Here is a 144,179-nt window from a genome sequence, read left to right as displayed (position 1 = left end):
AGCCACAGTGGGATTGACCACCTCAGCCCACAGTCGAAGGAAGTAAGTTCTCAAGAACATATTGATTGGAAACAAATTTAATCTGATTTCCTGTGACACAGTCAATTGTGGAGTAAGTGCTATAATACATACTGCAGCAAGAACAGAAATTGCACCAGTTGCTTTTATGTTATTATACTTCTGGGTGCTCTCACAAAAACTCTCCCCAGAAAATCAATAAAGCAGATTGTGCCCAGCAGTCACCCATTACAGAATTAAATCCATATGCCAACACAAAACAATGAAGAAAACAAAACTAACAAGGGATCCATTTGGCTTTGTTTGACTTTGCCTGTCAGAGAATGAGAATGCAAGGCTGGGTGTAATTTAATGCAAACCTTGGCCTATCCTGGTCATGCATATGACTGACCCTCAGGGCAAGACCATCAATTTTCTATTAAAGATCAGAGAGTTGACATATCAAAGTCAACATCTAGCTGAATAACTGCAGTAACTTGATAATAATTCTTTTGTGGATTTCAGAGTGGCTTTTTGGTAAAGTATCAGAAAGGTAGCAGTTTTCAATCCTGACCCAACAAGATCTGAATATGAAATAAAGGATTTGAGCTTGATCTCCCCATGATGTGAGGATGAATGTTCTAGTAAATGTTAACTTAGTGCTCTGAATAGCTCAGTAATAGATGGGTTTAGGCAGTAATAGGTTTAAAATGTCAACTTATTGAATAATAATTTCATGTTGTGCAAATACTATGTATAAGAAGGGATTTGTTTTGCAAATTTTGAAATAAATGAATGGATTTGTGATGTCCTTCAGTGTTCTGGTCAGAATTGTATAAGAGAACAAAAATCAGTTCTGCTTTATTAACATCCTTCATTGTTTCCATGCATTATTCTGTGTGTATGTCATAACTTATGGGTCTTGTTTACTCTTTACCCATTATGTAGCTGCATGTATGTTTTAGTCCTCATGAAATAAATTATAATTATTTATGGTGCAAATAAGTAATAGCATAGAAAAAAAACTTTTAACAGATTTTTCTCATAACTACGCTATCCAAACTCAAATGGACAGTGTTATAACACCATTCAATCATTTACATCCACGTAATTCTTATTGAAGCAAAATCCAACATAACCTATCAGATTCTGAAGTGATGGCAATCCAACTCTACCTAGTTGCTAGCAGCTGGACTAAAGCATTCGAGCTAGTGCCTTTTTCACAGTACACTATTTCAGCTATTACCTCCTGCCTGAGCACTGATGCTAAGCAACCTGTAGAGTATTGCTAGCATACTCAAAAAAGTGATGCCAAACAATTGGCCATATAGCAATTTAGAGCATAAAAGGATACTTGGTGTGTTTTTATCTTTTAATAATGTTTTTCTTTACTTATTCAGAGACTGCTTCCATAGAAATCTTGCTTTTGTCACCTATGTGCACATTCATATTGATTTTTAAAAAGATATGCATTTTAGTTTGTTTAGGTTTGTATCCAGTACACTTAAATTAATAAAAAAATTGCCTGTGGTTCAATCCTAGCAGTTTCTTTCTTTTAACTGGCCCTGCAACGGTTAGATGATCTTCAACTTTGTAATCAAGAACAAATGACAAACTGCACCAAAACTGTTTAGAAACTCATTCTTTATGATTCAGAGACACACAGGGTAATGAAGAGGATTAGCTAAGCTTGTTTTTTCATATCATTTCCTCTTAATAAGTGCCATTAGCTATGTAGCTCTTCCCTCAGTAAGAATCCATGGAGCTAGCTGTCCTGTCTTCCAGACTTGCTGCAAACCTGGGGTTTGCACCAGTTGTATACAGCCATCCTAAAGTCTATTTTACTCAAATAGCTACATGCATTTAGATTTCTTTAAATATCCCAAAGAAGCAGGAGCCTTTACATCACTGGGCAAATAACCCTATCCCAATATTAGATAGTGAACAGAACTTCAGACAATCAAGTGATTAGGGCACACTTCAGTTAAGCACGATGCTTTGCTTCTTGATCCCAGACTGTTGGGTAATGCTGCTGCAAGGCTAAATAACTGCCATGTTTTAGCCCAGAATAAGCTGTACCCATGGGCAAAATGATTCTATCAAATTTTCCTGTGCTGACAGAAAGAACAAAGAGCCTAAATTCCAGAGGAGACATGCCTCAATCACATCTCTGTGGAAGCAGCAGCTCTGAAAGCCAGATCCTGATGGGATACATGGAGGTTTTGAGTATCCAGTCATTTCTACAGGAACTGGCTGTGATATAAAATAAAGGTGCCAATTGCAGTACAATATCAAGCACAAAGAGGAAGGGAGACATTGGGCTGTGGAAATCAGTTCTTCACTCTCATACAAATATCTAAGAGAACAATACACAGGGACTATAGGAAGTCATAAGCCAAGCAAACTGCTTTTTGGACAAGTATTTTCCACTCACAAAGCCGCCCAAAGGCGAAAGTTGCTCTTTAAACAGAATTTTATTTTAAGGGCAAATTTACAATTATAATTAGTTGCAATAAGCAGCCAAACTCAGAGGGAAGGCTGGATTCAAGTCCTAAGCACAGTTCCTCATGGTCTGGCAGCAGCACCAGGGCAGCACATTCGAGAATCCTCCCTTCCTGCATCCCCCAAACACCACCCTCCAACCAAGTTGTGGATCCTGCTGACAGAGAGACTCCTGCTCTCCTAGAAGGAGGAGCAAGTTGAGCAGGGAACACAGGTTGGAAACAAAGATATAGGTAAAGCATTTTAAAGCTGATCACAGAGGTGAATGAGCTTTCAAAGAAATTAGCAGCAGAGAACAACCTGAAACACTACCAGGCTGAAAAGAAAGTGTGTTTTCCCTTCCCCTGACTCCTGCCTCAGTTTTGCCTAAAGTCTCCTTAAATCTATCTATATAGCTTTTCAAACTGAAAAATAAAACAAAACAACAACAAACCCAATATAATGTAATAGAGAGGCATCTTCCCCACAGAGGGGCAATTCTGAGAAGATGAGACAGTTTTAGTCCAAGATGTGCCAAGCTCTACCTTAAAGAGGACCTTGCAGAGAACAAGCAGATGATAAAGGAGCCCAGCAGTATGTTCAGCAGGAACCAAAAAAGTGTGAAGAAACTTGAACAATTAGTGCCATTGGCACCAGGAACTTTATCACCAGAAGAATTAAAGAAAGATAGAGGCGTTCCAGTAAGCAGGACTTTCTTTGTTATACTCTGGTATCACCCTTTCCCAGAATGTCACCTCTTTTTTTTTCATTTCTTGGTTTCATTAAACGCTAAAACCTGAGACAGTAAAATCAAAACTTCTTTCTTGTAGGTCACAAATTTGACCATTATTCAGGGCTGTTGCATGGTAACATGGTAAATTAAATTACCACATCCCACAGTTAGTCTTACCTCCTGGACTGTTCAGGTTGCAAGGATATGGTTAATTATTACCCCACAACAGTTTGCAGCATACTAACAGGTTAGGACGCATCATCTTTGAATCTAGCCACCAAAACAGCCAAAGTAAATTTTAACAGTGCAAAGTGAATCAGAATGTCAGTCAAAATAATCTGTGCTAATGGTACTGAGGATCCTGCTCATCACTGGCTACCCAAATAACATTATAATCTGTTATGAGCACAAGTGGTGTTAAATCTTACCTGAAATAACTGTATACGCAGTTGAAGCTCAGAAGGAGATGATACAAAAGAAAAACTCAGTCTTTTTGTTCCTGAATTCTTCAAAAAGGCCTCTCTCAAAATCCATGCCTCCCTAATTTCTTATCTTCAGCTGGGTGTTTTGTATCATGAATCACTCAAAGATAGTGTTGTTTCTTTTAAAAAAAACACAGAAGAAAGTATTTAATGATTGACTTAATTTCTGATTGTGAGAAACACTGGTGGCAACAGCTTTCATTGGCATTATCCTCTTCACATTGGTCCCTCTGCACATTGGTTTAGGTTTTTTTCCCCAATATTTACCCATTATTAATAGCCTTGGACAAAGTTTTGGGAGTTCTTTCCTCACCTTGTTACACAATGTAAAAATGTAAAACACGTACATTACTGTGCTTCAGTGCAAAAAGCCCTAGCTATAGGGACTAAGATACATTTAAAGAAATCATAACTAACCAAATAACTAGAAATACAATCACATTTTCATTTGGTCCACTATTTTTTCAGATGTAAATTTGACTCTCAAAATCTCAGGTTACTTTTACAGTAAACTTTAAATACCATAGCAATATAATGAATATTTCGAAAAAACGCTCACAGCGTGTCACAACAAAGGGTGCTTTCAGTATCAGCATTTCTTCCAGCATATTACGACATTCAGTTTTTCATTTTTTTTTTAACTACTCTCTCAAATCAAACACTATGTTCTGGCCTACTCAGTAGGCTGAAAAAGGTGTTACTGAGATAAAAAGAACTTTGCCAAATTTGTTTAGGTTTTTCTCACCACAGGGAAAAATTCTGCAGGCATCTATAAATTAGTTTTTAAAATTATTTCCTATCTATATTGAGATAAAATTAGTACTAAGAAAAGTATTAATACCCATGTGGCTGCAACATTGCATCTCCAAAACCAAAACAGTTTGTGCAGAACACCTATGTCTTTCTTATAGATCTAGACATGTAGATCACCTTTATTTTTCATTGTAATTCACTGATTATCAGATGCATAGAAGTGGAGTTACTGTACTTCTAGGATTATGTAGTCTCTTTCTGCCTAGGAATCCAACAAAAATACAATTTTAGGACTTAGATATTTGTCTTCATTACAAATATTCCACTGAGCAGCACACCAGCAATGGCCAGCAAGTCCAGCGTGTTTGGGATGTGTCAGACCAACCACACAGGCACCGCAGCAGTGACCTGTGAACACACCGTGCCCTGGACACACACAAAATGTGCCAGGCACTTGGAGCAGGAAGTCTGATGCGTGCCAGACTGCACCAGGGCAACACAGACCCTAAGACACAGTGATATCCAGAACTTTCCAAGCAGAAATATGGAAACACTAACAAAAGTTCTTTCCTAACAGCAATAAAACCTTTCTCTCTGGACTCTCTGCTTGCTCCAACCCAGCAGACTGGCCAGAGATCATGAATTAGCTTCCTGCAGCCACTACCATCTTCCATGCAAAAAGAGCACACTTCTAAGAGCACACAGATATCTTCAAATAACTGACCTACATGTAAATGCAATTACTGCTGGCATACTTGGGCTAAAGCTTCCTTCCTCACTCCATAAAAGAAAATTCAGAGGTCTGGATTTAAAAAAAAAGAGTTAAGCTAATATTATTGGTGAAAATAAAATAAAAGCTTCTTCTTTCCCTAAAGATTTGAAGGGTAAGCATCTAGACAGATACTATTACCAGTCAGACTAGTGGTTATCTTACACTATGAGACACTGAACTACTACTACTACGGTGAAAGTAGGCATGAATAGATGTTCCATCTCAAAGTCTGCGTGCTAATAATACACGCAGTGTGCTTTGCAGGGATACTTCCCCTGACTGCTCTTGGTAGCAATGCTACACCTGGTGCTACCTACAGAAGAGGTGATCTTAAGATCCACGTACCGTCATAACCCAGACACCAATAATCAGCCTTAATTATCAGCCAAACTTCAGAAAACTCATTCTTCTATTGTCAAGATAATCTGGATAGTGTGATATGTCTCAGAATAGAAACTTTTATATGACAGTTCTGCTAGGGTATAAAAAAAAAAATGGAAGAGGGAAGGGGACAGGAGGGTCACTAAACTTCCACTATCACAAAATGACAGCATTAGCCCTCTATGGGAGAAATTGTTTTCATTTTCATGGTTTCTCTTGTTAACAAATGTATACTTTTCCAAATGACACTCACTACGTCAGAAGACCGAAAACAAAACCTTTTCTAAAAGCAAAGGAGAAGCTATGCTTATAAGGCAGCCAGTCCAACCCACTGTCATGCATTCTCTGAGAATGCACAATTTACTGGGGCCAAGAAATCCTCCCTGTCCATATCCTCTAAGGTCTCTGTTTTCTAACAGAGCAGCCTGACACTTGGAGATAATTTATCAGAATCCAGAGCCTTTCTCTACTGTTCATATTAAATATGGCAGAATCTAACATTTCATTCTTGAAAATAAAGCATAAAACATAAAGGGGTAAAGCCTGTAGTGTCATCTCCCCCCCCCCCCCCCCCCCCCGCCTACTCTACGCATCTCCTAGGGCAGCACTCGAGCATTGTGGATCTTGCCCTTACAAGGAGTAGCACCCTAACAGGTATAAGGCTAGCCACAAGGGTGTGTGTGTTGTCATGACTGCAAGTTTGGGTATACCTGCCTGGGCTTTAGGTTAGTGAAGCTACAAGGCCCAGATTTGGCCTCTTCTTTTAAAGCAACTTGTGGACCATGAACAGCATCCTCAGTGGTTATGAGAAGCAGGTATTTTTCAAACCAGGTTATGCAGTATTTATAAAGGAATGCTGCATAGCAACTGAAAACAACACTCAAGATAGACGAACATAAATGCACAGCCAAAATCATTAAACCATATTTTTAGCTGCAAAGTTGTTAAAACCCATATTCATTTGCCTCCACCAAAATATTTCATTCTCTTTGATTAACAAATCTTTCTTAAATGAGGTTCAGTCCTACACAAATGTAAAATGGATGTGTGTTTTTTTAAAGCACTGAAATGGATTTGCATTTCAGCACATCAATATATCTATAGGAAAACTTTAATGAAAAAGGCTCAGAGCTTCCAGAATATTAGGTCTCTGTGTTGGTTTTGTTGGTGCATATAAAGCTTCTTAAAAAATGAAGGCAAACCAGGGATCCGTAGGTAATCTAAGTAGCACAACATTCATGCTTGTTTATATCAGTATTTTCAGCTAGTACATATCCATGATTTATTTGCAAACAAATTAATTAATGTTTCAGCAGCTGTTTGCAGCCAGTCTGTGATCTAGTTTTAACAGAGATGACACTTTTTTTTATTCCACAGGGGCAATTTCAAGTACTCATAGATTATATTCTTACTATCAGTCCAAATGATAAAAGAGCAGTGAATCCTGAAACAGCATAGCTGACTTTATAAGATCAGTGGGCTTCCACATATACAGTTATTCCCTAATGCCATCTTTCCTGTGTTATCTTTTAATTAAGGCTGCATAATGCCAGTTTATAAACAAATCTCAAAGTGAGATCAAAAACTGACATATTTTAAATGCTTTTCATTCTCTAGTTTGTGGTCTCTTAGGGGTGTTATTCTAAAATGTACATCTCTGTATGAAATTACTTTTTTATCACATTGTGTATAATGAAAAGAAATGTTTGAATATTGTTCTGTAATTTGACAATGAACAAACAAATGAAAGAACAAGTGCTGGGTAGCATAAAAGATAAGCATAGTATACAGTGGGTAGATTACTGCAGAAAACATTAGTATACAAAAAAAAAAAAGAAAGAAAAACATAAAGAAAATGAAAAAAAAAAGAGCAAAGATTTCAAGACAAAACCCCCAAAGCCTTGCTAGGCTAAATTTCCTCCTCCTTCTTTGAACAGACCACACAGATTTTGTTGACTAATTGAGATCAATCCCAGTTGTAAATCACCTCACTATCCTACAGCTTTAATTAAGCTACCAGAGGGAGTTGTTTATCAATTAACATTTGTTACAAATTATTAGTAATCATATGGACTTTGCATATGTACTTCAGCCAGTAAAGACCAAGCTATACTTCCCTACGACAGAAATTAATTCAGATATATTTCTCTTACAAGAAAAGTCGAATCAGCACAAAAATATGGAAATTACATTGGTGTAGGAAAATCTAAAATAATCCATGGTATTATTTTTAACAAAATGCAACAAATTTTAACATATCTTGTGCACACAGACAGCAACTTACATTATGTGACTGAAGTTAGTCAAATGCCTTTTAAACAATGGTAGTTTGCTGTGAAGGGCTGCATGCATTTCCTTTTTCAGTAACAAACATCTTAAATAAGGAACATTAGGTAAAAGTTGATAATGTATTCAAACATTAAAGCTACCTATTGCTCTGTGCAGTACATTCTGTGATAATTTTAATTGGCTTAATTGAGATGCACAAGTCTGATTAATGTTTAATTCCTTTATATTAAAAAAAGAGAGTCAAGTAGTTCGACATTTCTTCAATTATGTTAGATTTTTCTAGACTTCAAAGGAATGTTACAGTAGACAGCCAGATACTGGAGAAACTGATTAAAGAATAAAGACTGCTCATTATAATCTAAGAGTACAAAATTGGTTTGTGTAGCCTTTGAAAGTTGAAATTAAGAGCTGTTGAGCTAAAACTCTAGCTTGAGTAATTAACCCAATTTATAGCCATCTTTGCTTACCTGGTTGACTAAGATTAGTAATTTGAAATGATCCACTAGATTCACTGGCTCATTTATAATTCATTCTATGACCAATGACAAACATTTTATCCATATTAAAACCTTTATTTATGAGACACTGACTTAGTGTCCCCCCCCCTTTTTTTTTAATTACTTAGGGTAGAAACTTGATAATTCACACTAATAAGCAGACAGGCTGTTCAAAGATCAATGATTTTTTTTTCAATTTGTGAGTATAAGTAGTAAGAAGTAAAAGATCACAGAATATTTTGGAATATCACAAGTGTTGTATTAGATGTATCTTGTATTAAATTTCATATCACTACCATAGTTGCCCTTTGCTAATACAGTTTTAGGGGCAAGCAGAAAGGAACAGTCTGTTCCTGTAGGATACAAGTGGATAAATCAAAACTAATGAGCATTAAAGGGATAACTGAATTTCTGCTGTAATACTAAAAGACTGGGTTGTGAAGTCTTTTAAAATTAGCTGTATTGGCAAGAGTTTTAAAGCTTGTCTCCACCAGTAACAAACACTTAATCAATTGATTTTAAAAGATTGTGGCTTTTGACCAGAATAATGGCTTAAATTGCAAAGCCAATATGCTTGACTGAAGTCAGACTTACCTATTTCCTATCCGGAATGCTTCATTAAGAGAAGAAAATCTAACAAACTATAATGAATTGTTACCAAGTCATTCACAGAAAGTAAAACCCGAGCACTAAAAAGGAGTCAGAAAAGCAGAGAGAGAGAGCCTATTTAGCCAATCGAAAGCAACTGTGTTATAGAGTGTATTTGATAATCATCCTAATGATTTAGTGATTCAATAGGGAACCCTACATCCAGCCACAAGCATATGGGCTAAATGAAAAACACCCACACTGACTGACTTAAAGGTCTGCAGATCAAAGACTACAACAAATGAATAGAAGCTTTTCATATGTAAGTAGTATAGTGGTCAAGGGCATGCCAGAATGCAGTCAAACCTTTGAATACAGTATTTTTCATAATATTACACAAGCCTGTTAAATGTAACTAAACATAAAAAGGTATCAACACCCGATAGTTTCTCATCTGATGAAAACTCAAGTTCCACTGACATCAGTTGAAGCAAAGATAATTTTCATTCCCCTAGAAGATATGTCAGCTGTTTGTAGCATCTCACTAGTACTTTGTTATATTGGAGATGTAAGAAAGAAGAATTTTGCTTCTTCCCTTTTTGCACGTTGAAGTAGAAGCTTACTCAGATACTGAAGTGTAGGTGTTGTAAGGCCTCTGTTTTTCTCTGGATTATCAGATTTACACTTGATTAAGAAAAATTAAACCAAAACAATTATGACACCAAAATCACAACCATCTACACTGCCATTACAAATATGTATTTGAATTTGTACATTAGCGCAAGTGCCAGCTAACACAACTCTTACAAAGAAAGATACCTTAATTTCTGGAAAATAATGAATTAGCACTCAGGCAAACAGCCCCAAACCTTAACTATCACAGAGAGGCTACAGGATGTGATTGCTTGAACAAGCCGAGTTGCTCTGCACCAGAGCTAGGAAAAACAAAAACAACAACAACAAAAACCCAAACCTTTTGCTAAATTAGTTCAGGTAGGTCTTTTGTAACTAACCTCTGAAAAAACTGTGGTGAAGAATAACTTGTCTTGCCTGCATTAATCTGCCACAGCATGGAGCATGGAAAACACCACATTCAGGAACTAGCTGTTTCTGCTAGAACAGCATGCACTGTGTCATCGCAGAGTGCTTGAATTCTTGTCTGGAAAATCTGAGAGCTACCCGTTCCAGTTTCCGCTGCTTGTCACAGCAGTAATGAATATCACCTAGCATACACTTCCACTGCTATGAAAGCAGCCTCTTTATCTGATACCACAGAAAGATGGGCATATTTTCTCAATATTTAGAGCTCTTACAAGCTATGATAACCTGAGATTTCTTGTCCTCTTTCAATAACATGGCTATTTCACCACCTCACTTGGGAGAATATTCCTAAGCTCCCCATATCTATTGAGGCTTTACACATATAAAAGTTGTCATTGTGTGGTACTCTAGAGTACAAAGACTTGTCTTACTCAGTTACATTTTAACCCTGCACTATGTGGTTTTACAAATGGGATCTACAATTGCCCTTTTCCGAAAATCTTTTTCCATAATGCTCTCTGGGTATGTAAAAAGGTTCTAGTATAAATTTTAATAAGTTGTTCCTATGGCATTAATAATCACCTATTAAGTTACTTGAACAGTTTATATTTTTGCATAATTCTTGTAGTTCTTTGGATGGACTGTGAGAATTACTAAAATACAGTAATCTACACTCTTGCCCTGTCAGCCTCCTCCACTGGCCCAGCTTCTCCTTCCTTTTGTACAATAACTGAAAAAAAAAAGTGATCAGGCCTTCACCCTATTAATTTGCATCAGCTGTCACAAATTAAGCAGAGCAACATTCACATGACAGACCTCACGTACCATGAGATCGTAAAAGTAGTGTTGATTAATCCATAGAAGTCAGTCATCTTTCTGCAACAACGCCAAAACTTGTATTTAAGAAATTTCTCATACTGCAGATGATCTCTTTTGGACATAAAACACAACATAAAGGTATAAAGGATATTTGTCAACCGCAATTAAATACTTTTACATTTCTATTCCTGAGTGTCCAAGTATCCTATTAAAGAGATACCATCTTTCATCTCAGAGGCAGCTACATTTTATTGATGTGTATCTCATATAATATTTTTAAAGCACTGGGAATCCCTTGGAAGGTAAGACACTATTTAATAAGTTCATCAGGATCCATCCTTATTTTGTCATTGCCTGACCTGCCAAATTACATGTTGCAAGAATGAAAAAAACAGCAGCCTACAAACTAAGTACTTTCCTGATCTATCCTGTATGTTCAGCACAGATAATGGGAAATGCTTGCAGTCTTGGGAATGCTCACCTGGATGCTTGGTAAAGAGCAAGTAGCCTAGGCTACAAGCTCCATACTTGTCTGCAGGAAGCTCCGGCAGATTTCACATCTAATTGTGAAGTTTCCTTATCTGCTCAAAAATGCTCATGAACGCAACAATATTTTTGAATCTTCACTGTTGGCTGAATCTGACAAAACTCCCAGTATCATATCTCTCTCTCATCTTGAACAGGATCTTGTTAGTACACATTAGAACTTGTTAAAGATTAATTCTTAAAGCATTCTCAAGCTTTCTCTTCCAACAAAGGAAATATCAATTATAGGCTCACACATAAACTTTGCCCCATCTTGAATACTTGCTGCCCTTTATAAATCTTAGATTTCTTCCCCTTGTGTGTGTTCAAAGGAGAGATTTTATTGCCTCCAGGGGTTGTTAAACTGATTGCAATACCACGTATTTAGAGCAGTTCAGTGGGAATTAAGCTGGTTCAATGCTGTCAGACCTAGAATATAGCTGTCAAATAGCATTACGAGTAAAACACCCTTGATAAGAAATAATGACCAAATGTCAAATTAAAAAAAAAAAAAAAAAAAAAAGCAGCAGCACTAGAGACCTAGCTTGCCAATGAAAAAAAATGCAGTATTTCGCACATTATGGTAGCTACGCTTTTGTGATGCTACATAGTTAAAAGTATTTCAGTTTCCAGTTTCTATAATTTTTTGATTATACAATTGGATCATAAAAATGTGTCTCAAACCTACCTTGGGTTCAAAGAAGCAATGCTTAAAATCTTGCTTTAACTGCCTTTCTCTCTTCTATAAAGAAGAAAAACAAAACCTCAAATTCATTAATCATTTTCTAAGTATTAGCCATACATAAATTAAAATAGTCATCTTGGCTTAGAATTGCTTCATGTTGTTACAGCATAAAGGTTCAACTTTGGGAAATCTGTAACTTCTCGCTACAATACAACCTACTAGGTACAGTTATCCCAATTTGTGGATTGTTGTTTTGTTTCAGTGATTATACTACATACAGAATTGCTCCATTTCTTATGCTTTTCTTGTAGATCTAAGTATTTGTTATTTGAAGAATTAACATGCAAAAAATATCCTAATGCTTAAATACTTACTATTCTAATACGTACCTACTAGGTACCTACTCTAATATGTAAACACTTGTGATGTAAGTATTAGAATAAAAAGATAATACAGCTTTTATAAATGTGTGTTCACTACTGATAAAGCTAAAAATAGATGATATTGTTCCCATATACAAATGAAAAACAAGATTTTAAAACCTTAGTAAAATAATTACCTAGAGACATCTTCGAATTCACTTATCCAAAGGAGACGGGGTTCAAAGTAACATGTCTGAAAATTGGTTAAGATAAAGCAGGAGGTATTTCAAAATGCCTGCAATAATTTAGGGTCATAGTTTCAGTTGGAGTAATTATTTCAAGATTCTGCCTATGGCGGATGAGGGAGGAAAGGTTGGTATACAAAAGGAAGACACAGAAAATCTAATAAAATATCCTTCAAAAAAAAAAAAAGCATTTTAAATCTTTAAATATAGTGTATAGTTCCCTAGGACTCACTGATGTCTTGTGGATGAACAAATAGTGGTAAGAAAAACAAAAACCACAACCCAAAGCACATTAAGACTAAGAATGTGGAAGCTGAACTGTGTTCTCCATGGCATTCAAAGGTGGCCACCTGTTGACAGCAGTGAAAGTTCTGGCACACATATAAGATAAAATTAGTACCATATCTTCAAAATATGAACGTTTCGACAAAAATCTACAAAAATACTAACAGTATTAGGAGGAGTATGAATATTATCTCCTGATTTAAATCCGTAAAATATTTTATGTCTCTGAAATATACTATCAAAGGGCAGACAGCACCTTTGTGCTTACTGCCTTTTACTAAATTTACAAGTTTGTATAAGCCCTTTTCCTGCTTTTTATTAAAACACTATGAACAAAGAAGCCAAATTCATAACTACCTGAGGTTTAACAGAGAAACTTGCTTGTGGCTGGAAGAATCTGGGTTTCAAGTATGCATATAGAAGACAAAGAGGACAAGACCAAGGAATCATTTCCATTCCAACAGTTTTGATCAGATTGTATAAAATTTAAGAGCTGGTGGGCTGTGAAATTCGCTGTCTTCAGTCAATCTACATGGTATGAAAGTTAACTCTAAAACTGACCATAACATTCCAATAGAGTATTTCTTTTTTTCTTAAATGAAAATCTGTGTCAGAACTGAAACCCATATAAAGCATGACTATTGCCAACTTCAGAAGCTGATCTTCATTATCAATCCAGCCCAAATTTCTCTAAACTCACTGCATAGTATTATGCAATACTAGTACCAGGCAGCTAGAGTAGTTAAACAGCACAGCACTAAAAAAATCACTCTAAAGAAGAAAATAAATGTTGCAGTATATTTAATGAAGTAAATTTAACTTTCTGCATTAATGATCAGCATTCATGATTAATGCCTAAACTACTGCATGGGGTATTCCCTTTTGGAGGAATTTCATAAGAATCACCTTTCACTTAGTTGCATTCTTGCTTTAATATTTTCTCTGTTCCTCTTGTAGAATGTTTACAGTTCAGTAACTGACACTGGAGGAGTAACTGATTTAAAACTCAATGTCATTATTTCATAACTACACTTAAGGAATGAAAGGGGAACAGCACATCATCACTGAATAATATGCATAATTTCATATTGCAAGATAAATGAGGCTAAGATAGGGCTTTTACCCAAAAATCAATTCAGAGCTGCAGGCAAATCTTTTGTTCCTTTTCTCTTCTTTAAATGAAGCAGGAGATACCTCTGCATGATTTCAACATTGTCTCCATTTATGTATTTCCCATGTGTTGTCAGTAATTATAGATTTTGGCACAGAACAGCACAAGTTTGACACTACTGATGTTGAAAGCTGTCCTTTAATTGTTTTTGCAAATGATTTTTTCTCTGTGTATGGCTACTTGACAATCAGCTTATCCATATTTCAGGAAAAGCTGTTGGGGGTATTTTTGTATTTTACAGAAAAATTTCAAGGCTTTTTTTTATTATTAATTTTTAATCAGCAAGTAAGAGCACCAACCAATGCATCAAACTGACATGAGCATCATAGAAAAAAATGCTTTGAGCTTTATTTAAAAATAGGACTTTGCTGCCCTCTAGCTGTCAATTTCCAGACTACTTTGGGAAAGAAAACATGAGAAGTGTGTGCAAAGTCCCAGATTTTTCCCAGAATACTAAAAAGAGCTCAGAATTCAGTGATGATTACATGATCTGTCTTAAATATGACTTTTTCTGCCTGCAATTATCTTCCTCATTTATTTACTTTAACAAAAACTAGAGAATGTTATAAAACTCTGGAAAACATGAAAAAACACCCAATCAGTTCTTTCACTTGTAATTAAACAAGAGGGTTCACACAACCATGGGAAGAATAACTTTTACAAGCTTTTAATTATATTCAGCTGAAAACCACTTCCCTAATAGTCATTCACTCAATCATTCATTACTGGGGCTGCCAGAGTGGCTTCCCACAGCCAAAAGCCACTCTATTTCTTTTTCTATTAAGTACTGTGTTCACTGTATGCTGGAGAAGATAACAGCCATGCTTCTACCTCTGCTTTCTCTCGCAGTCTACCCTCTTAAAGGGTATATTCTTCACAAGTTTGGGGTTTGTTTGCTCTGTTGTGAAAGGCATGATCTGCTAAAGAAAACAGTAAAAAAAAAAAAAAAAAGGTTGAGTCCCTGCTTCAGCTGATGCATGTGTATGTGTGCACGTGCTAAAGTGTTCAGCATCTCCTGTTGCCATCTCTGAAATAAAAGCTCTTCCTTACTTTCGCTCTTCCATCAGAAATTGAAGTCACATTTGTGCCAAACGCCCATGGTGACTAGAGGACTAGCAAACTTCTACAGCACAAATAATGAGAAGTCAAATGCTGTTAGTTAAATGGGAACAGAGTTTCACGCCTCCTGTTTAAACCTGTGGTTAGTTTGTTCATTTCTTTTAATGCTCATTTAATTAAAACACAAGGGAGGAAAAATCTCTTTGAATCCTCCATAGCCTATGCATCCTATCCTCTCACAGGTGGTGAAAGCCTCCTACATTCCCAATTATTTCTGCAAAATATGGAAACCAAGACGGTGTTCTTAATATTGTGACAGTTAAAAACAAGTAGGAAAACTCAAGTTCTGCTTATATGAAACAAAGAGCTAAGACCACTGACTTCATTTCCTTTCACCTCACGTACACCCTTTAGGTTGTTTGGTAACTGAAGCCATCAGGCAAGAGAAGGTATGCATGAAATACAATGCACTGCATTTTAATAAAGCCCTAAAATGAGAGGCATCATTCAGACTACATGTACTCCACATCAGGTCAAACAGCTACAGCAAGTACATCAAGGGAGACCCACTGTTATTCTACTTTGGCTTTGAAAATCAATACGAACCAAATCAAGAGGGTCTACCTTTTAAATATAGCCTTGTTTACTCTTCTTCCTTTTGTGAAAAGCCCTCCTTCGCACAGAGAAAGACCCCGTCAATGGTTGCTCCAACAGGCTTTACTGCAGTAAGTCCTGAATGTTGTTATTGAAATGAAGGTATCTGTTTGTGGAGAAAAATTATCATTTGTTAGGGTTAGCAGCAAAACTTCTGAGAAACCTGGCAGGAAGATAGCACTCCTATTCTGAACAGCTTAAAAAGATGCAAAGAGGAGTATGCACTATCCAGATAGACAGAGCCATTTCTAGGTCATGGTCTACGTTCTACCCTCTGATAAAGCTAAGAAATGAGCAATGATCATCTCAGGATTGTATCAAGCTCTGCTTCCTACCGTGGCAGAGGATAAAGAGACTCAAGAAAGTTCACTTGAGATCTCATTTTATTAACCACAGGACTGCACAGAAACTACACCAGCAGGCTCCAGGATAAAACCTTAGGACAGAGCCAGTTAGACTTGGCAATTTGGACCCTGTTTATTTACCCTGAGTTTATGTTTTAAAAAATGACAAAAAACAATCCTCCCTTTTTTGTGAACTTTACAGAAAAAAAAGGGGGCTGTCAAGAGGAACTGAAAACCAGACAAGTTTTACAAGCCATAAGTAGCAGTTTTTTGAAGAAAACTATGGAGAGTCACTTTGGAAATACAGACTCAAACACTGAATGAGTGCCTCCTTTGCTTAAGGAAAAGAAGGAGCTAAAGTAGGAGTCATTTCAACAGAAGGACACAGATACAAAGTAAGCATTTTATTTAAATACAAGTCTTGGGTTTATTAAGTCACAGTAAGAATCAAAGTATTTGATTCTGTTGCAGGCTCTCTCTCTTGAAACCTCAAAGCACTTAAAGCTGTTTTATAATCATTTATAATTCTTTTATCCAAGTGAGAAGTTTAAACTTATTTAATGACTTTCTCCAAAACATAAAAAGTCTTTAGAAGAGTTAAACATAACCAGAGAACCCTTGACCTCCATTCAGTTATTTTTTAAACAACACTTCCCTCTCATATAGCCATATATTCAAGCTTTATTTTTCACACTGTGCTTCCAAACAGAGGTCAAACAAATGAAAAACTAGAAGTATCACAACAAAAACTCTTTGAGGTAAACGTTTTCCAACCCATAAAAGGTCTACAAACTGGGAGGCCAATGTTAAGAACCTAACCTCTATGATTTTAACAAAGCATTTTACTTCCGTTGTCAGAGTCTGGGGCAACCTGAAGTTTCTTTTCCTGAGAAAAGTTTGTGATGCTTTCTGACCCTTCGGGCTGAAAGAAACAAACACAAGTTTTTTGAGCACAATGCAAGATTTTGTAGTACAATTGTACTCTACCAAGAAAGCTCAATAAAACTGAAGGTAGAGCTATAATATTACTAATGTGCATAACAGCAGGAGAGTGGAGCTGCAGAAAGAGAAACATCTTACAAATATTCTGCATTTATATACCTTTATAGTAATGTTAAAAATGGCTAATCAGCTTGTTCTGCCAATAGTACTCAGTCTGCCAATAAAGCCCAAGAGTTCCACAAAAGGTAAGATATCAACTTGAGGTTAATAGATAAAAATCAAACTCTCTTATAATTAGGACCTTTATTAAAAAAAAAAAAAAAAAAAAAAAAAAAAGTTAAAGAACTCTGATAACTCCAGAACAAGTTTAGAAAAAACAATCATGACTGGTTCCAAGCTCCACTTTGAAATATAATGTGCGTCCTAGCAGCTAAAAAGTTAAAAAAATTTCTTACATAAAGTGGTTAAGAGTGAGCTCTGAAATAAAATGAAATTGCTTCTGCAACCTTGCATTCTTGTTTTCCATTATGAGTAATTATATTGCATGTATGTACATAATCTCAGGCATCTTAATTTATGCAATATGGAAAGATAAACTGAAGTTGCATTTATTTAGATCTAAATGTTCAATGCTGCAATTCCATCTAGGTTTAAATATAGTTTGTGTTTAAAAAATGCTAGGAAAAACATTTTTAAAAATGCTTGGGGAGCCGAAAAAGGAATCATCCCTTTTGAGTGTTCTTTTAAAGATTAATACTTCTCTCTCTCTCCCCCCCTCTCCCCCCCACTCTGGTTTCTAGCGAAATTTATTACTGATACGGAGGCTGGAGAAAACAGAGTGAATGAACAATTACAGAAAAAAAGAAAAATCAGTCCTGTATAGATGAGAAATCAGAAATAAGTGGTAAAACAAACATCAGGGCAGAGGGGAAAAATCAGAGGCAGAAGGGAGAAAAGGTCAGTCTTAGGATACTGACCTCACTTGAGAACTAGTATTTGGTAATATGACCGAGATACAGAAAGTACAGTTACTAGATAGGTGAATTCCCAGAGTATTCATAACTCTGGACACATCTGATGGGAGGTAAAATCTGGAGCCTGCAGCATTTAGTAGACAGCTCCTGCCAAAACTGGCTTCATTTGAGTACTAGAGATGTATCAAAAACTAAATGAAACCTATGAGGGAGCAAGATGAAAGGAGTAACCTGGGGTACCTCCATGACCTTGAGACACAAAGGAGATTCTGAATAGAGCAAAGAGAAAAAGAAAATATCTTATCAAAGACATAGGATTTAGCTGCCTGATTTCATAATGTTGCCTTAGCATATTAACAGGGAAATTAAGTAAATATTTAATGACAAAAAGAAAAGGGAAAAGCATAGGGTATAGTATCCAAATAAATACTAGGCCAAATTTACACTCTGAAAGCCACAACTTTCATAAAGTAGGAAACTGTTGGTTTCTGGCTGAAACAAGGCCTCTTTTTTAAGAATAAAGCTTTCACACAAAAACAAACAAAAAAAGCTAACTACATTTAAGACTTCCTTTGTTAACTGATACATTTAACATTCTAAACAACTCATTTCAGAATACTTGACCTTTTTCTTTTGAAAATTCTTCAGTATAGAGAAAAATATTTAGAAAATTATTAGTTTGATAAAGTTTTTGCAAACATTTTTTGAATAAAAAGTCCCCCAAAAAATGAAAACCTCATTGCTCGAAAGTCTGTAGAATGGAAACAACATAATCCTGCTTGCAGAAACTTTCCTTATCATTTTTACCGGCTCTAACATCCAAAATTCAACAGTCATGAATCTCCAGCTGAAAGGAACTTCTACAGAAGAGTAAGAGTAAGAATAAAATTAAAATAAGTTTTGACACAAAGTTCATTTTAGCTAACCAAGTCTATGTTACTTACGTTGCCAATTTACATATCATATATTTACAAATCATACATTTACATAAACATCGTAAAGCTCTTACAGGCAAAACATACAGATGTCCATCTTCTTAAGCACAGTGCTTGGCTCTCACATAAAGATGATGAGCAAGCAACAGTGCTTTGGCACAAGACTCTGAACTCTGAACATTATTTTAAACTCTCTTAAATTCACTAAGACTCTCCGTCCACTGAAGTTTGCTGCAATTAAGTAACACTAAAAAGATAATAAATATTTTATTTCCAGAGCATGAAATACACCTTACTATCTAGGTCACCTGGTGACAAAAAGAATACTGCAATCCTGTAGGTGTCTCCCTTAGTTAAAGGGCCTCCTGAAGTTTAATAATCCCCAACTGATGTAGTATAAATCTAAGTTTACTGGGGATGGAGTTATATGTTTCCATATTCAATCTGTACAACCGAATCCTTTGTGTAAAATAAAGTATCTATGGGCACAGAGACTTCTAAGTTTTAAGTAAGATCATCTCTCTTTGCCTTTCTGAATCCCCATGCAAGGAAGGGCAGACTGAAGGCCATGAACATAGAGCTGTCTTGATACACAAAACTGAAATAAGTCAAATACGACTTTGAGTTCCCATTGGTTTGTCATCTGGAACCTGACAGACCAGCCTCCCATTAACATTCCGGCAGAGTTGGACCAGATCCAGAAGAAAAATACTAGTTCTTAAATATATGTGCAAGACACAAATGTGAAATTATATGTGAAAGATAAAATAACTTTGTTTCATTAACGTATTGATTTCTTTTCCTTATGGACTAGCTTTCATAGAGCATATATATAACTATTTCTAGGATATCAGATCAACTTTGAGTTTTTGGTTTTTTGTTTGTTTTTTTAAGAGTAGTGTGAAATGTTAGACAATTCATCTATCTTACTGAAACAGGCAGGGTGTTGCCCTGGCCATGGTGCAGTGAGTGATAGCTTTGCTGTTGACTTCAGTGCACCAAGAACTTCACACAGAACATTCTGCTTATATCAAACGTGACTATTGTTTTTCAGTAAAAATACTGAATGCGTTTTTCTGGCAAACAGCAGATCACAAACTGAAGTAGTTCAAACTGCTTTAAAGCTGCTGCAGAAAATAAAATTAGTCTGACAATTGTGTCAGCATTAAATCTGCTTGGATAAGCCAAGTGAAATGAAAGGCTGCTAGCATATGTGTAACACCTTGTATTTAAAAATAACCCTTTACACTTGATTAATCTCTAGGTTTAAAACAGATGATGGAGGTTTAACAAGAAGATTGAGTACTATAATATATTTATAAAAGGTCTACTTAAAAAAAAAATACATGTCAATGCTTCTATACAGATAGGAAAGCGGAAAAAAGGCTATAGCTGAAATGAATATAGATAGAGATTAGAAGTATGCAGCAAAGTATGCAGAGTAGGGATCACACTCTTCTATCTGTGCTCTAAAATGCCTGTCAGGCTTTTAGGTTTGTGGGGGGAAAAAAAAGAACATAAAATAACATTGCCACGTTTCATGTGGCATGTGTAGCACAAAGGTCAATCAGTTACATTGTCAAACTATGTCTCTGTGACAGCATGAATACTGCTAGCTCACAAGCATTTGGAGAACAACTGTTATTAAAATACAACACTGACTTTTAAAAATCAAATTCAATAAAAAGTTAAGAACCCATACAGCCACCCTCTTTACCTCTATCCATGTGACAAATAAATGCAGATTGTGATTACATTGTGCAGACCTGTGCAGTGAATGTAGCCTTACAAGGTGCTTAGATTTAGCCTATTTCTTCTCACTTAAAGTTACATTATGCTAGACTTAAGGCATGCTTTTATTTACATCTATTCAATCTCTATTGGGAGTTTGTACACAATGCATTGGATAATTCTCTAAGTGAACAGCAGTCCAGCATCAAGAAGAGTTTCATGCAGAATACAAATAGGAAGCATTAGACGACTACCTCCCAGGGACCTCAGGTTCCCTGGGCTTACACAGGAGTTCAGGATTGGTCGATCTGTTCACCCTCAGGGGCTGTCTGGAATTATAGATCAGGGGCCTTATTGTCATACCCCAGCTGCTACACAAAGCCACTAGACGAAAGGAGATTTACGAGTATTTCAGCAGCACTGAACCAGGATACAGAAGCTATACAACTGGGAGTACAGTAGCTCTAAATCTGTAGGCATTATGCAAAAAGAAAATGTGGAGTTTGGTGTCCAGGGAGCTCTCCCAGAGCAATAGGACATCTTTGTAAATTCTCTAAAGAATAAATTTAACAGTTATTAAAGAACAACACCCTGTTATTGCAGTCACTGAACTTTACATCACAAGGAAAGATGCAAGGGATTTTCAGAAAGACATCTGTCATTTAACAGTGACAGTGACCTCAGCACTGACAAGCAATTCAAATCCCCCAGTGATGGAAATTAACCCCTTGGTACACGGTGGGTTAAGAACTCCAGCTTTAACACTGCTGCACACTGTAACAGAACATTCTGCTGAGGATTTTTACTTCACACAAACAGTACACAGAATGAAGTATATTTTAAAAATCAGAATTGTTGTACGTAAAATCCCACTCAAAATTTAACATCATGTAAACACTATGGACAGTTTTCAAAAGGTGCAAAGGAATTTCAGGGGCAGAAATAAAGCCTTCACTGAAAACTATTCATGAAGCCATATTTTAGGACTGAGTACACAAGTAGGGAGATGAGAATCCTATTTATGTATATGCATTTCACAAAAACAATCATGTGTTTTACCAAGAGGTAATTCAGTCAATCAGATTCAGACTGGGGACACTCGAGATTCTGTGTAGCTATTTCGTTAGTAACAGCTACTACACTGGCCTGCAATCTGACCTGACCCTTCCTCCCAGACATAGTCCTAATGAAATTCATGAGGAGTATAGTCTTCCCATACATGCTAGACACTTAGCAGATGTTTGAGGGGAGAGGAGGAGGAGGAGGGCAGGCCATTGAGACTACTCTGTCTCAATGACAAGAGTAGTCCCTGTGATATCCTTGGAAAATAGGGCCAGACAAGATCTAAAGAGTAACATAGTATGGTCTTCATCCCTGCTTGCCCTCACCTCACTTTTCTTCTGCTAATTACCTTTGTGAAAATGCATAGACAGAGTATTTCTACCTTCTGAGAGAGGTATTATGTTTGTTACTAGACAAACCTTCAGAACTAGAGAAGGCAACTACATCTGTCCTGTGCTGAACTCTACAGTAATCAAAACTGCCCATAATTGAATTGCTGAGCTCTTTCCCTCCAAAGTCTACCACACTTAGAGTATTGATTTCATCTAGCAACATCCCCTGTGGAACGATTATTCACATTTTACAGATGACAAACACACAAGCAAGCAACATAGTGAATAGTCTTAAATCTGTAGTTGAATCAGCCAGAGAACTCAAATCTTCTAACTGTTAAGAGTATCTGTCAAGAGAGAAGATGCCTATTTAATGCCACAGGACATTGACAGTCCCAGATCTTTTCCTGTATGGGTTAGTTGATCAGCTCTGAATAACATGTGACAAATTCACTTTAACATACAGGAGGTTGTGTTTAACTAAAACACACATTCTTAGCTTCTTTGCTACCCCCTGAAAGTTCCCAATAGTCTTGACTTACCTTCATAGCTTTGTGTATCATATAGAAAATCGTACAAACACAAAAACCAGATTGTTCGGAATATGCATGATCTGGAGTTCACAAGGAAGATGTAGGGCGGAAAGAAGCGAAGATGGCAATTCTCCATAACAAGACAGGCACATGTGGCATGAAGACTCAATGTTTGACCAGCAAGGGATCACAAAGGCAAGCAGATTGTTTACTTCTTTTTCCCCATAACATTGGGTATTCTTCAATCCTGGAAAGCAGATGGAGGGAAGAAAAAGGGGAAAAAATAAAAAACTCCCACCCCTCTACATACAGGCAGAACTTTGTTTTAAAACAGAATCACAGGATGGTATGTGGTCTTAGAGTTTTATTGAGAAGTCTTCCTATGTTTTTGCCTATTGATGTTCCAATTCACTCTCCACTTACTCCTTTTTCTGCACCATCAGCTTTAAAGTACTAGAGGATGTGAAGACAGAAGGGGTTTTTTTGTAGAATATGACTGGAAGCTCTTCTGTTTTAGATCCTGGAGTTCATTATATGTATTCTTAATTTATATACAAAGGCTTACTTGTCAGCTATTTGTATTTTAAATCAGTCAAACCAGTTTAAAGACAGCTGAGTTGAGCTGCAGGACTAAGTACAGTTAAGTTACTTTTAAATGCAAGTAGAGAGTAGTGTAAACCTAAAAACAGATCAATTTCAGAAATTAATTTAAAAATAAATTAAATGGGTGATACATTATTCACTTTCATACTTAACTCAAAAATCTTCACTGCTAATAAACCTGATGTTAAACTGCAATCCTCTCAGGAATCAAGGAGTTCATTGCAGGCTGTAGACCCAAGAACATGTAGGACTTACCAAGCCTTTCTTTGCTTTAAGTGGCAACGCAGCATCAAGGAGACAGCCAAATTTCTGATGATCAAGTTTCTCCCTACAATCCTAAAAGCTGAATGAGAATTTCATTCAGCTGAAAGAAAACTAGCTGAAGAAAAGCTCCAATTCCTCCATTTTAGTGCTGCCTAAAAAAAGCAGGAGGTATTCCAGCATCTCAAAAATACTGAAAGTAGACTAACATTTACAGAAAAGCTTGAAGGGATTTTTATAGAAGACTTGGCAGAAGACAGCAAGGAAGTGTGTAATTAATATTTCAGCAGGCTGAAAACTGATTTAATTTTTCCTTAGCTACCTGCATTATAGAAAAAGCCAAAACAGGAGAATCTACAGGCTCATTTTAAGATTTCAGTCCTCTTTGTAGCAAGAAACCATGCCAAATGGGTTACACCCAACAGGGGTGTAACACTAATGGTTCCAGTTACCCAGTGTAATCAGAAATTAATGTACACAAAAGCTGAGTGCATTTTGGCTTGAATATTTTTAAGACTCTGTACATGCAGTAGTCTATCCGATGCATATAATTTATAAGGATTGGTGCCTATACTTCTTTCTACTGTATTCTACTGACTACTTTACAAGCTCAATCCTGAAACAAAGGGTAAATATTTTCCAACATTCCTGAGAGCAAAAATAGTTAACTTCTAGTTCCAGGAACAAGTAGTCAGAACATGAGATGAGCTGTGTGTTTTCTTCAGCATGACGACCATAAACCGCCACACCATGCAGTAAAGCTCCATAAGGGTTAAAAAAACAGTAGAACCGATGCAAGTTGTTACCAGCAGAAATAGAACGGCATTAACATCACTATGCAAGACAAATTCTTGCAATTCTTGTGCAAAGTAAATCCTCACCTGAAACGTTCCACACAGTTTGGCTACTCAGATCACAGCAGTAGCACATCATCTCGGTTGAATCCAGTTAAGATGCTAAAAATAGCTCCGCAGTTCATGCTCTAGAACAGGATTAGAGAACGATCTTGCCCATGCTCTAGGACAGCCTTTTTTGTTCCCCAGCCGATGTTTTTTAAAATATCCGCAATTACTTAACATGAGCACAGCAAAATATCTTATCAAGGAGATCAATTTTGACTCCAGGACAGGACCATACATACCAGCTGCCTAAATTGCATCCAACTGTTTCTCTCAGAAACAGCAACATCCCCAAGAAACACCATTAGTTTCTTCCTGTTAGACAGAAACATCATCAGCTGGAAACTGAATCACTGACAACTGCACTTTTAAGTCCAGTGGACCCACTAGGTTTCCACTTTCATTTAGTTCCCTTGGTATATAGTAATATGGTTTATAGTTACGTTCCCAAATCCTTTGGAGTTTTATGAATAGTATCACTGCAGGCAGGCAACTTCCCAGAAAGCTCCTTTAGAAACAGATCCGGGGAAAGCTGTAAGCCATTGCAATCTACACATGTGAACAGTCAGGCAGTTGACAGTGCAACTGGTCTTTGGTAAATACAAAGGAAACTGGAAAGGTCTTTCAGCAGGAGTGTGTGAATAAACCTGTATGCTTTGGCAGGCACCTCTATCCAGAACTAATGTTGAGTTTATTACTGAGATTCTGAAACAAACAGTTGCCTCTCCAGTTTGGAGTAACTGGGCAAGCACACAGTCAGCCTTCAATCACTCCCACTTCAGTTATTTCCATACTTTTTCTGATAAGATTTTTTAAAAAATAAATCTGATGAAGCATCAGCTACAAAAGGAACTCAAGATTCCGTCTAAGCCTACAGAAACCAGAATAAATTTCTGTATTACAGTCAACAATTGCCTCAAAATTTTCTCATCTAGGTTTAGGCCATCACTTAACATATTTCAGAAGTGAGAACAGTCCATTAGTATACAGAAAAAAAAACCAAGCATGTTTTAGATCACCAGTGAAGTACAGAATACCTAAAGTTCAAAGATCCTGAGGTGGTATTAGATATAAGGACTACAAAAACAAAAATAAAATGACAATTCAGATAGAAGGGCTTAACTTAGCTGCTTATAGGCAACTTAATTTTCTCCAGTTGGGAAAGGAGTCACTGATAAAGACAAAAGAAAAAACCCAACACTTACAGAAATTTGGGCAGCATCTCAGTTCTCTTAGCTATCTCAAGACAAGTTCTAGCATGTAACTAAACTCTTGCCAGTTTCTAGAACACTGCTACAGCTCCTGTTAAGGTGTCCTGTTAAGCTTCTTCCTCTTGTAGGGAGAGAGATCTACAAACAGAACACACAGAGTTGAGTGACCAGGACATAAGGCAGAAGGAAGATTATATCTAAAAATTAATGTAAATATGTATCTTAATCCTAGTCTTAAAATGAGAAGAGGAAAGTGAATGTTTAGACCTCTAAGAAGTATTCTCTTTAAACTTATACATCCAAAGGAATAGTGTTCAGTTGGCTACAGGCTTGACATATCTTTCAGTCAATCCCTGCTAACTTTCATTTCGAATCTAAACTGCTTACAGATTTAACAGCTATGCCTATATCATGCTTTTTTTTTTTTTTTTTTTTTTTTAAATAGGAAAATAAGCCAGGTAGGAAACAAGAGGTCAAGACACCAAACCCAGTTTCCTCTCTCCTTCCTCACAGTGTTGTATTTTCAGCTCTCCCAGCTATACTAAAAACCAATAGCAAAACAATTACAACACATTCTCCAGAGCTGATAGCCACTGGTCTTTCTGAGGGCCTAATATCTAAATCAAGTACTTCCCCACAATACACTCTTCCCCAGTTCTACCTCAGATCATCCAAAAAGTAAATTTGTTCTCTTTTGAGGTAAGGAGCCTTTTAATTCTCTTTAACCTCCCTTCACTCTTTTATACCTTTGTGTACAGTTATGACTATAAATTAACACAAAGGTCCTCCAAAGGAAAGGCACAATATATGATGAGATTTTGAAACAGATTGACTTTAATGATTGCAAGGGATTGTGTGGACAGTAACTTCTGCTAAAAATGTATCACATTTTAGTGAAAAATTAAGTTATTTAGCTGTACTTACAAAAATTTAAATCAGACCTTCCATTTCTCCTTAGTCAAAAGCTAGATTAGAAGGAACTTTTGGAGGAAAAAAAAAAAACGCATTGATGCAATTTCTAAGATAGCCAACTGTAAACAGCATCTAAATATACCAAAAGCAACCTTCCCTAGACACACAATGAAGGCTAAGCACAAGCATGTCCTGGTAGGTGGAACCTGACTACATCAGAATTCAGCAACAAATAACATTAGTTGCTAAGATTAAATAATTGCTTTAAACAACCAGTTTTAAGTAATCATAGTATCCATCAAAATAAATGTTGAAACCAAATTTGTATTTAGTGTGGGGAAATACTTGTAACACTTTACTGTAGACACTTTAAACAGTAACATTTCTTAAGTATTTTATTGCTACAAACTGGTACATCTTATCACAAAAAGCTACAAGGCATATTATAACACATATTCTATTATACAGAGTGCAATGCAGTTCCAAGAACAGCCACACTCACAGCACAATTTCTGAAGTATACTCATTCTGTACTAAGAGGTAAATATTATAAGCTTATGCTATAAAGCATTTAAAATATTTACCCCACAAGCATTGTTTCAAGTGATTAGACCAAAAATTCTTATTATATCCAACTTTCAGTACACACACCAAAAAAATAGGATGCTTAAAAAAATATACAACACGATGTTTCAGTCTGCTCTAACAGTCAGTTTGCTATAAAAAGCTCAACTAAAATAATCTTAATTTCATTTTAAACAAAAATCAGAAACACATAGGAATTATATAAACAAGTTCTCCACAGAATGGAATGCATGCATAGGGTGGGGAATCCTACACAACTTTCATCTGAGACTATTAAAAAGTCTTAGCCACTTTAGAACAGAAATAAAAAGCTCTTTCTCCCTCCCTTCCCCCCCATTATTGTCTTCATTTTCTTGCACTTAGTTATCTTCAGTGTGGTCTAAAGTAAAATCAGTTTGTTCTTCAGTTTCTTCTTCCTCTTCCTCCTCCTCTTCCTCCTCCCCCTCAGCTGGCTCATCAGCTTTGTCTTCTTCTTCTGTCTGCTGCTCCTGAGCCTGATCATTAATTTCAAAAGGATTTTCACCCTGAAGTAGAAAAAAGAAAACAAGTATTTTGATGTTTCAAGCTTAAAATAAAACAATGCCGATCATTTCAGTGAATGAGAAGGGCAGCCACTAAGAAATGCTATGGTGAAAAACTCTTGAAAATAAATGCTAGAAGTTTTGATTTGCCACAAGAGCAATATTAAATACAATTGATTTAAATTTTAAATTGGCAACATCTCGTTTTTATGCACACAGACATACAGTTTTAAAGTGCTGTAAATCAAGATTCTACTTTCATTTAAAACAGTTCATTAGAAGTCACATTTAGAAAAATTCAAATTGTGTTATATACAAAACTTCAGTTTAACTTCAACACTCTGCAAATTAAAATTGTATGCTTAAATTTTAACATCTTTTTGTTAAGAACTCTAGCTGCTTCCTTTTTTGCCCCCAATGAGAAACTAATCAGAACTAAAAAACCCATTTCTTTAGGATCTTCATTATTTACAAAGTCAGTCTATTCATGCTGAATAATTCTGTCAGAGACAAACTCTTCAGTAAATTAAAAAGCAGATTAAACATGGAATCAATTACATTGACTAGCTTAAAATTCATTCCATCAGCGATTTAGAAAAATATCGACTAGGTTTCTCAGGGTATTTTAAATATGTTGACATTCTAGTTGAATGGTTTCTCTATTTCATAAGATAATTCACTGCAAGATGTATGTCAGCTTTCAGTTTGTTTCAGATATTTAAGAACTATGAATAATCAACAGGCAATAAAGAAAGAGTAAAATGAAGTACTGAGAGCTTCTTTCCCAAAACTTTTCATGTTCAAACAGCTGATGGAACAAGTCTGATCTCAACTTGACACTAATCACTAACTACAGTAAGACTGGATTTCCAAGAAAAATATTTAAAAGATGATCCAAAAAGAAACACTGAATACTAGACATCTTGTCCTTTTTTGCTCACTTAGAAAAGAAACATCACCAGTTTTACTTCGATTTTATTTTTCAGGTAGGGTCTTCCAGGTGGCCTAAAACCACTGAAATATTAGAAAGCTGAGAAAACCTTTAACAACAACACTAAACCCCATAGCTTGCCATCCTTTTTATTTTAACTTCAAAAAAAAGGAAAGAAATAAAACTAAATTTTAAAGGTGCCCTAAAATAAGTAGAATTCTTTGAGACAATTTTATTCAAACCACAAGATAAATCTGTGCATGCACATCACATCAGCCTACAGCTGTTATTAATAAGAATAATCAAATGACTGTCCAAAGTTGTAGCTACCACATATAAATCCCACAAATGAAGCAGTATCTTAAAGAACCATAAATATTTAAGTTTGGCTTTTTAAAAGTTGGTCCTCATACATAAAAATCAAGTATACAGAGAGATAATATAACAACTTATCTGGGCCCTATGAGAACAACAAAGCCCCAAATCTCACAGTTGAAGTTCATACCATCTTAGGTAAGCTGCTATTACTGTCAGGTTTCCAGTAGGCACTATGGGACTAAAAACACCAAAGAGTAATGACTTTGTAACAGTCCAGTAATGTCTAATAATGAAGTACCAAGAATATCTTATTCGCTCAGTAAATTGGTTCATTATAGAAGTGTACTGAAAGATGAGCACCTGGGATCCACTCCCTTATTTTCAGACATTAGCCAGAGCCCTCACTTTGGCAAAGTCTTGCAAAATATTGCAGGCAGTAAATATCTTTAAAACTGAGCACCTACTATCTATCAGCAGGCCATTCATCCCCAAGTACATTAATCTGTCATCCTCCAAGCAGTTACTCAGTATCTCTATAAGGCAACCAAAATGGCTTGTGCAGTTACGTAGGCAAGAAAGATATAGCTTTTGCTCTCTGTAGAGAAACCATTACATTACTCTCAGTATCAGAAGGTGGTACTTGCCCCACTGGAGAAAGAACTTTCCCTAATACAACTTCGGTTGAGCCATGCATCTCTTGTAGACCATACATTAAAAGTGTATGGGCTTGACAGATTGTACAGAGAAACGTAGCAGTGCAAGAAGGGGAAAAAAAACCACCACCACCACCAATTTGTTTGCCTGTGTCAAGCTGTATCAGTAGGTACTGTTAAAAAATCACAAGTTGCTGACTTGCAGTTTTGCTCTCCCTTTCTCAAAAAGATTTGTGATGTTGATGGCCTGCCTTTGCACCTTGGTACAAATTTACACAGCAGCCTCACAAGTCTTACCTGCTCTGAAGTCCTGCTGCCACACAACAATGCTTTCCAAAACAATGATTTCTCCTCCCCTCCCCCCAGATCCAGTCTGCACATCCACCTAAAACTGCTGTTTTCACCTGTAACCAGAATCTTCTCCTGTCCTGAAGGACTGCAGGAACCAAACATAAGCATAACATGCACCAGTTCACAACATGCTGTATAAAACTACCAGATCCCTTCAATCTATACTGTATTATTACTAGCAGTTGTTTATTCATTTGGATAAAAACTAGAGGTATTTACACAGCCAGAAGCCATCATCTGACCATCATCTGACATCCCTCTGACCAGATGGCTGCCAAAAGCCTATTAAGTTCAACCCCCCCAAGAAATATCAGTGCTAGGCAGTCTGAAAATGACAGTGATCTTCTTGTCAAGGTAATCTTGCAAATTCTATCTTCCTCAATTTCCCAACTGATGAACACCAGATTTGAGAACCTGTTTTTCCAGTCACCCACTAGGGGGCTGCACTGGACAATAAACTTGAACAGCAGGTCATAAGCAATACTGGGGCAGATGATCAGAAATATATGCAAATATTCCAATTCGTGTATTTGGTCATTTGCCATCTTCTGTAAAAACATACAGGAAAGTTATCTGATGCTACATTGGCTCACACCTTGCCATAGTTACGTAACTCAATATTGCTTTGTCTTAAAAAAGAAATTTTTTATATATTTTTAAATATATATAGACACATTAGACATAGGAAAAACTAAATCAACTGAAGGTAACTGTCAAAAATAACAAGCAATAGTACTAGAGAAAAGTTTTTCTTTTGGGCCAACCAAAAAAAAAAAAAAAACGCACATGCATTTTACAAGCAATACATTCACATTTACTTCTCAGTCCACGCATTTGCAACACATGCTGTTAAGACTTTTAAGTCTTCCATTCATGATAACAACTGCTGCTGTAAGCTATTTTTTGTATGCTGTCCTAATGCCTAAAAATCCTAAGGAATAAAAGTAATTGAGTAGTCTGTGGACTGTACTTTAGTTTAAAGCCACATACTGCAGCCTTTACTTCTAAAAATAAAGGTTAACTCAATTGCAAAGTGTTTGGGGCTCTATAGTATAAATAATACTGCCAACGCTTTCCTAGAACTTGTTCTTGTATAAGACAGTCTGATCAAAAACTGACCAGATATACATACAAAAAGAAAACTAAAAATGAAAAGTGGTAAATCCGAAGCTGGTAACTTTTTTCTTCAGATGTAAACTAAGCTATTTGGGACACTGACATTAGACTGGCAAGACGTGTTACAACGAGAATATATTCAATGTGTTAGCCACCTAGAAGGCAAAATCAAAAGACAGAGCACTCAGGTTAGAATTACTGTCAGTATGGAGGAAACAATGATATCAGAAACACGAGAGACTGAATATTCCATTTTTACCATGACCATCTTACCTTGACATACAGTTCATATCGTGCCTTCACTATTGGATTATTCAAGATACTGGTAGCAGTAAGAACACTCTCCCTTTTTATTTGCTCTCTGTAGGCCTAGGAAACATATTTTTATGGTGAATAACTATTATAAACCTATTTCATTTGTCCCACGACTTTGAATTTGTGATGTACTGGTCAGTTTCTCCAAGATAAGTTATGAACAAATTCATGACATATGACATACTCATTCTTGACATTTAAGTTGAAATCACATAAACTCAGTAAAGTCAGATACTCTTTATAGGTTGTTGCTTTAGTCTGACCACAAGATATATTCCTGTCTCACTTCTCTAATGAGCTACAACTATGTATCTCTTTTCTCCCACACCTATATTGAAATGCATGGTAGCTTTCAAATTACATACACCGTTACTTGTTCTCATTTGCAGAGAGCATACATTTTTTCCTCTATCACAGTCTAATATATTCCATAATTAGGAAAGCTCATATATAAACAAAACCTTAATTTGGACATATTACTATGACAACTGGGTTCTTTTTCTACTTACATTACTCTACTAATCATTCTACCAACACAGAAGTGTATCATTTTAAATTGTAACAGGAATCTGTTCCATACCACCATTACTTCTACATTGCTCTCATTTGTCTTCAAATTAAAAAGAAAACTGAAACTGAAAGGGAGATATCAGTCTTGTTATCTTGCTGGAAACAGGTTACAATTTGCAATTTGAATGACAAAAACCTTTCTGACACAACAGTAAAAAAAAAAAAATCCCACTATTAAACACTGAAACAAATCATCCCCAGTGCTTTCTCATGATTTACCATTGACAGCTATTGAGCACATCTACGTTTCATTAATTGTGGGTGTATAAGGGCTGGCTATTTCATGAGGCCATATTTTTACAAAGTGTAACAAGGACTTCCTAGCTTTCTAAAGAACAAGTCATACCAGTAAGAACTTAAAAGCGACTTGCACCAAGTACCATAACGTTTTTCACTTATTACTAGTCTATTATACCTTTAAAACTTCATAGTACAACCAATTGATCATTATGTTTTTTTTATTTTCTTTTTTTTTAATAATACATCACATCTTACCTGTTTTCCTTTTGTATGATCAGGAGATTTTAAGTGCTGTTGAACAGAACTGTGCAATGCAGGAACATACACACTGCAAGCACTGCAGTGAACAGTCTCAACTTTCATCATATGGTCATCAGCAGTAACCCCTGCCAAAAAAAAGGATGAGATATAATTAATACAGAATGTGCTGGGAGTGAGATGGTGGTGATTGTTCTGTTCTGGGTGGTTTTTTTTGGGGGGGGGGGGGGGGAGCAGGAGGGAGGGTTAGAGAGATTGAAGATTTAAGTACTAACTTGCCAACAGAATACACTGATCATAAGTACAAACACAGCTTTCAATAATTAAGAAAAACAGGAAAGGAATTCAAGAGATTGTTGAGATGACTGTACTGTTTTTAAGTAGCTTTTAGTGTTTAAATTCAAATTAAGACAACATTCAAATACAATTATTGTCTAAAGTAAATATACATAAAAGATGTCCCTTCCAGTAAGCCAGTGCATCTTCAGAAAGCCCTGAAGAAAAAGGACAAAGCGGAGATGCTATAGGAAGACCAGCACACACAAAACACTAGCAAATTGCATGTAGGGCAACTGGCAGCCAAGGGGAAGGAACTCAGGCCAAGCTGCACACTGGGCAGCAAAGGACTAAGTGCTCTAGATCCTCCTTTTGACATAAGGTCCCCCAAACACAGCATCTAGATGCATTAAGGTTGTTGCCATCATCACAGAATCATAGAATGGATGAGGTTGTAAGGGACCTTAGTCCAACCACCCTGCTCAAGTAGGGTCACCTAGAGCACACTGCACAGGATCATGTTCAGATGGCTTTTGAATATCTCAAAGAACAGAGACACTCCAACCTCTCTGTGCAACCTGCTCCAGTGCTCAACCACTCTCAAAATAAAGTTTTTCCTTAGACTTAGATGGAACTTCCTGTGTTTCACTTTATGCCCACTGCCTCTTGTCCCACTGCTGGGCATGACTGAAAGGAATCTGCCCTGTTGTATTTACTCCCTCACAGAATAAAAGACACATCTGAGCATTGGTAAGATTCCTCCCGCCCCCCCAATTTTCTTGTATCCATGCTAAATAGTCCCAGCTCTCTCAGCCTTTTCTCACGAGAGATACCCAAGTTCCTTAATCATCTTAGCGACCCTTTGCTGGACTTGCTCCAGTAGCTCCATATCTCTGCTGAACTGCAGGGCCCAAAACTGCAGACAGTACTGCAGGTGTGGCCTCACCAGGGCTCTCTACCCTACGCTGCTCTCTGGTGTTTCAGCAAGCTTGCTGAGAATACACTCTGTCCCATCATCTGGGTCATTGATGAATAAGTTGAACGGGATTGAACGCCATATTGACCCTCGGGTACACCACTACTTACTGGCCTTTACCTAGACTTTTTGCACCACTAATCACAAATCTCTGAGCTCTGCCATTCAGTTTTCAATCCACCTCACTGCCTGCTCACCATATAGACCATTATCACATTGCTGCACTGTTACATGCTCTCCTTCAATGTATCTACATCCACCTGTTGCCACTCTTCATGGATTATATTTAGCAGGACAGTGGAAAGGTCTTCAAAATTCTACCTGTCAAGTACGTCGCATAGTCTTGTCATAAAACAAGATGCTTCTATCTAGATAGCCAACAGAAATAAGGTTTCCTGCCTCTCACTTTGCTTTTACTCCACATAATATCAGCAATGAAGTATCTCTACCAAATTTTTCTATCTCTACCCAGGTGGAGAAAAGGTGTGGAAAGTCATCATTTTAAGGCAAGCATTTTATCAAATTCAAATAAGAATGGAGAAAAGGACAAGCAGAGCTCCACTTTCACATAACTCACCTTCCATTATGTCTTTCTCAACAGCTTGAGCATTTTCTGTTTGGCTACTTGTCTGTTGCTTACGCATAGCTGTCTTCTTGAATTTATTCACCATACACTCCTACAGAGAATCAGGAAAAAATTATATGCTTTTATATGATTGTTTATGTTCAGATAGGAACCTACACGTAAACACGAGAAAACAAAAATACATAGCAGGTAATTGCTGTTACTTCTTAAGGCATTTAATTGTGTAAGGATTTTAAGGAGTCTGGATTTGCTTCAACTTTTAACAGCATATACTAGGCCAAAAGATTTTTTCTGAAAGGAATAAAGACAAAGCATATGTTGATGACTAGATGGTACACTTACTACATTCCATTGTAAAATATAAAAATCAAAAAATTTGTTGGCTTACATGAAGAAACTCCATCACTACTTTGTCAAATTTAGTTTGCTTTTGGATATGATCCAACGTTTCCTGGTGAGCTGCACTCTCCAGATGTGACTCAATTTCTTTTTCTTCGAATGTTCGAAATTTGCAAAATGAGCAAGTAAATGCCATTCTAGCAAAAGAAATGCATTAAATAATATTACCATTTAAGAAACATTCCTCCTTCTCCCCTCAAAATTAGGCTTGTCAAGTTGCCAAGTCTTAATCAGAAGCAGAATTGGAAAAGTATTCTTTAAAGGAGCATAAAGAAAGTTCTTTCCGTTATTTTATCATTACAAAGGAAACTGTCACACAAACCAAATATAAAAGAAGCCAGTTTCAGTTTGAGTATCTGTGCTGAAGATGTAAATTGCTAAAATGAAAAGTTAGGCATTTGAAAAACCACAGAATCTACTTTTTGAGTGTGTTCCTCACAGTGCTCTAGTTTGTGCCAGTTTTGTAGTACTCTTCAGAATCAAGACAGTCCACGATTTCCTAACTAGAAGGACTCAAGAAAATACGTAAGCAATAAGAACTTATTCTTAGTTTTCATATACAAAAAAAAAAAAAAAAAAAAAAAAATCCTACATAACCTTGTAAGAAAATACTGGCCTCCTCACCACAGCTGTAGAAAAGGAATTTGTGCTATGAACATACACCTTATTGACCTAAGATAACAGTCCTGTGCAGTGCTGGCCACTGGTTTGCTTGGCTGTGGCAAGATTAATGAAAGTTACAGATCTGTCTACTTATTCTTACTACAGAGTAGTTCACCATACATATAAAACCAGAATAAGGTCAATTTCTAGCAACTTATTAAGAGAGCATGAATATAAATCTGCTCACCCAAAATGCACATTTCCAAGGTAGCACCATTCTAAAGCCACTTCTCAACTGTGCGCTGATGCACTTTTAGGGGAGAAAGGGATAGGAAATTGTGTATTTTCTGATACACCAAGACTCCACTGAAACATCCAATCTTTTAAAGTTACAATTTTTTCGAGGTGGGTGGAGGGGGGTTGAGGTTGTTGGACTTTATTTTTTTAAAATCAGTCCAAACAGGCTTTCAGAAAAGATAGCATATACTTATGTAAGGATAAAGGAGGAGAAAAAAAAAAAAGAAAAGGGGTGGCACCCAGCACACAAGACAATAGTTAAAGCACAAACCTGTATCCATCACCGTATTTTTCACTGTTTTTCTCCCTTCTGCGCCTTTGCTTCTCTCTTCTGGCCTCAATTCGTCGCTTTTCTTCTTCTTCGCTTTTGACTTCTCCTTTGGCATCTTAAAACACACAGCAAAAGGATTTTAAAATGCTAATGTTGGACTCTAAAAAAGTCCAACATGACACGGAAAATAATTTGTCTTTCCTCCTCTATTCCATAAACCTCTTTTATATTGTGTCAAAATGCAAAGAAAAAACATATCAAAATGGTTCTTTAAGTGTCACAGAAAGTTTTGAGGGTTTTTTTCCTCTCCATTAAAGAAGCCAGAACAAAACACTTGCTTCAAACATCACAAATTTAGTAGTTACAGAGTCTGGATTACACTCATAAAAGTGAGGCAATGCAGAGTTAGAACTAAGGTAGCTCTGTTGGGCCTAGTTATTAAAGACTTTCAAGTAAGTAACCAGGAAGGGCACTAGGGGAAAAACAAACAAATGAAAATCTCCATCTATTTATAACTCTCCAGTTTTAGAGCACTGCTGCTACAATCCTTCTACTTAGAGAGAAGCTCTCTAAAGCCAGCCATTTCTTCTGCTGTGAGCATTGTTTTGAAAACCAAAATGAATGTGAAGGTTTTCACAAGGGGGACAAGGCAGTTCTTGAATAAGGGCACCTAAACTTGAATTTCAAACTCCTTCCCCCCCCTCCCCTGCTTGACTTTGCTTAATTCCACCGCAAAAAAATCTCAGGAAGAACAACTCAATCAGGGGAAGAGCCTTCCGAGCAGAAAAAAAATCTTTAATAAAAAACTTTCATTAAATATTATCTTGCAGTTAGCAAGAAGGTACAAACAAGTAAATGACTATAAATTAGTTTTGCAAGATCTAAGATTTCTAATTATGTTGGCAATTTGCTTGCCTTTCCTACTTCTGTTTTAAAAGCCTATGGACAAAGGGAAATATTTAGAATACTATTCAGTCAGTTGTTTTAAAGCAGGAAAAAAGACATCTCTTAGTTTTCCTTTGCAGTTCAACCTTAAACAAAGATCAGCCTCACTGATCTCCTCCATCCAAATAGTAAGTGGAAGGAGCATACAGCACCATAATGTAAATAATAATAAACAAACGAACAAAAAAAAAACTTGCAAAAGGTCTGACCAACCAGAAGTGTCACTGAGTACTGAGAACATTTCCAGTGACTAACAGCTCACACTTCAGTCCTGACTGACCCCCATTTTTTTTTTTTCTTGAATTGTAGAAAAGGATTTCAAAAATTACTCTGATTTGGCAGGAGTGTTTTCTTGTCTCAAAGATTATTTCTATCATTATTTCTTCAATTATAAAACAAAAAACAAGTAAACAAAAAGCCCCTCACATTTCCCACTGCTAGCCTGAAGATTAAAATTTCACTTTGTGCCACACCTCCAAGCCCAGAATGAGCAAAGGATCCCTTGTTTTACTGCTGCAAAAATCATCTGGTATAAAATTCTGTGAAGTGAAATGGCCCATACTTCAAATGACACATTTTATTGTCTAGTCTATTACAGATTGGGAAATGGAAGCTTGAGTCTACACATAAACTGGAACTCCCCAACAGGGCTCTACTTCAGAGCACTTTTGCAAATGCCTAAGTGAATACAATTTTTACATTTACTTATTAAACTGGTGTTATAGATGGATCCAAAGCCTTGCAATGTTTCACACAAGCTTCCCTGACAATACACATCTGCAAAACAGATTAACTGGCAATCTATTCTTTACAGTGTACTTGAAACAAATTGATGATTCATTCCATGTTTTCTTAGGTTTCAAATGGAAGTCTGAGTTCAGCAATTTCAGTTGGCCTTATAATCTGAGTAACAGCACAAAGGGCGTGCCAGTTTAACAGAAAGACCATTATCCAACATGAAGAGTGTGCTCAGTATTTCAATAAAAAGAATTCCAATCATTTGGCTGTAATTTTCCAGCATTCATTATTGAACAAACCTTATAGGCAATAGTAAGGCACACAAGGAAAAGGTGTCTGAAGACCATTTCAGACTCAATATTGAATTTCCTTTCTTATGTGTTTGAAATCATTACAGCTAATATACACTTTAACTGCTTTTATATAAACTAATAATTAACCTGGTTTTTATATAAACTAATAATTAACCTGTTTCAGTAAGACTGCACATGAAATACATTCTTGACAGACTCAGTTAACTAAATCTACTTTTTTTTTTTTTTTTTTTTTTTTTTTTTTTTTTTTTTTTAAGTGACTCACCTAGAGTGAGGTTGATCAGCTAGTGGCATAACTAACACGGTAAGTGTGAGAAACTGGTGTGATAAACAACATTTAACTGATGAAACAGCACTAAGTTTAGAAGAAATTCCACCGAATCAGTAAGGTTGGAAGGGACCTCTGGAGATCACCTCTGGAGAAGACCATTTACACTAATTTCACAAAATTTAAAAAAAGCACAACATACAGAGATTATCAGGATGCAGACACCTGACAAGCATGTCAAGTGATAGATGCTTGTTACAGTCAGACAACCTTCTTCCTCAAGCCCTAATTTAATAAACTCCTTAAAAATGATACAATACTATGCAATTACTATTAGAGGTCATACATACAGGCTTACTAAATCTATTCAAAGTCACACAAATACAGTATCTACCAAGTTTTACCTAACAAAACAAATTAGCTTACCTCCAAAAGTCTGATATCCAAGATCATAAGCATCTCTTGTAAAGTCTTCATATATAACAACTGCACCACTTGTGTCCACTTCAATTTCCTAATAAAGTCATTTATAAATTTTGTATGAAAAAATACAATATTGTTCTAAAGCCAACAAGAGACAGTGTGAACTGCTGTATTTCAATGTTACTTATTATTTCATTAAATATGACAATGAAAGAAAGTGAATTAGGTATCTAGCTAAGACTCCATGTATAAAACACTTCAAATCATGCAGTTTCCAATGCCTCCAAGTCTTTGTAAATTAGTTTCATAAGCAAAATTCTAATTGGCTTCTATGTAAGCAAGCTGACTTCCAGTTCAAACTTCTAAATGCTTACTTGAGTATATATTAACACCTCCACCCAGCAAGAAGTAAAACATTTTAGTCTCTCAACATTGAACAAAGATTTATATGCTTAGTTTAACAGTTACATTTTTACATATTGTTTGCAACTGATCTTTCTGTAGGTGAGGTCTAATCTTTGCATCATACCGGAGAACATCTGTTAACAATGGTTCCTTCATTTACCCCTCTCTCCTTAATGCCTCCTTCCCATCTGCAGTCCCTCATTGCTTTTTCATAATCTCCTCCTCATTCTGTACTTAATTTCCCAACCCACACAAGCAAGTAGTGGATTTATGAAATCAAGCTGACTGCCTATGACAATATGGTAAGTGTTCACATGACAGCTGTCTGTGTTACAAAAATAGCTGGTAGGTCTACAAATACACTTCAAAATTAAAAATAAATAAAAATAAACTAAATGTAGAATTGTTTTATAGCATTTCTAAGTACTAGGAAAAGGATTTCATTTAACTGGGAAAATAAGAGCTTAACAAAGTTTCATCATCACAAAAATATACACATTCTTCAAATGCATATTAAAAAGCCCTTTTTTCAAATTCTAGAAATCAGAAAAGTGGATAAAAAAATAAGTTGCTCTTTCACAGTAATAAAGCGTTAGGGTTGTTACTCACATATACAAAAACCCTCCTTTGCTGCTCTAGTTCTAACAACACGAAGGCCGACATGAAAAAGTTGAAAAAATAAAATTAAGCTATACTAAACGAAGAAAACCTGTGAGATCTTTAGAATGCTCCCAGACCACTACCCAAAAAAGAAACTATTTTAAGATGTAATCTAACTCTGAAAAATCCAGAACCCTTGACTTTGGCCAAGTAAGCATGGGTTTCAAACTGGCTCTGACAAAATACACACCGATGAAATACACTACAACTTATATATCAAATTACGTAGGATTTTTACCATCCTAAATCTATATAAGCAGTATATAAACACTAAAGCAACAGTGTAAAAATCCTGCCTTCCCTAAAGAAGGTCCTTGATCGAATCAGATCAACATTTTTATCCCCTCTGATAGGCAAGATTTTTAAAAGCTTGATTTTTTTTTTGATCTATTGAACAGTCAAGAACAATTAAACAGGTTTGTTTTCTATTCTGATGCTCATAGTTGCTTTCTTGCTGTCAAGCAGTTGGCCAAAACTGTGACTGCTCAACTCGTTTATTAACAAGAAATACCCAACGACAAACTAGCAGGCAAGAGAGCTGCGCAGATAGTTTTCTACTACTGGGACAGTAAAAGAGGAATTCAACAGTTTGACTCAGATTTCAGTTTAAAATTACCAGGTTATAGCACAGAAAGCGACCTGTAAACAAGGTACACCTGACAGCAAAAGTGATTCAAATACAGAATCCCAAAACATATTGTGATTTGTTGGAGTTTCAGTGTTTGAGGGTGTTTTTTTCCTTTTTTTCTTTTTGTTTTTAAACAGCCACTTCATAAACATAACAGTTACATCGCACAGCACAAATTTGCAAGCTGAGTAAGAAACAAGGTCAATTAAACATGCTGTCAGTCAAAGTCAAAAAGGTGGTTCTCATCAATAAGACCACTAAACCAGCAAACTCCCATGTTCCAACATCAGTTGCTTTACTGAACAAACTTATCCTCAAGGTCCAGGTGAGGGGCTGGGGCAGAGGGGGAAGAAAATACCTCTGAAGTACTTTTCATTTCGTATCAGTAAGGATTTCAGACAGCCATCAAAATAACACGTTTTTAGATAAAATGAGTAAAATAATTTACTTAAACAGTTCAGTGTTTCTAATTAGTTTTTGTAACTCTAGCTTAATAACTGAGAAATACTGTGAGATACTTTCCAACACTGTGATCTTTACCTCTATAGTAGACTCCTGGAAAGATGTCTTCATGTCTATAAGCATAAAAAACAGTGAAGAAATTTAAACACAAAAGTGTTCTCCAATATCACTGTCAATTCATTTTAAAGCCAAAAGATACTTGAGAAAAGTTTGGCTTAACATGCAGCTAAAACATTCTACAGAATATCATATTTTAATAATAATAAAATAATCAGACAACCTTAGCAATATAATTTAAATAGTATTTTATAAACAATCACTGATTTTTAATCTAACTCTACAAAACAAGAAAGTAAGTCAAAACTGAGAGGATATTACCATTTTGAGATGTATTTTCATACATATATTACATACTATTACATCCAATTTTGTCAGTTATTTTGGGGTAGGTTTTTAGTTTTCAACTGCTTACTGCTGATACTGTTTACAGCATTTGTCACTACAAATCTTAGAAAACTGTAGCAAGCCACTGAACAGTTTCTTTCCCTCACTCTCATAGCTGCAGGACAGGCTGACTAAACGAGTTCTGGTAGGCACTACCTAATCCACTTCTTGAGGAAACTTCAACATTTCGTACATCAGTCCCTGAACTGTGGAAATCAGTGAGAAAGAACAGATATTAAACTAAAAACATTCCATCTTAAGACAGTTCAGGAAAGGGAAAATTAATAAGTATTGAAAAAAGTAGTCGCCTTCAGGAGCATTACAATGTAAGAAAAAGATTTTTCACTTCTCAGTGCTGACTTCATTGTTCAGATCTTGCTAAAACTGGAAAGAGATTTAGGGGTGGGGGTGGCACAGAACTCGACAGCAGGTTGCTTTGGAACTCCCAGGAGACAAAAAAGTAAGTTTTGGAGGTGCTTTATGGAGTGATGGGGTGGAAAGAAGGAATAAGAAAGCTTTATGTAAATGAAATTTAAGATGATGATTAACTAAATATTCTATCCAATACTCAGAGTAACAACTCTGGATTCTATTCGCAGTAACAGTACCTTACTAGTGCATTCAGAAAGGAATGATTTTCTTCACTGTGACTTTCAATTACAAGAAAAATACTGTCTTATTTTCCTAAAGATCTATTAGTCTAAAACCTGACTGAGCAAAAACTTTTCTTAAAGCATACATACAAAAACAGATTTGATAAGAAAAGTATTACAAAGAACATCAACAAAGTCCCTCTCGAAGAAGAGAGCACTTTGCAGATGACATGTGCTCTTATTCTCTGTAAAACAGCTACAAAGGAAAAGAGAAGACTCTTCATGCATAAGTCTCTCCTTTGGATCACTGGCTTGATTGGTGTCACCAAACTCATCTTCAAACATAAGTAACGGATGTTTCTATAGCCCAAATAGAGTAATTTGAAGTAAGTTTTGTTTCAGCTGTAAAAGTCCTCCCATTACAGAAGCTGCCAATGCAACTGTCAGAAAACAGCACCAAAACTGAATAGATACACAGACAAAAAAAAAAAAAAAATCCAATCCCAATATCTAAGGTTTGTCACAACCAGTATACCCCCTCTATGTGTTTGCTATGTTTACTCTGGTTCCAATTATTCTTCACAACTTATTTTGCATTACACCTCTTCTTCATGACATCTTTCACTTTTTTTTAAAAGGAAAAAAAGCCATCACTTATTTCTACCATAATACTTATCCAAGAACAGAGTTTGTCTGAATTTCTAACAGCAAGTTGCTTCCACAATGTCAGTTCAGTACAAGCGTGCAGAGCAGCTAAGCAGATCCTTGAGATTTAAATCCTTGATATACCTGGGTACATATTTACATATCTGTTTCATAACACCAAAGTTGATGAGTAAAATATTAAAACTTGCTATACAAGAGGAAGAGAAAAGTCTTCTACCCACTCAGTGCCTGAAAATTTTACAGTACTCCTAAAGTGAAAGTTACGGAAACAGTTTTGTGGTACACAGCAGTATAATGAAGATTACAAGCTTGCCCAGGAGAAGCTAAGAGACACCTTAACACCTTTAAAGCACATCTTAAGAAAATAATCTTCCCCAAACTAAAATGTATTACTTGAGTATATCTGGTATGAATTTTCTTGTTATTTATTGATCCATAGAGCTAAGTTTCTATTCCTCAGGCTTGTCAGGGAAATGATCTTCAGCAGTACGTATTTAAATACCTCAATATACTCAAATCCAGCAAGTTTTCTTTGCAATGAAGGAGCTGTAAGAGTCAAAACAGCACATACACCCTTCTTTCTGAAGATTAAAACTAAATAACTCCTAATAAATAAAAAAACAAATAATTAAATAATTTTGGCACCAATTACTTACTAGGTGATTTTTTCTGGGTCAGCTTCAAAATTGGTTTTGTCAGTTTGGGTTTCTTGATAAACGTCCCACCAGGTTTGTTATAGGGCTGTGGTATCATTTTTCTTTTTATTCCTCTTGCAGCAACTGCTGCAGGACTGGGTTTGTTATGATAGTCAACAACAATTCCAGGTCTGTGCATTCCTCCAAAGTCTCCCATATGCTGGAAATTTGTGAAATCAAGAAAAAAATATTAGTATATGAAATCAACAGAAATAAAACAATTACACTTTAGTAGACATTTTAAAATATTTTACAATAAAACAGTAAGTTGAGCAAAATCTGCATTCTGGAGCAAAACATAAGAAATCTATGCTTCTAGTTCTTTTGTGTAATGACTTTGTGAGCATTTGTCCAGTAGAATGAACATATATATATATATTTATATGTGTGTGTGTGTACACACTATACATATACAAACTGTGTTTCTGCTTATTCAGAATCATTGTCCAGACGATGAACATGCCCAGAGTTCATACCTCACCCTAACCTTTTGACTCCTCTCTTCAGATTCTCTAGAAGAATGATATTTTTCCCCTCCTGGGGAGAATAGAGCTAACCAACCAAGCTTTCTATACTTAGGGTAGTAGCCATTCAAACAAAAAAAAAAAAAAAAAAATCCCTCCTTCCTGCAAAAAACAGTGATTTTAAAATTGAATAGAGAAGGTTGTCCAGTATGAAATAGTATTTAATAAAAGGAAGCCTGGTCTCTTTCTTTTAATTAACCCTGCAAGGATAGTGCATGACAGTGAATTCAATAAATTCAGAATTTAAAAATTACCAGTTGGTCAGGGTGAGAGGAGAGTGAGACAAAAAAAAACATGTCAGCATTAGGGATGAAAAAATCTGCTGAAAGACTGGTCTTTTCCTTTCCATTATTTCTGAAATGCTGTACAGACATTTATGGACACTTCTTTAGGCAGGTAGCCTTTCTAGAGGCATGGATTGAATGAGTAATCTGAAGAGGGAGAAGTAGCTGTAATTTTTCCAAAAGCACTAGTGATTTCCTCATGTTGATTTATATGATTAATAAAGAGAAGAAAAAAGCCCATTGACTGGATGGGTGAAATGGATAAGCAGAAATATTTGTGTCATGAAAACAGAATTTGTATTACACTAAGTTAAAAGTACATGAAAATAAATTAAATGTACTATGTGAAATATATAATCATTTTATTAGAAAGTTCTAAATGACACCAGACTAGAATGTACTATAATAAGCACTTTTTCAAATTTAAGTCCATGCACACGATTTCCATGTCAATTCATTTAGCTCAATATAGAACTATCTAGCATGTGTATTTACGCTATATGTATATAAACCTGACGTAAAGTATATGCACTTGAATAATTTCAAGTACTTTTCCTTTAAATAGTCACTATTTCCATCATCTGTCTATTAAAGGTGCAATGCATTTTAAATATGGTAATTAGTTTAGCCTTTATGTTGTCCTTTATTATATGGAAAAGACTAAAAAAAAAAAAAGATTAATTCCAAAAGAAAAAAATAAGAATACTCGGAGTTGTATTTCTGCACAAAACTTTCAGATCTAAGTTCTGAAAGAAGGGCATCTAAGCTTAAGAATCTAACATTTTCAGCTTAATAAGCAGAGAAATATAAAGATTAAAATTTATTTCTAATACCATGCTACAGGCTAGCTAGTAGCCATGTGTAAATCTGCGCTAAATTTGAATATGGCAACTACATTACCCAAGAATGCTGCAAAGTAAACCTTCTGAAACAAAACCACCACGCAATTAGGCATTTAAAAAGACCCAGAAAAAAATAATCTTCATCTACACTTCAAGCTACAAACAAGTTGCAGAGCTTATTAAATAACTGCTTCTCAAAGAAATATGGCACACTTCAGAATTTTAGAAGATAAGTTACATCTAGAGGCATAGGCAGAAAAGTGTTCACTGAACTCTTCATGCTTAAAAAAATAGTAAGAGCTAGAATTATTAAACCAAGGTAAAGGGACACCATCAACTTAAAGTTAGTACTTTTAGTAGTCAAGTTTTCCTTACTCTTTCCTGTTGATTTTTTTTCCCCTAGCTCATTTAACATAAAGCATTACTTCTTCAAACTCTGTGATCCAATGTTTTTGTGTACAGTTACTTTTGCTCTTTCTTGTATACATAGTTTTTAGATCCTGTACTGGAGGGGAAACCATTGAAAAAAGGAGTTAAAACATGATTGTAAAATAAAATGAACACAAGTAACAGGACTAGGCCCACTACATAAAATTAATCTCAATTCTGTGGAAAGACATGATTTCAAGTTGATGATGCCCCTTTAATCATGCTTTAATTTTAAGTAAGAATAACTGCAACAGCTAACCACCTACCTTTGCCATTTCCTTCCAATCACCCATATACAAGTCAGAGTAAAAATTAAATTTAAAGGGAGACTTGATGTTTGATAAAGTATGTGTTTAACACACTAAAGATTTAGCTAAAAGTTTTACCTGTCCATATGTAGAAAAACAAAACAAAAACTACCCTGGTATTCACGACCTAAGTTTTATTTTTACTTATACATTGCACCTTTAACCTACTCAAAACTTCAAAAGGGTTGGAATTAAACTTTTACAATATTCAAAAATTTCCCCACTAGCAGCAAAGATGCTAGTGTTAACAAGGCGAAATGCAAGTCCTTTTAATCCCTTTTAGACCAAACCTATTACTTTTATCTTCACCTTTCAAACAAAAGGAGAGATTTAACAAACCTTATCGACTAGTCTTCTGTTACTCATTACTTTCAACAAAAAGAGGGACTGGGTACTACTTGAAGACAGCTTCAAGGGGATAAACATTGTCAACCATGATAGTTTGCTTGGACAAAGAAAAAAACACACTGTATTGAACAGTGTATTTATTTTAAAGCAGTGGTCTTGAAAGGGTTTAAAAGAGTGTCTAGTGAAAAGAATCTGAAAAGATTCTGTACTTACTCCTCGGCCTCGGCCTCTGCCTGTTGATGGTCCTCCAAAAGCATCATAGTTTCTGCTTCCAAATCCACTTTCAGGATAAGCAGGCGTTCCTCTCCCCCGAGAGCCTACAGGTGCAGGCTTCATATGGGGTGAAGAAAAACTGCTGTAGGAAGAGTAACTCTCTCTTCCTCTGTCCTCCATAAACCCAGGCCTCAATTTTGAACGGGAGTAAGGTGCTTCCCAGCTAGACCCGCCCTGGTTTCTACCTCCGAAAGAGTCAAGGCTATTCCGGTAGGAGTTGTCAAATCGACCACCATAACTACCTCCGAAGCGGCTTTGTTCGGGTTCATTATAACCATAGCCAGATCTGTACAGATCTCGCCCACCCAGAGAAGACCCGGAGTCGTAAGACTCATAAGGTCCAAACCTGGAAAAGTTGCACAGTGAGGAGAAAAAAAAGTAAGCTTACTAGTGTTATACATTTCAAAAGACAAGTTATCAGCTGACATTTATCAACTAAAATCAACTTATTACTATACTGGTCTGTACAGTTGTGTTACTGTTTATCTTGATTAGGGCTGGGCAAGTCACACTATGACCAGATAGAAAGCTATCTGAGCCATTTTTGCTACAAACAATTCTAAAGTTCAGTATGCCTGAACTTTGTTTACTTAAATTTTCAGCAACATTTACTAAAATATCATTAGAGCCCAGCCCTAGTCTCAGGAAAATAATCACCTGCAGACATTCACAGGCTAGTCAAACTGTCCTTTCTTCAAAATTATGTCCTCATATTTTAACATTTAAACAGCAGTTAAAAGGTGGCTTATTTTTCAACTGAGAAAAATTGGACTATTTTTTCATAGTACAATTAAGAGTCTTAAACATCCCACAATTCTAACTTAAAAGGAAAACATAAGTGCTCTACCATTCATATTTATATTTTCTAGAAATTTTCCTCCCTGCAAATCTCTTTCTCCCAACCAACGAATTAATATTCACAATCTGCAGTGTATCTTTCCTTCACTTGCAGACCATTAAATCTAGCAACTCACAATTTTGAAAATCTAACCCAATTTGGGCACAGTGCATATGAAAACAGTCCATGAAATTTCAGAGTACAGTAACAAGGAGCTGAAATATTTAGTATTTATCAAGAGTTTCCCTTGTTTTGAGGAGTGAGGCTAGATATCAAAGCAACCACTTGGAAGGGAGACACATTAGTGTCCCTACAGTGTTAAAATAAAAGTGATTCAGCAGGAGTTGGGAAAGACAACCTCTTGACTGGTAAAATATAACCTTGAGCAGACCTGTATCTATAGTAAACAGAGTGCCTTCATTTTTAAAGAGATTACTCTCAGAAGACCCAAAACTACACAGAAAATGACACTATCTACAGAAAGACTCCATGCACAATATTAACATAACATGGCAAGAGACATTTCAGGGTTCAAGTAGACATTCAACCTCAATCATATGCAGATTACTATATGGTAGGTACAGCTCATTCCTGAATCTTTGCACAGACTTTTATGTCAGTCTTAAACATCTAGTTAAGTATAATTTGCTCAATGATGAACGTTAACAGAACCGTGCAGCAAAACACAACATTTTCTCCAGCCTCCCTACTTAGCACTGTCCTTGTCCAATGGCACTAGGTGGCTACAAACAATAATCATACAGTAGTCTGGCTACAGCCAGACAAAAATTCAAGGGCGCAAACAAGAAAACCAACAGATTATCTAAGTTTTCTTCACGTTTTATTTCCTCCAATATAGAATCACTACTCTGAAAAGCATGCTACTTTAAATATGATGTTAAGGCCTAAATCAAATCAGTTGCTCCCTACTGTTTTTTTTAACTGAAAGAGCACCAGGAATAATATCCTAGCAGTAAATACACAACTTTAAGACCACTGCATCAAAAATTTTATTTTTAAACCAATCCATTTTACAAAGTAGCCCAGAACATGCATGCAATTTTGAGTGTAATCAGTACCTGCCAATGAAATAATCTGGACATGACTTTCAGATTCAATACCCAAGATCATTTGAGCATTGCACATTCAAACCAAAGAACACACGCCCTAAATGTTCCTTGAAAACGGAATGTTGATAGATTCAGTCTAAGACGCTAAACCAGTTAGGTCTCGTCTGCTATGTGAGGAACGGTATGTCAGGCCAATCAGCTACAAATTACTAACCATTACAAAAAAAAAACTTTCCATTTTCGTTCAAAGACACACTGTTTCACTGTCAAACAAAAATGCTGATCGTTACAATAATCTAGCTCTTAGAGTTAAATATTTGCCAGTCTTTATTGCACAGGAAGACTCAGAACAAAAATGTTCACACAAAATCATAACAACATGCCTCAGGAACACTTAAGTTGGAAAACAGAATATTTTAAACTTAAATCAAATTTAATCAATTCTTGGGACAACTGAAGGATTATTTTACCTGTTACCACCACCACCACCTCCTCCGCCTCCACCTCCATGACTCTCCATCCCATAGGATTGGTTAAGGTAAGAGTCCATGGATCGTGGGCCACCATAGCCTCCATGTCCATAATCACGGTCCATGTCTAAAAAAAGAGCAAAAAAATGTTTATAAAGAAAGAAAGCAAGAACTCTTAAGTAATCTATCTTAAATTCTTAACTTAAATGTTTACTCTTTGCCACAGAACTTACAAACAAGACCCAAAATTCTCAGCTGTAGACCAATTTTGTCATTGCGCTTAGGGAAGCGTTGCATCTTTGTCATCAGCTGAGTACCTCTTAACTGAAATCAAGCTTACATTTCTTCCCAGTAGTGGATAACTCAGGACTATTGCTCCAACAACTGGAATTCAGATTCAACTTTAAGAGACCTAATGGAAAAGTCCTATACAGAATATGTCAGAAGTTAGTGGAGAATTATGACTACTTGCCTTCTTTTAATAATTCACATAGCTCACAGACATCCTCTTTGTGTACCCAATGCCACAAGAAATCTCGACACATTGACAGAGACACTGGTCCAAGGTTACAACCTGTGTCACATCACAATACATACACTGTACGTAGGCTCCAAACAAACAAGTATTTTTCCATTCTAACACTATCAAAAGATCTACGCAAATCAACACTGAGCTGCAGCTGAGTAATTGCATGAGAATACTGGTATTTTAGAGTTGAACTGACAATTTTTAAGACATTTTTGTATCTTGTAATGAGGTCTGGAAAAAGAATCAAGTTTTTTTCTCAATGTTGGAAATTCTATATTGAAGTTCTGGTTAAATAACCACTCTCATAACTTCAAAGCACTAAGACGATGCATTAGATTTGCTTAATGAGTATGATCCACAGCCTTCCTGTAAGATATACAATTGACACTTCACCTATATCCTAGTGATGAAAGTTGTTCTCCTAGTACTTGCTAACATTAACTTTTGGGCAATACCAAGCCTGACAAGTCATATCTCATAGAAAAGTAAAAAGGGAAAACACAATGAACATCACAAGGATAAAAATCTAACGAAATATTCGACCACTCTGATAACAGAAAGTATTTTATACATTTCAGAGTTTCCAAGTTTGAACCATTGGCTTTCTCAGGAGGTAATGGGCAAATAAACGCCTTTGAAGTCATAAGAAATTTTCCTGCATAAAGAACAATTGCAGCTGCTTATTGTGAGCACCAGAGAGTCACTGTGATTTACATTCTTATGCCTGTCATCCACAACAAAATTTCTGCAAATGGTTATTTAACTTACAGTAATGTAACACACATGTTCTCAGCATGCCTAGATAGTGTCTCCTATCTCCTGCTAACTTTTATTTTTAATGATCTTAAGTACTTTCTAAAAAAATTCAAGACAATACTTCCCAAACATTAACTACAGAAGCCGTAACACATCTTTCCACATTCAGAAGATACAATAAAGATACAACTGTATCAAAATAGAAAAAAGCCTTTCAAAATATTAATCATATAGTATCGCATTACATCAACTTAAACTGCAGAAAGTTATTCTTTAAAGAAACAGCTCAGCCTCCTAATGAAAGCATCTAATACTCCTCTGCAGATTGACCAAGTGACCTACTGCATGATTCAGGGAAATATGATGAAGATTATCTACATAAAAACACAGGCCAGTAAAAAGAGTAGTCAATAAAATAACTTCAGTTCCACAGAAATTAAGGTTACATGACCTCATGGTTAAGCTCAGATCCAAATTATTTTTCTCAAACACAATGTATCAAAAGATAGGTAGGTTCTGAAAACTGAAATATTTGACCTATCTGACCTGAAAGCACCCAATAATTCACCCTAGTTTTTCCTGTTCCTTATTATCTACAAACACTGTGATGGCACAGAAGTAATTAAGAGTTGAACAGGTGAATCATACCGCCCAACATGGAATAATGCAACACTGACAAAAATCACTGTCATTGCAATTTGATTCTATTAGTGTAGTAAATAGTGGCCAGTTTTCTTTACATGTTATAAGTTTGGTGGAAAAAAAAAATTACATGCCCAATATAACCCTTCCAAAAATGTTCTGTAGCATACTCGAAAAATAAGTTCTAGATTAAAAATTTCAATCAAATACTAAATGTTTACACTCACAGAACAACATCTCACACCTGCTCAAGGTTTGTGTTAGGTAACATCAGCAGCACTGCAGTGAGCTATGTTAGTCCCTAAATTCTCAAGTTATTGCCTTTAAGAAAGCTCCTCCAGTTCCATAACGGCAAACAACTTACTCCTCCTCCCCAAACTCACTGCACTGCATTTACCTACATAGTAATACAGTCTCCTTGGAAAAGGTTTAACAGAGCAGACAAGGAGATAGGGAGACAAGAGGCACAAAAAAAAAGGTGAACAGGGATGATCACTCACATGGTTTTCTAATACAAGAAAGAAGAGGTAGCAAATGAAACTAGAAAGTACCACTGTTTTATTTTTGTTTTTTTTTAAAGATGCTTTTTCACAAAAGACACTTAAGCCATGGAACCTCTTTGTGACAAGTTGTTACTAAAAATTTACATGGGTCTCAGAAGGAACTGGGTAAGTCCACTGACCCCCTCTCCCCTCCCCCCCCCCAAAAAAAAAAAAATCAAAGGATGCTGAACACAAAGATAATCTCTGGTTCAGAAAGTCCCAAAGCTGCAAATCAGTGAAGGCATATAAAATACCAAAGCAGTATCTCTGCAGGTTTGCTCTATTTTTCTTTTCCTTCCACATCTCTAAATAGATAGAGTAGCATACAGGATATTGGCAAGGTAGGAAGGAGAGAGACTCTTATTTGACCTAATACAGTTGGTCTTATATTCTCCTTCCGATTATTTATTAACTGTTTCAGATTACCGAGCAATAGTCCATCATCCTAATTACTGACCTCCCTTCCAATCATTTTGTCAGCTCCAAACTTTAGTAAAGATAAATTCTACATTTATGCCCAGAGCTTGACAAAGATATTTCATGCAAATAAGTAGTACAATATTTCTCCAGGCATCGAGCTTTTCTTTACTTTGGAAGCTGGTTTTCCAGACCAACTATCCCATCTTAAGGAGCTTTAAGGCTTTATCCTTAAAAAGGAAGAAAGGTACAAGAATCCAGAAAATATTCATTAAAGTGAACCAAAATAAAAGGAATTAAGTTTTTGGATTTGGTAACTGAATGATAACCACCTGCATAGCTTTAATTACTTCAGTCTCAAGATAGCCTATTAGTTGAAAAGTATCACAACCACAGACATCAAAATCCTGTCTACACTGTCCCCTGGAAAAGTGTGAAATTTCACCTTTTTCTTCTACTTAATAGAGCAAGACAGATAGTATAAAAAAATAGCAGTACAAACACAAAACAGTTTACTTAGCCCGCAACCTGCTCCCTGTCCACTGCTAGACTAGCTCTCGCAGTAGTCACTGGTGGAGATGCACAGAAGTTTCAGAGGTGGAAAACAGCAGCCTCCCCATCCCCCCCCCCCAAAAAAAAAAAAAAAAACTCAGCAACAAACAGGCATTGCAATGTCTCAAACTGAAAGCAATGTAGTAGTTTGGATACACCAGCTTAATTTAAATTTACACAAAAATTTTATCAAAAACCTTTAAAGAGCTATTGTTCATTCTTTTCAACATTGATCAAAATTATAAAAAGATATTACTAGGTTTTAGCCCTCAAAGTATCAATAGCATCTAAAATAAAATTAAAGAAAAGGTAATATATAAGGTTATTTATATAAAAGCTTATAAAAGTTTTTCTATCCTTCATCCAAAATATTCATCTAATTATACCAAATATAATTAGAAGACCAGCAGCTCAATTTTTAAACTACTATCTGGCTTGTAAATGAAACACCCAGATTTTTGTCTTTCAGAGAGGACACTACTTATCCCCCTTCACATAAACACAATTTATAAATAGCAATAAAAGCCTTGTCACCTTTTACATCATTAGAGAAATTAATCACTTCTGTCAACACACAGATTCAGCTTGCTTTGAATCTCCTCTTTGGAAAACGTGCATTTTACAACACGTAAACACACAGAGACATATATTCTAACCTGATGCTTCTGATGAATTATTTCTCAAAAACATCTATCAAATTCAGACAGAGTAAGTCGCTCAACCTTCTTTCCTACAGCTGAGCAAGAATAGTTCTTGCTACATGTGGGGTAGCTTAAGATTAGAAGGGAGAGACAGGAAAAGAAGGATATAGGTGCACAATGACTAGTGCTCCCACAAGATGACACTTGACCTGCAAGAGTTGATTAAACTGATAGTCTTTAAACTCAGAAAGATTTGCTATTAAAAGTTATAAACAAATCGAGGTATAATTAAAAAAAAAAAAGATTTATCACTCTTCACAAAAAATACTGAAATGAAATGTAAAATTGAAAACCTACTATAGACCTTAGGGAGAGGGAAAGTGCTCCTAAATACTTTGTTCCTAAAGTTTTTTTTTTGTTTGTTTGTTTTTGTTTTTTTTTTAAGTAAGTCTGATGAACTGATGGAGGGAAGATCACCAACAGGAAATAAAGAGTTTGTTAGAGGGATAAACCAGTTTTTGGTACCTATAGTCTCTTGCACAAAAGCAGTGTGGGTGAATTATTTGTCAAATTAAAGTACAGAAATGAAATAGCATAAGAAGAATTACCCTGCTTTTCCAACTTCCAATCCATATTTAAAGACTTCTAGGGGGAGAGGGGAAAACAATTACGACAAAGAGAAAAAATATATTCCTTCAAAAATCTAAAAGAATAGGTGCCAAAAAGACAAGTAAAATTTACAAATTAAAATGTTAATGAATACATATCCTTTCAGTTTAAAGCTGAAAAAAGAAATATTTAGTGGAGAGATCATTTACAACAGCTGCAAAATGACATCTCATTATCCAGCAATGAAAAAAAAAAGTAGAGAATTGGGAAGTTAAACAAAGCATGTAACAGATAAAAGCCAGTTTCCCTCTACATAGAAGAGTTTGAGCACAACAGGTACCTTTAAAGAAAAAGCTCAAGAGTAAAGAATATTGAAAATATCTTCACAGCATAAAAAAAAACATTTCCAATAAGGTTCTCTATGCAGAATATACTGAAAAAGCAGGAGTATGATGAAAATGAGAAATACACTGTGGTAATAACAACTGAAAAAAAATAACTTATTGTTTGAAGATTTTTTTTATTTTACTGAAAAAAAGAGGTACAAGCTCAGAGCCAGCTAGATTTCCCTATAATATTTTTATTTATAATCGACAGTGATTACAGCAAACTTAAGGTGCAACACTGTGCAACAGCAAATGCCACTTTTTTCCAGACAGACTACATTTGCCATAATACCTATGCCCACTTTGAGACCACAACCTTGTCATTAGATGTAGAAGACATCATTCAGTCCCCAGGAAAACAAGGCGGCAATCTAAAAATGTAGATGAATTTCAGGAATTACAGCAAAAGCCATTTTACTTTCAGACTAAAACAACAACAGTTACAGCAGTCAAAATATTAACACAAACACACTGTAACACAATTCATTCTACAGGCTATATCACTCTCTCAATCCAAGTCATTAGCAAGGGACACTGGTGGAACTGCGTAACAGCCATCAGCTACCCAATAAAAAACATGCTTCAAAATGGCTAAAAAAATTTTCAATAGAAAGAACTTTGCCAAGAACTCGAATTAGAACTCAAAAGAAAACACTCAACATTCATCCTCTGTTGCCATCTACTGGACGCCTACAAAATAACATTTAACCTGGTTAAGACTAAGCTTCATACATACCCTACCAACACACATACAATGCACAAACATTAATCTCAGATGTTTCAAACTGCATATATCAGACTTGTTTAATAACTACGAAGAAGAGGAAGTATAGTCATCACAAAGGAAAAGAGGCTTCAGAGGCATATGAAAATAACAATTTAATTATGCAATATATGTTTTGCCAGTTACTTGCCATAGAGTGAGCTTGGATTCGCTGTATTCCTATCATTAGGAGATTTCAAAAAGCAGATTTTGGTTAATGGCTATAGGGAACATTCCAATAAGATATTTAATCTGCCACTTAAAAAGAAACTTTGCTACTGCAGATCTCAAGGACAATTATTTAGGATTATCAATTGTCAATCCAGAAGATTATAAAACAGGACAGTTTTTATTTATTTATTTTAATATTAAGGAAGATGTATCTGAGACACTATTACTGGTAGAAGAGCTACAGACTCCAGAAGGGTATTATAAAAATAACCATACTGCAATCAAAAAAACATCTGTAATCCAATGTTATTTCCATATAATGGCCAGCAAGCACATTAAGAAATCCTACAGTTATGACTTATGAAATAGCATCTCTAAATAAAGCTCACAGTTTATGTTCTGAAATGTAAAGTTCTTATATTACTAAACTAACATCCTTTGAGTTGCCTGCATGCCAGCAATACAGATGACAAACTGTTTCTTGAGTCTTGCTAAAATCATAATCTTATTCACCTTACAAAAATTAATTATGCATTATACAAAGACGTACTCCTATTAGTTGCATCTGTGTGATACTTCTGAGAGCATAGAAACAAGAGCTGGTTTCTGCTGCATCATATGTATTTTCTATGCTTTCTACATCCTTTCCCAAACCCCTGCCTAAAGTAACTGAATAAAATAAAATAAAAGACACCGCACAGTTCCAGGTTCTGGTTTTCCCATACCTGTATAAAAGGGGAAACCACCCTCAAACTTTATTTCTACTACATTCTTTTTAAAATAAATAGCAAGAAAAAATACAGTAGTCCATATGAAAGTAAAATATGGATTTATATACAAAGTATTAGCATAAGAAAGTTTGCATAGCCCCCCCATCCCCACTCCTTGAACATGTTATAATTTCGCTTTCTTTGGAACGAGCAAGAGTTCATGTTGACATGCCCAAGCTGAAAATCAAGTCTCACTCCCAACCAGTTACAGCATCTCCAGAAAACAACATGTGCAGTCAAACCATGTTATGTACTTTTAATAACCCTTTTTTTTTTTTTTTTTTTTGTCAACACTGACTGTTCAGCCCCAACGCTTTTTACAGGTTAGATGTATTTATAGCTCATACCTGAGACTGACCCACTGGGCATGTTCACACCACAATGCATGGGGGTATCTGGGAATCTCCAATCTCTGTCTTCAGCTGGAGAGGATGGGTCAGTGAGAATGACTTAGTGCTTAGCAGGAGCCGGAGGGGAGAGACAGGGAGCCGCAGCAAGAGGCGGCTCTCTCTCCTGTCGGATCTCCAGTCTCCTGACACGATCGCCTCACGGAGCTCGCCCCGAGCTCCCCCCGTCTCTGCCGCGCCGCCCCCGCCCGCCGCCTCGCCCCAGCCCCCCGCTCGCCCGCGCCCCAGGGCGCCTCGCCCGCGAGCCGCCGCCGCCGCCCCGCCCGCGCCGCCCGCCCGCGCCGCCCGCCGAGGCCCTCCTCCCGCGCAGCCCGCCCGCCGCCGGCCGCCGCCGCAGCGCCCCGGCCCGGGGGGCCGGCGCGGACGAGGGGGGGACGGGGAGGAGGGGGGGCTCCGTCCTGCGCGGGACAAAGCGGCCGCTGCCATTTTGGGACGCGGCCGGTCCCCGCGGCGGCAGCGGCGGCGGCGGCGGCGGGGCCCTGCCCGCGCTCTGGGGGTCGCCCTCACCTTCCCCGTAGTCCATGGCGGCGGCGGCGGGGCCCTGCTCCCGGGACGGGGGGGACGCGGGTGGCGGCGGCCGCGGCGGCTCCGGCTTCCGTCAATGGCGCCTTCCACCACGGCGAGGCGGGGCGGGGCGCGAGCGCGGCGCCGCGCGCCCATTGGCGCCGCGCGCCGAGTCACGTGAGCCGGCCGGCCCCAGGCGAGAAAGGGCCCGGGCCCGGGCCCGGGCCCGTCGCGTGACGCCGCATTAAGCCCTGACGCAGGGTGCCCGGATGGGCCTGGTCACGGGGGCGAGGCGGCGGGAGGTGACGGCGCGGCGGCCATGTTGGGGCCTGGCAGCGGCCATTTTGCGTTCTGGCATCAGGCGTTATCTCGCTATGAACAGCTTCCGGATAAGCGGTGCCAAAAGAGCCGCACCTTTCCCCTCGCCTGTCCTCGGGCCGTGGTGAAAACGCGTGGGCCGCTGTAACAACACGCCTCTTGATGCAGAAGCACTACATCTGCCCGTGTGTGGAGCTGGCAGTAAGGCTGTGCCTGGCAGGAGCAGGCCTTCAGCCATCCAGTGTGCAGGAGGGGGGAGGTCAGTCGCGTGTGCAGCACCAGCTCCAGAGAGTGCTTCCTTCCTTATGGAAACTGCTAATAACGTTATCGCTCTTTCAAACTGTATTTGGGAAAGAGCTTAGTAAGGCCACAGAATCAGTCAGCAGTGGGGCTGGTTGCATGGCTTGTTGTCCTCCTTCAGCCCTGCTGTGCCCACTGGGGTAGTTGCACCAACCGTGTGCCCAGTCCTGCCCTGCCCTTCACGCCAAGCCTGCTGGATGAAAGGCCAGAAGGTCTCAGTGGCCCTCCGTTCCCTAAAACAATGAATGCAAGATAGCCTGTGCTGAAATGTTCGTTGGAAGGGAATATAATAAATAAAATACTTAAGTAATATCCTCCCTGGTGAACTTCACATGTATTAACCCCAGTTCATCTGTGAATCCCAGGACACAATATTTTACTTCCTATAACAGACTGCATTAAAACACTTTGAAACAGGCTAAGGATAAACACAGACTTCCATTTTAAATTAGTTGCAAGACACCACTGTGCTCTTCTATGTAGTCAAACATTTGAGGAAATAACAAAATTCACTCCAGACTTACCATTATGCAACAAAAAACAAAAAGATCTGTGGGAGGACCACAGGCTGAGAAAAAAAATCTTTACAGTTTCTTAATGTTTTATATATCCCTAAAAGGGGGAGGAGGGAAGGGAGGAAAAGGGAGAGCAGGGGATTTTGGGATTTGAGAGAGATTGCTATCAATTGTAAACAGAGATTGTAAGCAGACACAAAAAGAACTGGGAATACCGCTCTGGGGACAAGCTATAAGCATACTTTAGGTTGGGCTGGTGGGCAAAGCCACTGCCTTCTGTTTTTTGGTGTTGACATGTATATGTTCAGGGAAACAAGACTTCTTTCATTCTTCAGTAACTGACAGGCTGCATCAAAAACGGTGCTGATTTCTTCTCAGCTGAAAAGTTATAAAACTCCCATTGCAGAAGAGGAAGATTTGACTCACCCAGGTCGAGAGTCCAAGTTCTGTATTAAATTAAAACCTTAGTCTGGTAAAGTAGTTAAACAGTTTCCTTCCCCAAGCTCTGGATGGCAGCAGTTGAGAAGGTACTTGAATCACTGTCTTTGGATATAGCTGAGTGAAGAGCTTTGTAGACTGCAAATTCTGCTGTGGAGCTCTTCTCTTTTAAATCTGAATTCCTTTTTCTCCCGCAGGATCACAGGAGAAATGCAGAGAGAATGGTTATTCCCTGCCAAATGGAATCCTTTCTTCAGCTTCACCACTGACTTCTCAGCCAAAGATACATTATGCTTGGGCAGAGCAGTAATTTCAAGGGCCAAGCAGTCAGCATGCAAGCTTGTTTGTGCACCCATCCCTTAACACATGCACCTTTGTGCAGACCAGATAAGTTTCTTGCATTGAACATGAGACTTCCACAGTAGTCATCTTCCTCAGTCTCCCATACATTCAGAGTTGTATTGCTCATGTTTGCAACATAGCAGCCTCTTTTCTATCTCCTTTTTTTGTGTTGCTAGATGTAGTGCTGTTCAACCTGCTCTGTAGTCTTGTGCCTGTGAACAGGGAGTAAGAAGGAGGCATAGCGCTGCCCTGCACAGATGAGTAGACGAGCTTGTGGTGTAGAGTCAGAGAAATTCCTGCTAGAAGGCATCTTCCAGAGCTGCAGCTAGTATCTGTCTGCCTCAAATGCCTGCTGTAGTCCTGCCCACCACCTCACCACAGTATAACACAATGTTGCCTCCTCTTAGGAAAGAATGCATTTGAAGATTTTCTCCTTGCAAGAAACACAGCTCTATGCATTTTTCCGTATGCAAAATAATACATAAATACAAGGAATTAAACAATAGCATATATGTGCACAGAATCCAAAGGCTGCATTTAAGTGACAATTCAGTACAAAGGTAGTGGAAATAAATAGGGTTTTTAAGGTGACCCTAAACATTTCACATTGCAAAACTGCTAATATCTTCTCTGTCAAAGGAATTCAGTGCATGCTTCAGGATGAGTTCCTGAAGATTGCACTAAGCGGATTCTCATCCCTTTCCCAATGCATCTGGGCTGGGCGAAGTGTGGTAGCTAATGAAAAAAGTTATCGAATAAGCTGCTCTGAGGGAAGGAAATCATGCACAATATGTAGATTTGTGATTGCTGTAAGGGTATCTGGCTAAAAGTTATTCAGATTAAATGTACATCCAGAAAACCTGATCCACATGAATCAGCTACTCTTAAGACTATTAAAGGTGAATGATTTAGTTGTTGACCTGCTACAAAACCCACTGAGGGATTTAACAGAGGAGACTCTCTAGCAGACTATGCAAAATCAGGGGACTATTGAATGAAGGAGTATAGGTATTATTATGGCAAGCCTGGGAGGGAAATACTGAGATTGAACAAGAGTCTTTTGAGATGATGTAGGACTTAGTGTGGAATGTTTATGAGAAGGGCCAAGGGCAAGGAAGGGAAGAACACAGATCAAGGAAGAACAGAAAAGACTGAGGTGAACTGGGGGAAAATGGAGAGGAAGAGAGAATAAAAGGGGCCATTTGCACATAAGCAGGCTGCTGGTCAGCATGGTATGTGGCTGAGCCCTGCGACCACCATGGCCTGTCCTGTCTTGGTAGATTTTAGCTATTTTCTGTGCAACTGAGCTCTCTATTCTGTCTCTGTGGGATCCATTCATGAACTTCAAGCTGGGCTGGTTGGAGCATAGGGTGAGCAGTCTGGGAGCAGGATACTGAAGATATCTGTGAAACATCCATCCTTAGGAATAGGATCAGGCTATGCATGCTGTCTGTGTTTTATGTGGGAGTCTATAAAGGTGCTGTCTTTTCTGTGCTAGTGTGTTTATGGAGGGCTATGTCTGTACAGTGTGTGTGTGCGTGTGTATATATGTGCCTGTTTGGAATTCATGCTGTCTTGCTCCTGGCTGGACCTGGAGAGAGGAATAAGGAGCAGCCCCATCTCCATCTGCCCATGAGGGGAAGGATTGCCTGGGTCCTTCAGTCCCCCACGTCAGCTACCCTAAAAAATCATAGAACCCAGAAAGTCTCCCAAATTCATGGAAAATGTTGATAGGACCAGAGAGTATTTTCAGTGTCTGTTTGGATCACAACTCCGTAAGCATCTCAGGACACAGAAAGAGACAGTATCTAGAAATCCAACACAACCAGTCCTAGGGCATAGGTTTAATTCCAGAAGTCACTTTCAGATGCACAAGGCCAGCCAAATTATGTCCTGACAAACTGAGAATGGGCAGAAGCAGGACCAAAGTACCTAGTACACCCATCTGTGGGATAAGGGATTTGATGCCAAGAGAGAAATCTTTTTGTGCTTTCTCTCCACTGTTCCTGTAAAACACATTTGTTCTGTGACCAGTCCATCAGCATATTCACTCATTGGAGCATCCTGGCAAATAAATGCAACAAGAGATGCAAAAATTGCCAAAGGAAATTCAATAGGACATTTACAGTAATAACTGGAAATGTCTTCTTTGACAAGTACACATATTTATCTTCTGCTTATTAGCAAGAGTAACACAGTTAAACTTCTATATAATGTGTCATATTAAAAATCTGACTACAAAAGTTAAGAAGCAGACCCTGAGGAAACCAATGATTATCGAAATCAGCAGAGAATTCATATAGACTTCAGGAAGCTCTGAATTGGTCACAAGCAGATTATGGCAAAGTTGCAATGTCTTTTAATTTGTACACCACCCTTCTCCTCCCCCCAATATTATGATGAGAATTACTGCTATCCCATGGGTCATTTGAAGAAATCAGTGACAGCTGAAGGGATTGTCATGGGGACAGCAATCTACTGAATAAAAGAAGGATATATGACAAAGAGAATATCCAATTATGAAAAATGTGTTCTCATACCTATAAGCATTTTAAACACCAATCAAAAGAGGAGATGTTTTCATATGCAGCCCTGCAAGCACACAGATATATCTAGGCTTCTAGAGTTACTGTCCCAGAACCAAAAGCTCAAGGACAAGAAGGTGTATCTGGGGGCAGACCAAGGATACAGCAGGTAAAACATACAATTCTTTGGATTCAATACAAACAGGTCAGCAAAAGCGTATTATTTTAGACTTAATTATGATCAATGGGCCACTGTTGGTTTGAGTCTTTTAAAACAAAGGCTCCTTCTTTTCTCCCTGCAGGACTGCAAAAAAGAAAAAATCTAAGCTAAGCAAAACAAAACAAAACAGAGACATAAAGAGAGAAAAGGAACAAAACAATATTGTAGTGCATTAGTTTTTGATGATCCAAAACACGAGTGTTTCTGTTCAGTGTAGAACATCCCTGTGCAATCCCATCCTGCTCTTGCATTTGTGTTTGGCTGCTTCTTTGTTTTTGTTTTGTTTGTGCGGGGTTTTTGTAAATTCTTCTGAGCAGTACAGGGGTAGGAGAACAATCAGTGATTTATCCAAGTGCACACAGCAGCATGATTATTGTAAAATGCAGCTCTCTTGTAGTTTGGTTCTGTAACTACCCACACTCTCTCCTCTTTCCAAGTGCTGGGTTTTCTACTTACTAATCGATACATTTAAAGTATTGTCTAAAAGCTAAGAAATTCTGTAAAATTAATGCCAGCTGCTGCTATCAGTGGTTAGCAACCAGGTACTAGCAACTTTGTAGATCTAACATTGACAAAGCCTCTGTTGATCTAATGGGGGGTTTTCTTCTGTCCTTTGATCAAAGCTCTCTGTCTTTTAACTCTGTTTATAGCAGGTGTGATTGACATAATGTTTAAATTTCCAAGGGCACATCTCTGCAATCTACCAGTGCTGTTAAAACAGTATTTGCAACAGTAGAATACATATATTCTTTATTTTTTAACATACATCTCTACTCACACCTGAAATTTTCAGCAGATTAACAGATGGGGAGTGGGTTGGGAACAGGAAAACCAAACTGATTCTTTCTAGAACATGAAAACTAATTGCCTTCATTTCTTCTTCAATAACAACATAGAACCAGATCCTTCCATCTGAGATTAGCAGAAGAACCATGGTAACCGTCCATAGCCACACTGATTTCAGAGGGCCCTTATTTGTGTCTGCCCTCACAGGAAAAATTGGAGCCTAAAATCAGATAAATCATATGGTATTTCCAAAGCTCAAATATTGTGGCTTTCGTATATGTAATGCATCAAAAACACAAAAGCAGACCCAAAATTCGGCAGGAGAGAGTGGTAACATCCAAAGTGGAAAGATCTTAACTGTTATGCCTTTCTACAGGAAAAAAGCACTCAGAACACAGACGAAAAGCCAAATGAACTTTACAAGCTTCTTCGTATAGGCCCTTTACAGTGAAGAGTAGGAGATTTCCAAAGCACAGGCCCAGCAGCACCCTGGGCTGTGCAGCCCAGAGCGGCTGGAGCTTGCGCTGCTTCTGCCCCACTGGAGCCTGCTGATACCGTTCCACAAGCGGCTGTGGTCCCTCGTCAGTCCAGACGACTGTTAAAACATTTGGGTCACAGTGAAACACAGAAGTGAGGGTAGCAGAGCCAGGTTCAAGGTCATGTTTTGTTTGGCATGATTTCCGGGTGCTGGCTGGTTGGGAATAGAGAGAGGATATTAGCTTCATTATCTCACATCCCTGGAGGAAAAAGCATCTTTGTAGAGCAGCCTGTTAATAATTGGCAAATTACCAGTGAAGTGCTACAGTTTTCTTGCATGCAAATACTTATAAGCAATTATTGCTTTCTAGATTTACTCTTTACTTTTACTTTTCACCCCTTTGAAGCCAGCTTAAGCTGTTATCTAATCTTGCAGGCAAGTGGGTAGGACTCTGGCTGGGCTGCCTGCCCTATTGCTTCCACATGGGGCAAGTCCCAGCCGTGTAGCTGCCCCAAGCACAGGCAGAAATGAACTGTCACTGCCCACTGCCTTTTTTACCATCAGCCTGCTCACTGATATCCTGGAGCACTTCTTACTGTTCCATTATTATGTACTTATTTATTCCCATGATAGAGACATCGATACCATACCCCCAACCCATCCTTCTTCTGTCCTTTATAAAAGACGAGCAAGCCATATAACTAACACAAACATGCATATTCATTGCAAATATTTTTCAAGCATTCTATGTATGTATTTGTGTATCACAAATGGCACAAACACAGTTATTTTTCCCTCACAAGAAGCTTTGCATTTAAGTAGATTTTATGCACGCACACTCTCTCACACAGAGTACCTGAAAGAGCATGCAGCATTCACAGCATGAGGTTATTCACAATGTTTTCCTAGAAAGTTTGACCAGTTCCTATATATTCAAAACACCTTTTAGATAGAAGGAGCATACACAAGAAAGTGTGAGGTTCCAAGAAGATAAATAAAATGAAGATAAATAGCAGCTGTAGCACATCACAGCAGACAACTTATCTCAGAGTATAAAAGCTTGGTTATATCCATTCTCCTTTAAAATAAAAGTCACCATTAACTAGGATAGTGTTATTGTGACTAAAAACAAGAAGGCTGAATGTGAGAGACATGTTGGAGCACTTCTTCTAGAGAAAAAATAAATAATGGGATGATTTTTTTCATATAGATAAAGAGACTCTTAAGGCCAAAGATCTTGGTTTCTAGTCTTCCTTGTGAACATGGTTTGTATAGACAAAGCCAAGAGTTTGTTACAGGAAAAAAAAATGTATCTGAGAATACAGCCACAAGATGAGAAGGGACTTACTCCAGGCAATTCCCCACAAATAGATCCCTTAGGAAGCAGAAAACTCATTACTGTCATAGGGGCAGAAGAAAACCCATAACAGGCTGCTTTTTCACTCTAATGTCTGGCCTTCGACGTCTCCCTATTCAGTGATACACGTAACATATTTGTTACTGCTTTTTTGTCAGGAAATGGACTGAAGAGACTGTATCTCCTTCCACACTGTGGTGAGCTTAAAAGAGATCAAGATGCAGGCTTCCCTACGGTAACTGTTCAAAAAATTAGGATGCTGCCCACACTCCTGTGCCTCCATCCCCCAAACTGCTCATGTGGAGCTTAAAATATATTTTTTTAAAGGCTAAGGTATATTAATTTGCACTTGCATGCCACTTTCTGTGCCTTTGCTCTTGGGCTTTGTTCTTGAACTTTTCTCTCTGACTCTGAGGGACACTTTTCCTCATTATTAATTTATTGCTGTTATTGCTGTTTAAAGCTCAGGTTTCCATACTTTCCTGAGTCAGACTCCAGAGGTGCACAGCAAACACTAAGTGCTATAAGATTTGTGATAAGATCACCAAAATGTCAACATACTGATTGACATAACATTTCAGACCTTTTTTCTTGTATTTCCAAAGTAGTCTCGTCCAGGAATAATTTCCCAATGGCCCAGTATATCCTGCCATGAGAGTGCTCAGCTTTTTTTTTCATTAAATTGTGTTATGTTTGTAAGTGCTACTGAAGGAGCTGGTCTGCAGGAGGTATTATCCTGTAGCATAGGAAGGGAAAATTGCCATCTGATTTTGCAGATTTATGATATAGTAGTGTGTACAGTAGCATATAGACAAGCTTTAAGGCAACAATTTATTTGCAGTTTACTGACATTTTATAGAGGAATCACTGCATAGTTTTGCCAAAACACAAATCTTTTAAAATGTTTAAGAGAAGAAAATACCCAGTCTCTCTCACACTGCATGCAGGCTATCTCCCATTCACTTCAAGGATGACAAAAATTTACACAACACAACCATAAACCCTGCATATACTGCACCTGTACTGGATCACCTTTTTCAAAGAATTTAATGCTCAAAATAAAGGCTTCACTGTGTTTTGCATTTGCTGTATTTTGAATTACTCTTCACTGAGGAGCTTTACATCCAAACACTCTTATTTCTGCAAAACATGTGATGATTGCACATACTATTAATTCAGTAACTGTGTTATTAAGCGCTCTTTGGAGCCTTGGTCTTGAGGCACAGGGTGAGTTTATTCACTGTAGGAGGCCACAGCATTGTTGTGCCCCCTATAAGCCCCTGACAACACTTTCCACATGAGTTAGCAACCAGGGGAGCAATCTCCAGCGAGGCATGGGGACAAGCCAGGTTATGACTGACAGAGTGCTCTTGTCCACCACAACTTCCTATGAGAAGCTTAACTCTGAGGTGAGAAAAATAAGGTCTGTCCTGGCATGTGCCTGCTCTGCTCTGCAGCCAGACTCAGTCTTGCCAGGAGACAGCTGCATGCACTGAGCGCAAGCACAGTGCGTGATTCTTGGCCAGGAAAAGATATGAAAGCCTCTGCTCATTATCAGCTTTTGCTTCCTCGTCCTCCTCCATTGCCAGTCTTACTCTGGATCTTAAGTTCTGGCACAAGTGTAGAGATAGTATCTACAGCCTGAGCACACTCACTGGGGTGAGGATCACCATGTTTGTCGACATTTCCTCCATGATACTTGAGGACTGATGGACCGACTTTGTTATGTGCTCCAACCAAAATCTTTCCTATGGTTGAGATGAGGTCTTTCTTTCTCTCTGTTCTTTGTCAGTCATGCTTCCAGCAGCTACAAGGGAGCTAGCAGGGTTCTATGAGCACAAGAGATATGTGCTTTTTTTTTTTCCCCATGACAGGCACAAAAACAAATGAAAAAAATTAGATTTGGCAAGATGTTAGTCCCAGATTTCCGGAGCAATTTTCAGAGTGCCAGGACTCTTCTAAGCAATCTGAATTGCCTTCTGCTACGTACCTGCATGCAAAATACCAGCGGTTTGGAAATGCACATACTGTGTCTAAAACCTGAAACTAGATGCAAGAGCTTTGATTACCTGGATCTCACCCACGTACAAAGGCCAGCTCAAACTCCTGAGTGTTTCAGAGCTCATGTGCGAGACGGCTTCCTCAGGAACTGATGTGTGCTAAGCCAGCTCTAGCTTTCTCTTCATTTTATGTACAAGGCAGAAAAGGGAAATTTTCCTGTGCTGTGCTCCTAACAGTGGAATTTAGAGACTGAGCCAAGGATTGCTCCACAACCACCTCAGAAAAGTGTGATTCATCAGATGGCATTTGTAAGGGGCCATTCTAGTCCTACCTCTGGAACACCTCTAGCCATAGTCTTCCTTCAGGACTGCATGTGACCCCTGATAGTGGCAGTGTCTGGAAAGCTTATAGTTTGGGTAGGGGGATTTCCTAGAAAACACTCAAATTATTGTACTGTCTTTTCACTATATGACTACAAACATAGTGAATTTGTTTATCTAGAAAAGGCTTTCAGCACTACATAAAAAAATTGGTTTACATGTTATTTCTGGAAGTTTACATCATTTTGTTCCATTTTCTCCTTTCTTCTGGGCAGTGCCTCCCCTTCTCTTTGCAAAATTTTATTAAGATATATAAACTCTCCAAGATATATGCTAGGGGACAAGAGGAAAAGCATCACTCACAGAAAAACAAAATACCAATTTGAACTCAAGCTACACAAAAAAAATTGCAAAATTCCTCTGCATCAGAAGCATGAAGAATCAAGGCCATCTACTTGCAAGTGAAGGTGGGGAGTTGCTGTGTGTGTAGTCATGGCCCAGCAATATTAGTGAAGGTGTTATTACAGGCACTTGAAAATGTACAGAGTCTCAGGATCCCTCACTGACGTCATTCCATCCCACTGCTAGTCAGACCAGCCAAGTTAAAAGCAGCACTGGAATATCTCCCTGAATTGTGATCATGCTCTCTCTTGGAATATACATGTACCTCAGGTGAAAAGGACAGAGATCCTCATGTATATATGTAAAGCACATAAAACAGACTGCTATTGAATGTGTGACAGGATTGTTGAGGACATCAGCTGTAGAATTTGGAGTATTGAATCAAACCTTCAGGTCTTCCCAGATTATGTTCACCTGAGGACTCGAGAAATGATAAGCAAAAATGAAATTAAAGTTTCCTATGAGGTCCTATGAGGGCCTATCCTGGCCTAATTCTTCAAGTAAATTAAAGAAACTTCCTAAACTGACTGTGACAATCAAGGTAATATCCCACCTGTCCAGGATTGGTCTGGCCCAGTGAGGGCTGGTACGGAGTAACCATCTCTATGCTATTGACCATTTCTCACCTCAAAGGAGACACACAGGCTGCCCGTTTAAAGCGATTTCCCAGACGCTCTGGGTCACAAGGAGGTCATAGCTGTGTATTCATCACAGAATGGTAAGGTTGGAAAGGACCTCTGGAGATCATCTAGTCCAACCCTCAACATAGCCCCATACGGGGATTGAACCCACAATCTTGGCATTAGCAGCACCACGCTCTAACCGACTGAGCTAAACCATTAGCAATTGTAGCTACCGTGCTCTCAGTTCTAGCTCCCAGGTCAAATCAATACTTCCACCATCTAACTGCTGCATGGGAAATGAAAATGAATTGATGGTCTTGGATCATTTCCCAGCAGGCTAGTGTCCACATCACAAAGCCACCACAACTAATAGCACTATCTGTCTCTCTTCTTGAAGCTTCAGCAAAAAACACTGAATGGAAATAAAGCATTCATGGCCTTACACGTGGTTTCTTTCTAGTTCTGGATCAAGGCACAAGGGCAGGACTAAATGGGCTAGACACTGCTATTTCCCTGGCTGAACTAGAGCAGCGGAGATAGGGACAACATAAGACTTTGAAATCTTCCCGCCAGAAGCTCATTTGTTTGCCTGTTATTCATGTCCCTTTAGGCAGTTATACCCAAATGACATTTTAAGACCCACATTCTGCACTACATTTGTACATGTTCTTGGCGTTCCTTATACAGTGAAAATCAGCAGAGGTAGTTTCACTTGCAGGAGTTTAAAGCTCTGATGTTTGCCCAGTAAACCTCACAGAGGCAGTCCTTCATTTCTGAGGAGAACTATAGCAGAGTGAAAAGATTGTGGGTACTTCTCCTGCTTTTAGAGCTTGTAAAAGGATATTCTTACAGCCTCTGAAGGGCTGGATTGTGCAACTCTGACAACACTCAGTGTTTACCTGCACAAACAGCCCATTGAAAAAACCTGGCACAGAAATGTTCCCCACAAGTCTGTGGTTTCAGTAAGCCAGCAAATTAGTTAATGCAGGATTGCAGCACCTTCAAAACAGCATGGATCTGAGCCCTGAATTTTAGAGGGGACCTTCTCTAAGAGTATAGTAAAAATCTTTCAGGAAGAAAAGTTTCTGCACAGACTGGTAGGGTGCTGTAGTAGAATGAGTCCTCTGAGTCAGCGGAAGCTTTAAGATCAGATCTGAATATGGAAGAAGGCTCAAAACAAACTCTTTACTAGTCCTAATTGGCAGGGGAAAAAAAGTGTTTACTGGAGTGATTTATCTGAGCAGCTCCAGGACAGCCTGTAGTTTCTCACAGTGAAATAACTAGAATTTAGAAATATATAAAAGACAATTTCAGATGCCGTATGTCCAACAAAATTAATCCAACAAAGACGTTGTAGGTCAACCTAACAATGACAAAGGCTCTGCCAGAAAGAAAACTCTAAAAAAAAAAAAAAAAAAAAAAAGTGCCACAGGAAAGCAAAAATAAAGACTTCAGAGATCCTTGTCAGACTTGTAGCAGGTTGAAAGAGGAGCTGCTGTGTACAACAGCTGCAGTGTACACATTTCTAAGAAAGCGTCTGAAAAAAAACAGAAGCATTTTGGTTGAAAAGCTGAAGGAACTGAGAGTAAACCTCTTGGAAATAGAAAAAATAAATAAATAAAAGGGGCCAGGGGCAGAAGCAGCTTGGCTCTGTACCCCAGCTTTTGATTAAGCTCTAAGCACCATCCCAGGTCTTTGGACGCTAGAGGCAACGGAGCTCGTTTAGCCCCATGCTTTATACACCAGAGCTTCAAGCGCGCGGCGGCCGAGCGGCAGAGCAGCCTTGCAAGCAGCCAGCACATTGAACTGCAGGATTCCTTTGCTTTTCATGATGTGGTAGGACTCACTCCAAACTCCCTGTAATTTCGCATTAATCTCACAAGCTGTGTCTGATCTGAGCCCTAAATTGTTAGAAACAGCAAGTCACCAGCCCCGAGCTTTGCGGCGCGCTCAGCTGCCGCCTTGTGCGCGAGACCGCAGCAGACGGAGCAAAGAGCGGCGTCTCCGACGCAGCGAGCGCCCGGGGCCCGAGCCCGCTCTGCTCGGAGCAGCCTGCAAACGCCGCTGCGCTTCAGAGCCGGCTCCGAGCAGCCCTGCTCCCTCGGGCTGCTTCGAGAGGCACCTCCGAGCGCGCGGACGAGCCGCGCTTGGACCCCTCCCATCGCGCACCGTGACGTCTGGCGCCTGTTAACCAGGCCGGGGGAGCAAGCCAGAGATACCGCCACTGTTTCAGCGGCCGGGCAGAGGTCTGCTCTGAGGAGAAGGCACCAGAGGGTCAGGAGGACGGCACGGGCGCAGGGAGCGCGTGGAGCAAGGACCTGGCTAGCGGGGAGCGAGGAGTCACGAGTCACGGCAGAGCGGGGAGCGCTCGCCCGGCTCCTGCCCGAGCCCGGGCCCCGGAGGGTGCCGGGCCAGCCGTGGCCCCGGCCCCTTCCCGTCGCCTCCCCGGAGGCCGTGCACGCTCGAGCCCTGCAGCCCAGGGCAGGGCGAGCACGGAGCCCCTCGTGCAGGGCGGGCGGGCGCCAGGCGCGGGCGCTGCGAAGCAGCCGGGGCGTGCGGCGGCGCCCGGCCGGCCTCGGCGCCCGGGCTGGGTGCCGCAGCCGAGCGGGGCCGTCCTGTTCAGGCAGACGGCGCCTCTGTGCCGAGCAACACCGCAGGCTGGGCCGGAAAGGGCAAAGGGGCACGTGCTGCCGAGGCAGGAGAACGTGAGGCAGAGGAGCACAGAGAAATTAGTTTTATGATCACAAAAAGTTATGGCAAGCAGCCTGTAGTAAAGCTGTCAGGATCGGGAGTCTAACTCGCGTCCACTGCTAGCAGCTGCACGCTGCAAACGCTCCGGGGCACAACCGCACGCCGTACGAGCAAAGCACCCAGAGAGGCAAGACGGCGCCTACAGATCACCCAGCAGCCATTAGCTCTCCACAAGAGCGCTTCGTCTGAGCACCTCGAGGTCCTAACAGCAGCCATAGGAGATGCTTCACAAAATACAAAAAACAGCAGAAGTCAGGGCCATGCCACACCAGAGATGGTTTCAGTGTATCCACCCTGGATTTCTCTGCCATGAATTTCCCCACCATCTCCTTGAGCCTAGGAAAACTAACAGCATTCCCAGTATGTGTAGCAAGGAGTTTCACAGCTGAAGACCTCCAAAAAGACATCACACCAAAAAACGTTCTTCTTGTGCTAAACAAGTGTTTGCGCTTTGTTTTTATTTTTTTTTCCAACACACAGTAGTTTCACAACTACCAACAGCAACAGAGCCAACTCTGTAGGTCACGGGCAAATGGCCATGGGGTTCAAGGCGTTCATACACCTGCTCCTCATGAACCTGCCCAGGCAGCTCCCACCACACGGTGGCAGGGAGGTCTGCACACAGCGTCTCCAGCCCTGGTGCGGGACCATCACAGAAACCACCTGGCCTCATAGTCCCACCTCTCCTTTACAACACGTAGAGCACCAGCTCACACCACAGCTCATTAGCTACTGAGCAGAGGATGTGCTATGGAGCAGAGGAGAAGGACAACTGGAGAGCCAGTGTCCAAGCACCATCTCCCCCCATTGCACAGGGCTGCTGTAGTTCTGTAATGTGCAGCGCCTAAGTCCAGTTTGCATCTCTCTGCTCATCCTTTAGGTTTCTTTGAACTTAAGCCTTGCACAGGGCTAATCAGACTGCTAACATGTCACTAATAATAGCAGAAGCTGTTGAGGCTTTCAGCAGCCCTGCTCTACAAACTAACAAAACTGCAGGGCATGCTGTATGTCCTAACTCTCATCCAAGTCAGCCCTCGTAAGGGGGCTGTAAGGGGAGAGCAGCAGACTGTATGGCTGAAGCCCTCCTTTTAGGAACCTCCAACTAGTCCGGTGTGGAAGGTCTGGACGGCTCAGCAGTGCTCCGTGCTTCATCTCGTGTGCTGCAGAGCTCCTCTGGGTGAGTCAGCAATTAGCAGCCCAGTAATGGATGTTAAAAACACTTAATTAAACAAATGTATTCAGAGTTAAACATGTAGCTGAGGTTGATCAACACAAGCAGAAAGATAAACAAAGCCCCAGAGGCACAAGGACTTGTCTACATGCAAAGGTTATCTGGAATACCTTTCTTTGAAGTCGTGCTTGTCTTTTATTGCTAGTGTACTTCTTCTGTAGGGCAGCTCCTGCTGGGAGCTCCCTGGCTGGGATCGTACTCCTCTGCCAGGGGAAAAGGTGGCCAACTGTAGCTTGCCCCAAGCTGCCCACCTCTGCTCCCAGCTGTTCTTGCAATTTCTCCTTAGCTCAGGTCTAAACCAGGCTGGTTTAGCTTTTAATTTTAGCCCCTCACCCAGAAGAGACTGAATAACCTTCCTAGCCTCCCTGAAGAAGTGTGTCCACCAGGGTATTTCAGATGGAAGAGACACCACCCATAAAACCACAGCCTGTTTTGTTTCAGACTAGCTTGTCTGCACTGGGAGAAAGGGAGATTTCAAACAGTGGTGCAGCAGTGTTGTCTGCATGATAATTCTGCAGTCTTTTAATTACTTTAGAAAATGATTTAATTAATTCTCCTTCTGTACAGTTCTAGTTCAAAACTGCTTCACGTTAGCTTTACTGGTCCTAAACTGAATGAAAGGCAGTCACTGAGAGAGAGAGAGCACTCAGGCTACTTATATGGCCTCTGTCTAGTAGTGAAGGCAATAGATACTGCAATTTGTGACCACTAGCACATGGGCAAAAGAGCCACAGCCTGCATCACAGGTAAAATTTGCAATGAGAGACAGACAGACTCAGCCATTACATGAGGAAAAATAGCTTTCAAAGTTTGAGGAACATTTGCAGGTAAGAAATGTGTGAATTATCCATCCATACTAGTGCTGTCTAGCATGGACAGCAGGGACTTGCATCAATTTAACAAACTCAGTTTTAAATCCAAGTTACTTAACCAGATTTTAGTAAAAGAAGGCCTGGGGAAGTATCCCATTCTGCTGGGATCAGATCATACTGGTATTTTCTTAGGTCTCAATTACACATTAACATCTGTAATGTCAGGGATCAATTTACAACTCACGATTGCTTTTGCATTCAGTAAAGCACATTTCCTAATTTTCATAGATTAAAACCTGAGGTCCTTAAAGGCATCCTGTTTTCCAGCTATCTTGTGTTTTACAGTCCTACTAATCTGGGTACATAGCTAGAGTTTCTACTTGCCCAGCCTTTCATATCCACAGTATATCTTTGCAGCTACACCGGGAAAGAATTCCATAAAACTTACGATAGACAAGAGCTAGGAGGGCTTAGAATCCACCACCTTCGGGTATCTCCCTTTCACTTCAGAGAAGGCAAACAGCACAGCCAAGCAGCACAGTCACCTGTCCCTGAGGGAAGGCATGCCAAGGCTGTGCAACACCCTGGCACTCCTCCCTGTTCAACTGCCAGACAAAAGCTATATTGCAAAACTGCCCCCGGATGCCCCTCCTGTGGAGGAAGGGGGACTGTTGGCTTGGTCAGGGTTTCTGCAGGGTCACCCGCTCAAGTGTAAGCAGGCATGTTCAGAAACGCCAAGGCACAGCGCAGGATTCGTGCTTCTCATGCAGGAGCACTCTGGATGCGTGGGGGTTAACTGCTCTGTGCAGCTCGCCTCCCGCCGCGAGGCCTCGGCTGAGGGACCCTGTCCCAGTACGAGCACCTCTAGCTTTGTCAGACTGCAGGTAGACTGCAAGGACTCAGGAGAGAGCAATAGGAGTGGCAAGAACGTTAAAACAAACAAACAAAAGAAACAAGGTTGAAAGAACTGGTTTTAATCTAGACCAGAAGAAAATCAGGGGGTGTTGACAATGCATTTGCTGTAGAAGGGGTTGTAAAGAGGACATGATGATGAAGTCCTCTCCACATCCCTTAAAAATAAGGTAAGAAACACCTATTTCCAACAAAGGTGGGGGTGGCTAACACAACAGTAGGACACAGATGGGAGCAGCTATGGAAATTGCCACTCAAACAATGTTCGGGAAACCCTTCCCGTGGAGGGCTGCAGGAAGAGCAGTGTCATACAGGGCTGTGCAGGAGCTGCCGCTAGCCCCAAACACTGCTGATCCTGCAGCACCTGGAAAGGCAGGCCAGGAGCCAGGGAAGGATCTTCAGTGCCCCCAGGCTGGCAGGGCTGGGTCCTGCTTGGGTATCATCCGCCAGTGGGAGGAGGGAGAATCCCTCCCAGGTGGGAAGCTGCAGCTCCAAGATTAGACCCGGACCCCGATAGCGCAGGAGGGTGCCCATGGTGCACTCTCACAGCACAGCCAGGCCTGGGGGCAGCCACTGCTGCGCGGCCACGCTGGAAAAAGCGCCGCTGCAAGGACGAGCTTATTGTGGAGCGGAGGGAAATCACACAGGCACCCTGAGGCCATGTCTAAGAGACAGGGGACAGAAGGAAAAAGTAGCAAAGAAGCCTCTGGTGCCTATGGGATCATGCAAGTCTCTAGGTGTGAGCAGCTGTAACCTTCATTCCAGATTTTATACCTTCTTTCTAAAACCCGTATTATTCAAGAGCATTCTCAAGACTGTAAGGACACTGGCTCTTACGGGATCTCCCACAGATGATGCCTTAGGAGGAGCTAGATAAATCCAGCAGCCACCAGCAGAGGGGACCCTTGGCAGGGGACACGGCACCCAGCTCTTCTGCCACCCCAGCCCTGCCTCAGCAGTGCCATCTGGGACCAGCCACTCACTCCACGCCAGCAGCACTTGCTCAAGAGTCACTGCAGGACAGCGATAGGGGAAAGGTCTTAAAAATCGACCTGAAACAGCAGAACTACCCAGAATTGGTTATGGGAACAGCATGTTCATGCATTCATTTCTAGTGGTCTATGCAACCCAATCTCAGTTCAAGTTTTTGTTGTTTATGGGCACAACATGTCTTCAGTCTATGAGAACAGACCTGCTCTATGCTGGAAAACTTGCTGCAAGAGACTGTGGTGTTAATTTAGAAGATGGCATTCTTCCCAAGCAGTCCTTATTAAACCAATAACCCTATGTTACGTCCAGCATCAAGGGGCAACATGATGTTGGAGGCAAGACAGAACAAAGGTCCTGGCTCTTGTAGCTGTAAAAGGGCTTGGGGCTGTTTTCTTCGGGGAGGGAGGGAGGGATGCAGCCTGGCCAAACTCCAGTTCACGTGGTTTTAAAGATCCTCACTTCGGCAGCGTTGTGTTGATGGGCACCGTGAGGGAACTGCCACTTCCGCACCCAGGCTGCACTGAATTACAGGAATTATTTTCATCATCTCTCTCCCAAAAAGACATCTTTCATGACTTTTATTGTGGAACGGGTGCATGTTTGCATATCAGCTTCAAAAATCTATTTCTGAGTTTAACTCTAAAGCTCCATCTTTCCCACAGAAACAATTGTACGCAGTAACACAGCTTTCCCTCCTTTTAACAGCATGGGGAATAATTTGCTGTCCTGGGAAATCGGTCACAGCACAAGCCCTCAGGATTTTGCAACATCAGTGTTTGATGACTTTAGCTGTGCAAGCTCAAGTGGACAGTCTGAACTGAGAACTCTTTGGTAGTGCTAGAATAACCAACCATTTAGGGAACCCTGCACAAACTCATCACGAGTTCATGCAGCAATTTTAACAATCCACAGACATAGGCAAGGGATTACAACCAAGGTTAAAAACAGAAAAGATTTTTTTCTGGGTTCTCTCAGTTCTTGTAATCTCAAGGATCACTTTTTAACATGATTCTTCAACAGAGTTGCTTGAGACCCACTTTATTTCAATGCAGTCACAAAAATTCTTTCTGGGCAAACAGACCACCCAAGGCTCTGCTCCGCCACGCACGGGCAAGAACGCCAGCCCTCGGCCTAAGACGAGGTAGAGCAGCCATAAACACATCGCACCGCGGCTGCAATGGACTGGCTCATTGCCATCAGAGGATGCAGCGTTTTGCACTATGTCTATAACGAAACTCTGATGCTAACAGTCCTTCATAGTTCTTTTCAAAGGAATCCCAAACTTCAATCCTCCAAAGCTGCTTGGAAGGCAATTCTCATTCTGTATCTCTGCAAGCAAATACATTTCAAATCATTTAGTCTGGTCTAAGTACAGCATTAGCAGTTGCTGTCTGGCTGTATTCTAGTTAGGAACCATACCCACAGGATTTACTAGGAGCAGCTCCTCATACCTCCTCCTTAGATTTATAGGCACCAGAGAGTAAGTCCGAACAGTCTGAAATCTGAGATTTTACTATGCAAACACGCTTTTTCCCCATAAAAAAGAGTAGAGGAACATATAACCATCTTATTTATTAAATCAAATATATACGCAAAAATGTTTCACATGCCTTACATGGAAGAGAAACTTCCAAGAATTCAAAGCAGGACTGTGTCAGATGACATGCACAGAACAGGAGCACTGTAACAGTCACAAGGAGAAGGAAGGACTGTGGAGGGAGGCAACATGGGGAAGATGGTTCTATCCCCACTACCACTCTCAAATTCTCCTAAAATCAAGAATGGAGTTTATGCTGAGTGAGCATCACAAGCCTGAAATCAACTTTCAAATGCACTTGTTTCAGGGGAAGTTGACTAAAGTAGTACAGTTGGCTAACAACTTGTCACAGCTGTGGTCCAAATTTTGCATTTCATAGTCATACTAAATAAACATGGATTTATTTTTGAACTGTAAATTGAAACAGTAGGAGTACCAGAAACATCACGAAAAAGCTTTCAAAGCAAGATCAATCTATGGCCACATTCTGTGTGACTCCACTATTAAACTAAGAAAAAAAAAAGAAAAAAATAGCACTGTTTTTCTAAATATTTTAATTACTTTGTCTTCCTCCAACTCTCCCTCCCACCTACACACAATTTCTTGGAGGCTGAAACGATGATCAACAGCAAATACAGAGCATACACCAACACTATATTCCACAGTTTTTCTAAGAGTCAATAGCCCAGCAATTTTAAAGTGATCTATGTGCAAAAATTTAAACACATAAAAGAGTTTCTTGAAAAAAAAATCCACTGCAGTCTTAACAATTTTAACTTATTAAAACAAAATTGACTAAATTTCCCAGCAGACAACAGATCAGTAACTGCAACTATTCTACTGAACATGTTTGGTGTTGCAGAAGTGTGAACATCCCAACTTTACTACCTGCTGGCAAATGCAGAACATACAGAGCTGCAGCCCCAAGGAAGTGGGAAAACCACTACCCATAAACTGGTCTTCTGATATACATAAACATATGGTGCAGGTATGTATTTGGAGGCTGCTACCTACAGCTGAGAACAGTCCTCCCAGCATGATTAACAGTAAATGATTAACAATAAAATGTGCAACATTTGTAAGAGCAGAATTTGAAATGCACCTGACTGCTCAGTGCCCTTAGGCCTAAACTATCCCCTTGTTAATGGTGGTAAAAGTCAGGGCAGCTCTGGTGAAGTTACAGTAGAAATCACTGTGCATGAGGATTTCTGTGCAAGAACAGTCCCTTGAACTACAGACTAGTTCAGTCCTGACCACACCACAATAGGGAATTGTGTTTAAACCATGAGTAATCATGTAATCATCTCCCAGCATAGTACTTCTTTTCTGCACACATGGAATGTAAATGGCCAAGATTTACAACTGATGATTCTGCAGATTTAATGGATTATATTTCTTTAATGGTTCTGGCAATGCAAACTCAGTCAAATAAAACAAAACAAAAAATTCCCATGCTCACTGCTGTCTGCTTTTTTCTTTACTTGATGACCTATCTGGCACACATTTAAGGTTTTCTAACAGTGCATACGTGATCAAAAACATCAGATTACTGGAGCCTGGGGGAAAAGGATGATCCTTTCAGATCCTGTTAGGGTCCAGGTGTGGACGACACACTGTAATAGGTAATAAAACCAAATCACTTCTGGGTAAATTGTAACTCTTTTATGTCTCTGCCAATTGTCTAGAAAACAGAGCAGACACCTCCGTTCCTAAGCAAGAGCTGCAAAACAAAACATTCACTGACTCTCGTAAAATGCCTCGAGTTTCCCAGATGAAAACTCTGAAGAGGAGCAAAACATCAGCAGTAAAGTACTTAAGGTTTGCCTGATGACCTTACAAAATCACCTTGCAAAACAGTTCAAATGTCAAGACTGTCACCATTTGAAAGCCCATGGCAGTACTCTCCTTTTTACCCCACGTTGCTGCTCGGGACAGAGAAATGTTGTGAAAGTTGGGGGAGATCAACTGCAGAAAAGGGATGAGTCTTCACAGGTCCGGAGGAGTAGCACGCGGGATTGCGGAGCAAATCTCATCCAACAACAGGATGCCTTGGGGATGAAGGATGACAGCAAACACACTTGGCCTTATGCAAACCACATATCTGTATGCAGGAAAACAGTTGGCTTTACTGCAGTTCAAAGCACAGCCAAACCGGTTGTATTTGCTGACAATGGCTAACACTAACAACACACATCAACATGTGTTTCAAGGGTTGTTAGAATCATACCGTATATAACATTTATCCTTGGTTTTCCCCCATAATGCACTAAAGTAAATCCAGACCTTAAAGAACAACTTGCATAGTAAGAAAAGGTCATCAATTTAATCATTTACTTAAGCAGGCAAGCAAATCTGTAAACATTCAAAAGCGGCAGCATCCAAGTTACAAACAATTTAAGGAAAAAAGAATTGAGATTATTAACGTTCTTTATCCTCTCAGAAATCTGGGAAATAATCTTTTAAAACACTGCAAACACTGAACACTCAGTTACATCTTCTACAATCCTGCTAGTAAGTCCTGCCCTCCAAGGAATTCCTGTTTCTAAAATGCATCATCTTACAGTACCCCCACTTTTTAGCATTTGCTATTTGGAAGTCAGTAACTCGAGTGCTTCACCTCCACTTAAATCCCATTAGCAAAGGGAATGCTTGTGTCTTGATTCAATACCTCTTTAACCTCTGAAGGCAGAGTGTCAAAGAGGTGATCCTCCACAACAAGCCCGCTTTTCCTAAGAAGCCGACACTGCCCCAGCGTGGCTGGCAGACGGTCCAAGCAGTTTCCCTTCAGTTCCAGGTGAGTTAGCTGCAGCAGCTGACCGACCTTCTCTGGGATTGAGGTAATGCAGTTTTGTCCCAGACTCAAAGTCCTCAATTTAACACACTTAAACAACTGTTTTGGCAAAACATCAACTTTGTTTCCTGTGATGTGAAAATGCTGCAGATTTTGAAGCAAACCTATCTCTATCGGAATCACTGCAATTGAGTTGTAGCTTACGTCTAAACATCTAAGTTTCTGTAAACTGAACACTGCGGCTGGTAAGGATTCGAGTTTATTATTGGAGAGATAAAGTGACTCCAAGTTCTTTACATGGGTAATGGAGGAAGGAATGTTGACTATTTTATTGTGCCACAGCTTTAAACAAGTCAACCTTTTCAAGTGCTGGAAACTGATGATTTCTTCAATTGTGCGTATGCTATTTGACTTTAAATCCAGTTCCTGTAAGTTAGAGAGACTGAAGATGGCATGGGGAATTCTCTCCAGTTCACAGTTCTGTAGTTCCAACTCAGCAACATTCATCATCTTCTTAAGGCTATTCAGTACCACAAGCTTAGTGCCATCATTATGAATGACTAGTTTTGTTAGATGTGGTGCCACATCTGTGATATTGGAGGGAATTTTGGTCAAGTTGCTCTTTACATGGAGAATTTTAAGATGTCTCAACTCTCTGAGAGATTCAAGCCCTATCATTTTATTATTTTCAGAGTTCAAGTTGCCTATCAAGTACAATTCACGGAGGTTTTTTAGCAAATACACCCACGCAGGAATTTCTCCAACATCTGTGAATTTCACATGAAGGCATCTCAAGTGGTCCCGGAGGAAGCTGAAGGCAGTCTGCTCGACCTTCGCAGGGCAGTGACACAGATGAAGCTCCTGAAGATTTGTCATCTGGGAGATTTTGGCTGGGATTTTTGCTTCAGGAATCAGCTCCAGTTTCAAGACATCCAGATCTGTCAGATCAAACACTGCATCAGGGACCCCTGACAGCATGAAGAGGTGCAGCTCTTGCTTTTCCTGGGCATTACGGGAAACATGCTGCCGCAGCTTTTCAAAAGTCCATTCATGGTTTAAACTAATTTCCCGTAGCTTGTTCTCACTTACCTCTGACAAAAAGACACCAAATCGCTTAGAATACAGCTGATCATACTGGTCTACCATATGCAAAAGAAATGCAAAATCATTTTTGACATCAGGAATATCACTGAAGCTACTTTCTTCTCTGACCTTTTCAAAGGAATATTCTTTTAAAGGTATTCGAAACAGCCAGAAGAGTGTGTAGAGACAGATAAAACCATAGACACAAATGAGAGAAATATAGCTGATAAGCAGCTTCTTTAGCATGTAAGCCATGTTATGTGTACACTCAAACTGTGTGTAGCCAATCAGGTGTTCCACTTTCGGGTTGCAGATGTGCTCAAAACTAATGGCGTTGACGAAGTTTGCAGTATAGCAGAGAATAAAGATGAACTTGACAGTCTTAATGACAGTCTGGACAACATAGAGCTTGTAAATCAAATCACTGTCCTCCACGTGGGCCCGGAACTTACGGACTTTCTCAAACAGTGCTTTGGCTTGCTCTCCGTCTTTCTTATCTAAAATAGTCATGCTGGGAACCTCGATCACTGGCTTTTCAGCCGAAAATTTGAAGCCAGTCTTTGTTATCATGGGAGTGCTGGCACTTGGGCTTCCTTCATCGCTGCTAGTGGAAACATGCTTAGGTAGGGACTGGGCACCAGTTATCCTCTGTTTGTTCTCCTCAGAGTCCTCACATGCCGTTTCAGATAATGCTTTTGTAGTCCATGGGGACTCAAAGCACTTCCCCAGTATGGACACAAAATGCTCTATTTTTGAGCAAGTCTTGGGATATTTGAACCAAAAATTGCTACTGACTATTAAAATAATAGTATGAATGAGAGCAAGATAGGGAAAATATTTTGAGTACCAAGGAAGAGCCAAATGATAGCACATCTGGTTAATAAATACATATTGCTGAAAATCCAAATTGGTTTTACGGCCTAAAGAATCTTTCTGCTCTTTCTTCAGCTCCTGATCTGATTCAGTCGGTTGATACTGAGAAGAGGTAGCTCTGCTCAGAGGTACATCAGGTGTTACAGTAGGGGCACTTCCAAAGGAAACCGTTCTCATTGATGCTTCTTCTCCTTGAGCAGTGGTTGTTTCAACAGTGGTAACGTCAGCCTTCCCTGATGTGCCAGGTTGTGCTTTTGAATTTACAGTAGACTGCAAAACTGGCAAGCAGACCACCTGGTCTTTGGTCAGCTGCATGGTTCCAGCAAAAATAGCAACCATTAACATAACAACAGCTAGATAATCCATAAATACATCCCACCATGGTTTCAAGATACGATAGGTTGGTTGAATGTCATTAAGCGATGCAACTTCTGCAAGGGTAAACATTCCTACAAAAAAACAAAAACAAAATCAGCATTGTTGCTTAGTGAACAGATTATGTTACTATTTAACAACAACTGTACCATGACATAGAGACCATCAAAAGGTTTGTGTGTTTGTTGTATTTTCTGCATGCCCTGCATTGCCCATCATTCCACTCAGGAGGGTTATTTCAACGGTTATGTGCTGAAATGATCCATTTTGTCAGCATTAAAACAGGTAGTTGCTCATTTCAGGCCAGATTGTATTTGTATACCTTTACCACTTCATAGTGGTAAGCACCAAGGCCTGCTCTGGGCAAGTAAAATATCTGAAAGGTAAAATGCTGTAGCTGATGTATCTTAAGAACATGAACAGCAGCAACTGGCTACAATGCTCAAAGTCAGAGTCTATAAAAATGACTGCTTGAGTCTTTGAAAACATGAAACTCAGCATTAACATTGATTTTTAAAAGATATTTTGCATTTAAACAAAATAGATCACTTTTTTTTTTTTTAATGCTCTGCACTTTGCTCATGATTTGCACAGCACATTTGAGGTCACCTGTTACATTATGAGAAAGGTCTCTCATTTCTTTTTATTTAACATAATAACAATCAATATCTCCACTCCTTGCTGTTCAGCATCCATGCTGACTACCAGAGCAACCATCTCCTTCACCGTAAGCACCCCTGCCCAAGTGAACATACTGTAGTCTTTTTTTAATTTATGTATTTACATGTTTTACAGTGAGAAACAATTATAAGCTATTTATAGGACCAAATGGTACTAAATAGAATCTTTTTTAATTAATGAAAAAATAATCTTTCCTCAGAAAAACCCAACCCAACTAACAAAGAGAAAAAATAAAGGTTCATCTCCGCAGCATGGAGGAAGATATTTTTCAGATTGCTATCACAGCCTGGCAATTACAGGAAGCAAGTTGTAAGGCTTTCACTTGAATTTAAAACTATGCACTGTGAGACAGAAGTGGCAAACTGATTTGAGTATCCAAGCCTCTCCAGCTTTAAATAGTTTGCCTTTCTTTTCGTTCTGACAAAATCTGGAGGATTCAACTCATCAGCTATTAAAAAATAAAAAATAATAAAAAAAAGCTTCCTGTGCAAGCAGGATGTGGTAAACATCATCGGTTTAACTGCTGAACTCATGACCCAAATTTGCCATTTCGAAAGGAAAGCCCGGGGCTGCACGCACGTGGGGGCGCGAGCATGGCACCGGGGCGCTCCCTCTGCCCTTAGCCTTCTCCTCAACTTCGCACCAGCTAATTACGCTGGAAGTGACTTCGCTGCAGTCTGGGGCACAACTTGCCAAAATTCCTTTGACAGAATAAAGACGATGTTTTGCTTTTGCCACAAGAAGACTTGGATAAAGCACTGAAACCCAAGCTCTGCCGACCAGGCTGCACTAAGCAGCTAAAATAATGGAAAAGAGATGGGAGAGCACACAACAATTCTAGCAACAAAACAATAAAAACAGCTAAGAAAAAACCACCTCTATCAGACTTCTGCCTCTCATAAACAAAAAAAGATTTCAGAAAAGGTTAGGAAACCTGGTAGAGCTAGTGTAATCCTCTTAGCTAGGCTGTAGCCAGCGCGATGCAACAGGAGCTTTACACTTCCAAGTACCACGGTCAAGGCTGCGAACACGTCGTGTCTTTCAAGTCACTGACACTCACAGAAGAACTGCTGTTTTGGCGAGATTAGCAGTTATAAAACACAAAAAAGCCCTTTGTGATATTACTGTTGAAAGTTGTGTGTGTCATATAAGCGAGACAGATCTTCTAGTTAGCAAAATCGATTCCAGGAACTGAAAACAGGCTTCCCTTCCCACACATCTGAAGTATTTAAATGCTCTGAGCCTAAAAAAAAAAAAAAAAATCAAAATCAAAACCTAAAACCTACACACAGTGTAAGACACATTCTGGCTGACGAGCTGTAAATATATTTTATGTATTCTCCATTAACTTTCTCATTCAGTTTATCAATCTTTAACTTCACGTAATTATTAACTATAAAAGTTAACTTTATTCTGGCAGTTTGGCTGTTGCTCATCTAGGAAGTGCCTAGGAGAAGTCAAAATATTAAGTTACTTGGAGGTATTCCGAACTATAGATCTAATACAGTGTTGTTTTGTTTTGTTTTCTCTTCCAATGTCAAATTTAACTATTTACAACTTTTAAAATGTGCTATTCAGTCCTACTGCCTGGAATACTATTTGGATTAGAATGAAAGTATTTTCACCACTAATTTTTGTCTTCCTTTAAGGGGGCCAGATTGAGATTGCAGTTTCATGGTAAATCCTAATGACGACTGGGTAGTAAGAGAAAAATTGTATTTAAATTTTAATCTGTGTCTAAGCACACAGAACACCACAATCACTATCATCAGACTTTTCTCCTCAAGGCCAATGTAATTTTTTTCAGAAAAATGATGCAAATAGTTTTTAAGCAGGTACCTGAAGAATATAAAATACTACGCAGTTGAAAAGGCAAGATGTCTGATTTTTTGTGGTAAAAGCAGGCATTTATCTTAGTCCTCATGGTTCAAAAGGTGCTGAGAGGAACCTGTAGCTCAGTAGAACATTGTCTAGATCTCAATGCACCAAAACCCAAACTAGGAAACGGTGGCCCTGGAAAAGAAGTAACTTGCAATACCCAATACAGAATTCAGGGGACACATTCTCCTTTGAAAGATGGCATATTTTAGTTCAGGTTTAAGTTTTCAGTTCAGCACAGATTTTAATTCAAGCCCATGACAGCATGATGTACAAGGCTGCGTAACTGCACAGAGTAAGGAAGTTCTTTCCTTTTACCAAATAGCCCTTAGAGCTCCCAGCCCTTTTGGCTCCACTTCTGCACCATGGATAACTCTCTAGGACAACACTGACCACTCCTAGCTCCAGACCCATTACCCACAGCTACCAGCTCGGTGGATTCTCTCTCCCGGAAAAAAAAAAAAATTCTTTGGCCCAAACGAAGCAGCTGTTTCAAAGTGCCATTTTGTTCTTGCTACCTCCCAAGATCTTAAGAGGAAAAACAGTTAAATCCTGAAAGCACAGAAGTACTAATTCCCTTTTCATTGCTAATATTATATGAAGGTCTAGAACCAAAACCACTTTATTTATTTTTCAGGTATATAAAGTAGGTCTTAATGTTTTCTAACAAGATCCAATATAACACAAATATGTGCACATCCACCATACAAGGGAACATATTTTAAGGCATGCTTCCCCTAGATTTTAGTTCAAAAACTGAAACATAACAGTGAAAGCAGAATATAAAAACAACTGCAATTGCAATGAGTACCGACAAGGACAACGTTACATTTGTTCCATGTTACAGGCCCAAGCTAAATCAGCAAAGCTAAGCATTAATTTCATAAATCATACTATTTACCAATTATAATCCTTTCATTAGTCTTAAAAGCTGTAATACGAAGACTTCAGAATGTCATTAACCTAGTGAATTTTTAGCGAAGTTCTAGCTTAAATACAGAAATTAGAGGAAAAGGAAGCAGCGGATTGGTATGTCACACTAATGTTTATTTGCATCCTACTTCTTCCTGTACTTACTGCTAAAAAGTTCATCTGTCTTCTCCTGTAATTCACTGGCCCTCCTGTTTTAAGAGCATATTTAAAGCTAAAGCAAAATCAAAGTTAAACAAATAAAAACAGGATCACAGCACATAAATCTCTTGTTTAACTTTCAGGTTCCCAAGACTCTGAACAAGCCTACTTTGTCTCAGAAAACAAAAAGATTCTTGGGTTAGCCTTGCCACTGGTCAAGAATTTTCTAAAAAACAACAAAAAACATTTCTAGTCAAAAACAAAAAAGTGCTGCTATGAACAAAATTAGTTTTTCCCTTCCCACAGGAAATTAAGGAGAAAAAAAGTTTTCCCATAACTAAAAGGCTTTGCTTGCTTACTTTTGATCGAGTCACCATAGGTTTAAATCTATTTCCTCTGTATATTTTCTCTTTCCACTAATGATTTTAATTCCTTTGTTTTTCTATTTCTGCTATGTCCTATTAAGACAGAAAATTAGACTTCAATTTGATACGAACGGATTATGAGATTCCTCCTACGCAGGACATAGTGAATGTCAACGGCTTCACAGACAATCTGCAAAGATCAAAAGGACGGCGCTATCTATTTTCCTTCCCACAGAATCTAATGTAAGGAGAGCCCTGAGTGCTTGCAAAATAATGCAGATAGTCATTCAGAAAAGAGAAGAAATGAATGTATGCATCCTGAAACACAGAGATGAATTCGTCACCTGCATTGGTTAATAAGTTTCTGAGATTAACAAAAGTTTAAAACGAACCGGAGGAGGCTTAACCAAGGCGCCAGTAGGTTTGGGAACCTAATAGTAATAGGGGGAAAATTGTCCCTGCAACTGTAGCTGAGAATATAACAACCTTTGGTAGCCTAGTCTGCAGCTCCTAGTATGTCAGCTGAGGCGCTGCCTCTGGGCAGCTGGAGAGAGGCAGCAGTGTCTGAAAAAAGGAAGTTAACTCTCTACTGCTTTACTCCATGGGGGACTGACTATTGGGCTTTACTCCGACAGCACTCAAGCTACCGACCCAGCTTTAGGCATAACTGAGGCTACGGCTTCTCTGATCTCGTAACATACTGCAAAGCAAAACCCAAAATTCGGCTAAACACGGGTTTGTGCGCGGAGTGCCCCTATTCCCACAAAAGCCCGGGTAACATTGCGTGAAGAAATGCACCATACGCTACTTCAGCGACTGAAGGTGCTGCAGAACATACGTAACGCCAGCGTGCAAGAACTGCAGTGAGATTTTGGGGATCAGATACTTCCTGATTGGAGCTTTTGTCTCAGGACGACCCCACACAAGTTTCACATGAAGAACCAGGAGGAAGATGATTTCCCCCCCCTTTTTTTTTTCTCCCTCCACCTCCAAATCAGAATGACAAGAATTTCTACTCACTGTTTCTTCCCTAAAACCACTGTCCAGAAGATATGATAGCATCCAGTTCCATTAGTTTTAGATCAACCTGCAAGATGTGGGTAGTTCTTCGGCTCCCCCGACGGAGCACAGCGTTACTGTTCTGGCTGGCCAGATCCCGGGGGCTAAGCAAGCTCCTGTGGGGCAGGATGTTTATTCCTACGATTTTCACTTTCTCAAAATCAGTTGCATGGCAACCTGCAGGTACTACTTCAGTTATCCCAGGATGCACTGTTGGCCTAACAGTGCTAACTGAATAAGGAGAAAGGTAGTACAGCAAAGCTGAAGGGAGATTTCATATAGAGAAAAAATATCCAACTGAGGAACAAGAGTGTGTAGAGAGAGAGAAAGAAGACGCTAGAGAAGAGAAAAGACAGAGAAGGAAGATGCTGTTATTTGATAACATACTTAAAGGATTAAGGAGGAGCAATATTAATTGGCACCATTCATAAACTCATTATTTAAAATGATAATCATAAAAACACCAACCAACCATAAACAACCCCTCCACTCGCATCCTGGTCCCAAACTGCACAACCATAGTTTTGGACTTTCCCCTAAAGGGAAATTTTTAATATTTAATTTCTGTGAGATAGACTGTAAATAAATTCCCCAAACTGGAGAACATACCCTTTTTTCTTTTGTTGTTTTATGAACAACACTGACCAAACTGAGAGTAATTCAGTAAATAGTAAGTGATCAAAACCTGATGTTTCAGGCTGCATAGGGAAATGTTAAACTTCAGTAAACTGGAGTCAGCAGTAAGAGTCTTGTTTTACATAACCAAGATCAGATCAGTACCCGTTTACAAAGATTAGTTGCACAGAAAACATTTTTTTTCTGCCTTTCAGAGTTGGACTTCTTCTGATTGTATAATCTTCTAACCCACTTTTGGATCCTGCTATTTTAGTGTTTACACTGAATCTTCCTTGTTTACCAGCTCTTTGAAGGTCTAGTGCTATACATCACTCCTACACAGGCGGTTTTGTAATCCGGGTGACGGTATTTAAAAAATAGTATCAGTGGCCATAATTCCCCTGACAATAAACTCTCCGATCGTATCTCACCCTTCCCTTGCCGTAAGGCACCATCAGGGAGGCCCGTTTAGGGACCACTTTTATAATCGAAGCCCAGCGCTGCATTTCTGACCAGCTCCCCGAGCACCCGCCGCTCGCCGGGCACCGCTCGGCCTTCCCCGCGCCCGGACGAGCAGCTCCCGCGCCCTCGGGCGGCTGCTCTGACCACCAGCACAAGCTTAAGGTTTTATTCACATTTATCTTCAGGCTCCAGGGCGAAATTCAGGACCCTTCCGAATACGACCCGCCTGGTTTTGACCTAGGAACAGGAGCAGACAGAGAGGTCCTGGTCCGTGCCGCTGCGTAGGTCTCCAGCCGGCAAGGAGCAGGCTATCGCAACACTGCGCGTCCCGCTTCCAGTCAGCTAGCCACGTGGCAACTTATAATTACAAAGCAAACCGCCTAGCAAGACAACACGCAGGAAACCAGGAGATAGGGCCGGGCGTGCGCCGCGCGCACCCCGTCCTGCGCGCGTGCGCGCCCGCTCCAAGCCGCCGAGCGCTGCCGCAGCGACGCGGCTCCAGGGCGCGGAACGGCGGCGCGAGGGCCGGGACCAAATTCCAAACAAAGGACCTGCTGTTTTATCGGACCAGGCTAGAGCAAAGCGGGCACGTTTTGTACCTCATTCCACAGAATTCCTAAAGCAAACCCGAAGCGGCAACACCGAGAAGTCAGAGGTTAATCGGTATGTGCAAGGCCGACAGCTCAACGCCAAACTCTTTCACTCAACTTCAGACACAACTGGAAGTTTCTGTGGTTGCTTCAACCTGTGCCAACATGGAGCTGCGCCGTAACTGAAAGTCACAACCAGCCAAGAAACCACCATCGCTGTTCACGTCAAGCATGAAACAGTTAATCCCTTCAGCATTTCAAAACCTGCTGCTCTCCTATCTTTTTGACCGGGATAAACCGGCAGTGTTTTCAGCACCACTATCAGGATGGCAGGAACACACACTAAACATCTGGGGCTTCTCCGGACCACAACGCTCGCGGAATTTATCAAGATGCAAAGCGAGCAGCACCAAAATAAAAGCACATCGGGTAATCCTATTCCCTAGAGGTTGCTTTTTCTCAATGAGCAACAGAGATACAATTAAAATAATCATTAAAAAGATCAGAAGAGGAAAAAAAAAACCTAACAGAATTATATATTTTTAATTTAGAAATCTGGAAAACAGAACACTTCAAAGATGTATTAGACCCTAAAACGTTATTTAAATTTCCTTTTACTTAAGCCCGCATGGCTGTGAAGTTTGTTACGTGCCGCAGCCTCCGCTGGAGCTGACACTGCACTCGGTGGCTCGTGCGACTCCTCCGCAAAACACTCCCTGCCGCCGCGCGGCGACACCCGCTGCCCGCCTCCGCCTCGCCTGGTTCGGGGCTCACGGGGGCGCGGGGCGCCTTCCAACGCCGCGCGAGGAGGAGCCTGGCGCAGAGTTGCTCGTTTGGGGATTTTAAGCCATGGCCTGTAAGACTGCAAATCTTACTACCAGAGACACTAGTACCTTTAACTTTACCTTGAGGATGCCTAAAGATTAGGAAGGAAGGTCTACCAAAGAAAAAGAAAAGCATCACTGAAGTTCATCTTGCTGTTAATAGCCCCTCTGAAGAGCAAGTCTAGGTTTACCCGATTTGTAGACCAACGCACAGCAGAGTGGGAGAAGGTTTACCGAGTCACTTCAGTTATTTTCCATGAAAATAACTCCTCTTCGCCATTAACGGCAGCGCCAGCGATGCTGCGCTGGGGCGTCTAACGCGCGGTCCCGGCGCTGGAGAGCCGAGCGCGCAGCAAGTGGCCCAAGCGGGACGCGGTCTGCGGCTCCCGGCCTCGCGGGAGCCGGCCCGGCGCTTCGCAGCCGCTCTCGCCGGGTTACGCATTAAACCGCAGCTTCAGACGCGCCACTTGCGCACACGTGAAATGCTGCTCCAAGTACCTGCAGCAACACTTCCACCGCGTCCGTTAGCTAAAAGCGATCTAGGAAAGCTCCCACTGGAATTAAACCAAACACCACGGCCCCCCGCACCGCGGGCATCCACCTCCTGCCCTCCCACCACAGCTCCCCCAGGCCGGCACCTCTCCCGCCGCCAGCGCGGCTCCAAGTGCGGCCGTGCAGCCGAGAAGCTGCTCCGTCAGCGCGCTGCAACGCCACCTCGCACAGACCCGCTCCGGCCTTCCCTCCCACCCACCAGGGAGCTGCCTTGGCCAAAAAAGCAACTTTGCAACACGCTAAACAGGCTACATCCTCAATTTGCCAGTAAGTAGTCTCTCCAATTTGTTGTGGGACAAAATTCAAGCTGTGTTCCTGTTTAAACATCCTGCAGACTCCTGTCCCCCCCAGGGAGAAGGGGTCGCTGCCTCGCTCACGCCGTGGGCTAGCTGTAGAGCAACGGCTCGGGACAACTAGCCCCGGGATAACGTGAGCAGCTGGGATCCCCCAGGTGGGCACCGGGAAACCTGCTCAGCGGCAGAGCGCCCGCCCCAACCCTACCTGCTCCTTAGCAAGCAAAGAGGTCTCCTCTGCTTTGGCCACCCCGTCAGATGGGCAACGACGACGATTTCCCACGCAAACCCCTTTGTGATCAGCAGATGAAGGATGACTTATTAATGTTACCGCGCTCCTGCCAAGCTTCCAACAGCTGAACCTCTGTTGGGTTCACGCCAGGAAAAATGCCTGCAGCTGAAGCATTTATCCTCAAAGAAATATAGTGAACTTCCGTAAATCCCTTCTTCCTCTTCTAAACTTAAGCTGCAGTCTTTAAGAGGTAAGCTATTTACTTAAGTCCACCTAGTCCCATAATTGCTTGGTTCAGGGCGTGTACTTCAATCTTGGTACTTACACAGAAAAAGGAATTATATTACCACACATTTTCAAGTTATGAGATTTTGCTGATGGGTTCAGATCACCTCCCTCCTTTTTATGATGTATTTTCTCAAAATCCCATTCAAAATGTTGCATTAAAATACTGTTCTGAAAGACTTCTTGTCTTTCCTAGGACCGCAGCCTTCCTGCTCTAGCAAGCAAGCTTCCGACTCAGCAGAAAGGTTTGGGTAAGGCTTAGCTGTGTTGCTTGCTGCCATTCACCAGCACCAACATTTCCAGACAGCCTCCAAATTAAATATAGAAATAGTAAATATTTAAATTATGATTTGACCCCAATGCTCCAGCTGGAATTGTAACCTCTGCGCTGTGTGCTCTGCAGCGGAGTGCGAGCCTCACACAGCTTACCGGCTGAACCCAATTATTTGTTAGGCAATACAAGCGTGTTCATGGCTGTAAAATGCAGAGCAAGAAAACCAAAATCATCAGGCCTCCAGAAGAAGATAGAAAAAGCAGAGTAATAGCATGATTAAGAGTATAATCAACCTTAACCTTTTTAATGCACTGTTATCTTTGAAAAGGCTTAACAGTATGTCCAGATAAATCCATTTGTGTTTACAACATTCATATATATTTAGCCATACTCCTTCCCACGGGTTTGAGGTTGATGCTATCTCAAAAATAAGGCACTAAACAAATAGCTCTTGAAACCTACCTTTTCCAGTCAAATCTGCTTTAACAAGGGTAAGGAAGCTTTCTGAGTGTGTACTTCAGTTCAGCTCAAAGAAACAAAACAAAAATGCAGAAAGGAGGAATTGTATTTAATATCATCTATAAACCAATGTCATTCCTGCACCAGCACTACATCCAGCTTTATGCTTTGCTCAGCAGCAAGTGAAAGCATCACATAGGTATCTCCTGGAAAAGACGCCCCCAGTGGAACTGCTAATCCTTTCCCGACCTTATCGCCTTGCCGCGATTGCTACAGCCTTAACCACGCGCCCGCAGTAACCTCTGCGGCTGCCACCTCCACAGACATCCAGTAATGCTCCGTATCGCTGTCTGACTTTTACAACCTGAGTGCAATCTGCTTAGGCCACAGAGGCAGCTCCTTTTCTTCTCCTGCAGGCAGTGCTTCCCCTTGCCCGACCTGCCTGCTGCGTGAGATTGTTCTGGCAAGCTGCTTGTCTTTCTAATCAGCTCCCCAGTGGCTCCTGAAATAACAGGAGAGGTGTCCTCTCGCTGGAGGAAAACAAATCAGTCAGGTGTTTGTTGTTCCTGTTGTTTCAATACACAACCAAACAACATAATTTTCATATACTAAAGTAAGGTTTAGTCAGACCCCCAAAAAGGTTCTGGGTAAGCTCAGGTAACATGCAAGATGAGATCAGAAAGCAGCTTTAGCATCACACTGACCTGGGAGAAGAAGGGTCCTTTCCATTCAGAAAGACCTTCTAGCCCTTCCACCAATGTGCCAGAAGATACCCCCCCCAACCCCCCCCCCTCAAAAAAAAAAAAAAGCCGCAAAACACAAAAAGGGTAGGGTAAATGGAAAGTCTGAGCTTGGTGCAAGCACCTCACCAGTGATTGCAGAGCCCTGGTTCTGACCATGCCGTCTCAACCACAGATAACACAAGGACCACAGAAGGAGGTGCAGTCTAGCACCTTGCTGTCCTGGGCAGAGCAGGGCAAAGACTCGGGATTTCCCTCAGGGAGGATGGTTTTTGATGTCACTCCCAGCAGTATTTCTGTAAGCATATTGCCTACCTGCATATGCAAAGCAGGTAACAAGCAGGAAGCAAGTAATGCTCCTTCTACCTTGTGACAGCTCCAGAAAACACACGTACCAGTGTGGTGGTATGGAGAGAAGAGGACAGCTAGACTACTCCTTTCCCACGAGCGTCCCGAGAGCCACCTGTGTTCCCAGCGACCAGCCGGCACGGCCGCAGGCCCGCCCCAGCACCCCTCGACCGCGGGAACAAGGAAGCTGGAGGCAACCTGCGACTCTCCAGGGACGCTCGGGGTTACTTGAACACCCAGTTCTCATTTTAAACTCTTGACCCATTGCAAAACAAAAACATCAAATGGCCAGAAAGTGCCCACTGTGTGACCTGTATCACGTCATAGCTTAATGCAAGTAATCTTTGATACTCGTCATATCATCATAAGTTTGGCACTATTTTAGCAAGGATCTAGTCAAGAAATTGCATTAAGACAACTAGCCAGCTGCTTTATTTATGTTTCTGCTATCTCATCTGCACACTTGGATTACTGCCTCTGAATGTGGGTGTACAGCAGCAATATACATATGACTACATTCCCATAAACCTTCTGTTAAGAGTTTAGGATTTGTTCTGGCCAGACCAAAATGTGAATGAAACCATCTATTTCATTTATTATAAAATTTTGCAACAGCCTGTCTTTGACCAAGAATTTTGCATGCCAAATTATGCCTCAAGTACATGTTTTTTCAATAAGAAAAATGTTACCAAAACCCAGAAAATTACCATAGCTTTGTTTTTTAATGTTAAACAGCAATTTTAATCTTTGTTTCATGTTCCTCAAAGGCGAACATTATAAATCTTCTCTCTTAGTTATTTAGATACAAAACCACCTAAAAACTTTGGATTACCAAAACCTAATTAGATTATTCTTTTAAGCCTTCATTGGTTTCTATCTCCCCCTCCCTGAACTAAGACTTGGTTTAGGAAGTCAGAAGGCCTGCTCTTTACACCTGTCACCACACCAAGCCTGGGGCATCCACACAGCAGCAGCAAGTGACCCCCCAGAATGGACCCAAAACAGCAACCCAGAAGAAAATAGGTGATGTCCCACTACTGTGAGCTGAAACTCTTGCACATGGACACTGCCACATCCACGTTCACAATGAATTGTTTTGCAACCCCAAGGGCCTTTGCAGGAATATCGAAGTTGGATCCCAGGTCACCACATGTAGGCAGATTTGGCCATTATTTTTGGTTCAAAGCAAAGAAAAGGAAGAGCCTGTGCAGCAGCTGCTGGCGGTGAGGGCCATCCTTCTTTAGGCTTGATGGAAAGTTGCAGCCTTGCCTCAGAATAGGGCCGATGGCTTGTTGCACTGGTTGTTCTGACATGGAGCAGCCAAGCTGCTCTGCGGTTAAGTATTCATTACATGACAGATCACTGCAGCAGTCCGCTCCTGCCTTATCAGGATCATCCTCTCTCTGCCTCATCATGCTGTGCCTCGGTGGCTCTCCCTTTTCACAACACTTACATTGCTCACTCTACGCTTGGTTTGTCCAGCACCGAGCTCTTGCCTCTTGATCAGGGTTTCTTAGTACTCAAAAAAAAAAAAAAAAAAAAAAAAAAAAAGTGACTTTCAGAAAAACAGCTAGACTGTGCTACCACTTAATATTTGTACTACATAATAAATGGTTCCATTTCCTATTCTATATCAAGGCCTCATTGCATTATGCATTGTGTAATCCATGTATCCTGTCTCAAAAAGATTACACCCCCAACATTCAGTTGAATTGCATCAGATTTCATCTTGTATAACATGGCACAGTGTTTAAGGAAGACAACAGTTTCAAGCTTGATCAGTTGTAGGAGGAAGAATCTATGAGTCTATGCCATGGGCTAGGGACAAGAATAAAACCTGTTTATTTTCTACATCAACAACATTTTGACCACAAGAAAATAACAAATTAAAGACATCCTTAACCAGTTTGCCAGTATTAGCAGAACATTGGAACGGCCTCAATTACTGCTTAGTACGCAATTCTATTCTGTAAAGCAATTTAGTAAAGATATCGCAGCAGAATACAAATTAGTAGGAAATTTTGCTATATTTCCCTCTGGTTATTAGAACTCTTCCTTGTACCTGCGAGCTCCCAGTGCCCCCAATTCAAGCCCGCAACGAGGTGGGTGTCACTCACACTGGTCGAGCAAGCGCCCCGCGCGAGATATTCCTTCACCGCACGTGGGGCTCAGCGACTACAGCCACGCTTCCCAAGTGGGCAGAGGGGCCGAGGTTCCCACCTGGAGTTCAGCTCATCCAGGGATGAGGCTTCTTCGCCCTGTGCACGCCACTGGCTTCCAACTCCTCCCCTGGAGTTCAGCTCAGGGTTACTTGCTGAAGCTGGCTGTGTTCACTGGTACTTGCTTTGTTAAGCTGAGAGAAATGAATTGTAATGAAGTTTTCCTTCCACCTCTAATGGGAGAGGATACAACTGGCTGTATATGTGCAAGAAACAAATGAAATAAGGAATCACAAAGTGGCTTTAAAACAAAAACAAAATCCTCACCAAAAAATCAGAACACTCATGGAGGTAAAGGCCAACAAGCTTAGACTACAGGAGCTCAGTCATATAAATAAGAGCAACAATGCAATTGTGACTCACTTATTAAGAAATCTTTACTGTCTTCAGTTAACAACAACAAAAACTGTGCGATGATGGCACGCTTGAAAGCATCCAGCTACATAAAATGACTTCTTATGAGCAGCTGTGAAGGGCTGCAATCTGAACAGAGATCAGAACAAGAATCTTCATACCCCCTCACCATAACACAGAACCAAAATTAAAGCTTATTAGTGTTACAGAAGCACATCAGCAAAAGCATTAGTAGACTAATATGAAACATTCTAATTGCCAAGGTTAGACTTTTTTTTTTTTTTTTTTTTTAATTAGGAGTGCTACACCTCTACAGTCCAAGGCAAAGCTGAGCAAGTGACCGACCAATGGAAAGTCAGAATCACCCTTTACAACTAGGTTACATTCCTGCAACGAGCTGCTGTATTTTTTCTCAGCCTTCCTCTGAGACAGTTGGCACTGTCAGAGCCACAACAAACCACAGGTCTGATCCAACAACTCCTAAACAAGGTCCCCCTGCCAACTGTAACACGCGCTTAGCAATCACCACAGGACGAACTATGTTTTCTTAGTAATTTAAGTAACTGAGACCCAAAGGATATAAAATTATGAATTATCACAACCATATGCCAAAAACCAATATGGTTAAAATATGGTAGCAAAGTGCAGTTCTTCCTCTATAAATTAAAGCCAAGGGATGTCTAGTGTTTTCTTTTAATGCACAAAACCAGAATGCCAGTAGCATGTTCCTTGGTAGTAGGCCAAAGACCACTTAAAAGTTGCAATTTTAAAGATGTCTTAGACTACATAAGTTATTTCATTATTTCCCCCTTAAACGAAGTACAAAAGTAGCTTCAGTTTCTTCCATGATCTCCTTTGATTCTTGGAGCTCCTGTGGGCAGACAAGAACACCAAAAGCCACGAATACACCTTGTATTTGGCATTAATTGAACTTTTCCAATTTTTGATTTACAATTACATTTTAAAATGCATGCATACGCACACAAAACTGTCTCTTACAGATAAAGCCATCCTTCCACAGTTAGTAAACGATGCAATTTATGCAGTCCTCACAGTGCAGATCACACCAGTGACACTAAGACATCATGCAAGTAGTACAACAGCAAGTACAGAGAAACTACTGAAAACTTCTATAGCAAATAAAATCTATCTCATAAAAAAATCCCACAGGAGTCTTTTGCTGCAGTATATTGTCTGTGTTTCAGACTGACCTGATATAAATATGCTGGAATCAGCATATTTAGCTTTTTCTATTAAAAAAATTTATGTCAGAATGACTATGTGCAGGTAAAAATGCTGCATTCATACAAGAGCCACAAAAGATCACACTTACACATTGCACTTCTTGATGCAGCTCTTTTGAGAGCTCTTCAATGTTTCATTGCATCTATGGCCCTAACACAGTATTTTCCTCTGTTCAAAGTTCCAGCGTTCCTACTTGATGCTCTGCCAGATTGGTGCTATGTTAAACTAGACAGGCAGCCCAGAGCAGCAGGATTAAGCTGTGTACACATCTTCAAATGAAGTCCATTCACACTGCTACTGACTGATCTTTGGACCAGAAATGACAGACAAAATAATCATTCCCATCAAGGAGGATGGAGAAGCTAAAATGCTTGATCTTACTTTTTGCATTTGCTGAAGTTTAAAACTTATATTGCATTATCATTCTTCTGATGTTCTTGTTTTAAGCCTGCAATTCAGCAAACTCCTTTTTGCCAGGACTCTTGGGCAGAGCAAGGAGGTGGATCACAAGAGCCATGCAGGAGCTGAGAGGGTTTCCTTGAGCGTGTGCAGGCGTTTCTGTGTGGACACAAACGCCGAGAAACGCAGAACAGCTCTCTGCTGTTCAGGGAGCAACACAGGAGCGTACCGAGGCAGATGCGGCCAGCAAGAGTGAGCACCCAGCGCTTGGAGGCCAGCAAGGGAAGAAGCAGTGAAACAACCACATTACAGTCATGATACCTGCACACATACCTCCCTGCCAAGGATCTCTGTCCTCTGGGATCTACCAAATGCAGCTGTTGTATACTCATAAAAGGGGCATGCATGCATCCGTGGGGAAAAAACAGGCAAAAATGAAGGTGAAAATTTAAGGACAGAAGGAAGCTGTCTCCAAAACACATCTGGAGTTAGTTCATAAACAAAATGGGAGATGTCTGCTTGTTAAAAAACACAGCCAGACCTCCTTTCTCCCGCATCTGAAATTTCCTTGGTTCACTCCCATTCCCCTCTCCATATCTAAAGACACGAGTCCTCAAATGTAGACTGAAGCTTTTTTCTGCTAATCAATTACTTTGTACACCGCTACTCTACTGTTCTTAAATAGGGTCACTGAGAAGCTGAACATGTAAAGCCAGTTTGTTGCTGGACGCATACACGCTGTTTGGATATTAGCGTCCAGGGCCTGTAATCAGAGGCACAATGACACATTTTAGCATGCAGGGTGCGTTCTCCCTTTATCACCACCTCCCCTCCTTACACACACCCTCAGCATTATTTTAGCTGGGACTATGTTCCTTCTCGCATTAAATTTAGGAACAGACCTCTGAATCACCAGTTCCTGTTGCTGAAAGTAGCTAGAAGCAGATGTTACTCTGAAAGAAGTACCCTGCGAAACAATTATAGAATAATCTGCCCACTGTGTTAGACCCCTATTGGTACAAAATGCTTTTAAACCCTAGAACAAGAGACTTGCTTTAAATATTAAACTAAATAATCTAATTCCCTGAGGTTCCTAATCCTTCCTAGAAAGCTATTAATCCTCACCCACAATGGTATCATGGGGTGGTGAGTTCCAGAGGTTAATTGTTCACTGTAAAAATCCTGCTGCTTATGAACTCTTTGCCCTCCAGCCTCCCCATGCGCTTGCTCCATTCTGTTCTATTTGCCCCATCACATCTTCAGACACATCTTCAACAAGAGGAACAAAAAGATCTGACCTAGCTATTTTGCAAGAGAACTGCAATGCAAAGATACTAAAAACAGGTTATACGCAAGAAAGATCCCAGGAGGACAGAGTTCAGTCCGTGCCGCACAGCATCTGGTCAGCCCTGCTGAGAGGAATCACTTCCCAGTCTAAGCTTAGCAGAGCAGAAATGCCACCACACCGTTTCCAGGTTGGAGGTGAAGAATCCATCAGGAGCCATACTGTGTGCTTAGGAAACTCTCGGTAACCACATGTGGGCTTCCAATTTTTTTTATAGCTCTCAAAATATGCAACAGAATAACTAGGTGTTCCAGATGAAGAGGCACCAACCAGATACAAGCTCCATATATAGATACACACACACACACGTATGTATGTACATATATGTACACACACAATCTGTACTTTCCATCAGAGAGGCCAACTAGTGCTAATTTATTCAGCATGCTGCATGTGAGGAACATTTTGCTTTGTAAGTCAGGACAGTTCATCTATGAATTACTGATGCCACAGAGGCACCACAAACCACTATACCCAGTTATACCTGTATTTAGCTGAATAAATTGCATGCAACTGTAAGCCAAACCTTTGTTTGCCTAATGTAACACTTCCAAAAAAGCTTTCAGCCTTGGGAACATTTTGGGTGAAATCCACCTCTTTCCTTGGTCATTTATTTGTTCCCATGCTTACTCTCTAACCATTACAAATGCATGCCTTATTTCCAGTCTAGTCTCACCTGACTTCAGCTCTCAGCCATCACTGTGTTGTGGCCATCTCTGCTCATCTTTCAGGGCCAGCCTGCTCCTCTCAGAAGGTGCTTCTCCCCCACTACCAAGTCACCCCACCGACCTGATGCAGAATGAGCTTCTCACGCACTCTCAGCAGAGCCTGAACACCACCCAGCCTTCATGTGTTTCCTCCAACTCTTTCCTGACTTGATCCCGCTTCCAGCGGGCTCCTCCTGACATGTCAGTCATGTCTAGCTGTTTACTCACTGTACCCTGAAGCAGTCTATTCCTCAGGCTCTTACCCTGTCACTGTGTTGACACATGACACCCGCAGGCCCTGTGATCTTGCTTCTGACTATTAAAATGCATTTTTGTTCAATACAGCTCACCAGGAACCCAAATAACTCTGTGTAACTGCTTTGTCCTCACTTACCACCCTGCCTAGCACGGCGTGGTTCGCCAATTTTATCAGTAGAGATTCTGTATTTGTTTCCAGATACTTGATCAGAAGGGCTAATGGCCTCCTTAAAACAGACTTCCAGAAGCATTACCATTTGATAATGATTCACCACCAATGGCTTAACTTTTAAACGTCAGTCAGTCAGTTCTTAACGCAACACCACATGGCGCTAACACGTCAGGACCGGGGGGCAGGTACGCCGAAGCCCCGGCTAGCCGCCCCGACGCTGCCGAGCACGGGAACTAGCAGCAGCAGCCAGCAGCAGCGAGCGAGCAGCAGAGGACTGCGAGGGTTGGGCGGTCTCCCCACAACCACATCCGCTGTCTTTCAGAGACACGGTGCTGTGACATCCATGCGGGTCTCTCTCGAGTAAAACTTAAAGAGTTTCTAGAGCACTGCCATGTTTGCTAAGACCATGAAGTGAGACAGGTTGGCATTAGTCAATCTAACTTTTTATCAATTTAATATTGCATTAACTTTTCCAATATCCTGAAGAAGATTAATGCCAGGCTAGCTGGAATATGTTCAAATGAGTCATCCACCCTTCCTTCCTCTCTTGCTAACACCAGTACTTTAAGTCCCCCTATATCAGGGGTTATTAAAAATTGTTGTCTGCAGACCTGCAGTCTTTTCAGAAAACTATTTAAAACAAATGAGCTATAGTGCTGCTGATTTACATATGTCTATCCCTATAAACTATTAAATTTTCATTCTTTATAAATAGATTTAAAAAAAAATATATCATTCTCTGTTGGTGTGACTCTCATTTTGCACCTTCCCAAATGCAGTATTAACAACTACTACTACTTTTTTTTTTGAATCAAGTATTTTATTATCTCCATCCAGTAATTTGAATTATTTGATTCCTAACACATTTAAGCTATAGTAAATATGAGGAGTTAATTCTCTTTAATTTCCTAACTTTTAAACATGTGTTAATTCTCATGTATCCGTTTCTCCCCTTGTTCTTGTATTTTGCTCTGAAACTTGCAGATGCTTCCTGAAGCCAAAGAGGGCTGTTAGCCTTATTATTGTCAAAACAACAAAACAAAGAAGAATTTGAGCTTTTTGGCTATTCAGTTTCTTTTTACAGAGATTCCACTCACTTTTTTTCTTTCTAGAATAACATTTACTAAGTTCTCCTTAGTGACGAAAAATGTGCTCTTTTGAAGCATGTATTTCTTCAAGGTTGCTCTCCATTCCTGTAGGATAAGGTCCTGTAGGGTTCCCTATCCTATATGTAACAGGGTCACATCAGTCTGTCCCATGGCAACCAGCAACTTCCAGTTGTGAGATAACAAGGTCCACGACAGCTATCTCCACTGAAGAGCGGAAACCAGGGCCGATCTGCAAAGGGCCGAACTTCTGAGGCATCAAACATCTTTCCATGACGCCAGTGGGTATCTGGCACCTTGAGATACACAAAACGAAGCAGAGCATGCAAACGGAGGCTAACTGTAGGTTTGCAGATTGGCCATTTCCACAAAGTTTGTGAAAAATCTGTTCTCGCATCTCCCATCCCTTGACCGCAGCAGTGAGGCTCTCACCAACGTGCCTGCACCGGACAACGAACACCTTCAGGCTCCTGGTCTCAGCTTGACTCTCTGCCAGGTTAATAGCTTTTGCGTATTACCAGCCATCTGCTCCTTGTTTGATGAACAAGGCAAAACAAACTGACCGCAGTCCCATTCCCAGTGCGGCGCTAACACAGAACTACAGCACTACGCGGCAGCCTGAGTGGAGACGAAAGGCAATGCAAAGCACATGCTCCGAGTGGAGATACAGCAGGCCTTATCTCACCAGGCTGGGAGCATCTGTGCTGCACCTGGATTTGCACATGCAGCGGATAAATCTCAGTACAGAAGCAACCTTTAGCCTCTAGGACCAAGTCTTTCAAAAGGCAATAAAACTTAAAAGTATTCAGCAAGAAAACCACAAATTTGATTGTGTAATTGCTACAGAAGCAGGAAAAGCAATCAGATCCTACTAATATCAAGCATAATTTGATTTAAACAAATCTGCTAACTATTCATACACAGAGACCTGTTAAACGTCCTAGAAGCATGGTGAGGAACAGACAACAGATGCATCTCTGCAGTTCAGCATGCACGATGGATCCTTCCACATCGTCAAGAGTCCCATGTGGCTCCTGAAGCGCACATTGGCATGCACTTAGTGACAGTGGAAGTGTGACATGTTTTGCAAGAGCCTACATTCAGTAACTGAAAAGGAGATGACCTGGGTACTTGCTACACATTAGAAACTGCACCTTTTTTGCACAACTTAAAATGACTAAAGAAGAATACATACAGTATTTTAATCCTCCAGTTTTCCTTTTAAAAGGGCAAAATGGAAGGTGAAGGAGGGAAAAAAAATAAGCAATACATTAAAGAACAAAATTAAAGCCCTACCCATGCCTCCTGCAGCAAACTGCCCCCAAATTAGGCAGCAAGTATTCAAAGCCACCAATACGGACACACACTCTATGAAATGTGCGCTACCTGTGTTAGGATTACTCTATTCCCTGCTCTCAGGGAACAACGCCGGTTGCCAAAAGCCTCAGATACTAAAACCTCCAACCTTTTCCTACTACTCAGAATTTGCAAAAGTTCTCCTCTTTGTACACACACATACAAAGGGATGGGAAGAATCTCAGTTTGAGCCAGAAGTACAGGCTTCGCTGGGAGTGCTTATATTCCTCTTAAACTCCTTTCACCTTCCTCCCCATCAGCTTGGAAAATCTTACAAGAAAGCAGCTGACAGGCTTTACCAACCTAAAATACACATAACGTTCACTATCATGAATTAAATATGTTAACTAATAAATTTCTACTAAAATTAGCAGTGATGACACAGTTAATGACAGGTTTAAGATGCCACAACAATGTTTCAAAAGTGCACTGCAAAGACTAAAGTCAGTTCACATTCCTCTCACAATTTCTGTTCAAGGTTAGCTGAGTCTGAAGGAATCTGTGCTCGAAAATTAAATTCAGATGAAAGTACAGTGACTTTAAAATACAACTGCTATTCCTGACTAGTAATACATCTTGTATCCACACAAACTTTCCCAATTTCTTAAGATCAGCCTTCCTGATCCAGCCTTAGCATAATCTGCTTTGAAGCTTTGTCTACACAAGGCACTTTGAATTACTTCCAAAAAGACTAGAAGTATAAAAATTAAAAAGTGAATTGATTAACTGCTTTACACCCTTCTTCAGTCACTCTTATTCAGAATCAAGTGCCTCTTAATTATTCCCTCTCAGCGATGCAAGGCAGAACAAGCAAGCCACTTTAAACTCACACCTTCAGCTGCTTTGAATCCCTTCGCTCCAGAACCACACACAGCATTTACTCAGGAGTAACTCCTCAGCATATCACACCAAGCAACCCAACGCAGCAGGATGCTGGTTCAACCCCACGCCAGAAGAACGTGAGGAACCACACAATCATAAAAGCTCAAATTCTGGTAAATGACATCATGACTGTGTATTTGCCACGTCAGTTTTAGGAAAGCCTTTCCAATAGGCACTTGGTCTTAGTTTTAGAAGTTTCTTATCCTGACACAAGTTTCCAAGACTCCTCTCCATCCCTTCCTCCGTGTCCCCGCTCCTCCTCCACGAGCTGTGCCCCACGGTTCCTCTCTCACCCTGCCACCCTGTACGGCTGCCCCATGTAATGTAATGGCACGGCGCGATGCAAAACGTTTACAACTTAAGCCCCACACTGTGATATTTTAAGCATCACCTGGAATACAACACAAAAAGTACAGGAACTCCAGGTTTAAATCCACAAGAGGTGAGGATGCTGCATGCTCCCCTCCCTTGGGCAAAGTCCTCATTTTTTCCTGGGGATGCTTTTCCAGATCATAGTAACTGTCTCTGCTTCAGGTCCAAACCAGCTTCAGTCATTCCACAATTGTTTGCCACTGACAAAAAATAGCTCTGGAGGTTTTCAGCCCTTCTCTTCCTCCCTCCTCTCTGGCTGTATTCACCTAGCTGCTTCACCTGTCTTTGTCCTCTGCTTCCAGCTCTCGTGTATGGTAATCAGAGACAAGCCATTTTCTCATGTTCATGGCTTGCTGTCACAATAACTGTTTTTTTACTCTGTGGAGCCTGTAAATTCCCACATCTGCCTTTAAAACAAAATTAATACCACCACCAATGTTCCAGCAGCATCCCCAACAACGCGATCACCGGCTCCTCGTAGAGGAGCTGTAAGAAGCAGGCTCCTGCTTGTTTCTGCAGTGCCAGCAGCCCAGAGAAACTGCTGGAGCTGGCCAGGACAGATGATCCCACCTGGCACCTCGACAGAGCTTGAAACAACAACAGGAGAGGAGCGTTTTTCTAGAGAGGATCAAAACCATATGGTTTTTAAGGTGTCTGGAAAGCATATAATACATCATTCTTGAATTTTCTAATAAACAGCAACCTCCTCCTTGAAACGCTGATCAACTATGAATGGGTGTCCAACGTTTGATCCTGCCGTGATCGGCGCCTGGGCCTCCCCCACAGAACATCTCGCTGGATTGCATTAGAGATGTTCCCTTCTCCTTGCCGCTAGCATATTCCAGACACGTAAACAACTCTGCTGTGCACACGAGCAAAGCCACAGCTAGCTGGGGAAAGCTGCAGCACTACGGGTGCTACAGGCACCAACCTAAGCCTAATAACCAATTATTTTCAGAGGGCACTGTATTTATAAATTATAAGCAAACTGATATTAATGCAAATGCACAGGTGAAAAATGATCCTATTAGAAATGGCAAAGGAATATTTTAAAACATTATTTTTCATGGATGAAGTCACGTTTCACAGGCTTTGTTACCCTCATAACCAAAACATACAAGAGCAGTCAGTTCCAATAAGCATCAGATGAGGTTTCTCACCACCGTGACTGGAAGAATTGTGACTAGAATAGCAGAAATGCAAGTGTTTGAAAATCCAGGCAGGCTAATTGTCTGCAGGTTTCCTATTTGATGTGACACTACATGACAAGTTGTGTTCTTGTGCCCAGGCCTGAAAACCTATGCTGGACTATTTCCAGTTAAAAAAAAGAAAAGAAAAGGAAAGAAAAAAGAAAAAAAAAGGAGGGGGAGAGAAAGAAATCATACTTACCACCTAGTCAGAAGTGAAGTATTTAGGAGATGCACTCTTGCAAAAGTTAGTAAGATTTAATGCAAAAGCATTGCCTAGCCACACAGTTTATGTCAACTCTTGCTTTACATGGTCTTGATGAAGCGCAGTAGGCAAGCTGCCCTGATGGCATTTGCTCCTCAGGTGGGAGCAGCAACAGCCAGATCCACTCGTCTTGCTGGAGAATCCCCTCGTAGCTTTACTGCTCAATCCACAAACATCTCCCTGCAGGCACGTCTGTGAGCAGGAAAAAATTAAGGTCTGGAGGATACGGAGGTCATCTCTGACCCTTTCTCATCCTCCTCGGAGTCGTACAGTGATCCCACAGGGAAAACAAACACAACAGCAGCCACCCTGCATTCGGAGGCTCCCACAGCAGGAGTCCTGAACAAAGCAGCTCTGCAGGTGTGAACTGAACACACCTGCACTGCAAGGCCTGCCACCAGCACCTAAAGCAGCCCAAGATGCCTGCTGACCTCTCCTCTTGACCAGGGCAGTCGCACAATTTTTTGTCTCTTAGGTCACCTTGCTGTCCTTCCATTCACACCTACTTGGCAAACTGGAGTAAATCAGTTATGGCCCAGTACCCATGGACTACCTTCCCTTGGCTTACTTTATACGTTCAAAAAACATCAGACCATAAATTCCAGGCCCTGCTTCTTCCTTCGATCATGCAAAACTCGCCCCAGTCACACAGATCCTTCTCCTCTCCCACCTCCAGTCAAATTTCCCTGCCCGCATGTCACCAGAGCGAGTTTTGTCTACTTGGAGCCATCCACTTCTTGCAAAGGCCCCTGAGAGGTGAACTGCTTTCCTGTCCTCCTCTCTCTGCTACCCGCCAGGTGAACATCCACTCCACCCTGCACATGACATTTACCCAGGGAGGCTCTAACAGAGCAAAGCAAGCATTCAAGAAGGTCTAGCTTCACAAAGTCAGGTTTCCTTCCCTGCAGCTAAAATTTCTTCATCATCTCCACACTCCCCACCCTCAATCCATGTAACTCAAATTCAAATTAAAAAAAAAAAAAAACAAAACACACACACACAACTCTTTCTCTTTCACACTCTGTGCCAAGGGAAATATTTATTTTATTACAAAAGCTAAATGATTCCTTTTACAAAACCAACCGGAGTTTAACTCCAATGCTGTGTTTGCACAGCAGTCCTGCGTGCTCTTCTGCTCCAAAAACTCTGATCATGGTAACTCTGCACCATGCATAAAGAACAAAAGTTATAAAGAACTCATACTGCACTGCAGCTAAATCTTAACTTCTGACTAAAGTAAATTAAAGTTCACGGTTAAAGCAGGCCAAAGTGTATCTCCATCTGCAAGCTGGACGATTTAGATAACCCTTCACAGGCTCAGGCCGTGGAGAGAGCAAGGTTTAGTTGCTGCACCCCTGTGTACCCGACAAGATGCAGTGCCATAAATACCAGCACCAGAAGGTTGCGGCTTCATCTCTGTGCCAAGTATCTGACAGCCAGCTCCTATTCAGGGAAGCCTGATGAAAAGACCAAAGCCTAGCCATAATTCATGATTTAATGACCAAGGGGACAGTTAAATTGAAGATATGAAGCACTTCAGATTTCAATTATAAACTACACTGACACCCTAAATTAAAGTTACTACACATTTTCATTCACCTTTAACCCTTCCAAGTAAAAACGAAAGAAAGGTCAGAGAATGTTACTTTGTACACTGTCAGCAAACAAATGCCTCGACCTACATGCACTATGCAATAAACACACTCAAGATTCAATATTGAAAATGCCCAGGACTCCATATGGCAGGGGTTTAGTTAATAAAAAGACAAAATCTAGCCTCTTTACCTCCTCCAAGATCAGAGCCACAAAACGTACTTCTTATCAAAAATCTACCCCAGGCAGGAACATTGAGAAGTAATGATTTGCATCCAAAGCAGGCTGAAGCTTCGGTGCTTTTCATTAATTGGATTTCATTGACCTCTCGTCTTTGTCCTACCGCAGCTGAAAAACTACTCAAATAGACATTATTTATGCTAATTAAACGGGATTCAGAGGTCCAGTTTTGAGTCATCCCTTCAGGGAACACACTGCAGTCTGCAGGATTCTCCAATTTCACAACTAGTCCAGCATACGCAAAAAAGCACCATGGTCCTGGGGTTTCCCATTAGATACCTTAAACACAAACCTGCTAAAATACAAGACCTTACAAAACACTTAATGAGCAAAAGCAAATGAAGCTGTATGCAAATGCACGCTAGCACCAAAAAATTTCAGCAGCTTTATCCCTGAAGCACCTAGTACGCAGCGCAACCCGGAACACTTAGGAAGCAAGTAGCATTAACCCTCATCCTCACACCAAAATCAAGGAAATATTTGGCTTTTTCAAAGTGCCAAAACACTCTGACCAAACCTGACATTTTAAAGAGATATAAATAACACACAAACAAAAGCAAAGAGAAAGCAACATCTGCAATTTAGGAAAAGACATCAAAACAAACCTATCCCTGGCACTCAAATGCTGAACTGAATGTGAGAATCTGATGACGTTTTGAGTGGTTGAAAGTCAGGACATGAAGGCAAGGGCTTCTTGTTTTAAAATTAATTATTTATCAACCCTTTCAGCTATCAAAGCTCCTGCAATGACTCATCCATATTTTTTTTAAACTAAGTCTAAATTGTATGAGAAGATTGCCTTTCCACTAGAGCATTACTCTCCCGAGTGCAATGTTTAACCCTGCATACAAGAAGGAATTTTAGTAGCTTCATTACTCTCTCCCTCAACAGATCACCTTTCCATTGAGCCTGGAAAAAAAGTCACAACAAATCACACAGCAAAATGAAATTTATAATTTGTGCATTAAGAGAAATAAGAGAAAAAGTCCACCTCAATCGCCCCTAGCAAATATTCTGCAAGTTCTTTTGGTGAGAGTACAGACTGCAAGCAGTAAGAGCAAGGTTTGCTCGGATCACCAGGAATCCTCAGTATATAAACCACTAAATGATCCCGTGTTTTTATACTCATGTGGACAGTTCCTACTGTCTGTAAAAGAATTTGGTTTTATGCAAACACACCTGGATAGGAGCTGCCTTTCAAGTTTACAAAATTAAGGACTCGATCCTATACCCCACCTCCACGGAATTCTCTTTTCAGAATTAACAACACTATTAAATAAACTAAGCCGCAAGACCGGAGCACAGTTTGTGCTATCTGTGTGCAGAGCTTGCTCTTTTCCTCTGCTAAAATTATACCAGAACATTACGCGCATTTGCATATCTCCCACGCATGCAATTTTTTGCCAGCAGCAACAGGACGAGGGCCTGGAGGCTCAGCAAGCCCAGCGGAGCGGCACGCGCCGCAGGGAAGGAGGGAAGGGCGCCGGGCTCGCCGGGAACGCCCAGGCCGAAGTCCAGCACCTCCGGGAAGGTGCCGCCTTCGGAGCCCACGGGGAGCCGCTGACCGGCGGCAGATGCGAAACTCCCCCCAGGAAAGGAAAGGGCAGGAAAGGAAAAGCTTCCTACTGATCCTCCCCTCCGCACAGCCGCTACCAGGAAAGCCAAGCAGCGGTTTGCTGCTTGCACCCTTGCGCCCTGCGAACGGCCTCCGGCTCACCCCGGCGCCACGTCCGGCCTGGGCGCCGCAGTGAAACGGGAGCAAGGGGAAGAAGGGGCTCGGCTCGGCCCTCTCTCCCCTTCTCTCTCCTGAGGCCTCCCGAGGATATTTCTGTTGGAAGCCTGAGCTGTTGCCTTTAATTTTAATCATGCAGACATAACAAGAAATGAATGATAACAAGAAATGACAGGATTCTTCTCAGCTTTACGGCCACAGGAGTTTCATAGTAACTTCAGTTAAAACAACCAAGTTGCTAACATTATTCCAGCAAGGCTATTAAAAAAAAAAAAAAAAAAGAAAGAAAGAAAGAAAAGGAAAAAGAAAGAGGTATCAGACCTGTTCAAAGAGTTTGATTTACAGTCTGGTGTATGGTTATTTTCAGAAAAGCATTTATTTAAAAAATAAAAATGACGACAGTGCTAAAGATTTCTGGCATTCATCTTTCTCCTAAGCTTCCATAAATAAATAAAGACTAAATTGATTCAACTAAAAGGAATTAAAGTAATAAAAAGTTGCAATCAATCACAGGAAGATACCTGAACTGCCACGAATAAAGTGTTACACCAAGCTGTGGGAATAAGCTGAGGCGACTTGCAAGGTCAACAGTGTAATCCAGAGCCGTAACCCAAGGTGCGCTGCACGCCCGACACGGCAGCGCGAACGCTGGGGCCGGCCGAGCCGCGGCCTTCCCTCTGAGCGCCGCCAGCCGCCCGTTCCTCCCCTGCCCCGCGACCCGCGCCGCGCTGCTCAGACACAACCCAGCCCGGGCGAGCCGAGCCGAAGCGCCAGTAAGTCTCGATTATCGTGCAACAGCGGGAAAAACTGAAAACTAGCCCCCAAAGGGAACCACTCCAACAGCAACAGGCGGAACACAACAGCCCCCACGGCGGTTAACGAGCTCTTCTCAGCCATCGCGGCGCGCAGCTCCGGGGAGGCTGCCCTCGCAGCACAGCCCAGCACCGAGGCACAGTCAGAAGCAAAACAACCCCAAAATACGTTTGCCAGCATAAAAACACGCACAGGGGACTCGAAAAAGCAGCAGCTCGCGGAAGGGAGGGCCACGCCACCGCCGACCCTGCTCTCCACCGCTCTGGAGACGTGCCTGCCCGCCGCACAGAACGAAGAAAACCAGTCCATCCCCCACCCGGACTCCTAGTATGGTAGATGACGCGCCACAGAGGTATCAAGAAACATCAGAAACTGTGTTATTAAAACCATTCAAGCCTTGGAGAACATTCTCAACCGGGGCGGATTCGCACGCTGCCCTTTAACCACAGGCACATCAATCCATGTTCAGCGCGTTCGATAAGCGAGAAACACTCGTATCCCTGGCCTCGGATCAGACAGATTAACTTATCTCGGGGACACCTCCAACTCCACAGGGTCATCAAGATATTTTTAAGAGAATCTCTTTGTAAACTGACACGACCCTGCAGCCTGCCCAGTGCCCGCGTCGCCAACTGGACCATCCAGCGAGCCGAGAACAAGCCCCAAGGCCCCGGGGACAAGCTGTAAAACTCGGCCGCTTCAACGTTTTAAGTAACAATACGCAACGGGACTATTCAGAGCACTTAGTTGGAGAACACAACTGCGTTCGTCCTCGTCCAAAAATCCAAGCTCGCTGTCAGGTTTTCGTAACCCATCTCCCCCTCCTGCCATGGTTAGGGGGGAGGCATCTGGGGGCTTTTTTGGTCTCTCTCTCTCTCTCTTTTTTATTGTTTTCAGATGTTATCAGTGACTGGAGCATTTGCTGGTACACTGACTCTTTCTGAAAAATGAATATATACTCTCAGAATTCGGCAGTACCGACATACAGAAAATACAGTTGAAATAAGACAGCTCTCGCCTATTGCTTTGCCAACAAATACAAGAGGAGGACATTGGGCACCGACTATCCTACGAGCCCGCAGGGACCGGCGGCACCCGTCCAGCCCTCCCAAAGAGCAGGGACTGAGAAACCGCCCAGCCTCAGGGAGGGGATTAAAGGTTGTTCCGGGGGGTGTCCCTGCATGCTGACTCCCTCTGGAAGGTACTGAGGTTGATCGTTGCTAAACACTTATACCGCAGAAGGAGCTCGAGGCCTCAAGTAGGTCAGGGCCTCCGCCTGCAAGGCGCAGGACAGATGCATAATGCATGACAGTCCTTGACTCATCATTTCTTTCCTGTTTCGAGTGTTTCTCCCTTCCCACCAACACTGCTATGTGGGCAACCCGCCCAAAGGCGACTCAGTGACGGGGCAAAAACCCACCTGGAGTTCATGCAACTAGGGAGGTAAGTGCTATCCAGTATGTTAGGTAAATAAAAGTAATTCTTCCCCTAGTTAGGATATTACACAATAAATAAATAAATAAATTTTAAAGTAAAGAAGGTTTGGGGATTTTTAGGTGCCCAAAGCTCTGGTAACTACAAAAAAAGCTAGAAGTGCCAGTTGAAATACACTTCAGTAAATGTTTATGGATGAGACCTCCAATTACCATCCCCCATAATCCATACACATTGTTTTACTGAAAAAAATCTCAGTTGCTTTCTTCAGTCTGAGTCCTAGTTGAGACAAGAAAGGGGTATAAAACCACCCAACCAAATAAAACATTTACAAGAGCCATAGGGAGAGAAAAATACAGACAGAAAGAGTGCTAAAAGCCGTGCTTGTACTCCCTCAATCAGATGAAGAATTAAAGGCAGACAAACATACTATGAATCACAAATGATGCTTGACAAGACGATTCAATTATTGGCATCTTGATCATTTTACAAAGCTGTTTCCCAAGTCTACCTGCAGTTCCCAAGGACATCCCTCCCTCCCTACCATTCCTATCGCCGCCACCTCCACGGTGCCACGGGAACGGCCCTTCTCCCCATCACCCCATCGCCGCCACCTCCACGGTGCCACGGGAACGGCCCTTCTCCCCATCACCCCATCGCCGCCACCTCCACGGTGCCACGGGAACGGCCCTTCTCCCCATCACCCCATCGCCGCCACCTCCACGGTGCCACGGGAACGGCCCTTCTCCCCATCGCCGCCACCTCCACGGTGCCACGGGAACGGCCCTTCTCCCCATCGCCGCCACCTCCACGGTGCCACGGGAACGGCCCTTCTCCCCATCGCCGCCACCTCCACGGTGCCACGGGAACGGCCCTTCTCCCCATCGCCGCCACCTCCACGGTGCCACGGGAACGGCCCTTCTCCCCATCGCCGCCACCTCCACGGTGCCACGGGAACGGCCCTTCTCCCCATTGCCGCCACCTCCACCATGCCATGGGAACGACCCTTCTCTCCATCACCGCCACCTCCACAGTGCCATGGGAATGGCCCTTCTCTCCATCACCCTCATCGCTGCCACCTCCACCGTGCCACAGGAACAGCCCTTCTTCCCATCACTGCCACCTCTGTGGTGCCACGGGAATGGCCCTTCTCTGCCCTCAACCTCTGGCAGCCAAGGCACCGCTGCTCCGGTGCAGGAGGCAGCGAGCCGCGACACGCACGGCTCGGCAAGCAAGGATCAGCGCCGCAGGCTGGCCGCGCGGCTGGGTCAAACCCGGGCTGCAGGACACGTAGCCGCGGTGCAGAGAGCAATCTGACTCTCTATATCAACCTTTGCCTCTCAAGTCCCGAAACATCATGCTTCCTCCACAGACAGGACTGAAATAAATCAGGGCAGTATTTTGCTTAAACTATTGCAAGACTTCAAAGCAACACATTCAGGGATTTTCTGGATTAGTAACTACAAAATTACAAATTAATAATTACTAAATTAAAAAATAAAATCAATGTCCATGAAAAGTAAATTAAATATCATTACCCTTAACAGTCACAAGTTACAAAATTCCTTATGAAATATGAATTGCTCAAAAAAATAGCTTTGCAGTCTGCTTTCAAAAGCATTTTTATTCCAAAATGTGGCAGATTCTGTCTTTGAGCAGGAAGTAATTTTTTGTTCACTTTCTGCAGAAGGTAAGAGTTAAGGGAATAGGGAAGACTGATACCTTGTTGATCCAGCCACTTCTAATTATGCACAGAAAACTTTTCTACGGCATCCAATAATATGGTGAGCAAGAGCTACTTCATGAAACGCGAAGTCAAGTAAGTGGAAAGTTTGAAAGCCAACTGCTTAGCAATAAAGAACAGGTTTTACGTATTCAATCACTAGAGGCAGTAGAATGGTAGAACTGCAAATAAATTTTAGTATTTGAAATAATTTAAAAAACAGAGAAATTTGTTATTTATTTAAACATAAAAATTATCTAAAAGAGGCCCATAAAAACAGTGCACAAAGTAACATGGTATTACAGCATTATATATACTATAACACAGGAGTATTAAAATCATTGGGCAACAAAGAGTTCTTTGTTTGCCCCTCGCAAATTTCTCCATCTTGATTGTGTCAGGTGCCAGGCAAAATGTCACCAACTTCTTGGAGTACGTGCTTTTCACCACCAAGGGGTGCAAAAACAGCAGTATTAGGCAACATGCTGCGCACATCTACACAGGGAAAAGAGGTCTTGGAAGGCCACCTCCCCTACGGCCTCTCCCACAAATCCTTTCCCTAGCTCTTGGTTCCTGGAAATGTTTCACTTCCAGTTAAACTAAATCTGAGGTGGGCAGGTGTGGACAAGGATGGGTGTACCTTACTCTGATGCTGAACCTCACTAAGCTAATTTTGCCCTCCGGTGTTCATAACTAACCCCCAATAGAATACACAGCAATGGTGTGGCCTTACTTAAAAAAGCATCATCTACTGAACGCAAGGGATGAAGCTTGAGGGAGCAACTATGTGCTGAGAACCTCTCCCCATCTATCCAAAGCACATCTTCAGAGCTTCCAGTAGAGAACGGACAGCAGGCAAATATTTCAAAAGATCATAATGTGTCAAAATACATAGCTAGGATTACTCCAGTATGCTGAATTTGGCATCTATCACATAGGAAACAGGTCTGAACATAGGAAAATACAAAACCTAGTATTTTTGTGGTGTAAATTTAAATGACTTCGGTCACACTTTTGCATGCTACAGCAAGTTTGTGACAAGCATCTGTATACTCTCTGTCTTTCCTCACCCAGATGTTGCAGCTGACACCCAACTGTTGGGTTAGATCTAGAGTTACAGAAGAACTAGCTGGCTGGAAGAAGCTCAACTCACAGAATTTCTGTTGTGGGGACTGGCTTTTGTTATTCAGTGATGGATAAGTCTTGTCTACCCAAAGAAGTATGGAAGCAAAAACAGTGGAAAAATAATCAAAATAAGGCTACTTTCCCACTTCTGTATCTAAAGTCAACACTGAAAATTCTGCATCACAAATATAACTCTACTAGGAAGAAAAGAAAAAAGAAAAGATGATCTCACATGAAAATTGTAACCTTGAAGTGAGTACGTAGAAGTCATTTGTATTGCAAAGAAGTAGTCAAAATAAAAACTATCTACATCTAAGTAAAAATTTACCTCTGCTTTGAGGCAGCCTTAGCAATAACATCAATACAACTATCTCAATATATGAGCATACAGATCTGATGGGAAGCCAACCCAGCTCTAAAAAATTAACAGGCATCTTCTATAGCAGCCTGTTCTCATATTAAGCTAAAAGTCTATCTATAGATTAACATTCTGAAAAAACCTATTACATGCAACACAGCTCTATCATACAATCATCTTTTTTCTTCCCTTTGGCAGCCACTGTCAAAAATACTGGTTGCAGCAGACTGATTTATTTTCATAAGCAAGCTATTTTTTCTCCTGCTCTTACTGTCTTTTTCTGCCACAAGTTCACATGGCTCATACATATGAAATACAACAGACCATCAATACAGATTAAATTCGACACTCCATAAACAGATTAGAGCGGGCTGACTCATGATACCTGTTAATTTGAAGTTTGATAACAATACGTTTTTATAATTTACTCACGGATAGATCTGAGTTATTAACAACTAAATCTGTTAGATTTACCTACCTCTGGAAAACTAATGTTCTCTCTTACACTCTTAAACTACATGCTGAAATGCTGATAAGCAGGATGCAAGAAACAAAACAAACAAAAAAAAACAAAAAGAAAAGAAAATAACCAAGTAAATCCATACCTTCCCTGGGTCCCTTTTATTTCCCTACTTCCAGCAGAAGGTGGGCATTGCTGCTTACTATGTACACATAGTAAGTAGCTTATGCAGACAAGTTGTTTTTAAAACAAATTGAAAGCACATCAGTGAAATGCAATCTTAAATAAACCAGCTATGTTTGAGGTTATCACTATTTCCCCGGCACTTTGCAATTCTGTAGCTGTAGAAATTCCTCTTAAAAAATTCAGAAGTGCTTAAAGCTTAAGCTCTTACAGAAGAGCCTTCCAGACACACATGTATTATATATACTCATACACTCCTCCACTGCAACCAGACTAGAATATTGCAAAGTAAAGCCCTTTGCCGCACTTTAAAATTTTGCTGATTTAGCTGTATCAGTCCCCAGCAAACTATGCCAGCAAAACCTTACTGCAGAAGCCCTTCTACTGGCAGAGAGATTCTTCTGCCAGCGTAAGCTGCTCCTTTCACAGGACCAGGTTTAAGCAGCACCAGTGGAAAAATCCCCTATGAGCCCAAGAGGCACCTCAGGAGGAAGCAGAGAGACGGTACCAAAAGTATGCACACAGGAGGGTGATGGAAAAGGAGGAGAGCATTGCATCAGTGCAGCTTATTTCTACTGAGGAAGGGAGTAAGAGGTTAGTGCCATCACAGCAGGCGTGTGCTAGCAGAAACTAAACTGCAGAGTCACAGTCCTGCTGCAGGCAGTTACAGGAATACAGTTCTGCACGCAGGTCAGAACCATTTCCTTTATTCTGACCTATGTGGCATTTAATTTTCTATTGGATTTTGCTGTCATGTTTGTCAATATATATAATCTTTCCAAATGAACATGCAGCCTGAAAACTTTCCATTTATGTCAAGGGGGCACTAACCCCATTCCCCCAGGTGATGGTCAAGTGCCAGCTCAGTTAACCATTTCGCTGCTGATAAGATACGTATCACCTGCTACAACTTGTCTCGGCTCCGAACTATCACTAAAACCTCTTACTGGTAAAACCCTCCGTATGTTTTCCCATCTGGGAGTAAAGAGCCCCTCTGCTCTCCCTAACGAACGTCCTCATGATGCAGACTCATCCTGATGCCACAGGAAGTTCTCAGTATTAAAAATAGAGAACTATGGACCAGAACAACCAGAAAAACTCCTCACCAACTTTTAAGATAAATTCAGTACAGTCACAAAAATTGCATTGCCTGTGCTTCCTTCCATTTCAACATAAACATCTTCTCTTTTCCCCGAACCCTTTCCCCGCGCCCCCAACCCCGAATGGGCCGCAGGTCGTCCCGCTGCCACGTCACGCCGCTGCGCACGGCGGGCAGGCCTGGCTGCAGAATTTAGGTCAGCTCGTCTGCGGAGCACACGAGGCCGGCACACAGCCGTACGTTTTCTAGCAATGCTTCAGTAACCCTTCCGCATCCTGCGACGCGGCTGTTTAACTAGTGGCTACCAGCTTCCCCCCCACCCCGCAAAGACGCCGAGGGAGGGACGTTTGCAGGCGAACCCGCCGCTCTCCTCCCCGCGAGGCAGGAAGCTCACCGGCAAATCAAACAAATACTGACTCATATTTCCCCGGATAAAATAGCGAGGGCTTCCCCAAGCACGCTAGAAAAGGACTTCCCTTCCTGCAACCACACAAGGAAAGGTTTAATCAGACGGTGCTGGAAATTCCCCTGCAAACGCTAAGAATAGTTTTTTTCATAACAGATGACCTAAACAAAATCCCACTATTTCCACCTGGGTCAATAAATAAAAAACATCATCAAAAGCAGTCTGTAATAAATTCAGGGAGCCTATGGAAAAGATGCCGATATTTTTAGAGGGAAAGTATTGCTTCAGGCAGAAAACACTGGGCCTCTTCAAAAACTACTTTGCCCTAAGAGTAAACTGTGGGCTACCATCACTCCAAGCACTGTATGGGCAAGCCGAAGTAGCCCCATTCCCGAGGAATCTCTACGGTACATGAAAAACATGCACAAGCCTTTCCAGGACATGGACCTCTGGGTAGGAGTTGCACCTAAGCTAAAAAGTAGTTACATAAGAAAAAAAATACAATTTTAAATTAATTAAATAAACGGAAATCTCAAACCTTTCCTGACTGTTTGCATGCAGCAAGACGAACCTAAGTAACAAAGTCTGGATGTAGGACAGCGTGGAAGACTTGTTTGCAAGAACAAATACTGGTTACTAGAAACAGTTGTGGCAATCTCAGAAAAACAAACAAACGAACGAACGAACAATAAAAAGCTGGCAGTTGGTTTTGTTTTAAAACCTATCAGCCTGCTCCCTTCCGTACCTATGGCTACCTCGTAACGCTGTGCTCCTGCAAAGCTGTCATGCGATTAGAAAAAAGGAAAAAAAGTGAGAAAAAACTCTGTCCTTCAACTCATCAAATTGCTCCTCAACATTCATTAGGAGCATTTCTAGTCAAACTCCTCCCAGCTCACGCAGAGCCTGCATGCAGGTGCTGCAAGCGCCCACCGGGCTGCACTGACCCTCAGGGGTATACATCAGACTCCCCGGAACTGCCAACGGCGCCGGCTGCCCCAGGGCGAGCGCAGAGCCGCCGCGCAGCGCCCGCGGCTGCCCCACGGCGCGCGCATGGCCGCGCCGCCAGGCCACGCGCGTCAGCGGCGCTTTTTAAGGAATAAAGTTCTATTTTTACAGCTAATGCTTGTTCATCGCGTCGCCTCGGCACCAGGCAGCTCGTCGCGTTCGCGCTCAGTACCTGATCAGGCTGTGCTTCTCCTTCCTCCTCCTCCTCCTCCGGCTTCGGCTCGGCCGAGCGCAGGCTGCGGAGGCTCTCGTGACGGGAACGCCGAGCCGGGCGCCGATGGTCACTTGCTCATTTTGATGAGCCCCGCAGACGCTTCCTGCGTGAAAACAAGCCGCTGTGAGTCAAGGGGGGTGAACAGCACATCGGCGCTAGCGGGGGCGTCGGGGAAACACCGCTTTTGCTTCGCGGAAGCGGCACGCCAGCCCCCCTTGCACCCCGCAGCCGGTCCCTGGGGAAGGCTGAGCACACCCCCTCAGTAACTCCCGAGACCTCCGAGCCGCCCCGCTGCTAAGGAGCAGAGCTAAACTGCCATTTCCTGCTCGGTTTCTTAAACACCCCCGCGCACCCAGCAAGCGCGGCCAAGAGCCCCTCTCTCTGCGCCGCCCCGTCTCTGCCCAGCCAGAGCCGCGTTTTGGGGCGGCTCTGCGGGCGCCGGCAGCGAGGGCGCTGCCCGCCGCCCGCCCGCGTTTGCGGCGGCCCCCCGCGCCGCCCGCCCCGTCCAGGCAGCCCCCCGCGCCGCCCGCCCCGTCCAGGCAGCCCCTCGCGCCGCCCGCCCCGTCCGGGCGGACCCCGCCACTCAGGACGCGCAGGCAAAACCGGGCGCCCGGCAGCGACGGCTGCCGCGGGCACCGGCCACAGCGAGCCCCGCGCCGGGGCGCGGGTCCCTCCCCCCGGGGCAACCCCCGACGGCTGGGGGTTCTCACTCCCATATGAAAATTTATCTCTGTATTTTTCTGATATTAGCTCCCCCTCCCATTGTAGAAGTGACAACTTCCATTTAGCGGAACAAAGCAATGTCTTATTTACAGAAACATCTGCTCCGCTACAAGGAATCCGCACCCACTCTTTCATGGAGTCAGCACGTGGAACAGTCGCAATAAAGGATGTTAAACAAGGAGCATATGCACCAATATGCTCATAACCTGTTCTCCTCCGGCACACATTCTCCTTGATCTTCCTCTGTTCTTTCAGGCCCCTTTGGCATAGGGAACGATTTCCCATTTACACTGGTGTGATGGCATCAGATGCCAATTTTATCTGAACCACAGCCAGGCATTTGGCACTTCAGGCATAACACGTGCAACCTCCAAATGGCCATGTCCTATATACTGTAGCTTACACGTGCCTGCCTTCATCTGCATAGTCAATCAGACATTTTTTCCACTGATCAAAACACTACTATTTCTGTTGGGCTTAGCAGGGAAACAAGCACTGCTAATGGAGTGAGAAATCAGATGACACGCCTGCAGGCCCAACCGCTACCAAGCCGCTGCAAAGGGAGGGCAGGGAGGCAAATGGCAGGGTTTGGGGGACTAAGCAGAGAATTTGGCGAGGGGACTCAGTGATTAATAAAATAACTCTAAAATTATCCGTTTCACCCAGTAGATGTTTAATTTCAACGCAACCGAATTACTCTCCGCCCCGCGTTTCTCTCCCCGTACGCAGCCAGCAGCGCTCCGGAGGCGAGGTTACCTCCGAGCTGCAGCAGCAGCAGCAGCCGCACGCTTTGCACGGGCAGAGCGGGACGCACAACCCAGTGCTTTGAGATTTTATGTTCACTCAAATTTATCTCAACAATTTTGTTATCTCCTTTCACTTGCCACAATGTTATTAATTTCTTTTGGATTTCTGCATGCTTCCCTCATGTTTTTATTTCCAGGCTTTACTGCACACTTCGCCGTTTTTGTTTTCCTGTAACTCTGGCCCAGACAGTTTTTTCTTTAAAATCTATTTTGGTTAAACTGACCGATGCTAACTGGGACACTCAAACTGATCTTTCCATAGAGGTACAAGTTGCACGTAAAAGCAAACACACACAAAACATAACCACAAATATTAACCAGTGAAAACAGAGTCTTGCCCAAATCACCTCATTTTTTCCCGTTTTATCACACCCACTTCTGTCTTTTTCCTCAGTCCGCTCCTCAAGAACTCGAGGAGTTTCTCCTCCAGAACTGCTCTTCTCCCGTTATTCTTCCTTCCGCCTCCTTCTTCCCCACCTTCCCCTGCTTCCGCGCTCCATGAGCCAAGGGATTTACTGCCAGAGGGATGGAGATGGGGGTGGGGAAACAAAACCACCAAGCCTGTCTGCCCTTTCTCTCTGCTAGCAGCACCAACGTGGTAAAAACACTGAGGGAGTTTAATATGGATTATTAAAACAGAAAGTGTGACATTAAAAAAAAAAAAAAAAAAAAAAGGCCCCAAAGGTTGCATTTCCCTTTTGTCAGTTCCTCTTCCAGGCTAAGGTAGTTTAGGCTTATTTCTCAATTTAATCACAGACAGAAAGTGTGGACCTGGACATTGCTGGACAGCAGCCATTGAGAGGAGCTCTGTATATACATTTCTGAGTTTGTACTTCTAAGCACTAGTTAGATTAAGCGTCAAGTCTGCTTCCTCTATGCACCCTTGATGAAGGCAATCGCCAGTGCCTGCGGAAAGGGTTTCTAGCCACACTGGTGCCTGAGAACAAAACAGGACAGCGCAGCACCTTGCGCACGCCTGGCCCAAGCGCTAATGCCGGGACTGGCAAACCCAAGTCGTTCCCACCCTCCCCGTCAGTGTTCTGGACTCAAAGCGTCACGTGCAAACATGAAAAATGGACATTTTTTTCATCATTCGCTGACATTTGCACTAGATTTGCACCAGCAGACAAATTTATGTCAAACAACCCGATAGCTTGACAACATGCTCCTCTGCACAAGACTGCAGAGAAGATAAAAATGTCCATTACATAATACTTTCATATAAAATATTATTATTCACAGAGGAAGCTGTTGAACTGAAAGGTTGTTTTCAACAACTAGCAAATTGGTGTTGCATAACCTTGTTTTTTTAACCAGTACGCCTGAGACCTATCAGCAAGAAGTACAGCTTGTTGTCTAATATGACAAAACCAACTTTGTACACAGACCCATTGAGGTACACGAAAAAAGTCTCCTTGAGGTTTCCAATCTCCTTTTTGGCTTTAAGGCACTGCAAAAGCACAAGATCATCTCTCTCTCTGCAGTGCACACAGCTTCAGTGAGCTGGTGCAAGAGTCCTTCCAGGCCCAGGCGCTCCCTATGCAAGATCTCACACTACCTGAAAGCGTACAAATCCTTCTCTCTCTTTTGCTGCAGTGGCTGAAGAGCAGATACTGAGCACTGTAATTTATATGCACGTCGTATGCATTTGTTTTCTCCCTTAGAGCTATTGTCGTAAGTTGTAAAGTCCCTGCAGCAAGAATCAAGTTCTTAAACGAAGTCTACCCAAAAACCAGCGCTGCTTTTAGCAGGCATGTTGATATCTGCGGCTTCAGCCAGGCAGAGGTGGGGCAGCCCCAGCTGAAGCAGAAACCAAGAGCAATCAGGAACATCTTTAATAGAGAAACTTATCTTAGTGCTGACTTGTAAAGAATGAAGTTGAAGAGGGAAAAAATGGCATCTTGACTGTGGCTTTGCAGCCACGGGTGGCACTGGGGCGGGCAGGAGCCTGCCTCATTGCTTCAGTACCCATGCTCGCTCCTTCCCTGTGCACATACCTTCACGTCACGAACCCAGGGAAGGCCCAGTCTAAAGCACTGCTGGTCCCCAGCAGATGCCCCGGGACATTGTCTGCTGTAGGTCCTGTCACATTTGCCAGCTCCACACGGGTGTCACAGCTAAAACAGCAGTAGACACCTGTGTTTATGCAGTCCCACCCACAGTTTTTCCCAACACATGGGGAAAATCATCAGGAGACATGACTCAGGCAAAAATCCCGTGCCAGCAAACAGAGAGGGATTTTAATTCCCACTGCTTAAAACGCTGCTTCGGGGATTGTGCAATTTTTTAAAATTTAAATGCACGACAAACCGTTTGAAGAGCGCTGTAGTAAGAAAAGGTAGCAATTGCCTTTAACGGTCTTTCGAGCCCTCTCCTTGGGCCAGGGGAATCTTCCACTGCAGTCTCCTGGTCTTCCAAGACCTTCGTAAGAGAGGACTCCCAAGGAGGTGCCCAGGTTTTAACAAGACCATCACACCTAGAAAGCGCTCTTCTTTAGCACTAACGAGGAGCAGGACAGGTCACAAGCACTGGACCATTTCTTCCCAAATGCAGGACCACAGCGAGTAAAGGCAACTGCTCTCCTCAAGCACTGCCGGCTGCCACGTGCTTTCAGCCTGCTTATTTTCTTCCCCTCCTCGTCAGAGTTACCTCCTCAGAGAAACAGGTCTTTAAAGGCTGAGCAGCAAATGGTTTGCCTTCGCCTTTAGGGTAGCAGTACTTTACACCACAACTGTTTCTGAAATGTTGAATTTCATAACTACTTCAACCTTAAAACAAACGAACTCCAAGGAAAGAACAAGTGAAAGGAAGGAAAACTATAGGTAGCAACAGATCTGAGACTGCAAAAACAACAGGTTTTCACATCCAGATTTATCCAAGGAAGAGGAGGAAGACTATGAGGGGACGTATTTCTTCCAGAGCAGTGCCAACCAAGGGGCCTGCGGTGCAGCCGTACTCGGCCCCGAGCGCTGGGCAGCGCCGGTATTTCGCTGGCTCGATCGCAGGCGAGGGGGCTCCCCCGCCGGGGACACCCCCGAGCGCGAGCGCGCCGGGAGCTGCCGCGCGCAGGTCTCCTGGGGCCGCCTGCCCCAGCCGCTCCCTGGAGGGGACGCGATCCCGTTCTGGCAAGACTGGAAGAACGTGGTTATCAACAACGTAGAGATAACTGAAAAGAGTCTCCATTCTTTTAACCGTAGACATTTGTGGTGGGAGAAAGACTGAGGCAGTGTCAGTTAAAATTAATGATGTGGAAACGAGTGTTACTGATGGTATTAGAAAGTGCCAACTTGCCTGGTGACGCACTTTGCTTTTTAATGTGCCAAAACCCAAGACGATTCTCAACAAGTTAAACACCAGAAACGCTGGCTTTGTTCTTTACTAAATTTGTTTGGAATCTCTGAGGGGAAAAATTGTTTGGCAAGCGATCGGTACTTGTTCTTCGCTAAATGGTTAAAAGGGAATTGCACTCAGTTCGCTTAGACCAAAAGGTCTGGAGCCAACCCCATCCCCAAGGCAAGCAAGTCACACTTGGAAAAAACCTGGCTCCGAGCAATCTCAAGGTAAGAGGTGCAGAACTGCTTTACAACAGTAATTAGCTTTTCAAAAATACAGTGCTGCTAGCTGTGCATTTCACAAACTTCCTTCTCAATATTTCAGCCTTTTTCTGGCAAATATTCACAAGTACAGACCCACAGCAACCCAACATCACAGCCGAGAGTAAACGTTTATGAGACCAAGCACCAGCATGCTGACCCCAGAGGACCTCACGCACGCGTGCATGCTCATGAGACCATGCATGTGTGGAAAATTAGTCATGTGCACAAGTCTCTGCATGGTGAAACCTACAGACCTTTTGCTGCTAGTTAGAAAAAAATATTTAAAATGGCAGTTATGCAAAAGTACAGATAAATCTTTAACCAAATTCAAGTTCTTCTGGGGAAAATTATTTGCATTTTTCTTAACATATCAATAGTTTTCTTTTTTTCTCCCCAGAATGTAATCTTCCAGCTACCAAAGAAAGAAAAAGCAGAAGGGAAGAAACAAAAAGGAGAACTGTTGTAGTTGAATTTCAATGCTGGTTAAAAAAAAAAGCAGAAAAAGTAGAACAGCAGAAACCATGAGATATCATGTTTTATTCCTTCTGTTTCATATAGTAATATTTGCATCTAAGGTAAAGACTGATAATTGCGTTTGCCAAATATTTCAGAACTACAACAATTGCATGAATTACTTACAAGATACAAATTGTTCTTCTGAGGAGAAGAATTTTAAAAAACAAACAAACAAACAAAAACTTCCCAGTTCATTATCCGGTAGAAGAAACACTAGCTGGAGCTCCCTGTTGTTTGCACCCAGCTGAGAAAGGAGTTACTGGGTTCCCCGTGACATCATCTGTGACTCAAGCTGCTCTTCATGCCCAAGTCTATGTTCTGATTAAATGCTTTAAGCCCTTAAGACTTAATCCTTAGCAATTAGTCAGTGTAGTAACCTCTTCCAGAGGTGCAGGAGCAAGGCAGGGCCAACACGGGGCTGCGGGGCCCCTCGGCCCCCAGCCAGCCCGCCGCGAAGCAGCCCGGAGCAAACAGCACGGCTGCCGACACGATTGGGGAACCCAAGGAGGGGGAAACATCAGCCAGTGATACAGGACCTGACTCAGAATCTGCTCACTCCCACTGGCTTCAGCGGGCTCTGCGCAAGGCCAAGGCACATGGTGGTGACGGAATGAGAGGACCTGGAGAAATGCGAAGAACCAACTTCAAGGTGGGAAACCTCAGGAGAGCCACAACGCACAGTGCTACAAGTGCTTTTGAACCGGCACTACCAGGCATCTACCATTCTGCATTTCCCACTTGCGTTTATTTTCTCGTCCTCCTGCCACCGGGAGGACCTCTTGAACGCACCTCACCAACTGCATTAGCTTCATCTTACCCGCCAGGCACACAGCAGGAAGGGCGTCTGCATACGGCATTTGCGGCTGCTACACCTCCAGACTACTACCTACTTTCACGAAGGGAAGGAGGCTTTTCGGAGGTGGCAGGAAACAGGGCTAAGGCAGGGCCGCGATGAAGAACTGCAGTTCACACGTTCAGTTATGCCTCAGCGCAACATACAACAGCTAATCTTTCTGCAGCAAGCACCTAACCGTCCCACCTCTCCTCGCATGGCCACTGCACAGGTTTGCTCTATTAATAATTAGCCTCCGTGACAGCAGCACATGGACCTTCTCTGCTCTTTGTGCTCCTGCTGCTTTATAATTCCTCCTCCAGGTCTGGAGGCACTGGATAGGTTACTGTCCCCACCACCCCCAAAAGGCATCGGGACTGATATGTATACCTGGTGTGCATATCCGGATCTTACAAAATAAATTACTGCTTACGCTGCTTCCTTCTCCATGTTACCTCATGTAGCCTTTATAAACTTTGGAGCTTTGTCAGAGTAACCTTGACTGCAAATAACAACATCTATTTAAATGCTGCTGGTTTATTATGTGCAAGGCAACAGATGTGGCAAACCCAGCAGACAGCTCTCCCACTGAGAGGCAGGCAGAGCAGCAAGGGAGTTTACTAGGAAGGCAATGCTTCCGGAGAAACAGCTGGGAAAATGGTGCGCAGCTCAGAAAATATCACCAGAGCAGCATATTCCTAGGTCAGGGCCTTGCGAATCAGCTCCAGCCTCCAACAGAAGGTTTAGAGTAGATTTATAAGCCACCACGACCGAACACGACCCCGGCCTCGGAGCAGGGCTTGGCGAGCAAATTCAAGATGGCAATCAAGAGCCAGCACCACCGCTCCAGTCCGCCGCGCTGCCAACCCCTTCCTCCGCGGCCCGAAGGCGCGGGGCCCGACGGGGACGCGCGTACCTGCGCAGCCGCTCCGGGCCCCGGCGGCTTCCCCGGCGGCGCGGCTCGGCGGCGAGCAGACCCGCAGCGGCCGCCGCGCGCTTCTCCGCGCGGAGCGGGGCGGAGCGGGGCGGAGCGGGGCGGGGGTCTCCTCCTGCGGCCCGCGAGCGCGGAGGGCGCCCGGCCCCTCGCAAACGCCGCTCCGAACCGGGGCCGCCGCGGGCGCCGCTCTCCCCGCGCCGCCGCGGGCAGCGCACGCCCCCGAGCGGCCTCTGCCCCCCGCAGGAGGCCCGGGCGCGCCGCGCCGGCCAGCGCAGGCCCCGCGCCGAGCGCCGCGGGCCCCGACGGCGCCGGAGCAGCGGGAGCCGCTGCGCGGAGCGCGCAGCCCTCAGGCGGTCCCCGGCCGCCCGCCGCGCACACGCCGGCCCGAGAAACGCCGGGCTCCGCACGCGCGGCGAGGCGAGGGCCGCGGCGCTGCTGCCGGGGCACCCGCAGCCCGCGGGGCACCGCGGAGACTAAGCAAAACAAGGCGGGGGGCGAGGGGGAGGGCGCCCGGCGAGCAGAGCCCGGCGGAGGAGCCGAGGGGCGGCCGTCGGGCGGCAGCCGCCGCCGCGGGGGCACCGACCTGCTCCGCGCCGTCCCGCGGCGCCTCGCTGCCGCCGCTGCCGTGCGGCCGGCGCCGCGCTGCTCCGCGCCCCGCGGCGCGCGCGCGCGCTCCCGCCTCCGCCGCCGGGCCCGGCCCCGCGCCGCGCCGCGCCGCGCAGCGCCGCCCGCCGCGGCCAATGGCGCCCGCGGCGCCGCGCACGTGAGCACCGGGCCCGGCCCCGCCCGCAGGTGCCCGCGGAGGGGGGCGGGACGGGGCCGCGGGCGTGGGGCTGCGCGGCGCGGCGCGGCGCGGCGCGGGGGGGGCGGGCCGCTGCCGGGGCAGCGCGGAGGTGCGCGTGTCCGCGAGCCGCTCAGCGCGCCGAAAAATAAATAAATAAATAAAATAAAATAAAATAAAATAAAATAAAATAAAATAAAATAATAAAAATAAATAAAACAAAAGTGGCGTTTCTTGGCGCCATCTGCGCGCCAGGGAGCTTTAGCTTGGTTAGCAGCCATCAGGGACTGCTGCGCCCCGCACAGCCCGCGTGTGCAGGGAGAGCGCCGAACCCAGCCTGATCCGCCGCCTCCCCCCGAAATACCACTTTTCTTTTCTTAAACTGGAATAGCACTAATATCCCAAAGTTTTTGTTGGACCTGAAAAGAGATCAGAGCTACATTTTTTTTTTAACGAGCTGGATGTGACCCGTTCCTTTGAAATTATATTGAACTTGGTCAAGAATTTAATTTAAAAAATACTGGTTTGTCTTGTTATTCCAGAGTTTACTTCATCCCCATAATTTCCAGGAACTGCAGGGGATGGGCAGTAATCTTTAACTGCTCATTTAGAGCAGCTTTTTGACCCTTTAAAGACTGAGAATCCCCCCTTTACAATATTGAGGCATTTTAGCCAGACCTTCTCATCTAAATATCAAACAAGACGTATCAGAAGCCGCAGGCGAAAGCCCTCCTTAGCAGCATCAGCTTCTGAGACCAGAGGAAAATGAGGCCAGCTCGTCCTGCTCTCAGCTGTTTAGCACTATTTTCATACCAGCATTTTCATCTGGTAAAGAATTTTAACAGAGTTCAGATTTAGTCTAATGAGTTGTCATTTATTTTAAGCTTTAGTTTTTAATACGTTCATTTGGGCTTTTAACCATTTTCCTCTCTGAGATCATCAATGCTTGTGTTATTTTTGGCCAGAAATTTAGACCTCGCTAAGTGCTTCCTCAGGAAGGCGAATTTCTTATCTGTTTATTCATTTATTTTTGCTCTGACCCAGCGCCCAGGCCACATGGGGTCCGTGATACTGGGGCTCCACACTGATGAAAGATTAATGGAGTTAAAAGCAGTCCAGTCTGGTAAACATCAAAGGAAGTGAAAACAGATAATAACAGCAGTTGCTGGCTGGGAAATCCTGACTTGCAGGCTGCTGGCAGCGAAATTCAAGCAGAAAAAAAAAAAAGAAAAAGAAAAGCAATTTTTTTCAAATGCCAGAGTTGGTCAGAACTAGCTGAATCCGCTTTCGCTCGGCGAGGAGAGCCACCTCGGCGAGCCCCGGCGCACCAGCGAAGCAGATGAGTAACGCCGGCAGCCGGACAGATGCAGATCCAATTACAGCCCATCTCCGACCGGGCGAATACAAGTGCAAAAGCCTTACCGCCCACGGACCATGTGCTGCTTGGTCTGTTTTTCCTCCCCCCACCCCTTGTTGGGATATGTATTTAAAAGTAAGTCGAACTTTTTAAATTTAAAACTCCACGTTCCTCCTTCAGCGTTTCTACCAAAGACTTCTCACCCTGCCTCGGGTTCGGTCCTGCCTGGGCTCAGGCTCAGTGGTTTTGGGCTGCCCTTTCTGGGGACGACACCGGCTCTCTGGGACACGCTGACGTGGGGTGGAGGAAAGAGGAGGAGAGTTACCGACCTGAGGGGGCTCAGGTCAGGGCGGACCTACATCCCAGCTGCTCCGTTTTCCTGCTGTACTCCATGGGGTTGTTTTAGCAGAAGTACAAATTAGCCAGCTTCAAGCTGTTCCGTATAATAAAAGACACGGAGAACATCAGGAGAGCACGCGGCGGAGGAGCGAACGGCGAACTCGGCGTAGCCAGGCTCGGCGCCGGCGCCTCGCGGTTGGCGCTTTGCTCTGCGGCTCGGGGACTGCGTGAGTGATTACGTTCACGAGCCGCAGCAACGCAGGCACAGTGCCGCGCAGGATGTCTTCTACCTATTTATTTTTACAACTGCAGTTTAGTTTACATTTTGCAAATTCCCTAACTCTGATTACGCAACAGATATCAGGTTTTTCCACCTTAGCACTAGCCCCACTCCCGTGTCATTAAAATGTTTTAGAAAATATTAGTCCTCCGGTGGAGTTCTGGTTTTGGCCAAGTTGAAAAAACAACAGTTTATTCTGAGATATTTTGCAGTCCTTCCTTTTCCTCAAAGACCTGTCTCCACTCCTTGTGACACATCTGGTGGGGAGGCGAGGGGAGGTATTTTTTGGCTCGCGGTCCTGTGCGTGTCAGGTATACCTGCCAGATGTGGTCCGGCGGGCGCCCCGCGAGCCCGGCCCAGCCCCGGGCAGACGCTGGACACCTGCAGACGGGGAGTGCAGGGAAGAGCTGGTGCCGACAGCAGAGGATGCCAGCGGCTCCTCGGCGCTGGGAAGTGTTTCAGCCCCAGCTTCGAGAGGGCTGATAGTTTTTTCTCTCAAGCCAAATTTAAGATGAAAGGGAATATTAAGACTTTGAAGAGGGCAGGTGGGGCAGTGCTTGGTATGAGATGCTGATGGCAGCGTGCAAGAAGGATGCAGCCAGAAGATCAGCTTTTCCCTCCCAGAAACACAATAATTCGGCTTCATGGAAGGTGCAAAGCTTGGGTGGGAACACTGGTTTAATGGGGGGGAGACGTGTACGAGTCGCTGTGGTTGGCTCCTGGCCACCGATTCCCAGAGAAAAAAGCCTTTCTAAGTGCTGGACAGTCGGGCTCGTGGTGCCGAGCCCGGACCCGTGGCAGGAGGACGGGGCTGCAGGCACAGCCACGCTGCCAGGCGGGCCGCCCCCGCGCCACCCGCCGCCGCGGGCCTGACTCCCAGGCAAAGCCAGGCAGCGGGCTGGGCCGGGCTGGCAGCCGCTCTGCCGCCCCGCGGGCGGATGAGGCTGGCAGCGGCCCGCGGTGCCCGCGCCCGCGCCGCCGGGAAGAGCCGGCCCCAGCACGGGCGGCTTGTGGCCCCTGCGAGGAGGAGAAGGAAGCCTGTGCCCCCGGGGCTGCGCTCCGCGCTGCCCGGCACTCCTGCCGCCAGGACACAGTGCCAAAGCTGCCAGAAAGTCTGCAGAACTACGCCAACCAGTTCTCCTTTATCTGCAATTCTATGGCAGTCTCAAAGATGTCTAAGCAACTCGGAGAAGCATAATTTTTCCATTCTAAAAATCATTGCAAACCTCTGTCCTTATCATACTAGGTACATCTACAGTTTTATCCTTTTTTTTTTACATCCTGTCAACTAATTTTCTTTGCTGCTTTATAACTCCATCTTACACAGTTATCCAGACCTTGCTTTGCTTCAGAATGTCCTTGCTGGGAAAAGATGCTGTCTCCTTCCCCTGCTTTGTGCTGGAAAGAGAAGTCCCTCTATTGCACAATGTGAATATGATTGTCATAAATAAAATGTGAATTCTTCATCCTCCTGCTTACTCCAGCACCTCCACAATGGTCTCACCAACCCCTCTATGCCATTTGGGATAATAAAAAGTCACTTGCTCAATGCACAGCGTGGTCACGTAAAAATGGAAAGAAGAATTTGAAGCAGGCGGCCTCATCCTTAGTGACTATCACAAGCTTTTTACATTGAAACAGCCAGAGGAGCATCTGCCCGGCAGGCACGGTAAGCGCCGCGTGCTGTCGGGCTGCAGTGCAGCAAAGTTTTCCAAGGGAAGGCAGAAGCAACGCAGCAGTTCACACGTGCCACTGCCAACTGCACGGAAGATCTAGCTTTCATGAGTTTTCACTTTCCATCCAGCGGGAATACCACCAGATGGCTGCTCTCCTTCACCCTGGTGCTCATCAGCGAGGGGCTACAAACTCGCGGGATGCCCAGAGGCATCTGAGCAGGGAGCTGCGGCAGACGGCAGCAGGGCCACGGCGCGCGCGGGCGCCGGGAGCGAGGTGCGTCTCGCGCGGTCGGCCGAGCCGGAGCCTGCTGCAGGGGCGGGTATCGCTCCTCTAGCAGGGCACCTTCGTCCCCTCCTCGGGGAGGCGTCGAGCGCCTTCGGCCCTTCGGAGCTCCAGCTTCTCCTGTCTTCTTCATTTTGCCCTCAGCAGCTCCCTTCCTGCTCACCCTTGTTTCCACAAATACTAAACACTAAGTATGGAGTAAGAAATAAAAATTAAAAACCTGGCATGACCAGAATTAGCAGAGTACGAGCAAGTGAAGTCTTGAGCTGCCATGGCATGCCCAGCCCAGTTAGCTGGAGCTATTTTCCTGCCAGCCCCTGGGACATTTAAGTCTGTTGTTTCCTTTTTCAAATCATGCCTGAAAATCTTTCTTCCCTCTTCACACTTTGACTGACTTTCTCTACAGAATGGCTCTGGCACTTTCTGCATGCAAATGACACGATACAAAATCTAAGAGCCCCACCTGGACCGGGGCAAGTGCTGGTCTTTAAAGAAATGGCAGTCTTCAGAGTGCTTACCCATAACCCATGCTAGCACTTAACCTTTACTTCCCCAGTCCAGCTTACAATAGTTAGAGCTTGTTGATTTTGTTATTTCTTTAGAAGTTTTCTTAAAATAGCCTTGTGGCAAGGACACAATGAGGTGCACAGCTGGGCAGAGCTTTCAAAACAGCAGGAGCAGAGAGGAGAAAAAGAGCATATGTGGGCCCCAAATGCCCTGAGCCTGCAAAGAGCTGTTCACATGGCTGATGATTAAGGACTCACCCAGCTAGACCATAAAAAACCTGAAGGTTGTGGAAGGCAATGAAAAGAACAACCCTTCCCCCCCAGAAAAAAAAAAAAAAAAAGGAAGAAGGGAGAAAACATATCATTTTATTTCTTACATACTGCATCTCCTCTCTGTCTCTCTATTTGTCCATTGGGCAAAGAAACCACCACTCCTTCTGTAGAGAAGAGTAGAGAAAGCTTATTTAAAAACAAGGAGCCTTAATCAGGGGCCTTTGGACTGTTCTCCCACCTCGGCACCTGAAACAGCTCCCTGTGTGCCTGCAAGCCTGCAGAGTCCCAGTCCTGCCAGCACAGCGCTAGGAGAAGTTGATTTTGCCCAAAATGGCTAGATTAATCTTTTCAGTATGGCTGCAGCACCTTCTGCTAGCTACCTACACGTATTGTAGATCAAACAAAACCACTCGCTTCATTCCAGAGTCTCTGCCCAGCGGAAAGCATAGCAACAACGTGATAAAATTACACTTGGGAAGTCCTCTTCCCAAGGCTTTTTCAAATACATGACAACAAACAAAAGTACTTGAACTCCTAATGCTTCTCTAATTAGATAGCTACTGTAAAATTAGCACCACACCATTCACCCTCCCCTGACACAGCGCTCTTCAGAGATCCCATGGCTCCTGTGATGCCCATGCACTGTTGCTGTGCCGTTCGGCACGCTCATTTAAAACCTGCTTCCTCTCCTGCTTCAAAGACATGTGCAAGGGAGAAGTATTACATATCTGTACTGTGGCAGGGAAGCAAGTTACCCTAATCCCTGATCGCTAGAGTACGTTCTGCCTTCCCTGTATTTGCCTTCAAAATGAAAGTTATTTGGAAAAAAAGCACTGACCGTATTTCCAAGTATTACACAGCAGTGAATTCACTGCCAGTGCTGTAAAGCCACTAGAAAACAACAAAATGTATACCTCCCTCAGCCCCAAACATCTCCAATTTATTTTACAAAAAGGGATAGCAGGAGAAGGAAGGTCTGATCTTGCCTTAATCCAAAAGAACATTTTGGTTTGTCAGGTAATAATACTTTCTGACATAACAAACTGAAATTAGCAGGTGGTTTTCCCTCGGGTTGTACAGAGACTGTACAGTGAATCATGGCTGATCTTGTGCTCTACCCAGGACCACAGGGAATGGGTGATGGAAAGACCAGGATAGTTTCATTTTTCTGTTCATACCTCTGTGGCTAAAGATTCATATCCATGCTCTGGCTTTGTAGGAATATGATGTGACTGATCAGGTCACTGCTATAATCCCAAGAATGGCAGAAACAGTCATCATCTTCCAATATGGTTGTGTTTATACAGCCACAGAGGCACATTCACTGCTTTGCTTTGATTTTTATGTGAATTTGAGTTTCCCAAAATGTCACTGAAACTTTCTGAAATGAGTTTGACTTGAGAATATTGCTCACTGCAAAGGACTGTCCTTGAAAAAATTTTGACAGACCTTTCAAACATTTAACTACACAGAAAATGTTCCTTTAGTGGCTATGTGCCCCCTCTCCGCCCCTTTGAGCTGTTTTGCAGCAGACACCCTGAACCCTTCCTCTTAGATCTCACAAGAGAAAGAGCGCCCAGGCGCTTCTCTTGCTTGGCCTCTTTCATGTCTTTTATACCTAAAATTCCTCTGGCGTTGAGTTTCCATGGCCGCGGCTGCTCAGCCACCTCCCCCTCCCGGCGGCGGCTCCCGCCCTCCCCCAGCCCCGTCCTTACCTGCTGCCCGCGCTGCGCTGCGCTGCTGCGCTGCTGCGCTGCGCTGCGCTGCGCGGCCGCCGCCGCCCGCTCCGCCGCCGCCGCCTGCCCGCGGGCGGTGCGCGGGGCCGCGCGCTCCGGCCGCCGCCTCCGCCTCCTCTCTCCCTCCTCCTCCTCCTCCTCGCCCTCCTCCTCGCCCTCCTCCTCGCCCTCCTCCTCCCCCTCCTCCTCCTCCTCCTCGCCCTCCTCCTCTCCCCGAGCTCCCTCTGCTGTCGGATGCAGCCGCGCTCCCGGATGCGGGTGTGCAGCAGCCGCGAAACCCCAGCGCGGCTCCGCAGGGAGCCCTGCAGGCTCTTTTCGGGGAGGGGGCGCTTGCCTCGCCCTGCTCCTGTCCCTGCCGGGGCCGCCCTGGAAAGCAAGAGGAGAAAAATCCTTGCCGGCAGCCGGCGGCGATGTCCTTGCCGCTGGAAGTGTCGCTGCTTTACTGCCTCTTGTTCGGGCAGAAGAACTGGGCTTCCCGCCCCATCTCCGCCTGTTTAACGTAGGGTGCGAGTGCAGCGCTGTGGATTAGCTGCATACCCAAAGCACTGGTTAATTACAACAGCCGTCAGGGGAGAGGAAGGGAAAATTCAGGCCAGGGTTGGTCAGCAGTGAAGAACTGGGCCCTAGCGCAAAGCCTGTGAAAAGCGCTGTGTGCTATTTCGGCCTGCCGTGAGCGGGCTGGGCCCGCGCTACGCCAGGCCCCTCGACGGCACCTACACCTTGTGAAGTGTGTGGCACTGCGGCCCGCGGCGGCCGGACGATGGGCTGAACCCAGGCGCCTGTTTGCGGGAACATGGGGGTTTGGGCGCCGCGGGGAGGGAGGTGCTCTGCCACCCGCCCAGGGCCACGTGCTGGCGAGCTGCCGCCTCGCCGTGGGGCATGCACACACCGCACAGCTGCTGAGAAGCTCAGCAGGTCTCATTCTGCGGGGATTTTTCATCTCTAATATCCAAGAGAAGTCACGTAAAAGATGCGTTTCTGAGCAGTTAGGGGATCCATCCTTCCCAAAAGGACACAAGTAACTTGCGCAGGTTTTAACAACGACGACAGCTCCAAAGCAGATCCAGACGTTGCTCTGCTCTCATGGCGAGGAGTGTGGTGGGGAGACCTGCGGAGCTACCCTTGGCGAACGCCGCCAGCTTTGCACACTTGTTGCGTGCGCCTGTGTGCATTGCCATGGGAACTGCAGCCTCAGCATCTGCTGCTGCCTCTTCCCGCCGTGCCGCTCTCGCGCCCCCGGCGGGCTCAGCCCACCTCTGTCCTTCTTGCCGCCTGCCTGATCATGCCTCCCCCTTGCTCACCAGCTCCCAGCATCATCCTTTTTTTTGGGCGACAATTATATTACTGCTCCACCAGCCAATTACTGCATTAGTTATAATTTGCCTATTCATCTCTCTCCCCTGCTCCTTCCCACCTTGGAACATCTCCATCTCTCTGTCCTTTCTACCTTCACACAGCTCCCTCTCCTTGCCTCACTTCCACAGCCTCAAAAATCCTTGTCACTCTGCTGTACCCTTTTCTTCTTCCTCCTTTTGCCTTCTTGCAATGTTCCCACTACTTACCTCTTCTGTGCTCTCCCCTAGCACTGCCTATGCCCCTCCTGCTCCATCCTCACTCACAGTTCTCCTTCTCTTTCCTCCTCCACAGACTCCTGCTCACACCTCAGGCTATTCCTTCTATCCTTTTCTTTCTTCCATCCCCATGCAGGGCATGCCAGACCGAGACGGATTTGCTCCTCTGCTGCACCTTCCCGTCCCGTTAACCTCCGTTAACCTTCCCCACTTGCTGCGTCCAGCTATCCAGCTGCCCCAGAAACTGCATCTCCTCCAGCCTAATAGCTTATACCTCAGGCCTCTGACTCCACTCCAACCTTTACCTTTCCTCTGGACCCTCACTTTTCTTCCAGGCTCCTCCATCAAGAGGATCCTGTCTAACATGCTCTAAATGACCCTACTTGAGTGGGGTCAGCAGGTGTGCGTGTGTGTGTGTGTGTGTGTGTGCGTGTGTGTGTGGACTAGATGATCTCCAGAGGTCCCTTCCAACCTCAACCATTCTGCAATTCTGAGATTCTGTGACTGCAACTGCCCTTTGAAGTCATATTCCCCATTGCTCTGATTAGCTTTTCTTCTCTGCCACATTCTCCCCTTCAGGTAGCCCCTTGGGTCAGTCTCTTCTCTCCATCCCTGCCCCAGGCACTCTTGTCATCCTTTCTGGCTGCCATCCATGTCTCTGCTCTCTCTGTCCTCCCATGGGAAGGGCCCAGACATCTCCCCCACCACCTTTTGGAAGCTGCCTGACCTGCCTACAGGGCTTCAGGTAGCACCTACAGCTATGTCGACCGCCACTGGTGTCTCTCCATCCTGTATCTCAGCCAACCTCCAACCTTTCCTAAATAAGTTGAATGCTGCTAACACAGTCCTTACTGATCGTCTTTTCTTGGCAAGTCACTTCCACTTCCCTATTCTCCTTCTCTATCAAGAGTATCACTCTTGATAGGTTTCTTCCTCTTCCACTTCTCCAAGCTGGCCTCATCCCTGCCCCCCACTCTGCCAGTGGTCATGAAATCATTATGTTTAGGCTAATACCAAAGGCCAGGCAGGAGGTGTCCGCATGTGCTCATAAGAGAAAGCATGTGGCACATGTGGCTGCTGTAAAGTTAGTGACGAATTTTCTACCTCTATTTATTTTCATACATATTTCAGACCACCTGTGGAAAGGTGTCAAAAGACTGGTTGGAAACACCTAAAATCCTATTTTACTTAAAACATTTTAGCAGGCTTACATCTGAGAGCTCAGTGAATCGTGCTGAAATGCTGGCAGAGTTTTCCTGTGCTTCCTAATTTTGCTCATTCTTTTTTTACAACAGGAAGGTCTCATTGCCCAGCTCCCTCAGTCAGCAACTCCTTGTGTTCACTGCTTTGTATTCCTGATCCCAAGGAGTTACCCAGATTTCAGCAAGAGGGCAGCTTTCTTCTGCAACAGAGGCAGTTATTTCTTGGTTGCTCATTATCATATCACGTTCTTTAGCATCTGAAGAGATCCTCTCTTTGCATGAAAATTAAACATATTTATAAAAGAAATCAAAAAATGCTGTGGTCTCCCTGGGATGAGGGACAAGGCGAGGGGCCTGTCTTCATCTCTAGGAAGTTCATTCCCGGTTCGGAGAGCAAGCTCTGAGTGGAAATGTTGCCTGGAGGACCTAGCTCCTCCAGCTGTAAGCAATGCTTTGAGACTTAGTATACATGAAGGTTGTCCCTCTGGGAAGTATTATTATAGACCAGTCAGTATATGAAACCTACAAAATGTGCATGCTCAGCTGGTGAAAATTGGAACGGACAAACTGTTTTCAGTGGATTTACAGTAGATTTAGTAAGATTTCATTGCTATTTTACATATATTCAGATTTACTGATTAGTCATCCAAGCAAAGGAGCTTGCAAAGGAAGCAGATGCACGTTAGGAGGACGATGTATCTGAGTGCCAGCGGAGCTCACGCCGCAGCAGCACCAAGCACGTGGTTATGCCATTTGAAGGGGGGGAGGTACCTGTCTCACTCTCTGTAATTTGCTTGGCAGAGGACTGTGCGCAGGGAGGGTCTGCATGGATGTTCTTGCAGAAGAAAGACAGAACCTGTTGACAGCACAAGGTTGAAAGTGCAGACACCCTAGAGAGAGGGTATGCAAGGAAAATTTAAAAATGCATTCGATGCTAGATATTCACATGTGAAGAAGAGATTCTGCAATGAGCACAAGTAAGATAAGCTATTCTATATAGGGAAACTCTAAGAAAAAAAGTACGAGTTGAGAGCAACAGTACAGAGAGCCAGATTTGTCCAGAGATTTGAAAGTAAAGCAAAGAAATCTGATGAGGGGAAAACCAGGAGACACAGAGCTGGCAGTCTCCCCAGCCCAGTATCACCACAAAAAAAAAAAAAAAAAAAAAAAAAAAAAAAGGCATTTGGGAACTAGAGAGATACCAAAAGTTCTCAAATACTGGGAATCAGGAAAGAGGTATTCATAAAGCTAATTTCAGATGTATTCGGGATGATGGTTCAAATGGAGAGCAGGGATATAGAGCTGGAAACTGGAGCTGACATATATTTATGGCTGACAGGACAACATGTGCAAAAAGCACATCATGACCACTGCAAGCAGGCTCAGAAAAGGCTTAGTCATTTACTGATGCTGGGGTCCGCAGGTGTCGCTACCAAATAATGAATTGTCTCACTGTTGTTGACTTAAGGGCACACATTCAAATTACTCCTGTCCGTATTAACGAGTAGATGTGGAGCTGGGACCTAGAACTGCAGCAGTGCATAACATACACCAAACTAGCAGACATACATTGGCTCAAGAGTGAGGAGAAGAAACAGACAGAGGGTGCAGAGGGTGCCCCCTTCCTCCCCCCAAGTCCAAAAGCCGTTCAGAGTTAGACAAGGGAGCAGGAAGGAAGAGCCAGTCTCGGCTCTGCCTGGTTAAGCAGGTAATGATCTGGGATGAATTACTGCCCTGAGGAACTGGGGGGGAAGCTGAAGATCCCTTTGGTTTAACCATGTTGCACTCTTTGTGAATTTTCTATTTGCAGGTAGAACTCCTAAATCTAGGCAATATCTCTACTGGAGCAGAGCTGTTTCGCAGAAAGACTGGCTGGTTTGCAGGGCTGGGGAGGGGGAAAGGATAAGGTGAACTCCACATCACTGGCACCAGGGCTATGGGAGTGGGTGCTCTGCTCCCTTATACGGGAGCTCACCTCCCCATTTCACTTACTTGCACATAGAGTGTGGGCTGTACCGTCACCTCCTCTTCTGGGCTTGGAAGGAATGTGAAGAACAGGAGCAGAGGGGAAAGGGGTCTTTCCACTCCACCTGTTTGGCAGAGCCATAGAGTGCAGCAAAATCCCTCCATCATTGAAAGTCAGCGTATGCATGGACAAGCTCACTGTGCTCTCAGAAGCAAGTCTGTGCCTAGTTTGCAATCTGTCTCAAAGCTAATCCAAAATCCATCACTGAAGCGCAGTGTGTCACAACCCACAATACAGGGAGTGATTCCAGCTCACATCCGAGATGCTAACACACCGGTCTGGACACTGCAGCTGCTCCTTTGCTTAGTGCGCACCAAGCCCCGTTGGTTTTTAGAACTACTCCCGGCTGGTGTTAGTAGCACCCAGAAGATCCATAGAGTGGATCAGAACCATACATTTGCTGGATCTGCTCTTTTCTCTTTCAGAATCTTTCTTCCAGTCCATTTGCTTAAGTTTTATACATTTCTGCTACAATTCAGCTGTGCACAGGTTTGAAAAAAGTGAAGCAGTGGTGCAGGACTTTGAAAACCCTGAATGCTGCTGATGGAGAACACTGAGCTCTCTCACCTGGACAAGCAGGCTTATGTGTTGATACTTGCTGTGCCAAAGCTTAAAAAGTCATTTTCTCTCTATAGGAATTTTAAAGCAAAATGCAGTATTTTATTGTGTCTCTGATAAATCAGCACTTAGCACAGCTTCATGAAGGACACCATTCAACAGCCAGGAGGGCCTGCAGGTGTGAGCCAGAACCACACAGACCTCTCTTCTGCTGGAGTAGTAGATGCAGGTTAAGCACAATATTATTGGGCATCTGTGATGCCACTGAACGTCAATGTTTAGGCAAAGGAAAGCTTTCGAACAGGAGAAGGAAATAATTTGATCACTTGTTAAATCCTACATTTCACAGACAAAGCGTTGCAACACTTCCATCACAAATATTGTACTTAATGGGCACCAGATCAGTTGTCTTTGACCTTTGAAGGCCACTGAAGTCAATGACAAGACTCCCATGGTTTCTGTGGAAGCAGAGAAGGCCTTCAGTTGCTCTGAAAATGTCCCATGACATTGCTGTTTAGGAATTCCACTTGCTGAGGATTTACTTCTAGGAAATATGACATTGCTTTTGATATTAATCTGGAAAAAACCCATGATTTGAAAGAATATCTCCTTTCATGTCTAAAAAGCAAGGAGACTTACTTCCCTCGGTGGCTGGCTATGTGCAAAAAAATTACGTAAAAGTCCATGAGTGCATAATCCAGACAATTACGGGGGAGTGCTGAAAGGAAATGTAGGCCTCCCTTTTTCCCATCGTTGTGTTTGGAATATGTTTCCAATTGCGCTAGTCTCAAGCCAATCCAGGAAACTCTTCTGCAGCAGCAAAGTGACAGCATCCTATCAACCACGTTACAGGGAGCTGAGCACTATTTCTTGACACATAGTTGAATCAGAAAAAAAAATAATGGCCATGTGGATTCAGAACATAATATATCTATTTTCCTTTCAGCTGTATGTCTTGCAGAAAAGAGAGAACAAATCTACAAAGCAAGTGAAATGGGTCCGTGTAAAGTGCCTCCTGATGTGCGTTTCTCCCGTCACCTCCTCTAGCAGGCTCTCTCCGGGCTACAGGAGTAAGCCAGCATCTTGCTGCTCTGCTCATTGGATTTTGATCATGCTACATCTAGTGCCCCCTGGCTTGTTCGGATCACTTCGCACTATCCAGCAGCTTCAACAGGTCCCGTGAAGGAAGACAACAGCAAAATTACCCCAAATCAGCGCTGTGGCAATACAGCAGTACAGCATGGGGACTGGCCGCTGGAGAGAGCAGCCTGCTGAGGGGGCTCAGGACCTGCTGGGCTCGAGGGAAGCCCAGGTCTAACTCGACCGCAGGTTTCCTTTGTTCTCCCAGGTACCGGCCTCTGAAACGAGGCAGAGATAATCGCAGCTGTAGGCCAGTATCTATTTTCCAATAATTTTAATAAAATGAATGCTTTATTCAAGCACCAGTGAAGCAGTGTTTTCCTCATGAGGCCATTCTCACAATGCAATTGGAAAAAGTAAAGCTACTGAGGAGAGCTGTTTACTGTATCTATTACTGAAAATGTACTTTAAAGACGATTAGATTTCAAAGTTAACCTTTTCTCAAGCTGTAACTATCCTATGATCTGGGTTAGGGCTCCATGCAGGTTATCCTGATGCGCTTCTGCATAAAAGTCCAGTCTCCATCCTGTGAACATCTGTTGGGCCGAGTGAAATAAATAGTCGCTGACGCACGAAGAGAAAAGCGTTGCCGTCCTGCGGATGCGCACCTGGCCTTTCCGAGAAGGTGTTTGGCAAGGCCTGGCGGGCACGCTTCCCGCGCGTGGCGCGGGCTGCGGTTCCCGGGCTGGTACGCGCCGTGGGGGGCTCTGCCGGCAGCGTTACTGCTGGCCCCCGGCGCTCCGGGGCGCTCCCGGGGCTCCCCGGCTCGGAGGAGGGACACGGCTCCGCGGCGGGCTGGCGGCGGCGGGGCTCGGCCCGCGGCCGGGCGCGCCCGCCGCGCCGCTGCCGGGCCCCGACGGCAGGGGCCACTGCGGACCGCGCCGCGGCCGCCGCCGGCGAGGCAGCCCGCGCCGCGCCGCGCCGCGGAGCCGGGGGGCTGCTGCGGCCGGGCACGGCCCCCCGCGCCCCCCGCGCCCCCCGGGCTCCCTCCCCGCGCAGGGCTCCGCCTGCAGCGCCGTCTGCTGCAAAACCGCGGGCTGCGACGCGATGCGCTCGGGTGCTCTCCGGAGCACAGCGGGGACCAGCCGTCGGTGCGGAGCGCCCAGGCGCTACGCAGGGGGAGAACCCTGGGCTGGCACATAGCAATATCGCTCTCCTTCGGCCTTTGCACGGCTTGGGCTGTCCACAGCCTGCTCTGCCCGTGCGCAAGGCTTGGTCCAACTCGGGTAACGACGTTAGCACATGAACTAGCTGGCATTTCAGTGCATGGAAAGCTTAAGCTTAGGCTTTACCCTAGGGCTAGTGCTCACTCTTGCACTAGTCAGGGTGCCCTAGCTAGCCCCCATCCACCGCGGCAAGCAGGCTTCGGACCTTTGAAAGCCACTGACACAGCAGCCGAGGACCGTCGCTGCTCTGAGGATGCACAGTAATGTGCTGGAAAATGGCAACATCTTCCGCTTCCGTTACTGGTAAGAGAGGCAGCCATAGGAGAAAACGTTATTCTTTGTTGTTAAAGCTGCGCCTGGTTTATACCCACCTCATGACCAAGCTTCAGAGTGACGTCAGCCTTTTAACTTCTACTTTCTTTCTGACTGACTTTTGTGAATAGGACTGCATTATACACCTAGATATTTTAAAAGACTGGGAGAGAAAAGAAGGGAGAAGGACAGGAACAGAAAAAGAAAATAAAAACAATGTACAGTTAATAGGTGCATTTATCTTAAAAATAAGGATGAAGAGATTTGCAGGGACTTTTCACTTCCTGCAAGGCTTCCACTCACAGGAGATCCCCCCTGGCCCTATGCCAGCCTGATCCCAACCTCCCTCTCTTGGGATGCCATCGAGGCCTGGGTTGAAGCCAAAGGAAAGGAAGGAAGGCCTCACCAGACACTGGGAAGGGCCCAGCTCGCCACAGGCCACAGACATCCCTGGCTCAATTCACCCACCCGGTCGCAGGTGCCCAGCACCTCTTTAGGCACCTACATGTTTCTGAGACAGCGCAGAGCGGCCAGGCCCCATGTGGGCCCTAAGGAGATCAGTTTGTGCAGAAGCAGCAGCCAGATGGCAGAGGAGGCACCTAGGACATCAGAAATGCACCACACGCCCACATTTTCCCCTGGAGATGGAAGCAGAGAACAGGAGAAGGCTAATTCAGAGAGCCAGCAGGGAGGAAAAAGTGTATGTAAATGCTGTGATTTTCTCTTAGTGAGCTGTAGCTCCTAGATTCTTTATTTTATTTTGTCTCTTTAGGATCTCTACATACTGATGCCTTCAAAACTGACAGGTGAAAATGGGATGCAACTCAGTGCTTTCAAAGACAGGTTTGCTGTCACTGAACAGAGCAGCATTGCCACCCCCAGTGCTGCATGAGGGATCTCGGAGACAGCACTCACCTGATTGCCATGATGAAGTACCATCCACCTGCAGCTCTTTACTGTGGTGTTTTATTCATGGCACTCTCCCCAGCTCTCACCGAGTACATTACTGTGCCTGTAAGCCACCACACAGATGTCCATCTGTCTCTTCATGGCAGCTGAGAGATCACTGAGTACTTCTGGGCCATCTTCCTTAGGGTCACATCATTTTTCAGTTTCAGGGTTTAAATAGGTTCTACTAACTCAGGCTCTAGATGCCTTCTGTGCATTAATATGCAGCTTGCTGCCCAGGCTGCTCAAGCCTGCAAGCTTCTAACCCCATAGCTGGCCTGTGTCCACTCCCACAACCAAAATAGCCTGACTTCTCTCCTTTTCACTCCAAGCTGTATTACTGCAACCGTAAGCGGAAGCTTCGTACGCTGGTGGGACCACCCCATGCTGCATCCTCCACCACGGCAGGGCATCTTCAGCAACTCTGACACCCCAAAGGAACGAGAGCAGCCTGCAAATGCTGCACACAGATGGGCAAGTCCATGTGGCATTGCCCATGTGTTCCCACGTGCTGCAAACAACTGACCAAACCTTTCTTCCCTTTTCCCTCTGATGCTTGTGTCAGGGCCCAAGGACACCGATAGCCCTTACCTGCCCCAGCCGGCCACCCCAGAACCTGCCCCTACCCACAGCCCAGGAGCTCTAGCCCAGCTCCAGGCCCTCTGGCCAGCCTAAGCCACATTGCAGGGAGTCCAGCCATGTCTCTAGCAGTCCTGGCTCACTGACCAGACTTCCCTGACTGACCTCAGACCTTGTTACCTCAGCTCCAATGACAACGGGGCGCTCAGCAGAGCCCATCACCGTCACCAGCCTTGCCCTGCTCTGGCCCTGGGGCCCTGCACCCTGGTGCTGCCCTGCTTGTGGTATGGCCACCTCTGCTCTCTGCTCATCCCCCCACATCCTCCCTGCTCTTGATGCTCCCAGACAGCCTACAAAGCCCAAATCCTCCAGCTCCTTAGACTTCCTGCCTTCAGGCTTGTCACGCTACTCCTTTAGCCATTTTGGACAGGGGAACTGTCATGAGGGAGTTCCCACGAGACAAGAGCTCCTGCAGCCATGCCAGCCCACCCGGCTGCTTCCTTTCCCCATTTTGGCCGATCGCCCAGGCACCTTGGCCAGGGAGGATCTGCCAGCTCCTAAGCCTTGGTCCTTGGGCATGTTCCTGGTCCCAGACGCTCCGTTCCCTGGGGCAGGGGCTCCTGGCCTCCTCAGTATCTCCACCAATTCTCCTTTCAGTGGTGCACACACGAGACCCAACAGCCTCACAAGCCATTTCTTCTGACAGCAACACGAGGGTATCCCACCACAGCATCTGTACTCCAGGCATCACGCATCCCAGCAACTGCTGCACATTACAGCTGGGCCTTCAAACTTCTTCTCCCCCCCCCAAATCTCCCTGCATTTACAAGGCAAGACAGAACCTTCTCTCTTGCAATTCAGCTACTGACAGCTGCATGGTAAAGGCTGATTCCTAGAGGCGTCTGCTCCGCAAGCCTATCCATGCTAAGGTTTCACCATTAATAATTACTCAAAGTCTGTCAGCCTGTTTTTCAACCTACAGGATATTTCTGTGTCTTTTCTACTTCTCTCTGTTTTTAATGTGATAGCATACACAGGCTGTGCTGTGAACAAGTGAGACTGCATGTTCAAACTTCGGAAGAAACCACCGACAGGCTCTATATTTTATGATTCAAAGATATTTATAATTCAGCAGGAGGCTTTCAAAGTGTATACATATGTACATACATTCTCCTTTTCCTTTGATTTAATATTTTGCTTGCTTTTCAAAGAAAGTCACTGTTCATCACACACCTGAACCATCATCATTTTTAAAGAACTGGAAACCTGAAAATATATTTACATTTCTTTTTCATTTTTCAGCTTACCTCTTTTTAAAGTTACCTGCCAAGGAGCCTGTTAGCCTGTTCTTTTTCCTATTCTTTGAAGACTCCTGAACATATTTTTTTCTGTTCCTGATATAGCCTGATCTGTATCTTCTGACTGATACCTAGAGTTCAAGACTCTCTGTCTGGAGAGTCTGAAGTCAGCATGAAACAGGTTTGACCTCTATTCCTTAATCACATTTGCATTCTGCCTTCCTTATAGATGTAGATAACTGTACAAAACGAGCAATCTCATTTCTTAAGCTTTGTCTACCAATGTACATATGCCGTAGCCTCGTTACACTAAAGATTTGCAATAGAAAACCTGACAAAACCCAATGTACACTAGAATTTATTCCCTGGGATATACAGACAGCTGCTATCAGCATCTCCTTTTCTCTTTAAGGAGAGTACGGTTTTGCTCAGTCAATTTTGCAAGTGAAAGCAAGTTAATTTTTCAATGCCAGGAAAACCGAGCTGGCATCCCCACAGGTGGGAATCCAGGAACTGCAAGAGGCGCAAGGCCCGACAGCAACAGGACCAAAACCAGAGAAGTCTGTTTGACAGTCACAGCGCAAAGGATGCCAGTGCGTGGACCAGCTCACTGGAGTAACTCCAACAGGTTGTTCTGGCCACTGCCTCCAGCCCCACTCTCTCCTGCCCGCGGGAGCTCAGCCCCTCAAGAGGGGTCCCGTCCCCCTGCCCCCGTTGATCTTTGCTCCCCGGCCGGGTGTCCAAGGCCCTTTCCTCCCCGGGATTTTCGCGTTCCCGAAGGCTCCTTGCGAGCACCCGGGCTCCCTCCGTTGCTCCAGGCTCCCAGGCAGCCCGCAGGCGGCCCGGGCAGCCCCGAGGCTGCAGCACCCTCCCCTGCCGGGGCGCTGCGGGCAGAGGGGCGCGCGCAGGGCTGGCGGCAGGGTCTCGTGCGGCGGTGGACGGGGCTGGTGGCTCTAGGGCAGCTCGGGAGGACAGCTGGTTTGCAGGAGCTGCGGTCCTCATGCCAGGAGAGTTCCCACGCCGGGAGCCCTCCGTCGGCTGGCAGGCGGGAAGAGCTGCCCGGGAAGGAAACTCGCCCGGCTCCCGGGATGTCCGGCACGGCACCGCCGCACCGCAGCCCGTCACACCGGCACTCACGGAGAGCTGCAGGAAAAAGTGCCAGAGGGAAAAAAAGTAAGACTGCAAGTTTCAACCAAGGGCACCCGTCCATCTCCACGGGGCCTGCCGAGGACTGGCCCGTCACGAGGAACAACCTGCCCTGCCCCAAGCCCCTCTGCGGTTGTTTCTACAACCAGCGAGATGAAAAGAACACCTCACAGTAGCATTTCAGTGCAGAACGAGTGCAAGAATTGCTGATCCAGGGCTACTCTCAAGCAAAATCATTTAAAGAGTCTTTTTGCTTCACACTGCTTGTATTTTGCTGTCCTAGACAGTGTAACCGTATTTCCCCAGCCTGCATTTTTTTCCCTCTGTTTTGGCCGATCACAAACCTCAGCAGAAAAGAGCAAAACCTCTCCCGGCCCAGACGCTCTCTGCGTTTCGTGCGGAGCTGCCGGGCTCCGAGCCGCTCCAGCGCGGCAGCCGTGACCTCGCGCGGCTGCACGGAGCAGCAGGCTCTCGGCCACCCCGCGTCACCCCTCGCTGCCCGGGCTCGGGGCAGCGGTGCTGAATTAAAAAAAAAAAAAAAACAAAACAAGTAGTACAAATACTCTGATGCGCAGCAACACGTGTAGTGGCCACTGTGTCCCCAGGGCCAGGGACCTGCAGGAGGCCTTGACCTGGGCAGCCACCAGCCACCTCATAGACCCTCCTGGGGAAACCACTGTGTTTTTTTTAATCCCAACACAAAACACCCACATGTGCAATTAAGCAGGGTGCTCTTTTAGAGCTGCCTCTATATCTGCAGTTAGGCTGCTCCAAACGGGTAATTATTGCGGCCTGACTGCCCACAGGAGCCAAGTGGAGGAAGTTGGTGGTGAGCTTCTGGCCGCCGTACAGCCCAGCTCTGCTGGCATGAACATGACTGCCCATCAGGGCTGCGGCTGCCAGTCCCTCCTGGAGGGACACATCACCATGCACCAGTGACAACTCCTGTGCCACCTCCCCATGTGTATGACATGGGGGCATGCCAGGCCCTGTGGCGACCAGGGTGATGGGACAGCCCTGCACCTGCTCCTGCACCTTACCCAGGGCAGTGCAGAAAGCTTGGAGAACACCATCATCCTCAAGGCTACAGAAAGGGCAGTAGGGACTGGATAGAGCTCCCTTTCTTGTCCTCCACAAAACCTGTTTTTCCTTCAGCTCCATCTTCACATTCTCCTCCTCTCTTCGTATTTAGCTGCAGCAATGGGCGTACAAAAATGCCCATTTGATGACCCAGGAGCCTGGGCTGGCCGCTAACCATGAGCATGTCCAACCATGACATGGGATCATCTGATGTGCTTCATAGCTTTATCACTGAAGATTGCAGCCAGTTTGTCCTTCTGCCCTGCAAGAGTCCTAGCCCTGCTTGGAAGCTACTTACAGCTTTGAGAGGTGCAAGAAAACTGCCACTTGACAGTCGGATATTTTTCTCCTGACTCCTTTCCATTTTCTTTGATCCTCCCTCTGATTTCAGAGATTCACATGAGCTGAAGTAATCTGCAGTTGTTTCTAGGTTTTGCATTGCTGCTAACTCCATTGGTTCATGGGTTTCTTTCCCCTTGGAGTTCTTGCAGCTGCAGATGTCTTGCCAGTTTATTTCTCATATATTTCTTTTCAAATCTGAATTGAATTAGCGAGCACATGTAATGAGGCATAGTAGGAGGAAAAAAGGCAGATAAAAGCTGACACAGAGCAGATGCAGATGCCTCTTTCAGCTGCTGCAAAACCAAGAGAAAGTGTTGGTAGATGTCAGGTGAATGAAAAAAGCCAGGACCTAGCCAAACAACTTGCCAAAATTTGATCATAGGCTACTTACACTTGGGTTTTAAGAGTTCCCTGCCCTTAGGAAATCAATGTTTTTCCAAGCTTTCCAAATACTGTGCAGTTCAAGGGAGATGTTTAGAAGGAATTCATTTGCATTAGAAAAATGCTGAATAGTGTGGGAACCACTGATTGAAGGAAGACCAACAGAAGGTACCATCCTAAGGGGGCACAATCCACGCACAACACAGCACGTCCCATCCCCTCTGCCCATCTCCAAGATGGCTCATGCTCTGTCACATGCACCCTTGTTAGCTCCTGCCTGCATTGAAGCTCAGTGCCCAGGAGACATTAACACTCCCTATCAACAACATCATGAACTTATAATTGTATCCTTGATTTTCTGTTCTGTCTTCCCATAAAAAAGCAAGTCAAGGTCAAGATCCTCATATCCAAGGCTTGGATGCAGGAAAAGCAGGCAGTGACACAACATGATGGGAAGGGCCCCACGGAAATGGGCTTCATGCATGGTAAAAGAGAGTCCGAGAGCAGGGGTGTGGGCTAAGGAATACGCAGCTCCAGAGCAGGGCAAAGACCTGGCCCTCATCCCCAGGACACGGCTACCTCCTACGAGGGAGACTGGCACAAAGGTACTCACCGGGTGTCCTGTCTGCACAAGCTGCGTGGAGCCAAATGGAAAGAAGAGTTTGATGGCCAGAGGCCATGAAACTGTT

General features: G+C 42.8%; 2 protein-coding genes across 6 annotated transcripts; both read right to left on the bottom strand.

Annotated features, from left to right (window-relative positions):
• Window positions 1-26,926: 26,926 nt before the first annotated feature.
• ZNF326 (zinc finger protein 326) lies at window positions 26,927-56,276 on the bottom strand. Of its 4 annotated transcripts, XM_062581756.1 has the most exons (13): window positions 56,144-56,276; window positions 55,577-55,651; window positions 48,452-48,578; window positions 46,014-46,419; window positions 43,027-43,225; window positions 40,746-40,780; window positions 38,516-38,603; window positions 35,825-35,939; window positions 34,643-34,790; window positions 34,246-34,345; window positions 32,414-32,544; window positions 31,307-31,402; window positions 26,927-27,667 (listed from the first exon to the last, which is right to left on the bottom strand). In XM_062581756.1, exons 1-13 carry the CDS (start codon window positions 56,157-56,159, stop codon window positions 27,503-27,505), a joined length of 1,701 nt encoding a protein of 566 aa, XP_062437740.1. In that variant the 5' UTR covers window positions 56,160-56,276; the 3' UTR covers window positions 26,927-27,502. The 4 variants fall into 4 exon arrangements, with proteins under 4 accessions (XP_062437740.1, XP_062437742.1, XP_062437741.1 ...); XM_062581758.1 differs by lacking the exon at window positions 31,307-31,402; XM_062581757.1 differs by lacking the exon at window positions 55,577-55,651.
• Window positions 56,277-75,535: 19,259 nt separating this feature from the next.
• Window positions 75,536-123,167, bottom strand: LRRC8D (leucine rich repeat containing 8 VRAC subunit D). Of its 2 annotated transcripts, XM_062581872.1 has the most exons (4): window positions 123,094-123,167; window positions 115,059-115,203; window positions 81,736-82,044; window positions 75,536-80,194 (listed from the first exon to the last, which is right to left on the bottom strand). In XM_062581872.1, the coding sequence occupies exon 4, from the start codon at window positions 80,190-80,192 to the stop codon at window positions 77,622-77,624; it is 2,571 nt and encodes an 856-aa protein (XP_062437856.1). In that variant the 5' UTR covers window positions 80,193-80,194; window positions 81,736-82,044; window positions 115,059-115,203; window positions 123,094-123,167; the 3' UTR covers window positions 75,536-77,621. The 2 variants fall into 2 exon arrangements, with proteins under 2 accessions (XP_062437856.1, XP_062437857.1); XM_062581873.1 differs by lacking the exon at window positions 81,736-82,044.
• Between the last annotated feature and the right edge of the window lie 21,012 nt (window positions 123,168-144,179).

Source organism: Rhea pennata, chromosome 8, assembly GCF_028389875.1.
Source record: "Rhea pennata isolate bPtePen1 chromosome 8, bPtePen1.pri, whole genome shotgun sequence".
NCBI classification, from domain to species: domain Eukaryota; kingdom Metazoa; phylum Chordata; class Aves; order Rheiformes; family Rheidae; genus Rhea; species Rhea pennata.
Note: the sequence above shows the minus strand (reverse complement) of the source record. Positions and strands in the feature narration are given on the sequence as shown.

Coding starts and splice junctions, on each gene's coding strand:
- ZNF326 (XM_062581756.1), bottom strand. Junction 40,781..43,026: donor GACCCAGAAAAAATCACCTA/GTAAGTAATTGG, acceptor TTATGCTTATAG/ACATGAAGACATCTTTCCAG. Junction 35,940..38,515: donor TGGATATCAGACTTTTGGAG/GTAAGCTAATTT, acceptor GTGTGTTTTAAG/ATGCCAAAGGAGAAGTCAAA.
- LRRC8D (XM_062581872.1), bottom strand. CDS start 80,192: ATGTTTACCCTTGCAGAAGTTGCATCGCTTAATGACATTCAACCAACC.